Here is a 138,365-nt window from a genome sequence, read left to right as displayed (position 1 = left end):
TAATCTCTTAGAAGGTGATCAGACGATTCAGCTTCACCAATACCGTTTATCATGTAGTCCTAATATATGCCAATAGATATGCATCTATTCCTTGTACCATAAAGGGAAGCACCGGCCTATTAACAAACTAGATCATGAGAACATGTTCAGAAATAGAGTCTTACTTCCGAGAAGGGATTTCAGCTGGCAAACTTTGCAAAGTCCGCAAAACATCCCGAGCTTCTTCATGGCTATTTTCAGGGTTCAATTCTCCAGGAACAGCATCCAAAACCCAGAGCTGTTTTCAACAGGGGTGGAAGAAGGGATAGATTATTATTCTCGATTAACTGAAACTGTAGCATGCGATTGAGAAAATCTATTCAATTATGGGAAAGGATGCTGGTCCACCCAACAAATGTAAACATAGAAAGGACAACAGTTGGGCATACAATACTAATGTAGAAAGAGAGAGATACAGTGACATACAAACTGGAGAAAAGGAAAGGAAAATGAAGGAATAACTGAGGACTACACATCTCTTAAGACTTGATTATTTATTTCCCGTTCTAGAAGTCCATCCATTTTGTTCCATATCCATTCATGAAAAGAACGGGATGCTAGATATGTGCAGTTTTTATGTCTGTTTAATGGCATGCGAGAAAGGGTTCAACCCAACCAGCATGCTGTAACATCTAGTCAATATGTATCTTCTTTTGTGGTTAAACTATCCTCTTCAGCTGTCACAAAAAGTATTATTATTTTGTGAATCAATAATCTCTATAATACAACTTTTATAATCATTGCAAGCATGAGAGAATACCTCAATAAACTACCTATTTAAGTATACCGGCGTTCAGTATTCACGATCACACCGACACCCATTTATATAGGCGTCTTGGCCTGCATTAAATGAGCCCTCTCATTTTCTTCCACTCAAATTTTATATCAGAGGGTTACATTAATAATGCATCAATGAAAGTGTCAGATCGACCTCTATCGCGCAACTTACAATCTCCCTTGGTTACTTACAGATTTAACGGGATTTTAAGTCCCTATATTTTAATTATCTTAAATACTAAGCTCCCAAGTTCAATCGAAGCAATCTTTTGGCCCGAGCTACTCGTCTTATCGCTTATAGCTTTGGTCCAGGCACCATCCCAGTCTCCGTCCTGAAATTGAAAGACCTTATTTGGATTGATTCAGTCAGGAGGAAAGAAAAAGAGCAGCAACCTAGCCACTCCATTATTTTTATCCGGATAATCATATGTCCCGCTACTTCCTTATAAAGCAATGAAGTATAATTTTTAATAAAATTGTTTCATTACATACTAGTTAAGCCATTCTAACAGAGTGATAAGGTAGCCAGAACAATCCATGCTTTTCTGTTAGGAATAAACCACGAAATCTCCAAGGCACATGCAACAAAAAATCAGATACTTGATTTTCAACCAGTAAATGAAGATAAATCACAAAATAAGCCTTGATGAGTTCAAAATGAAATAACATTCAATAAAGGCAATCAATCAGAATAAAAGTTCAAAGATGGATGACCTTTTCACTTAAATAATGAAACGACAAATAATTAGATGGGTGGACAACTAGAAAAGTAAGAGTCCAAGAAAGACCTGTTTTGGCAATGAGGCAGAATTACCATAGTCACCCCGGCTACAGCTCTCAGCAAATTGCATAACGACCTTTCCACCCATAGAATGGCCAACAACAACTTCAGGCCAAGGCCAGCCTTCGACCTTTACCAAATCAGCCAAATCTTTGGCCGCAGTATCCATAGTATGAGGAGGATTTATTTTCCTGTCCGCTGATTTTCCATGATTCCTCATGTCCAATAACACCGTCCTCCAATCTACATGCAATTAAATAGATAAGCCAGACTTTAGGGGGAGGGGGGAGGTAATTGGGTTGTTAGAAGTAAAATGATAAGAGTTATAGAAATAGATACTTGAAGAAGGAGAGGAATTAGAGAGAGCAGCGACGAGACTGCGGGAGAAAGATCTCCAATTTCTTCCCGATCCCAAGAAGCCATGGATGATGACAGCAGTTGAAGTGTAAGGTTTTTCAGGATAAGCTCTCACTTCTTCGTAGGCTACGGTTTCAAGTGAGCTTGTGCTCCCGAGATGACGAATCGGTGAATAGAGGAACCTGCTAAGGATCTGGGAGGCCCTTCCGTTTCTGAGAGCTGCCACCATTTCTTTCCGGCTTCGGCTTTCGAGCCAGCTTGGACCGAAGAAGCAAGGAAGCGCTCGCGCGGCTGCAGCCTAAACGACACCGTAGCAAGGAACCAATGAATCTGTTCTATTTCATCCAATTAGGACGAGACGTACGGGTGTTCATGAAGCCCAATTGTCTACTATGTCCACCCAAGTCCAGAAAAAAAATACCTAGCCCGTTCTAAAAAAAATGAACCGAAAGAACTATTGGACATGTTCGAGTTGGGCAAATTATTGGGTAGGGATGGGCATCAGGCACAGTATGCTGCCCTGCCCATTTGGTCCTGCCCGCAAAAACATATATAATTTTATTTATATATATTTTATTTATCTCATTTATTTTCTAAATCAAACGTATTGTTGTATCAATATTCAGTATTCATTATACTTATTTATTTTTGAATGATTTTGAGAGTTAGAAACTAGAAAAATAATTAAGTTTAATAAAATATACTAATAACGTTTTTTGTCATAGTCCACTCCTCTTAACTACTACGAAAAGTAATTTCATAATATATTAATTAATAATAACAAAATTAAGACCAAGTTTCTATTTTAATATAAAGTTACATTAGACTATTTAGAGGGATATAAGTAATTAGTTAATTAATATAATATATTGACTTGTTGGGCATAGAAGCCTGTCCTGCCTAGCCCGTATTTGTCCAGTCCAAACTTATTAGTGCTTTTTATGGGCAAAGTTAAGCAACATGCTGCATTTTTTAGCCCGTTCATTCTTTGAGCTTGGCATCGGGCAAGAGTCCTGTCCTGCCCATGTGCAGTCCTAACAAGACGACAGCACCATCCGCAGAAGGTTCCAGTTAAAAGAGTACGTGAATCCAACGGTGCGGGTTCGAAACCTGGTGGCTGGTGCAAGCATTTCAGTCGTGTCTTATTTGTCTCACTAGGGCATTTCGAGTCGTGTAAAATTTAAGTAACGAACAAAATTACAAAAACTTCCAATGATGACAGCGTATAATGACAAATTTAAATGATAACTCAGTAACAACTTGAAATACTCGTAACTTATATAAAACTTCTTAATTATAATTTATAAAATATAAAATAATTATGTAAAAAAAAATTTATCTCAACTATAAAAAACCTTTCCGGCCTTGTGCATGACTCTTAAAAAACTGTACTATTAAACTCTTGGAACGCTGGATAGGGAAAAACTGAGAGAACGTGATTCGTCCCTCGACGGCCGGTTCCAAAATGGTAAAGTTTGCGTTCATCATGCTTTAGTAGAAGAATAAGAATGTAATCGCTATCAGAAGCAGTTCCTGCAATCCCAACACAATGGACCCTAAATATTATACTGCTCTTCTATTGAGGTGCAGAAATGTCTTACAGATTAGACGAGTTCATGCGCGCTTGGTCGTCAACGGAGTACTTGCAGACCTCGTGGTCGCAAACAAGCTTCTTTACATATATGCCTATCATAAAGCTACGGATGATGCTTCTGCTCTGTTTGGAGAAATGAAAATAAGAGACCCGAAATCATGGAGTGTGATGGTTGGTGGGTTCGCTAAGGTTGGTGACTATGTCAATTGTTATGCGACCTTTAGGGACGTTATAAGAAATGGAGTGCAACTGGATAGTTATACATTGCCTTTTGTGATAAGAACTTGTAGGGATAGAAAGGACCTTAAAATGGGCCGAGCAATCCACGGCATTGTTTTGAAGCTGGGATTGCATTTAGATCAAATTATCTGCGCGTCACTGGTGGATATGTATGCAAAGTCAATGGTGATCGGAGATGCTCACCAACTGTTCGAAAAAATGCTCCACAAGGACCTTGTAACATGGACAGTAATGATTGGCGCTTATGCTGAATGCAAAAATGCTTATGAGTCATTTGTTCTATTTGATAGGATGATGGAAGAAGGTGTTGTTCCAGACAAGGTTGCTATGGTGACTATTGTCAACGCCTGTGCAAAACTGGGGGCTTTGCACAGGGCTAGATTTCTTCATGAATATGTTAACATAAATAATTTCTCCTTGGACGTGATCTTAGGGACAGCAATGATGGACATGTATGCCAAGTGCGGGAGTGTTGAGTGTGCAAGAGAGATATTTGATAGAATGGAAGAAAAGAATGTTATTTCATGGAGTGCCATGATTGCAGCTTATGGATATCACGGGAATGGCAAAGCAGCCCTTGAATTGTTTAATATGATGTTGAGCAGTGGAATATTACCTAATAGGATCACCTTTGTGTCCCTCTTATATGCTTGTAGCCATGCAGGACTTATCGAAGAGGGTCGTAATTTTTTCAATTTGATGTGGGAAGAGTATGGTGTGAGACCTGATGTCAAGCACTATACCTGTATGGTTGATCTGTTGGGCCGCGCTGGAAAAGTCGACGAGGCCATGGCATTGATTGAGAATGTGACTGTAGAAAAAACTGAGGGACTATGGAGTGCTTTGCTTGGCGCATGTAGAATTCATGGGAACATGGAGTTGGCAGAAAAAGCAGCCAATTCTCTTCTTGACCTACAACCTCAAGAACCAGGGCATTATGTATTGCTGTCTAATATTTATGCAAAAGCGGGTAAGTGGGAAAAAGTGGCAAAGATTAGGAGTCTGATGACCCGAAGGAGGCTGAAGAAACCCCCTGGGTGGACTTGGATTGAAGTGAATAACAAAACCTACCAGTTCAGTGTTGGAGATAGATCCCATCCTCGGTGGAAGGAGATCAACAGAATGCTGATCAGTTTGGTTAAGAAGTTAGAAGTGGCTGGTTATGTACCTGATACAAGTTTTGTTTTGCATGATGTCGAGGAGGAAGCCAAGGTAGGGATGTTGTATTTGCACAGTGAAAAGTTGGCTATTGCATTTGGTCTTATTGCCACTCCTGAAGGAGATCCTATTATGATGTCGAAGAATCTGAGGGTTTGTGGTGATTGTCACATGTTTATTAAGATGGTCTCGTCTGTGACGAGAAGGGCCATTACCGTTCGGGACGCAAATCGCTTTCACCATTTCAGTGAAGGGGCTTGTTCCTGTGGGGACTATTGGTAGCATAATGATAGTTCCAAGATCAATTGTTATACATGTATTAGTATTGCTGCATTTGCTTACAATTGACAGCCGATAGAATTGCATTTCGATACTAAAAAGAAAGCTGTGTTCTTCCCATTGGACTACGTAGAGACTACCCTCGTCCCCCCTCTTCTCTCTCATTAACATGAAAATATGAAATAGCATGATCCTGTTTCTAATGTGGCAGAAAGGAACTGCACTATCTTTTCTGAGTCATAGAAATGATATTATTCATAGCCGCCTTAATAATGCATTTGTGCAATATCATGAAACACAACTTTTTGGGATGCTAATTCACTTTTTCTTTGCGTTGGTTTTGTTGGCTCCATACCTGAGAACTGGAGCTGGACGGGAGATTTATATTAGCAAGAGTGGGAAGGCAAAACTATTGGCAATCCTTTTTTCTCTCATACGCACTGAACCTCGCCCATCCGGTCCCCGATCCAGCATAAATTCAGGCCACATGTATTTTCTTTCTCAGAAGCCTTTCCCCCTTGTTTCCTGGTTCTAAGGAGATTGTATGAAGGAATTTAGGTACGTACTTCATTAGAAGTCCCTAAGCTTACACTCATTGTCAAAAGTTTGGCCCATGGGCGGATGTGTGGCGGATTCGGCCTTGGTTATACATTGATACCATTTGATGGGGGCGTTGCATGTTATCAAAGCAAATTGACAGCCTTGTCACGAATGAGGCTATGCGGCTGCAAATACGTGCTACTTTTGCGAGCACAATACAAAACGAATTTTTGATCCAATCATTGTCATCATCATTACAGTATGCGGCCCCAGGCCAACATCATAAATTTCGAGTCCCATACAAACGCACCGACCCTATTTATACGGGGGAAGCTAATGCAACATCAAGACATTCGTGTAGTAGCCGTGGCTCTCCTCATCAAGCGATGAGAATCAGAAAAAAACCAGTTCAGCTATTGCAGCAGTTGTGATTACTAAATAAAACCAATACCTCCAAATAAACAGTAAATCATATGGATGGGCTGCCTAACCCATTTGAGATCGAAGTGGGAATTAACCCCTACTGCGCACCAGCTAATTATGTTAAATCAAGGTATGCCACAGAGAATATCTGTAGTCCATTTATATCCACATATGAAAGGAAGTATTTTAAACATTATGCTCTGCTTTTATGTTCTGATAAAACCTTACCGATGAAACAATTTTTGCATTTCGCTTGTAAGAACGAGGAAAAACCAGGAGGTTATGGGGTTTAAATCTCCCTCCACACAGCAATTTTTTCCTGTTTCAACTGTTGAAATAAGGGATATGTGAAGCATGATGCAAAAATACACGAGATCTACAGAACTGCGAGTCTCCAAATCTGGTCTAGTCAAATGGATCAATTCGCAGGTCATGCTCACTTGCCATCATCATCCCAGTGCAAAGGCATGTCGGACACATAACCTAACAAACTTGTCATTAGTAATCACATTACTAATTACAGAAAATTTTCAGTGCATGAACTGCATTTGTATAAGTCAAATTATGAGTTAAAACACACCAAAAAAAATAAAAATCACATGCATACTAAGACAGTCATCTTTCTATGGGTGAAAAGGGTTTAGACAAGTTAAAGATCAGCATTTGGCTTTCATAAAAAATATACATAACACAAATTCCACTCTAGAAGTCTATTTTTCAAAAAATAAATAATGTATATTTTCTATTAGACATTGTACCTTTCCAGTACCAGAGCAATTTGGACACCTTCTGGTTGTGGGAACTTGCAGTGGCCTGTCAGCAGCATTAGATACTGAGATGGGATTAATGTTCAAGCATACACCACTAGAAGAACAGCGGGCACAGGCCAAGTATCCTGTCCATAAATTACTGATCATTAAGAATATATCCATAGTTCCAATGAGAGAAATTAGAATCAGAAGTAATTTCAATTAAGTGGCAGCAGATCCAATCAAACAGGAAAAACAGTTTCTCAAACATTCGAGGCCAAGCTGTGATATCTAGAGAACGGACATTTTCAGAGACCAAGCTGATACATACCAGTTCCATGGCAATACTTGCACCTTTTTTTCTCTTGCTGCTCAACATTATTAACCTCAATTAACATCAATATTGATATAACACCCACTGCTCCACCAGAAAATGATGCCACAATTGGATCAACCTGACTAAATTTGTAAAGCAAATCAAATTAGAGATAGACATCAAACAAAACAGCTACTCATCAATGAAGTAGTCCAAGGGCAAACTTGAACAAACAAAAGTAGGCCAATCAGAGAACCAATATACCTTAATTGCAAAGGCAAGCGCATGCTTCTTATGAAATCCTCATATGAGGTACCGCCCAAACCTAATTTTAGCTCCAGCTGTAATGCAGCAATACATTTCAGTATTTGAAATCAATGTAGATCACGGTCAAAAGCATATATACTTGCACGACAAAATCATGATGCTAGAAATCTATACCACCATAGAAAGCACCATAAAATAATATAACTATCTTTATCATATCAATTGAAATATGAACATGTAAATAGTGTCTTTAAGATAATAAGACGACTAAAATAAATAGGTGGAATTAAAGGGGCGGATAGGCATTCTTCAGTGCAGTTTGATGTTCTGATCCTGTCAAATGTGGCTAGATAAAATTACCGTTGGTGCAATAAGCCCGCCAAATACAATTATGGCAGATATCAAGGATAAGCCTGTTAGGTAGAGCTGCTTCAAGGTCTTCGGTGTCTGCCTCAAAAGAAAGTGCACAAGGTTATTCCAAATTAAAGTGGTAAATCCTTCAAGTTAATTTTGATCAGGTAAGTAATGATACAGAAACAATAGGAAAATGCGAAGAAGCAAGTTTTATTCTCCACTTACTGGAGATGGATTCATAAGTAATTAATCGTGTCAAAGAGTCTATTATATCACACAGTTCGGTGAATAGAAGAACCATTCAATAATCGTAGCTAAATTACGACAAAATTTTGAGGCTTACCACATGCGGAAGAAAGGGAATTGACGATGGAATTTCGGGCATCTCATACGCTTCTTCTCCATCCTCAGTGATGACTTTCATACTTTTTAAGCGCTGCTGTACGCGTAATCTCCTCACCTGCTCAAAGCATCACATAATCTATCACGATAAATGAATTTAAGGCTTGTCAAGAGACTAGGGTTCACAAGTTGAACTGAGATGACGTTGTAAGACAACCTCTTCCATGAGAAGGAATATTTTATTGCGCCTACTCTTTATATTGTCTTGAATTTCCTGCGTCTGCATTTGATCAAAATCCTGAACCGTCTCCGGCCCCTCAATAATGCAAAAGTTGCTGGCAATTACAAAGGTATGTTATGCCCAAACCAACAGCAAAATCACGACTCAGTTAAATAGAAGGAGTGCAATAATTAAGCTTGAAAAAAAAAAAAAAGAATAACAACAGAGAAATAAAGAACCTCGGGTTGTTGTCATCCTTCGAAGAAGAGCAGAGAATTCTGGGTTTAGAGACGGTGTGTCTTGGAAGGAGGAATTGCTTGGGGTTTGGTGGGGAAGAGTCATAGAGAATTGAGGTATTAGGAAGCCTGAGAGTTGAAGGTGTCCTTGATGGAAGGAAATGAGAGCAGAGAACGAAAGTGGTCATTGTTCGGTGCTCGCGGAAGATTGATTAAAACTGGGTTTATAAATAAAACAGGGGAGGGTGGGGCCGTGGGGGCTTGAAGTAGAAACCTGAACGGAACCGATCTAGGGCACGCGCTTGGCCTGGGAAATAAAAATAATGCATCATTGCACATTATACTTTATTTTTTACAAAAAAGGGAAAATATGCTTCGATTCATACTTACTGTGAGTGTAATGTGTGATTACTGGTGCTAACTAGAATAACCGTCACAGACATATTACTAGAGCCGCTGATACTAAAATTTGCGATGTAGGTTTTGCGCACCGGGTGAATGGCGACTGGCCAGACCGTTAGCCTCGGTCACCGCTCTTCTCTGACTTCTTCCAATATAGTATAACCCATACGATTGTCGATAGTTTTGTATCTTAGTGGCATAAATACTCAGTAAAAGGTTTAAAAGGTTACGAATTTGATGCGGTTTATAACTTTCAAGTCAGTACCCACTTTTTCAAATAAACACAGTGTAACCCATACAACTTGTTTTATAATTGCTATACGTCAATGCATCATATATTACTATTAGGGATTGATTAGTAATTACACATCACCACAAGGCATGTGTATGGGTGCCCATCACAATCACCAGTCGCCCAAAATGTCGCGTTACATATTTGCATCCCCCAAAAAGAGCAACTGGCATGCTTGAGATGTTTGATTCGAGTTTTTTTTTTTTTCCAGCCTCATTTTTTAATATCATGTGATTAAGTTATTACCTGTAATAGTTAAGAACGTTACAAACAGAGCAAGCTGTGGGTTACAATGCAGAAAATTAATATCCTGGTCTATGACGATGAAATAATTGCCAAGTAATGCTCGATGATAATGGACGTTTTATAGGTACATTATAATAAAGTCCACGAAATCAGCTCGGTAATTCAAAATTCTACGAGTACATTATAACAAACAATATTCACAATCTGGCGATCTCAACGGACCTCTTAAGGGCCTGCAGAAGACTCCTCATGATTCTGGGCTCACCAGGCGGTTCCTCATCTTTTTTTAGTCCATTTCTTATGGCACGGAAAATTGGAGCAGAGTTATCAGTTGCTGGAAAAACCAAGCAGTCAATATGCACAAGAACTTCTGTTTTCCCATCTGCAACCGTTATAAAACCCAATCTAGCTCCACCCCGTATTTTGTCCACCTATTTAATTTCATAGAAAATTATTTCGAACTCTGAAGAAGCATTCAGTTATCCCAGATCAAAGTGCCAAATAGCCTACATGAACTAGATCTTTATATCCAGAAATGCATTAATAAACAATCAAATACGCAAAACGGAAACAATTTTCTCCATAAAGGTTTGACATCCCTGTAGTTGTAAGTTAGTCTTTGACAAGAGATTCCATTCTTCTGCCTCCTGTCAGTGAGCTTAACTCAAGCAGGCATTTAAACAGCGCACCAGGCAAAGTAAACAGTTTTCAGCAGATTGACGTGTGTATGCATCCTAGAACCCTCTACCATAGCACCTTTTGAGTATTATTAGCATATCATACTATGATAGACAACAACAAATGTTTCCGTGTTTTGATGCAGTTCAGATTTTAGAAATGGTATAAACACTCTACAAATTAAATCGTTAGATGCATTGCAGAAAGAAGCAACTGAACATACCTTCAGAGGCACAGGAAGTGGCAGATTGGCTCCCTGGCAAAGACTGTTCGCCCACTGTCACAGTCCAAGAACAAGAGGCAAAACAAAATAGTACTTCCGTCAAAACAGACCGCAGAACCCATTTGTACGGTGATCATTCAAGTTACCAAGAAAAGGAATGAAGTGTGAAGATGTCGTTCTCATTATCAAAGTATTAAATGAAATTATGACAAACTGTGCTTATGTTTTTGTATTTAACCGTGTTATATCTTAGAAAGATTTTATCCAAGGGCCACAAGTCTGCAAGATTTCCTATAAACGGTTCAAAACTCATTCAAGTTATTTAAAAAGATCAAAATTTTTGGAATGAATCAACAAGAAATGCCCGTTTTCTCCCTCTCTTTCCCCTCATTTGCACAGTCTTTCTCCGTCTCATGAGGACCATAAGTCCATCTCTCGTCAAAGTTCTTACCATATTTTTCATCACTCTCATATCCATCAGAAACTAACTTTAGCTTGGCGCCCTTGACAAAGTAACGGTTCGTCTTTGAGGCTCTGCCATAACAAGAATTCTCACACCACCATCAAAAAATATCTTCCCATTGACAGATTCGAAGTGACCTCAATGGACGATTTCAATTTTAGAGACACATCAACAGTGAAGTTGACTTTCCTTTTTAATATTGTGTGAACAGAAAGAAAGAGTGAGTCAGGTTATTTTCTCTCTTTTAATTTTCTGTTACAAAGTTTTACACTGCTCTCCTGATGACATTTGAATCTTTAATTTGCAGTTTTGCTTTTCATCAAATTGAGACCGTTATTTTTTACTGCCTCTTGGTGGGATAGATTTCCTAACTAGTCCCAGTCTTGGCCTTATCCATGGTTCACATTTCTGACGCTAGCATAAGAGAAAATCAGTGAGCAACGAGTAGTGGAGGTGAGAGGCAAATAGAAAGGGCAGGCACACCTGAAAAAGCAAGGATTCGAATCTTTGAAGGTCAGTATCCGGAGGCAAAACCATTGTCCCAAGAGAGACTCCATCGCCGTCATCGTCGGTGAGGCCACCATTGCCAGCGGAGGCCTTGGCTACCGGGAATGAAAGTACCGTTTGATTGCGTTTGCGAAGGGAGAAAGAGAGGTGGTTGCGGCAATTAGGCATCGTGGAGACGAGGGAAGTAGAAGAGAACGAAACATGGGGATTGCACCGCGTGAGGTACAGAAATTGCCTTATGGAAAGTGCCATGGCTTTCCCGCCTTCGCGTACTAAGCGGTGACTCGGGGTAATGGTAGCAAGTGAGGAGAGAGCAAGCAGCTACGACCTATAGTGGTGGTGGAGAATCGGTAATCAGATTCCAAGTTTGAGGTTGGAAACGATCCAAATAATGGCCCAGGAGATAACCTAGCAGATTAGCCATACCCGACTGTCAATCTGAATCTTACTTATTCTTTAATTCTGAGAAAATTACTCCCTCCAATTCCTATTATCAGATTCCTGGGACATTTTCTCCTTAAATTGAGAAAAGTTGTAGTTGTTCCTCTTCATCTTTGTTCTTTGTAAAAGAAATCATAAAACCTTGGCTAAGTCATGAGATCATATTAAAATTCTAAGGCAAAACAAACAAAAAAATGATTTCATATTTTGAGTTTTGACACGGCACTTTATAAAATTGGACTAACTTTATGTTCTAAAAGGCATATTGCATAGTATAGTACTCCTCCGGTCCTTATTATAAGACCCAATTTGACTTTTTATTTGGTCCTAATTATAAGATCCAATCCATTTTCTCTTTTATATTTATGCATTTTTTTCCAAGATAATCCTTTTAATAATGATAGTTTTAGCCAATATACTTAATTAGCAAGGATATTTTAGGAATAACAACACTTATTTATTATAAATAACCAACTTAACTTACTTCCTTAATCTCCTCAAATAAGTCAATTGGATCTTATAATTAGGACCGGAGGAGTATATAGGAGCAGAGATTGTATGTAACATTTATTTTATTTTGAAAATTAAGCCCAACCTTTTTAATAATTTAAATATAAAATAAATATATTTTTCTAATTAATAATTTTTAAAAAATTAATTTTGTTTCTTTTTTTTCGGTTCCATAATTTTGTTAAACCAACATATTTACTCTTATAGCATCTGAAATCTAGAGCGGCCGACACTATCTATGACTGATAAATAATATTAATTTATTATAAATTTTACTATACAAATTGATAAATTAACGGTAATACATTTCAACATGATTATCAGTAGTTTTATTTATGTAAACATGTTTTGCAGGAGATGAATTTAACTGTTAAAAAAAATGAAGATAAATCTTCTGAAACTTTAATACAATAAAGACTCCAAAAATTACAGCGAGTTGAAATTTGAATTGAATAGCATCAGGATGGCACCACGCTGTCGTTTTAAACTTGACGAGAGGTTATGTAACATGAAAAAATGGCTTGCCATTTCGATGGGTGTAATGGGACATTCTGTAAGGCGCGAATAATCCACTAAACACTAGCAGAACTCGTGAAGAGTCAGCTTTGTAGAGATATTATTTCGCTCGACTGTAGCCAACAATTGAACCGGAGCTTCACTTCTCAAGATGATCACGTTCTTAGCTTTAGATTGAAATTTGTACAAAAGTGGTAAGACAATCACACATCCCGTACACAAGAAATGTAACCTGTACCAATAATACAGCAGAGATAACTCTTAAAAGCCAAAATATAGCACGGTTTTGCAATGGCCCCAAAAAGCAAGTTTCCCCCGAGATTTCTCTGCGATTTTCAAACCCTTTAAGCACCTGTGAGGTATTGCGCTCCTGCTTTGGAGGGTTCATTGACAAATTAACTACGAGGAGGAACATGATTCCAGTTTTGGGATCAAACTTCTCCACGCATCAGCAATACCATTTGCAAGGCGTGCCTGACCTTTGGCAAATTCATGGAAAGCAATTCCCATATCTTTAGTTTTCTGTTCCTGAAAACGCACCATCTCCTCGTTCATTAATCTAACAATTGTTTCAAATGTCTGTGCTGCTTGTTCACTCTCTACCTTCAACTGCACCACAAATCCCAATGTCATGATCAAGCAAACCGAGAGGTATACAACTGCTTATTGGAAAATTGATGACAATCATAAACAAACTTGCCTCATTATATTCATGTTGTGCTTCTGCCACTTTATCAGATCGTGTCAGCGTGAGTTTGTCACTGCATTCCACCAGATATAAATAATGAATAAGTATATTAGGGATGTTCTCGTAACTTTTATTTCGAGCTTTAAGCTTGCCTTTCTATTTAAAAAATAACAATATTAGGTACGTTCTAGTGCCCAAGCCACACGGAAAACGCCAACTTCTTTGCATTTGTAAAGGAAATAATGGGGACACAAGTTTGTATATGGGACTGTGAAACAATGAATAGTATTAAGTGCCACCTCAACCAAAAAAATTAAAAGCGCACTATATTGTGCCATACTAGATTAGGTGAACAACGGAACCAGAGAGCCAGGAACATACAGATTAATCTCCTTCAATTTCATGGTTTCAGCTAGCTCACATTGTCTTCTGAAGGCATTGGCTCTCTCTGCTATTGTAGCCTGTTTCAGAATAGCCAAAAAGTGGATAAATGCCTGGGTTTCTCTTTTCTTTTGGTTTTTCCATGAGGTAGTTGGGATTATAATTTTACATAACTATGAAAGAAAACAAACAGAATATTCAGTCATGTTGATGACTGACTGACTGACTAATTAATGAAAGAGAAACAAACCAGACTAACCTTGATAGATTGCACAGCACGGACATAATCTTTCAGAGGCTCTTCAAAATTCATCAAGATCTGATACGCCTGCTTGCCAGAAAAGCAAACAAGGGTTTTTCAGTTTTCACCAATAATGCAAGCAGGTGACCAAGCATGTACGAAAAGCCACTAAAATAAACAATAGGAAGCTTACCTCCTTTTGCAGCTTGATTGATAAAGTCTCAGACTTTGCCCCAAGTTCAGAGAATGCCTTTCCGAGTGCATTTCCTTCACAATCACCAAGAAGTTTCACTGCCTTCCCAAAATCTGAAAGTGACTGACCCAACTCTGCAAGAGCCATCAAAGTAAGATGGTGAGAATAGCATTATGCATAGGGGATGTCACAAGGGAGGATTAGACAGTGAAAATGATTCCCTGAAAGGCAAAACGGGAAGGACAACAGACGCTAAACTAAACCTCACCTCTGTGCCTCTTCACAAGTCGATATGCATGTTTTTGAGCTTCGGCCAAGTGGTTTTCAAGCTCAAAAATGTAATGTTTCATCTTTTCATATTCAGGAGTTGATTCTTCCACTGGCTTCTCTTTCCCAAGGACAACATCACTCACTTTAGACTGCACATCCTGTCAGTATTTGCAAACAATTACAAACGAATTAAGCTGCCAAGACTCACACTCGGACAGCACAATCAACCAGACTACCAGAGAGGTAAAAGCAATTGTCTCAGACAGAGGAAATGGCAATCTATTGCTGGGTAACATTCCACGCATGATAACCCAAGTGATAAATATAAGAGCAGAATAGCATAACTGTAGCAAAATACAATTATAGATAGTTGATCTCAGCGTTGCCTCGAGTCCAGTTCACTGTCCTACTCTAGGCATATACATGATATGCCATGCATCAATGATTAGTTGAGTTGAGAAGCCAACTTCCTTCACCCCTACTACTAAAAGTAACTTCAGCAACTTTCTTTCGTACTTTTTTGTGTATCAATACTTTTTCCTGCAGATTTACTTCTTATTTGCATATAGATTTTTATCAAACAATTTTCTTTTGAAAAGCTTAGACGCGTAGAGTCAGACAAACACTACGGTTCCCCCCCCCCGGGGGGCCCAAAAAAACTAACTTTTCTTCCACCTTGCAATTCATGCACGTTCCATGTGCATGTTCACAGTTAGTAATAGTAAGGGGAAAAGACTGAGTACTGCCCTATTCCAGACAGAATTAGTGTGACTCAAAACTTGACTCCATTTAAAATATTAAAACACTACTAGAAAAATTATCATAATACCAAAAGTATACGTTACCTTGAAAATCTGCATTAAATCAGATGGCTTCTTCTTGAATATACCACTCTCCTGGGCCCTAAATCTCTCCATCGCCTGCATAGATACCACAAAGAAATCAAAATGTAGATTTTCTTGTCCGCTTAAATTGACAAAAATAGCCAAACTAGAAATATACAGTCGCAAAAGATATATATTCACACGCAAGAGAAAGAGAGCTATTCAACAGATTCCAATACCTCACTTTCCAACATGTGAAACAAATTACTATCACAATAATTGAGATGATTGCATGATTCAATTTTTACATAACAATAATTATATGCTAAAGAAAATTTAATCAACGCATGAACTATTCGCTAGCCACCAAGAAACAATCTTCAAAACAAACAATTTATTTTACTCTAATATTTAAATTGAAAAAAAAATCTCATTAAGAAACAAGGTGCAGTAAAAATGAGCCAGTGGCAAAGGGAAGAAGCAAACTTTGCGCTAGATAATGCAAGAAAATTACTCTCATCTAAAACATCTACAGCTGCAGCAGAGGAACAAATTTTACTACTGATATGATATTGTAATAAATAAATAACAGAATTATATGAGTTAGTTAGAATAATAGTTAGTTACTAGCCCTCGGACTTTGCCTATATAAACAGGCTTATCTCTCATTTGTAAGTGTGCTGTATTGTGATCGATCTAATAGAACTCTTTTTCTCTTCCGTTTATTGCCTTCTACTCTCTCCCCCTTCTCTCTAATTCCCCCTATTCTCTCCGTTTCTCTTCCCTTTCCCTCCTCTCTCCCTCTCTTTCTTTTCCAATAACACAACAATGGTATCCAGAGTCAGTCTTTCCTTAGCCCTACCCCACTACTCGGTTCTTTCCCCCTCATTCCCAATCAATTTCAAGTTCCATGGAGGAACGCCTCCTCAACATCGAACAAAAATTGAATTCAGTCGATGGAATACAAGACTCCATCAATAAATTAAAAGAGGCCCTTCTTGGTTTGTCCATGCAGCTGCAAGAAATCATAAGACAAAAAGAATTATATGATAGAAAGGCTTATATGAGTTAGTTAGAATAATAGTTAGTTACTAGCCCTCGGACTTTGCCTATATAAACAGGCTTATCTCTCATTTGTGAGTGTGCTGTATTGTGATCAATCTAATAGAACTCTTTTTCTCTTCCGCCTATTGCCTTCTACTCTCTCCCCTTTCTCTTCAATTTCCCCTATTCTCTCTGTTTCTCTTCCCTTTCCCTCCTCTCTCCCTCTCTCTTTTCCAATAACACAACAACTACTCAGAGGTATCACCTCTTCATCTGCCTGTAAAAAGGTCCTCAGATCTTCACTTTGCTGAAGCTCATGATGCGATGCGATCCTGTTTATGAATATATCCAATGCTTGACGCCTCATCTCAATAAATTCAGCACTAAAACGGAATTTCTCTGCAAAAGTGAAACACAAATAAGGTAAAAAGGTAATTTTTGGATTGCTTTGTGGAGCGTCAACATCTTCATCAAATAACGTTTTTAAGCACAGTGCAATGCTCCTACAGGATTCTTAAGCATTCATTACACATTATCAATGATGATGCCCCTCGGTTCATAAATAATCAAGCCAAAAGTACATCAGGTCATGCCGTATAAATGTCTGGTCATAGTATGCCGAATAAATGAATGCCGTATAAACAGAGGGAAATAGGGAGAGAGACAGATAGACGAGAGAAAAGGGAGGCAGGGAGCTCAACTCTTGCTATTCAAAGACCTTATTACAATAACCCCTCTTGTGCCCTTTTGAAGACCATAATCCCTAATACCCAACTAACAAACCTAACTACCGTTGGCCTTTTAACTAACTTACCCTTCATTGATTTATTACATAACATAGTATGTCAAAAAACATAGGACGTTTAAAAGTTTTCAAAATAAGAAGGCAATACTTATTGAGATAAGCGTATCAAACACTTGCAATAAGACATTACTTCCAGGCTAGCCTGGATGAGCACCTTCAGAAATTTGAATTTCCACAGGGGAAAGGCTGTGAAAAAAATGACGTGAAACATATCACAGGCTATATACGTAGTTAATTTAAGTATTAAAGAGCTTCTTCACCTTCGAAGGAGCAGAATGAGATAATATATGGAAGCTCACTTCAATCATGATATTTTCATATGTTCATTACCATGTAAAAGACCAGCATAATGTCAGACAAATGACATAAAAAGAAAATAAAAGCATGTATAAAAGGATGCTCGAGTGCCAAAGTAGCATCATCACGCATTCTAATAGCAACTTCTAGAATTGAATATCATTAAGCATATAAAAAAGAGTCCTGCCAAAAGATGTTACCTACAGCACTTTTCTCTGGAAGAGGCGGAATGAATATGCCTTTGTACTTTTCAAAAAGACGATCATGCAACCAAACAAAGTCACTGTAACGTCGGATAACAATCTTCTCGGGTCCCTGATAGTCAGGAAAATTTGTCTGCCAAAGTAAAATTCAATTAGCATGAGAATGAAATGGTAGGCACTTGCGTTACATCTTTCTGATGAGATTGATGGGGAAAAGGCCAATACTAACAAATGATGAAAGTGAATATCTTTGCATTGACAATTGAAGACTGCATGTAAAGCATCTAGTATTATAGACTTGAGTATAAGAAAAATCATATTTATATGGAGTTTTAAGGTACACTGGAGCATGAGAGTGTCAATTCCATTCCATGGCAACGACAATCTCAAGAATGTGTTATAGTTGATTTCCCATTTCTCAAACCTCCATTTTGCCCCGTCTCCATCAAATGTCAATGGAATATACTAAAATGGAATTCCATTTTTTACTAAAATTTACGCATGCATGCTGACTCTTAACTAAAATTTACGCATATGAGTGAGGTCTACACTTTATTGACAACAAATTAGAGGGGCAAAAACATGTCATCCGGCATCCAATAGAATCCATCCCTGCGTTGGGCTCTATGTCCTATCTCTCTTAGTGTCTATGCTATAACAAACAGCGATGGGAAGGTTGGTGCAAGTACAAAGCGCCAAAAAGCTCCAATCGTTTGTTCAAGATTATAAGTTACACAAAGTTTGCAACTCCTTAAAATCCCATTTTATCTTGATTAGTGCCATTCAACACCCCAAACCGAACTCCCTCATCATGTCGTTCTTAAAAATAGACCACAATTTCCTCATATACATACTCACACACACATGCGCCGTATTGTATCATTTATAGATAGATTTTTAATCCAATAAACAAGCTGAAGATAAGGGGGACTTCATTATTCTTCATACAGTGTGGAAATGAAATGTAATTCACTAGACGCAGCACCACCCAAAGTCAAATATAAACAGTCAAATCGAAGTGCACAGAAAGTTGGTTTTCAATTAAATGAGAAATAAGAAATTTCCTACCAACGAAAAAGATGTTGCAGACAGGGGAAAGAAAGCAAGAAAAAGTAGAGAATTACTTGGGTGATGACACGGTAGGAGATATAGGCTTGGACGCCATTGCCGAGCTTAACCGGATCGGTGACCGACACCGATAGGAAGGGCTGCGAAGACTGAGATCTAGGGCTCTGCATCGACCCGGAGAGACTTGCGTTCTGTTCCGTCAGAAGGGATAATTTTGAGAAAAGGGAAAGATTACATCTGGAAGACATGCAGTGGCAGATGAGTAATTACCGTGGGATTCATGGTCATCTTGGCTGAAGGGGGTCGCAGTGAACTCTTCTCCACTGGGAGAATCAGAACGGGAGGTGTGTAAGTCAGCCGCGGTGGATGACGGAAAACGTTCTGAGTTGAGCGGTGAGTTTGGGCAGACGAGTCAGCGCGAGTTTAACGATCAACAAGATTAGTTATTGCTTGCCGCAACCGCGAAATATCACCGCATTTTTTTCTCCCTTGTTTTATTATTGTTCCGGAAAAAACAACGCCGGGTCTATCACTCGTCAGTTATCACAACGAATGCGTGAGGAGTGAAGGCCGCCGTTTGATGTGTGTTGGAATAACAGGGAGAGTTACAATAAAATCTTAATTAAAAAAATAATTACTAAAAAATCTTAATAATAGCCTAGATAAGCTATAATAACAAATTTCATAATAAAAAATAAAAATTTCTTAGACTTGTTTTATAATTATTTCTAATTCTGACAATACAATTTTTAATAAAAATATTATTATAAAAAAACGTATATACTACCCCGATCCTAATTATAAGAACTAGTTGACTAATCTGAAGAGATTAAGAAAAGAAGTTAAGTTATTTATTTGTAATAAATATGTATTGTCTTTCTTAAAACATCTTTACTAATTAAATGTATTGGTTATAACTACTATTGTTAGAAGGATTATTTTAAGAAAAAAATGCATAAATATAAGAGAAAAAGTGAATTGAGATCTTATATTTAGGACCAAAATAAAAATCAAATAAGGTCTTATATTAAGGATTGGAGATAGTATTTGGTTCAAGGGTCCAGGATATGCACTATTCATTGATTTTATTCATAGTATGAATTCATTGATCCGATTTTATTTTTCAATATATTTAAATACTAAATTCATGCATTTTCAAATATTGTCAATATATAGTATGATGAGTATTAGAAGTTTGTGAATAATGTAACTTATTTTAGATCTTGTCTAATCACGCAAATCTCACTCAAATTCATAGCAAAAGGTATAAACAGATTTGCGTCTAATCGTTAAGGTTTGTTTGCTAATTAGTCTCGGTTAAGGAGTTCGTCTGAAAAAACACTCTTTGAGATTAAAAAAAAAAACATAATAATAAAGAATAAAAAGACGCTGAATAATGCACGAGTAGATTAATTACATTGTCGCTAAATCATACATTATGCATCATGCATATATATTCCAGTAGAATCGTGCCATTTCCTTTTTATTACTCACCAGTATTTAATATAAAACATAATTGTTGAGTTGATTTTAGTTCTAAATATAAAATATATTTTTTATATTTATTATTATTTTTCTAAATTACCGCTATTCATGCTCCTTCAACTACAGAGGATACTAAGAAAAATGATTATGATATTTAAAAATAATAATAATACTACCTCTCATCCAAATTAAAACCAAAAATAGTATCGTGTTTCTTATAATTAACTAACTTATCTAACTTTTTTAATCTAATCAAATTAGTTAAGAAGTATTATATTTTTATTATATTATTGTCACCAAACCCAGTCCCGCAAACTCACTCTCTGCTACTAAACACTGATTTAGCTATTTTTGATTGAAGTGACGGAAGCACCGCGGGGTGGCCATTGTCCAGAATCTACCCACCTTCAGTTATTTACCGAGTTGCCACAATTAACTCATAAAAAGGTTTAAAAAAAAAACAAAGAATGAATTCATAAATTCATGCAGATGGTGTCATTAATTTTATGTCTATCGAATAAAAATATAATAAATACAATAAATTTTATGAATGAAAGTTGACACCATAATTCTTACACGTGGACACATGCTAACAATAAAATCAAGCTAATTAACATCGTAAGGGTATTAGATTTGCATGGAACAGTCCGTTGAACAAGCATTCTCTGATCGTCTATTTAAAAGTTTGTTGAGAATCTGGCTCCGGGAGGGGGAAGAAAAAGGTCGACAAAGAAAAATGTGTTTTATCTAACAGAGGACGAAACCACAAATGAGGCCGCGTTGCAAAATGGCTGTAAAGTAGGTTCAACACGGAAAATGCCATTTATCTGTTTAATCTACCATCAAGCCCCTTCTTTTCCTCTTCACCGTTGTCGATACGGAAATTGATTTTGACATTGTCACCCAAATACGCGTAAATAAGCCAATCGAGTGAATATTGTTACTCACATTTTCAAAAATCTGAACGCTCCGCATAACTTAATATTCAGCCTAAAATCTGCTAGTGTCTCTTTCTTGTTCCGGGGATATATATTGTCTATAAGCGTCTCACCTCTTGTATTCACAGTAGATTATTCGTGTTTGTATTTTTAAATGTTCTCGTAAATTCTAAAGAAATTAAACTTGTCATGCTTTTTTGAATTAACACAATTTTTGGTCCTTCAAATTCACTTTCGTTTTAGTTTTTGTCCATCAAGTTTTAAATTATAGGTTTTGGTTCCTTAAATTTTTTTATTTAAAATATTAGTATCTATAATTCAATAAAAATTTAAATCATTTTACCCCTCAAAAAACTAAAATTTATGGTTTAAAATTTAAAGAACTAGAACTAAAATAAAAACAAATTTAAGGGATCAAAAATTACATTAACCCGTCTTTTTATCGGTGAGCACATTCTTTTAAGCTATCAAAGAAAAAAGCAGGTACATTTTTTCAAAATTGTATCTTGCATGAAACATGTAATGTCTAGACTCGAACGAGTTGGCTCTCCGACTTTCAAGTATGACTTGAATTTGAGGCACTGCATTTTTCTTAATAATTCTGATACTCTATATTTGAATGAAACTGTTATTACTTACTCAGGTGGGGAAAGACGGATCAAGGGATGAAGTACTTAAAATTATTTAGGAGGCAGGTGATTCTTTGTATATTGAGAAGTTGAATCAATCATATTCATTAATTAATTGTGTCCATCTCTTTCATTTATGAACCGTAACTTAGAAGGAAATTTCGTCACTATTTTAAGATTTTTCTCGTATGTCCATTTTTTGTATTATTAATTATCCTTTTTTTTAATTGCGTTCTTTAACATTGATATTTGCACAATAATTTATTATACGATGTAAAACTCCTATTCCATTAATATTACATCGTGTCACGCCCAAAAGAAGAGTGCACTTGAGAAGTTGGGAACTTAATTCCCTACAAAATTTAGGGAGTAATATTCCCGTGGAAGAAAAATTGTACTCCCCTGATTTTTAATATTAAACACATTTAACTAATTTAATTAGATTAAAAAATAAATAAGTTAGTTAATTATAAGAAATATGACATGTTTTTCTTAAAACACTATAATCATCCTATTTAATATCTTCTTTCCTCTTTCTACTTGATTATAATTAAAGAAGTATTAATAAAGATAATTTAAAAAAATTTAATAAATATGAAAAATACTACTTCCGGTCCTAATTATAAGACCTAGTTGACTAATTTGAGGAGGTTAAGGAATGAAGTTGGGTTAGCTATTTGTAATAAATAGGTGTTGTCTTTCCTAAAATATCTTTACTAATCAACTATACTGGTTAGAGCTAAAATTATTAGAAGGACTATTTTGAAAAAAAATACATAAATATAAGAGATAAAGTGGATTGGGTCTTATATTTATGAGCAAAATAAAAGTTAAATAGGGTCTTATATTGAGGACTGGAGGTAGTATGTCTTATATTTTGAACTGATATCAATTTAATAATTAAGTTATATATTAAAAATCGGACGAACTTCTTGAAAGGCTTGAATATGATTACTTGACCGGGCGAGGGAAAAAAACAGTTTTTGAAAAAACAAGGGGGTAAGTTTTTAGTTTTGACTCAGTTAATTTTCCAGTGATCGGTTTTTCTGGAAGCGAGTGCACAGCAAAAGCAGCTGGGACAACGAGGCGTGAATTTTGTAATGCAAAAATACTCGAACAGCACATCAGAAATCTGAAAGGATCCAAACAAATCCATCGCTTAACGGATAGCTACGCCTACAAATCATAACAAAACAACAGAACAAAAATAAATAATATTTAATGTTTCATTAATTCGTTCGCACGGCGGTGAGAAGACGTGGAAGCACCAACGCACCATACCTCGGCTGGCACAAGCAGAGTGGCATGCCCCCAACGACACGTCAGCCCATCCATCCATGATCCTTATCATAAGAAACCCTAATAATTATTTAAAAAGTATGCAAATATTGGGAACAGAAGAAACAAAACCCCATTTATAGGCATATGTGTGCACATAAAGCTTACAAAATTGGTGGTGTTGCTCTGAAACTCCCAAGCCTTAAATTAGTAGTTCAGGCTGGCAGAATCTTACAGTAGCAAATGTTTGCATGGAAGAAATGTGATTCTTAAGGAAACATGAGGAAATTTCATGCGTCTAAGTTTAGTCAGTCACAAAAGATACTCCATATTTTACCGTCCCACGTGGCCAACAAGCGCCAAGTGATTTAACGTATCAACCAGTGAGTGTTTTGCTAAAAATTCAAATGCTATCGTCTGAGGCCACGAATGGGATGATGAAGCCCGCATGCACAGGAAACAACACCCAATGCCTCGGCCACGTCAGGAGTGAGTGCCACCCTATTGTCATCTAATGCGGGGCCCACACCCCCAGCACACCGAAGCATATCTTAATAAATCCCTCGCTTTTAGTCCATACTAGCCACATCTCTCTCTCCCTGTCTCTCTGTCTCTCGTTCTTTCTCCTCTTCACTCCCTCTCTTCTCTTCTCGTCTTTCGGCTCTCTCAATTTTTAAGCCACCCACCCCATATGGACCCCGCTGCATCTCGCCATCGCCGATCGTCTTCCTCCTCCGACCGTTTACTAGGAATTTTCACTTTCTCTCCACCCTCTTTCGCCAGCGCTGGCGACGAACTTAACGAAGCTGAGCTTTTTTGGTCGGGCGATGTCCCTGAAACAGAGAATCGACTCCTTCATCAGCCCCCTGCGCCTGCTCAAAACAACCAGCCCAGCCTCCCTTGCCCCCAGAACTCTGGCATCCTCGCCGTGCTATCGGAGCCCGCTTTCCGTTCCGGCGATCAGCCCATTTTGTGTCGAAAGCCCACTATCCCGTCGACGTCTTCGAGGATGGTTCCCTCGATACCCAGACCGCCGGGCCAGAACCCTCCAGACAGGGAATACTACTCGCAGTCCCTGCCGTCCAGGAAATTTCAGCAATCGGCTCCCGTGAAAGTTCCGATTCTGTCGTCTAAAACCATGCCCAGGAGGAGGAACGACGAGCTGGCTTTAGTGGACGACGATATTGAAGACGATGATGAGATGTTGCCGCCCCACGAAATCGTTGCGAGGGGTTCTGGGGTGTCGCCGAAGACCACTTCTTCGGTGCTGGAAGGGATCGGAAGGACCCTCAAAGGGAGGGATCTCAGACAGGTGCGGAATGCTATATGGCGCAAAACAGGTTTTCTTGATTGATTTGTGGTGTTGGTTATCTTAAAACCAAGAACAATTCTTGTAGAGCAAGTTCAATTTTGATCGATTCACCAAGGATGGTGACTTGGATGAGTATGTTTTAGCCTCCCCAGTTAACTTGGTGTTTGAGATTTGAAAGGGTGTTCTATCATTGGGAATGCTAGTTGACCTTTTTCAGATTATTTACAATTACGATTACAATTAGAATCCTGGGATCAAGTTATTGATAACTTTTCAACCCGCTGCTACTATTTTAATTTTAATCGTACTTAATTCTCATTCTCAACCCTGAAACACGTGAACTCTGTTTTTGCCCTGTTCCTGTGGGGCTCAATATTCTTCATTCGTTGGAGATTGAATTCTCTCATTTGTCACTTTGCTATTGCCAGAGATTCGGATTTAATCCTTATAAGGCTGAGCTACAAGCTTGTTGATTTCTCGATTGCTTCAGTTAGTACATTGTCAGCATGATGAAAAACGAGAGACGAAATGAAGCTGGTTGGTGACTTGGTAAGTAACTGCTTTTAATTTCCTTTACAAGAGTTGGACAATAATTAAATAATAAAACATGAGAGTAGGTAACATTGGTGTCCGTTTTCGTGTTGCTGCTGTGTGTTTGATTATGAAGACGGGGACACAAAGTATTATACTACCTCCGGACCTAATTATAAAACCGCAGTTGTCTAATTTGAAAAAATTAAAGAACTTAGTTAAGTTAGTTATTTGTAATAAATATGTATTGTTTTTTTTAGAATATCATTACTAATCAAGTTTATTGACTAAACTTACCATTATTAGAAGGACTATCTTAGGAAAAAATACATAAATATGAAAAACAAAGTGAATTGGGATCCTATAATTAGGATTAAAATAAAAATCAAATGAGGTCTTATATTAAGGATCGGAGGTAGTATTATCAATATATTGATGATAATCATCCCACTGATTATATTTCTTTTCGAAGTGCTGGTGTTCGGGATCCACTTCATGGCACTCATGTGGTGTTGTTAATAACTATTAAATCACGTTCCTACCAACAAAAGTTTTAGTATATCTTTGGTTGGTTCAATCATTCAGGACACCAGGCATATCCTTATTGGGGATATATATATATATATATATATATATATTTTAAGTCATGGGGCGAATAAAGTTTACAGGGAGGGCCAAAAGATATCGCGAGATTATAGCTCGGTGGCAAGAGGAGGACGTCATTGGCCGACAATGACAGACCTTACAAATAAATAACCTTAGAATCTCGTACACTAACATACCATCAGCCGATGAATACATAAATGATTAAGAGGTTAGCTTTGCCGTTTCCTGCAATGGTTCTTTCTTTCCATCCCTTTCCTCCTAAATTAAATTGATTGGTCCATGGCCGCAATTAAAATGTTGGGTGAGCAAGATTCACGGTGAAGTTGCATGTTCAACAGTAGACAATGCGTTCAGTAGCCGTTTTCGTTTTACACTCAGAGGGGGAAAAAAACAGGACAACAGTGCCATTCAGCTCTAGCCGTATTCCATTGGAAGATCTGGGAAAGGCCTTCTGGCGAATCTGGGCAAGGGTCGTTATTGACAAAATTTATGATAAGAGAAGTAACATGGTAAGGTAGGGATTATCACTTCGAGCTTCGAAGAGACGTCACTGGGACTAAAACTTGAAAGAACATGCTTGAACAAGAGAAATTTTAGTAGAAAAGGTCGAGTGCCGCTAGGTACCGCCCAATGTTGAAGCTCGCAAACTCTTACGAAAATCGTCGTTTGGAAAAAAAAAAAAAAACCGGAGTATCTCCAAGCTAGGAAACAGAATATCAGCAAGTCAGGGATATTAAAATGCCTCAATTGTTGAGCTCAGAAAGAAATTCCCTTTCACGCATCTAACTGGTTCATCATCCTTGCGGAATCCCCAAAAAAAAACGCAAGACAAAGAAATGGTGGATCTGGTTCCCACCTGATATGGGGACATTCATAGAAACACGGAAGGAACTGAACTCCCATTTATCGAATCTACATATCCGGCAATTTGGCTTCGAGCCATTCAAGCCTAGAGATCAGTAAGCAGGAAATAGGTCACAGACCCTTTCAAAGGAAAAGGACATAAGCCTCCAAAGAATGAATCAGGTGAGCGAAAGGAGGATCCGGAAGGAAAGCCCTGAAGGGTACAGAGAGACTTTCAAAATGACAAGGAAGGCAATCTTAAGAGCTGTCCCTCTGTGGTGTCCCTTCCGAAGATAAATTCATAAGTAAATTCATAAAATGAAATAAGAAAGCTGAAGAATATAATATTTTAAATTAAGTACTTAGAGTTGAAAATGATGAAAAAAAAAAAGTAATATCTGATTTAGTATTTTATAAATATAATTAAAAAATTAAAATGTTCTTATATCAAAAAGTTTATTAGCAAATTTTGAATTGATAATGATAAGTATCGAATAACAAATGATAAGAAATATACTATTAATGACAATAATTGGTACTGAACAAGAATTATATAGGTAATAACAAGTTTGATATCTTTTTTATTTTTCAAAAATGATACAAAGATATTTTAATCATTTAACTACATTTATAAAATACCATATCAAACATTACTTTTTTTGTCATTTTCAACTCTCTTAGGTGTCTAAATTAGGAAATGATAATTTCAAGGTTTTTCGTCTGAAATTTTCTCTAAATATACTCTTCTGGTCCTAGTTATAAAGTAGAGATATAAGATTTTTTTTCCTATTTATAAGGCACTGAAATAAATTTTTTGTATAGAAGTATAATTTTATTCTTTATTTATTATTATGATGACTTTATTTATATGAGGTATAATATATATATATTAAATAGGAATAAAGCTGAAAATTTTTGAATTTTAAATAAAATTTAATAAAATTTAATTTTTTTTTTAGTTCATATGAAATATGTTGAAAATAATTTAAAAATATGATCAAGAAGTACTAGAAAGACGTGATTATCCCGAGTCACCGCCCTTGTGGTTGTGGGCTCTAAGATGGGCTTCAATATTGCTTTTGGGTCCAATGCTGGGCTGTCTAGCTGTCCCGAAGATGCAATAAACCATGAAAAATGCTGCTAAATGTGCAATTTGCTCTAAAGCTAATGTATCTTTTTTCTTTTTATTTGGACTCAAAAGCTAATGTATCTGTTGATGCCGATTTTCTGGTAAAAAAAATAATCAATTGATTGATTTTTTTTACCTCATATTCTGATTAATTATAATTAAAAATTTGATAAATGGTGTTAGTCTTCCTGTCTTAAATATAAGATCTGTTTACAAGATGAGTTTTATATTTAAAATCCGAAGAATATTTTTTTAATTTGGAAAGAAAAATTATCAATTTTAGCCTTTGAAATATGTACATCGTTATGATGGTTTTAGTGTCTCAAAAAATTAAACACAAGATTTAAATCTCAACATAAAATTAAATTCAGTGGTCATAGATTGATAAGAACTAAATCAATCTCATTGAAACCTTTTAAGAACCAGTAAAGTATGCGATTCCCTTCACTTGATGTGAGGATTGATTTTAAAAAATTAATATTATTTCCACTATACATAATTTATAAGAAAAATAATAACATATTTGAATAATATAATCTAATGATTTTTATCTAATTCAATGGTATTTCGTATTCAAGTTAATTCCATTTCAATTTGGTTATGATGAGGTCTGATTTTTAAATAAATAAATATTTAATAATCTGTTTTTATTGGTTAGCAGCACTAATATCTAGTTTATGTATTAAATTTCATCATGTGATTTGAAAGTTAACGATATATTTCTTCTAAGGGATATATAATATTATTTCTTCCGCATGTCATCCGATTTAATTGCCATGTGTAAGGATAGTCTTTGATTCTTTATTGTATTTCATAAAATATCTAAATAAATTGCGTCTTTTCTTTTGGAATAAGACAAAATGGTATTAAGAAAGCAATAGTTTTCTTCAGAGAAAATTGATGTACAAAGAGAATTACTAGAAAAACTAATAAGAAAAGCATTTAAAGGATCAACTTTCATATAAGTAAGTGAAAATACAAGGATCAAAGACAGTATGGCTTACCAACCAAGGTGCGTTGAACGAGCGTGAAGATGAAGGGTATGTTTGGATCTCCGTTTTGAGATCCAAACGTGCCTTGGAAATTGTAATAAGCCAGTTAGGGGCGTTCTGAGCTAAACTGATTGTTTGGATAGGTAACTTTTCAACCAGACTTCTGAAAAAAAGCTCCTTATTTCTCAACGCTCCCAGAAGCAACTTTTCCACCGTTTCAAATGCATATTACCGTTAAATTAATGAATATTAATTTCTCTCACCTATCTACCGAACCTAGGTGCCTCTCTCAAAGCTTCACCATTCCAACCTCAGAGCTCTACCGGACCCAACGCAAAACACTCTGATCCCTCACTCTCGGCACTCGCCTATCTCTACCCGACGGAGCTGAGAAGGCGTGCGTAGCATTCGGCCGTGTTTCAACTCCCTCACTCTCGGCACTCTCTCTTCGGTGCTCTTGCCAATGTCTCCGTCCATCGGTCTCGGCTGCGTCTCCATCCGTCGGTCTCTCTGGCGCCTCTGTCGGTGGGTGTCGACGGCTCTGCTCCCTGGGTATGGCTGCGTCTCCATCCGTCGCTCTCTCTGCCGTCTCTGTCTGATTCCCGTGTCAACGGCTCTGCTCCCCCTCCATCAAAACAGATCTGGGTGTGGCTGCGTCTCCATCCGTCGCTCTCTCTGCCGTCTCTGTCCGTGGGTGTCGACAGCTTTGCTCCCTCCTCCGCTGAAGGTTGTTCGTGCCATCGCTGGTGTGTTTTTCTTCTCTTCCCTGTTCGACTCTCAGCTCCCTCCACCGCTGAAGGCTTTGTTTTTTCTTCCTTCTCTGATTGTTGATTGTAGATGCTATTTGAATATGTGCACTCCGGGCTGTTACTCCTTCTTCGTGCTGAATCGGTTTGTGTGTGCATATGTGTGAATGTGAACTGAATGGCTGTAATTAATGGTATATGGTGTTGGTTTATGGTGCAAGATTTATGGACGTGTGAATGCCGTTTTGACCGAAGCATATGGGTTTTTTCGCTCCTCTTTTTGTTGATCGGAGAATTTCATTTTGTTGACCGAAGCATATCAGTGATGGGAAGATGGGGACGAATGTGAAATGAATGTGAAATGAATGAATGAATTAAAGTGAGTTAAGGGTAGATGGGGACGAATGAATGTGTGAAGGAAGGGGGGAAAAGAAATTATACATTTGTTGAAATTGCCTTGGTTGTCTGCATTGAACAATAGTTTGGCTTGAATTTTGTTAAATATTATATTATACTGCGTGGTTGGAATTTTTGAGTTAAAGGAAAAGAGTATTTTTGGTGCTATGGGCTTCATGTATCATGATTGAGAATGGGTGGTGTAATTGTGTGCTGAATCCAAATATCGATAAGTTCCTATTTTTTTGTATGTTTGTAACGTAAGGCAGAGCTTGAATTAATTCACTTTTTGTGATTTGATTTACATATATTGTGGGTCTATATTGTTTGATTATACTGCTTGATTCTTGACTAATTGTGAGTTTGATATATATGTAATTTCAACAAGAACTATGAGTAACGATAAAGGCAAAGCACCTTGGGATGTGAGCACCACAGGTGTGTTTCTGAAAATATGTGTTGATCAGATTTATAACAAGCTTCGTCAAGGATCTTCATTTACCAAAACCAGGTTGGGACAATATTCATAGAGAATTCAATGAAAAGACAGGGAGAGGATATGAAAAAAAACAGCTGAAAAATAGATTAGATAATTTGAGGAAAGAGTGAAAGACATTTGATAAACTAATTGCTAAGGAGACCGGCAGAGGGTGGGACCCTGAAAGGAACACGGTAGTGGCATCTGATGAGTGGTGGGAGAGGGAATTACAGGTATGAAGTAGCTTATGTTAATTTATAAGTAGTATTATACTTTTGGAATCAATTTAACTATAGTTTACTTTTGACTTTGCAGGAAAATCCAGCATATGAAAAGTTTAGGCACTATGGGTTAAGGTTTCGCACTGAATTGGAAACTATATTCAAGGACACTATGGCATCAGGAGATGATATGTGGGCACCATCTTGGACCGAGCCTGCACCACAGAGGGGTGATCAGCCAAATGACTACCAACCAACAATGGATTGGCAAGAAGGTTCAGGGGATAGTGAAGAAGACATTGGACGCTGTGCAGGAGTTTCGGACTTTTTGGACAGCATCAATTTAACTGCAAACACATCGAACACTGCACCCACTGTACCTAGTGCTTCAGGGAGTCAAGGGAAGAGGAAGAGAGGTGAAGGGTTGGACAAGTACAAGAAGCAAAAGATACCAGCGACAAGAAGAATAGCAGATTCAGTAAGTTCGATTGAGAAGGCTTCAATTAGTACAGCAAAGGCAATAAACAAAATCCGCAACAGTGATAACACTACTGAGCTTACTGTTGATCTACTGAGTATGCCTGAAATAGTCAGTGACTTACAACTTTGTGTGACATGTTGTAATCTGCTGGCTAACAAGACATTCAGGGACATATATGCTGGTCTGAGAGAAAATCGGGAGGTATTAGTAGCTTGGTTGAAGCACAATGCTGCGAACCCCCCGCCATATGCTGCACCGAAGAATCCTTGAGTTGTGCCTAGTGACTTGTTATGATTTCTGTTTATCTATCATAATGTATTTGGTTAGTATGTGTCATGACTATGTGTTTAATGGTTGTGTGTTTAATGACTCTGTGTAATGTTGTGTGTTTTATGACTATGTTTAATGTTGTGTTTCATGACTATGTATAATTATTATGTTATAGTTTAATAGCTATTTATCACTTATCTTCTCTCTCTCTCTCTCTCTCTTTTGTGAAAATGTTACTCACATTTAGTATTTAACTACTCACAGGTAATATAATGGGAAAATTGCAAAAAAAGACCTTGGAATTGCAAAAACGCAGATAGGGACCCTTGACAACTTCACTTTGGGTTTTGACAACTTCAGGGCATATTATTCTTGTCAAAACCCAAAGTGAAGTTGTCAAGGGTCCCTATCTGTGTTTTTACAATTCGAAGGTCTTTTTTTGCAATTTCCCCTAATATAATCCATGTATGATTCAACGACGGGTTGGGGTGAGGGTTGGGGCGAGGGTTGGGATGAGGGTTGGGACGACGAACGGTCTCAATTACTTCCTGCTTTACATGAACACACAACACATGTATCACAGATAAGTGTGTTAATGGGTCAGTATGTGACACCTTTTCTATGCAAACAGCCATGCAGAACTAGTGAACAAACGGGTTATTTATGGGTTCAAGAACTTTTGCATGGGCATGAAGGACGGTCTAAGGAAATGTTTCGAATGGAAACAGAGACATTCCATCGGTTATGTTCTAAATTGGTTGAACATGGGTTGCAAAATTCTAAGTACATAAGTGTCCATGAATCTGTTGCCATGTTCTTGAATACAATTGCACATGATCAGTGTAATAGGATGATTCAAGAAAGGTTTCAGCGTTAAGGAGAAACTGTTAGTCGGCATTTTCATAGAGTGTTGGATGCTTGCCTCAATTTATCTCGAGAAAATATTAAGCCCACTGATCTTACATTCTCCTATTGCCACCCAAAAATAGCAAATGATTCACGATACTTCTCATTTTTTAAGGATGCAATTGGCGTAATTGATGGCACCCACATAAAATGTCAGGTTAGTCAAGCTAGGCAAGACAAATATTTTGGGAGGAAGGGATTTCCGAGTCAGAATGTCATGGCCGTATGCGATTGGGATATGTGCTTCACATTCGTGTTGGCGGGCTGGGAAGGTAGTGCACATGATGCTCGTGTCTTTCAATCTGCTATTTCAACTCCATCCATGAATTTCCCTCATCCACCTGAAGGTATATTTCTGTAAATTTCAAATCAATTATTTTAAAATTAAGCTTCAATTGTATTATTTTCACCTCAACATAATTGAATCATGATTTTCTAGGCAAATTTTATTTGGTTGATGCTGGTTATTCATCACAAGTGGGATATCTTGGCCCGTACAGACGTGAGCATTATCACCTTCCAGACTTTAATCGTCAGCCAGGATTTAGAAATGAGAATGAGGCCTTCAATTATTATCATTCAAGTTTGAGATGCACTATTGAAAGAACTTTTGGGGTTTGGAAGAATAGGGTTGCAATCTTAAGAGACATGCCCAAATTCAAGTTTCAAGCACAGGTCCGCATAGTTTGTGAAACAATGGCTGTCCATAATTTTATCAGGCAAAGTTCTCCAACTGATGACCGCTTTATACAAGCTGAGCGTGGAAGTATAATAGATGAAGACAATAACCATCCAGCTGGTGAGGTATCCTCGTCAAGTTTAACATCTGCCGCACAAATGAATCGTGTTCGTGACTCAATTAGAGACCAAATTGTGGAAAGCTTACGATCTAATTAGTTATGTGATTTTATTTACTTTAATTAAGGACCAAATGAATTTTAATTTAATTTATGTTTATGTTTGTCCATTATATATATTTAATTAAGTACGATCTAATTACTTATGTAATTTTGTTTACTCTAATTAGAGACGAAATGAATTTTAATTTATGTTCTTGTTTGTCCATTATATATATTTAATTAATTATCTAAAATGTGTTTTTAAATTTGTCTTGGTAACAAATATTTTTATTTTATAATCTCACAAATAAACTATTTTTATTTTATCATAATAATTTTAGATATTTTTTAACAATTATCACATTAAAAATATCAAACACTACTATTCAATAAAGTATATGTCCTTTTTAATTATTTTACAACTGAACTAACTTTTTTATTCATCCAAACAACTTTTAACTTTTCCAATTGACTTTTTAAAAGCACCTATCCAAACATACCATAACTGACTTTTACTCTAACTTTAGTTACAAAAGTCAGTTGGACTAAAAGTGAGTTTTGCCCAACGCCAATCTAAACATACCCGAAGTGTGAAAGGAAACCACAGCTTTTTGAATGCGGGGGTCGGCTAGAGGCGGCTTGCAATCAGCCTGTGTCAGCGCCATTTGATGCATTCAATAAGGAAAAAGAAGAAAACTGTAACACTTGGATAGAAATGAGGGGCTTGCCAACATCAAAGTAATCATGAAAATAAAGATGAAATAACTCAAGAATTATAAAGCACATACTAATTTTTTAAAAAAAAAAAAGTTGGAAAAATATTTTAAATAAAATTAACGAGCCAGCTATCTTTTGCAATGAATTACTTAGACGTAACTTATATACTTCCGATCCTAATTATAAAAACTAGTTGACTAATTTAAAAATATTAAGGAAATAAGTTAAGTTAGTTATTTGTAATAAATAGATGTTGTTCTTCTTAAAATATTCTTACTAATCAAGTATATTAGCTAGAACTATCATTATTATAATGATTATCTTGAAAAAATATATATAAATATAAGAGACAAAGTGGATTAGGATCTTATATGTAGGATCAAAATAAAAATTAAATAAGATGTTATATTAAGAACAGGAGATAGTAGTGTAAAATTTAGGAAGCAATGAATTGTAAATAGAGATAAAAAAGACCTCTTTAAAATGACTTATAAATAATTTTTTAATTATAATTTATAAAATAGGTGTATGAAAAAAATTTGTTTGGAAGTGTACAAAATATATTTACAAATGATTTTTAGTGTAATGCTAAAGAGAAGTGGCCCCGGAGGAGCTGGAGTGAAAGGCACTTGAAAGGCAAAGCCAAAAAGCACACGTTATCTTGGGGATGAGCTGTGTGGCATATTTGGAAAGGGAAGAAGGTCAGCTTCTGTTGACTTTCTTTTGACCCCACTCTCTTTTTCTCCTGCTTTCTTCCAACCCTTTCTCACGAATGCCTCTCGTCCCGTCCCGTCATTTCTTTTCCACCAGATAAAAAAAAAAATCATTATTAAATCATTCAATTAACTTATTAAGCCTTGACCAGGACTCAACGTCCTATCCCACCCTCCAAACACACCCCCCAAAACAAAAACCTCTTCCCATGAGATTACAAGGAAGTTTGAAATTAACATTGATTATAATTGCGCCCCTGCGTTGTCAAAGTTTAATCGTGAAGAGTTCCGAAAGTCTTAGATGGTGGTACGATTATTTTTACCGATCGAGCTTTGAAAATGGTTACGTTTAATTTCGACCGTCGCCCTCTTGATTAAAATTCTTCAAAAGTTAAATTTATATGTCACGATCACCTGTTAATACTCTTGCATATTTTCTCACTTCTCCCATGATCCTTCTATGATTAATATTCCATCATGAACAGTAGGTTTTGTTATTGTCGCCGTGACCCATGGTATATTTTTTACATCCAAAACTTTGGGTGGTTCGATCATTTTTATGCACATATGCATTTTTTATTAGATACAGTTATCCTCTTATTAAAGATAATTTTATTTGAAGCACTATCAGATATTAATGTGGATATTCCTTTTTAGGGGAATTTAAATATTGTGAAAGATTTGCTCATTTTCGTTAGACTTGACCCTTTGCCCATGTGCCTTTCACTTAGCTTGGTGTTATTATACGTGCCGTGTGTGTGTTTTCGAGTAAGCTTATTGACCCATCATATTGTCATGTGCAAAATGTGGATGAAGAAGCCAGTTGTGTGTTTACAAGAAATTCAGTGCGTGCTTAGCTGCATTTGCATAATTTCTCCCTGCAAGTTGCAAATCCTTGTTGTGTGAACTTTCAGTGAAATTAAAGTTCAGGTGTCCACATTTGGACGAATGCGGATTAATAGACAAGGAAAATCACTTTACAGACACCTCTGCACTTTCTTAATTTTTAATCTGATATCTTTGTGTTTTTATCTTTTAATTAAATATATTATTTTTACTTTGTCGGTATGGTTAATTCTATAACTTTATTCTCTTAGCACCGTTAGTTTTGTTACAGAAGTTAATGGTGTTAACAAACCAAAATCAAAATATTTAATTGAGAGAAAAATACACGTGTATTGACTAAAAATTAAGAAAGAAATATAGGTAACTATAAAATGATTTTCTCAAACACACATATATATTGCGTATAGAAAGAGATTTACAAAAGGTTTATAATTTTCATAGACTCTTTGACATGCTGAGGAAGATTAGTTCTTATAGAAACAGCCCATTTTAATTAGCATTGTCAATAAAATAGAAAAGTTATACTCTTCCTCTCCTTAATATAGGACTCAATTTTTGAGTTTATTTTGGTCCTAAACATAAGACTCATTTCTCATATTTATCAATTTTCTCTAAGTTATCCTTATAGATACTCTCCCAACCATAATAAGTAGGAGATGAAGATGTGGTATTAAAAAAGATGATTATGGTATTTTAGAAAAAACGTGTTACATTTCTTATAATTAACTAACTTATCTAACTTTCCTAATCTAATCAAATTAGTTAAATGGGTCTTACATTAAAGATACGGGGAGTAATAAATTTTAAGGCTAATTCGATCCCGTGATGATCAAAACTAGCATCTCCAATGGAAGCCAGCTGAGAAATCATGTCTGCAATGATTTTAAGCTAGGATACTGACAACTTAATTAAAGAATTAGCTGGAAAATATTTTATTTATTTTTAAAAAAATCTGAATGAAATATAAAGGTCTTCAACTTTTACATACAAAAAAGTCAAGAATAAAAATGACGTAGGATAATGATATTGAAAACTCGAGGCTCCTGATATTCCAATGGTGGACAATGACCCTGTTTTATATTACCTACTTGATATAAAAATTTGTTTAACTTTTATTTTAGTCATAAATATAAAATCTTAATTCACTTCAGTTTTCATATTTATCCATTTTTTTTTAAGATGGTCCTTGCAATAATAATAATTCTAGCCAATACACTTGATTAGTAATGATATTTTAGGAAAAACAACATTTATTTATTACAAATAACTAATTTAACTAATTTTTTTAATATATTCAAATCAGTCAATTAGCTCTTATATTAAAGACCACACAGAATATAGTTTACCTTGTAGTTTACAAAAGAGAGAAGTTTGAAGGGAATCAAATGTGAACATACAAATGGTTAAAATTTCTTCGGAATCATCAGAGTCGCAAGCCCATTTTTGGCCTAAATTAGCATTGCTCAGAGTCTTCTAAAACATCACGTTCTTAATTAACATGAACCTAACTAAATGAAGAAAATATTAACTTTGCTTACCCGCATCGAAAATCTAGTAGACGTTGACTGTCTTCCCTGCTGCAACAGGATTTTAATTACTCCTTCGGTCCTTAATATAGAACCCAATTATTGAGTTGATTTTGGTTCTAAGTATAATACTCATTTATCATATTTATCAATTTTCTCTAAATTACCCCTATGGATACTCTCTCAATCATAATCAAGTAAAAGACGGAGAGGGAGTATTAAGAAAGATGATTATGGTGTTTTAGGAAAAACGTGTCATATTTTTTATAATTAACTAACTTATTTAACTTTCTTAATCTAATCAAATTAGTTAAATGGGTCTTATATTAAGGATCAGATAAGTATATGCGTTTTTACCCCCTTTTGATCAGTTTTTCACGTCGCTAATATATTATATATACACACGTATAAATATTTATATATATAAATGGCCAGCATGTGGCTTATGTATTAATTAGTGGTATCTTTATTTAGGATACATTGTACTCGGCAACTTTCTGTTGCCGTTCTGCGAATTCTATTAATGTTAACTACGTTGAGGGGGAGGGGGGGGGAGGGAATTAAGAAAAAGGGTTTTGTCAGTTAATTTCATTTGGAATTTTAAAGCAAGTGCGTGCATAAATGCCAAGAATGTAATTGTCCAATTTGACCATACGCTTTAGGCATGTGCTAATTAGCTGTGGACGATTGATTACAATGAATATTCTAATGTTTTGAAAAAAAATAATAGACAAATCACGGTATTTCTTGGTCTGAATGGACTTAGTGGTAGTTATGTATCATGGACTTCATGATTTGAAATTGTTTTTTTTTTTCATGGACAATTGAAAACTCCCTTCCCCTATATAATTACTCCTCCGGTCCTTAATGTAGGACCCAATTCTTGAGTTGGTTTTGGTCCTAAATATAAGACCTATTTTTCATATTTATCGATTTTCTCTAAATTACCCCTATGGATACTCCCTCAACCATAATCAAGTGGAAGAGGGAGAAGAGGTATTAAGAAAGATGGTTATGGTGTTTTAGGAAAAATGTGTCACTTTTCTTATAATTAATTAACTTATCTAACTTCCTTAATTTAATCAAATTAGTTAAATGGGTCTTATATTAAGAACCAGAGGAGTAATTAGGATTGACAAGGGAGTTTATTCAGTTATATGTTTTCCAAATTGTGCGTCATTCATTACGTCATCGATACCTATCTGGTATTATGGATTTTTTTTCCTCCGGAACATTGGAATGAAAAACAAATGAGCACAAGAATGAGGAAATAACAGAATGAGGTTTTAATTTAAAATTATGCGTGATGAGCGACAAGAAATAAATGGAATTATGATGCATTTTCTTTTTTAATGAAAAAGTGGATTTGATTAAACGGAATGAAAGTTTTAAAATATGAATAGACAACAGTATCCCTAGCTAATTTTGAAGACGTCAGAGACTCCCTTGCAGCAAAGAACCTAGGCACATAGTTGGAAGAGCGGCTGTTTGGCACATATAGTTATGACTTCTGACTTCTTATAGCAAGGCTTCTCAGTATCATTCAAAGCACTGGTCATTTGGTGCAATTTTGAACTGACATTCAAGGAAAAAATGATGGAATTAATTCAGTTGTCTAAGGGTATGTTTGGCTCAATGAGAGGAAGGGGAGGGGAGGGATTTTAATGGAGGGAAGGGGAGGTGAGGGGAGTGGAAGGATTTTAATATCACTTTGTTTGGATTTATAAAAAAGAGGGGAGGGGAGGGAAAAATATTTTAATATGGACAATTTTGCTCTTATTTTATTTAAGGCGTGGGCATAATAGTCACAACATGACAAAATATAAACATAATGGTCACAACATGACAAAATATGAACATAATGGTCATAATATGACAAAATATTGCCTTTTCCCTCCAAATCCTCCCAATTTTGGAGGGGAGGTTGAGGAGGGGAGGGGAGGGGAAATTTTAAAAAATTTTCCCTCCCCTCCTAAAATTTGTGTGTTGCCAAACAAGAGAAAATGATTAAAATCCCTCCCCTCCCCTCCCCTCCCCTCCTCTCATACCAAACACACCCTAAGTTTTCTCAGAAGTACCTGCCCCAATAATATCTAATGTTGGGGTGGATCAAGTGATTCGGCACGCCTCGTCGTCGTCAACTCTAAGACTACGTGCTGTTTGGTTAGCACAATTAGGGAGGACTATCGATCATTATAATTGCTGTGCGCGTTCTACCATTCAGCACCAATCAATTAATATAAGGAATAAAGTGCTTAAATACTCCAAAAATATGTATATTAAAAAGTACTCAAACCCTGAAAGTTTTTTTTTTTTTACTCTTATATGCTAAAAATTTTTATTTCGTAGTATTTCTATCTTGAATCATAATTCGTCGTTAAGTTTGACTATTAATATAACGAGAACGCATACCCAGAGTCTTCCTCTACATCGCTGAATCAAAATGCCGACCTTTCCCGTTTATTTGTCCCTTTGCATTTCAAATTAGTGAGAAGCATGAGCTTAAAAAGAGAATTCAAACGGGAACAAGTTGCAAGTTGCAAGTTGCATTCAAAGACCCGTTATTTTATCGTCCTGTAGCGACGAGCCAGAGAGTCATTCACGGTGGAGTCAAATCATATGAGCAGTCAATTTATTAAGTGTGTGTGAATATACGTATTTTTTATATGTTCTAACAAATTCAACATCGAAGATCGACCACACGTGTTTTACAGGCATTAGACGGTCACCTGTTTGACAATTTACTTACGTCCGCCTCATCATAATGATGGCTTGTAAATCAGGAACTGTTTTTGTTCCTGTTATTCCTTTTATATTTAATATAAGACCTAATTATAAAGTTGATTTTAGTTCTAAATATAAGACATATTTTTATATTTATTATTTTTTTAAATCACCTATATTGATACTTTCTCAACTATGGTCAAATATGAGAGGGAGGGATAATATAATAAAGATGATTAAGGTATTTTAGGAAAAACATATTATATTTATTATGTAGTTAACTAATTTACTTAACTTTCTTAATCTAATCAAATTAGTTAAATAGGTATTATATTAAGCACCGAAGGAAAATATATATAGCTAGCTATTGTTGTTAATTATTTATAAATAGTATTATATTATAAGGAGAATTACTAAGAAGTCCAAAGAAAGAAATTTAATTACTAAAAAATTCTAATAACAACTAACCAACCTGTCATTGTTCTCTATTCTAAAACTTGTCATTGCTTACTCTTCACCTGTTGATGGATTTTAGGGTATTAAATTCCATCATTAGAACTGATTATAATTCTCCATGTATTCTATCCTAAATATAAGATTTAATTTATTACATTAGTTACACAACAAACTAGATATGGTATTTAAGACTAGTTTTTGCATGAAGCAAAACTTCTAATTATTACATCCAATGCACCAGCTACCATGTCATGAGCAAGACAGACCAAAATTCACACTTGTTCACACCATTATCCAAAACTCCCGACGTAAGGACCATATAATTGATTAAAACATGAGCTTTGATGTTCTAATTAAAAGACTTGAAATCTCCCTGATTCTTGCCTATTGGTCTCCCGTTCACATAAATCTAAGTTAAGTTGCAATTTGAAAGCACCGTTACAGTTTTCCATGGGCCGAACGAAACGTTGAAATGTCAAACGAGTCCGTCAATATGGCTTGACCGGAGAATCCCATAACCTTTATCATTACCTACTTGGACCAATATTTAAAACTACAGTGGCCAGGCCTTATAGGATGCCAAATTAATTAATAGAACCATGACACCCTATAATTATATACCCTCGTCCTCTTGGATTTGAGCCTCCTTGTTGCGTGATTCATGTAACCCGTACCAAGAGATCAGTTCTTTATTTATCATAACCAGAATTTAATTATCGCGTTTGTGTTCTGTCAGAAAAGATCATAAATTTTTGCCACTTTTGTGAAAAATTTTATTTCCATAATATTTAAAACTTGTAATTATAAAATATTCCTCTACTTCTCAACGTAGTGGCTATGTGATATTAAATTACATAATAGTTTATAAGTTTTATGAATTAATTTAAAAAATAGTAAATATAAGAGATACGGTGTTATATTTAAAATTAAAATCAATTTTCGATCAGTATGAAATAATGGAGTGTTCTGTAGGGGCGGTAGGGCTACCTTGACCTCGTGCGAAATTTTTTGTATTGGACAATGTTTAGTAACCATCTATGACAATAAAAACCTCAAAAAAAAAATTTCTGCCAACTGTAAGGACCTTATATTTAAATATATATATTAAAAATGGAATATATATTTTATCTTTTTCTAGAGAGACTGGGATAGATAAAGGAGAGAAATTTTCTAATTTCACTCGTATGCGGTTACGCTTTTTGCAGCCTCGCCTAACTTCCTCAGTCATTCGCCGAAACAACTTAGTGTGCAGACTGTGGAGACGAAGCCTTTCTTATATAAATCACAACCGTTCGCATCAGAATTTGTTGTGATTACTGCACTAACGAAGCTGCCCAGCTTCAAACGCAGATATTAACCTTGCTGATTTAACGTTATCTATATAAGGCCAAACAAAGCGGCGAAGCTTAATTACTGCGAATTCGTATTCTCTTGTGGTTTGTGTATAGCAGAGATCGGAGATCGATCGGGAGAGATGGAAAACATGGCACCGGGATATCGGTTCTACCCAACTGAAGAGGAACTGATTACCTTCTATTTGCGAAGAAAGCTCGAAGGAGATCAGAGGGAGGACATCAACCGGGTCATACCTGTGCTTGATATTTATGAATATAATCCTTGGGATCTCCCACGTAAAATTCTCCTATTCCTACTCTCCAAATCTCTCTTCTGTTCTCTTTGCTTTCTCCAATCAGAAGGGGACATAGCTAGTTAAGCTAGCTAGACTCCAATTACTTTGATTGTTCTATATATGGTTCTGCATAAAATTATAGCCATGCGGACATTACACCATTTTAATTTGATCATCATCAGAGCCTTGGTCGTGTCATATTAGTTAGTTGGTTTTAAAATACATTGATGTTATGCTGGTCTTCACTCGTACGTGTATATCCATAAAACCGGATCATTTGGCTATGAGATTAATTCACTCAACAGAGAAGATGATGAATGGAGTTTTTCTGTCGACAACGACCTCGATCCTTATTCCAAATACATAAAAACAACGTTTTAGTTCCCAGATCTGCATATGTATGTGTATATGGCTCTTAATTAATATATAGTTGATCAGATTGTGCTTACAAATAATTGAGATTGGGCGTTTCAGAGGTGTCGGGAGAGGCGAGCCTGAGAGACACGGAGCAGTGGTTCTTCTTCATTCCGAGGCAAGAAAGCGAAGCTCGCGGAGGAAGACCAAGACGACTCACAACAACAGGCTACTGGAAGGCCACTGGCTCTCCTAACCATGTCTATTCCTCTGAGAATCGCGTCATCGGCATGAAAAGAACCATGGTTTTCTACAACGGAAGAGCCCCCAACGGCCGCAAAACCGATTGGAAGATGAACGAGTACAAGGCCATCGGAGGCCAGCCATCCTCAACTCGCCCATCTCCTCTGGTAAGAATCAATATCCATTCATATGTATAAATACCCTACGTACCTTCTTCTCTTCTTCGACTTCCCAGCCGAAAATCAATCAGGTCAAAATTTCTTTCATGCGTAAAAATATTTCATTTACCATCTTTTCACAACCATTTTTAACTCCAAATCCAATCAATTGATCCGCTTTGTTCTTGGAAGCTACATCTGTACATGCGTCCAATAGAAGCCCTAGATTTGGTTCAAAGCCTTGAATATTTGATGTACCACTAGTAGTGCAGTTTTTTCTTAACAGTACCATTAGGAAGCTACCTAGCTGCAATAATACCCACCAATTAAGATAATTATCTAACATACATAGAAGCGCTGCTTTGATTTGCAGTTAAGGCAGGAATACAGTTTATGCAGGGTGTACAAGAAATCAAAGTGCCTGCGAGCGTTTGATAGAAGGCCACCTCCGATGAGGGAGATGGATGCTAATGAGGGCTCTAGCTCAGCGACGTTTCATCAACAAGTTCAAAACCCAGCATCGGGTTCATCGAGTAGACCCATAGGGACCGCAAGCTCTCCAGAGAGTTCATCATCAGGAGACCATGGCCAAGCTTCGCATAGTGGGGAAGCGACGACGGGTCAAATGGATTTGGAGGATGAGCCCTTGTTGGATTGGGAGCAAATTGACTGGTTTCTTGCCAAGCATGACTCAACCGTGTGAACCCAGGAAATTCAAACACTGGATCGGAATATATATAATATCGCCACCTTATCTTCTACAATAAGTTCTCACGTCATGATGTCTATAGATCCGACTAGAAATTTCTCCTCTTGCTCATGGATGTTTCTGAGCCATATCTATCCCCGCTTTAATTTATCTCTTATTTATTTTTCAGTTAATTAATTATATCGCTGATTATTTTATCAAGTTTTGTAGAGACGTTTAACATTATGGTTCATCTCGGTTTCTGACCACTTATCGGAAAGCTTTGCCTGCTCTCTCTCTCTCTCTCTCCCCCCCCCCCCCCCCCCTCTCTGGCTGTCTAATAAATCCTTCTCTCGCTGCTTATAATCGGTAGATTTCCATTCCAAGCGAATTTAGAAGTTTTTGGAAGACATTTCTTTTTATTTTCTTTGAAGTCAGCAGTGAAATTGATAACCCAGGATCACAATTTGTGATCAGTATTCCTTATTTCTGATTACATAGTACTTTTTTTTGTCAACTCGATTAGATATATAAATTTTATAATTTATATTTATATTGATATTAATACTGATTTAAAATGTTACTCCCCTGATCTGGTAATTAATATAAAAGCTATTTAATTAATTTGGATAGATTAAAAAAATTAAAAATTACTCAATTCTGACAAATATGATATGGTATTTCTAAAATATTCTTATGTAACATTATATATACACGAATTGTGACTGAGGTAAGTTAGTTTGGGAAAAAAATTATATGAGAGATAAAATTATCATTAAGGTATTACATTTTGGACTAAAATAAACTTTCTAACTAGCTCTGATATTTAGAACCAGAAGAGTATTTTGTTTATTTGAATTATTTATGTAATATATTTTGTACAGTACTTATTCATCATATTCAATATATATTGTTTTGTTATAATATATGTATGTTAAATTTGTAAACGATTGATCATTGAAAAAATACTTCTTCACTTCGATTTTTAATATATGAGCTGGTTAACTGATTTAAGTAGATTAAAAAAATTACTTATTAGTTATTTGTAGTAAATAAATATTGTGTCTCCTCTAAAATACCCTTGCCAATTATATGTATTAGCTAGAACTACTATTTGATAAAATATTTAACATTTATACTATTACAATAAAATATCTTAAAAAAATAGATAGATATAAGAGATAAAATGAATTGGAGGATTTTATTTCAAAACCAAATTGTATGTCAAATACTACCTTCGGTCCTAATTATAAGAACTAGTTAACTAATTTGAGGAGATCAAGAAAATAAGTTAAGTTAGTTATTTGTAATAAATTAGTATTGTTTTTTCCTAAAATATCATTGCTAATCAAGTATATTGGCTAAAACTACTATTGTTAAAAGGATTATATTGGAAAATAATGTAGAAATATGAGTGGTTGGGATCTTATATTTAGAACTAAAATAAAAATTAAATAAGGTCTTATATTAAAGATCAGAAGTAGTAACTCTTATATTAAAGGCCGGAAGTAGTATCACTTGCTGTGAAAGTGTATCTGAGCGTCCTGTGTAAGAATTCACGCACATATTTGGTTAGCTATTTCGTATCCTTGATCCTGGCTTTAAAGACACAGTAAAGGCTGGAATTAAAAATTACGGAACTCTACCTTTAGCCGCAGGGTACTGAGAAATGAAGAGACTGCATATTTATCGCCAAAGGAGGCACCCCTTCTCTCTCTCTGCCGTCGAGCTTGACATTTCATTCCCGTATTGGAAACAAAAGACCACTATAAGTCTATATGAACAGCAATGGTTTACCCTTATTTTCATGGGTATTAATTATTAATATGCTTCGCATAATCATGATTGTTTTGCCATTTCAATCGCGCGCACCCAGCTTTTCATGGGAATTGGGTGGTACATGATCCCAAAAAAATGCAATCTTTTATGAGCTAGTTTTGATGCTAATCGTATTAACGAGTATTGTGATGTTTATCGCTGCGATGAAATCTAAACCATTAATATATAGTTTTAATGATTTAGATTTAAAATATTCAACTAGTAATTTTTAAATAAAAAATTTATTTTTAAAAAAACTTACAGTTAAGATATCACATTTATTTTAGATAAAGTGCTTATTGAAAAAGTATTTTTTAAAAAACAAAAATGCTAAATATTAATTTTTTGCTATTTAGATTAAATTTGAATGGTTGAGATTCGATATGTATCATAGTGCTTGTAACTTGTGATAAGCACTGAAATTGGTTCATCATCTCTTGAGTTTTTTAAAAAAAAATAATTTTTTACTTAAAATTATTAGTTGAAAATTTTAGATTTAACCATTAAACTGTACTTGAATGTTGTAAATTTTGTTATATCAACGAGTATTACAGTGCTCATCATTGCAATGAATATGGAAACTTGTTCCGCCTTTGATGAAACAAGAACAACCTATAAGGTTCGTTTTGGGGCGAGTTATGTACATAATATGTGGGGATGACGCTAAGGCTTCAAAGGATGAATTAATACCATGTAATTCGTACGTTTAAGAGAATTTTACCAAGAATTGAAACATTATAAACATTAATTTAAGTTACTCCTCCGGTCTTTGATATAGGACCCAATTCTTTAGTTGGTTTTGGTCCTAAATATAATACCCATTTTTTATATTTATCATTTTCTCTAAATTACCCCTATGGATACTCCCTCAACTATAATCAAGTAGAAGAGGGAGAGAGGGTCTTAAGAAATGATTATGGTGTTTTAGGAAAAATATGTCACTTTTCTTATAATTAACTAACTTACCTAACTTCCTTAATCTAATCAAATTAGTTAAATGGGTCTTATATTAAGGACCGGAGGAGTATTAGTATATGACTGTGTCCCAAATTATCTCTAATAAGAAGATATTTTAACCTAAAACCTAAAAAAAATCAATTAGAGAGGGTTAGACAATTTGTTAGGCTGATTGTAAGTGAAACTTCGACGCGTATCTTGATCTGCAAAAGGTGTGTGTGTCAGAGTATATAAGTAATAGGAGAATTACAATGAGGTCCCAAGTAATTAAAAAAAACAAGTCCCAGAGGTTGTCATTCTCACTGTAAGACTTGTTATTTCAAGCTGCTCAGGTTGTTACTGAAATTTGTAGTGATTATTTCTCTTGTGTGGGACTTGAATGTAATTCTCCCGTAATAATAATCCCGCGTGGCTTCGGAAACACTAGAGTAAAGAGGTACTTAGGAAAGTTGCCTGAAAAGATGAAGAAACGAGGGGTGATAGCTAGGACAGGTCTAAGTTGTGTTCAATTGCTCAGCAATTACATGTACTGACACTCAGAAGTTTAGTACGTAATTGTTGGCGGGGACTGGTCAACCAGGAAGTCGCGCATACTCGTTGGAGTCACTTTGTCCGCATGTACATATGTTTGCGCGTTAGTTGACAAATACCACCTTTCTTGAAGCCAATTTATTAATTTGAACAGGTTAAAAATTTTATTAAATTAGTTATTTATAATAAATAGGCATTGTCTTTTATAAAATGTCATTGTTAATTATGTATATTAGCTACGACTACAATTTAATAGAATCTTTAATACGTGTAACTACTATGATGACTATTTTGAAAATAAATAAATATAAAAAACAAAGTAGACTGAGATATTATATTTATGACTAAAATAAAAGTCAAACAAGCTTCTGTAAGAGCTAGTTGACTAATTTGAGTAGATTAATGAAGCTAGTTAAATTAGTTACTTGTAATAAATAGGCGTTATCTTTCTTAAAACATCCTTGTCAATCAAATATATTGGTTAAAACTATTATTATTATAACGACTACTTTAAAAAATGAATAAATATGAGAGATTGGTAGATTGAGTCTCATATTTAAAAATAAAATAAAATAAGAAAAAACTCTTATATTAAGAACCGGATGCAGTATTAAAAAAAAAGATGTATTATATTTTTGTCCCGCCGGAAGAGAAATGATGAGCCGCATGACCAAAACTCCTCCATGCCTGTGACTATAAGAAAAAACCAAAACAACACAAGTGTCCTTTCGTTTCAAAGGAATTTCTCAGTAATTACGCCACTGTCTCTGCTGTGACTGTTGGAAACCTCCACTCTCCTTCCGCAAGACTTATATTATAGACTCCACCGTCTTTGTCCTTACAAATTCATGTTCCATTGTCCTTTTATTTTGAAAGAATTACAATCAGGTCCTAATAATGATATTTAATTATCTTTAAATCTGTCGGCAAGGGAAGAGTAAGCAATGACAAATTTTAGAACAAGAAATGACAATAAATTCACTTGTTATTGAGATTTTTTAATAATTAATTTTTTTTCTTAAGACTTTTGATAATTCTCCCTTTTATTTTTCCTTTTTCTCAAAAACTGCGCATTACAGTTCATTCGCTTTTGCACGTGTTTGCTTTTCCCTTTTATAATTGCTGTGCTTACTATCTGATAGAACATGTCGTCCCTTTTTTCAATCCATTAACGTCGTGGAATTTTACATTGTCCGAGCTTGATTTCCACGCACAGTTTTCTCCATTATTCCGTCCATTCGTTGATGTTTGTCTCTATTTCCCCCCAGCGAATCTTGGAAGAAGTTTGCTGCTCAGTCTTGGAATGATCTTCTCAGCTTTAAGTTCTATCATGCGCTGCATTATGTTAAGCACAGAGAAAATGTAATCAGAGGTGATATTTATGACATATTCTGGACCCACACGTCTCCTCTATCTCTTGCATGGAAAGAATACTTATGATTGATAGTTTTTTATTCATCGACATGTAAATACATTAACAAATGGTAGTGCAACTCAATTTTGATTTTCATCAGCTGCAAGCTCCTTACAGGATATTAAAAAAATATTTAATTGACCAGCGCAAATTCTAATTAAGGCTATAATTACAAGTTGAATCAGCGAACCATAGTTAGAAAACGAAAAAGACTAAAGTTTGACAAAAGTATTGGAAAGTGCGTATGATTAAAGGGTTGAACCCCAATTGATTGAAGTTGAAGATAGCAAGAAAGCCGAGGTCTAAAAAAGAGTATTAATTAAATAATTAATAACTTCAATCGATAGTCAGAGTTTCTAAACTTAGACGATGGTTTGTTAGGGCTGAATGCATTTATATACATAAATCATGAATGTTAGAGCTTTTATAAATTGTTTATTTGATTCCTTTTTTAATATGTATATATTGACTGATGAATGACTTCGGGCTCTCAATGTCTACCCACACTCTTGTTTGACTAATACATGATATATAGAAATTTCCACGTGCACACGCCGCTTCCAGAAAGCAAGCCCCCCGGGTGATTTTGGAAAACAAAAATAATGATTTTTCCCATGCCAAATCTAATGTATGTCCTCCTTTCACAACTTAATACAAAACTCGGTTAACCAATTTTGGAAGATTAAAAAATTATTAAATTACTTTGAAATATTTAAATTTATTATTTTTTTAAAATTAATTTAACTCACTCATAAATTGATATATAATCCAACAATATACATAAATATTTTAAAGAGGTTATGTAATATACGTTATAATTAAGTATTTAGTAACTTTTTTATATCTTTAAATTAATCAATCGGATCTTAATTAATTTTTTAAAAATTAATTACTCCTTTATTCATAAAAATGGCGGGAGCAAGTTATACCCTAGAGATATGGAGGGCTGCGAGTGGTGCCTTAGCTACCAAGGATGCTTGGTATAAGAGAAAGTGCTTCGCAAGTCCAAGGCGTGAGATTTGTCAAGTGCAGTCTGAAACTGTTGAACATCCTCTTTTCTTCTGCCCCTGGGCTAGTCACTGTTGGTTTGGCTCCCCTCTTTCACTGAGAGTTAAGAGCCATGGCAGCTTCAGGTTTGACAAGTGGCTAGAGGAATGGTTGGGCATTGGAAGCAAGTCTAACGAGCATTGCTAGTCTGTGTCGGGGGATCTGGAAGGCGAGACATAAGTTCATTTTTTAACATACTGATGTTAAGGCTGTTAGTTGTATCGCGGGTTCTTTGAGATTAGCTAGGGATTACTGGGAGGCTATGGAGAGGAGGAAGAGGCTGGCTAGGGATCCAATGTTGGGAGTATTAGACAGCTGAAGTGGCAGAAACCTATGTGCGGTGCTGTGAAAATTAATGTGGATGCATCTTTCTGTCGAGAAAACAAAGTGGTTGCAACTGGGTTTTGGGGAGGGATTAATTGGAATGGAAGGTTCGTGGGGGCGTGGGGAGAAGGGTACGTGGAAGCCAAGTCTGCTTTTCTTGCAGAAAGTCTTGCACTTTTGGAAGCACTAGAGTGTGGGGACCTTTGGTGGGAAGGGAAGGTGTTCATTGAAACTGATTGCCAGGACTTCTTTAATAAAGTGACAAAAGGGGAAACAAGGGGATGTGACTGGCAGTGTGTGGACATTGTTCAGAAGTATGTTCATCTGTTAAAGGCTGAGGAAAGAGGAAGTGTTGGGCTGTTACTAGTAACTCGAGCTGGTAATAGTGCTGCTGACCTTTTAGCAGTTGAGGTTATGAGGGGATGGGTACGGGAAGGATGGCTCTATGAGCCACCAACCTCTCTGAACGTGTTGTTGCAGAAGGATCTGAGGAGTTGGGAAGAAGATGCTACTGAGGATACTGGCATTGGCTGAGTTTTGGTTGGTTTTGGTTTACTTGCTTTTCTTCTTCGCCCTCTTTGAATTGGAGTTTGTATTTCCTTGCTTTTTGTTAGGTTGTACTTGGGCTTTAGCCTTTTGGGTATGGGTGTTTGTACTAATTTTTTGAGATTAATAAAATTGACCGTCTTTGGGCCAAAAAAAAAAAAGTTATACACCAGAGTTATGGCGGGACACGTTTGTCGACGGAAAGGAGAGAGAAGGCCACAGATTTTGCTATTAAAAGGTATTCCTTCATAATTGATCAATAAGAATTATACATATAAAAAGGACAGAGGGGAATTTAATTATACATGAGAGGTTTCAGACGAGTGTAACTCTACGAGAGTAGCCCTATCTATTTCCCTGCGCTAGACGATTTCACCAGGAAAAAAAAAAATGATGGTGGTATCTTAAGAAGATAAATTTAATTAAGTGGATGCTTAATCATATACACTGAACACCGGCAATAATGTCGTTAACTCTTGTCCCTTTCCTCATCCATGTAAAACAGTATCGCAGAAATTGAATTAGCGTAGATCTATTGGCCTTAAAATTCAAATCCCAAAAAACACAGAAAGAAAGAAGAACATTATATTTGAGAGTCATTATAGGCTAGCCATATGCGTGGGGCCAGTCGTATATTTAGGCTAGCCATGTGCCTGGGGCCAGTCGTATACCTGACCCGTTAAAATTCATAGATTCCTAGCTCTTGATTGATTTTGACACACACTTCCCTTGACCATGAACAAGTAAGGGCTCGTTTGGATTGCCATTACAAATGGCAAAAACATACGAGAAAGCGTGAAACTGAGGTTTATGACTTATTGTAGTTCAGAAGATTGTTTGGATAGGGCTTCTTTTCTAACTAACTTATGAAAAAAAATAACTTTTCTAACTGACTTATCTAACGCAATCTGGATCAACTTGGATCAACTTTTCTAACTGACTTATGGGAAAATTGTGTAAAACTTACAATCTAATTAGTTATGTGATTACATTTACTTTAATTAAAGATCAAATAAATTTTAATTTATATTCATGTTTGTCTATTATGTATATTTAATTAATTATCTATAATGTATTTTCAATTTTTTCTCCGTAAAAAATATTTTTATTCTATAATTTCACAAATAAACCATTTATATTTTATCATAATAATTTTATGTGTTTTTTTAAACTATTATCACATTAAAAATATAAAATTTCAAACATTACTCCATGACCTTTTCAGTCATTTTACAACTAAACTAACTTTTCTATTAATCATCCAAACAACTTTTAACTTTTTCAACTGACTTTTTAAAAGCACCTATCCAAACATAAATTGCATTATACTAACTGACTTTTACTCTAACTTCAGTTATAAAAATCAGTTGGGTTAGAAGTCAGTTTTGCCTGACGCCAATCCAAACATACCCTAAACCATCGATGACTTTTAAAAGGATGTTTTCTCTTTTCGTCCCAAGGAATGGAATGGCCAGACAAAACTTTTATCAATATCGTACTCAGTTTGGAATCTCTCCTCTCTCTCTCTTCTTTTTTTAACTGTTAGCTAGATTAACAAATTTTATCGGTTTTGATTTTAATTTTTTACAAATTATTTATAAAATTTTTTTAAAAACATTTAGTGCACTTGCAAATTATTAAAATTAAATTTTAATATAATTTGTAATTCATTATTTATTTTATAATTTAATGTTTTAATAATAGTTTTAAAAAGATTTAAATTTGAACTGTTAAAATATTAATAAATGGCTAAAAAAAAGAGAAAAGAGGACGGGAAGGGATGATCAGAGGTTTCCAACCGATCCCGTACCATGCATAGCGCATTGGATACTTACTAGGACGTTTTTCCCTCTTTGTTCGTGGAGGGGGTTAAATGTTGAACCGTCTTGCTGAACTTGGATTGCTCTGGATAGGGTTAATACTTTTTGGACTCCAATGATATTTTAGAAGATGCTCTTTTTGGTAAGCTTGATTGGTTCCCAGCTGTTTATCATGTTGTAATTACCAAGAATATAAGTCTTAAATTATCCTTTTTTCCTTCTTTTTCAAGAAAATGTTGGTCTTCAGCTATCCTGAAAAGTCCTCAAACAATGATCCATGTAATGGATGACAATGGGCCAGGATTTCACCCCGCCACGGGGGAAAACAGCTGGATGTTGGGCATGTGTGAATCTGTTGGGCTAGCAATGTTTTCTCTGATCGGTCTCTTCCAATTTAACGTTTGTAAAGTGAACGCTGAAATTGATAACTGAGGCCTCAATTTTGAGAAGCTGAATCATCCATTCCACATATATACCCGGGGAAAAATTGGGTCTTAATTAGTATTTGTTGTCTGAAATGTTCAAATTGTGTGCATCTTCAAGGATATATGAAGCAGTGGTTGAGAAACATTGTTGATCGACCTTTATTATACATGAAGCCTGATCTATCAAGCTTTTGTTGCCCGCAATCTTCTTATTTTCACTGTGAAGATGGTTAGCCTTCAGAATGCAAAACCTCTTCACAGCTCCAAATTTAAGGCAAAAGGATTCGTGCCCTGGCCAGGAATAGTACTAGTTTTCTTAGTGGGCATGATATTTGATGCCTTCGCTCTCTTTACATCATTTGTTTGGAGGGAATTTGTTTGTTTAATTTTGTTTTAAATGCCTTTACTATTGTCCGGTACCATCACATATATACAGAGCATGATGCAGAAAATAATGCTTTTGCTGTCTCTGTCATCAGTTACATGAAGTCAAGTTTCATCTCAGATTGCTTCAACATCAATCTGTGTTTCTTCTGATGACATTCTGGCAGCCAGTTTCAGTAGGGAAATAATAGACTGGATCATCTACGAAGCCGCTAGCCAGTGTGTCTGCTGGTAATAAATTTCGCAGTAATCACACAAGCGCGCGTTTCCTTATATGGTCTTCATACATAGATATTTCGCTGTAGAACTTGCCCAAAACAAACAAACAGTGTTGTGTGACTATTCTTTTGAATAATACTATCTCTTGTCCATCTAGTTTTTAGTTCAAATTGAACTAAAATCTGGATCTTATATTAATGACCGGAGGTAGTATATATAACCGTGAAACTGTTTGGACTTGAATGGCAGGTGATAAACAAGAGTAATCTTGCGTGAGCACTTTGAGAAGACTAGACAGGCATAATAACCAAGGCTAATTCCTTTTCACATTTTAAAAGATGAGTATTAGAGATCATTCTCATTGAAATCTCTCCTTTTTTTCCCCCTTTTAAATCTTATATCACAGAGAAAATAGGTCATATATATAGCCTATTTCTACACCTTCAAAAGCTGCAACTTATTCATGAAAGCAAGGGCAATCCAGTCCATCTGAGCCGGAGACCATCGCACTTGATTGATCTCAGCCGCTGATTCATAACACAAATCTGGCCTCACATCATCACCGCCATTATTCTTTGGTTGAAGCACAGTTCCCACCACGTCCCAAATCAGAGCTCTCGAATCATCGCCACCGGAGCAGAGTTGGCGTCCCATGTGTGGGGACCACGATATAGCATTAACACTTCCCTTATGCTTATTTAGTTCCATCACCGGTGTGGTTGGTTGCCTAATATCCATTATTACCACTTTATTACTGTCCATTCCGACCGTAGCTATAAACCTTGGATCCCCTTTATTCCATTCGAGGCGTAACAGCGGACAATATTGTACTGGGTTTTCAAATATTATGGTCGATCTTTCTTTGTCCCTCAAGTCAAAAACTCTCACAGAACCATCCCCAGACACCGAAGCAAACACGTTAAAACCACCCCATGATATGTCGTACACTTCTTTGTCATGTGCCACTAATTGTGTGTCCAAAGCTTCCCTCTCGATATCCCATATGGTGCATGTGGCGTCCACGCTCGATGCAGCCACACGACGCGTGTCAAACTCTGCCCAGTCGAAAGAGGTTATGGCTGAGTTATCTCTGACTTTGTTGCCACTCAGGAGGGACTTGAGCTCAATCCGATCATCTTGTATTTCCCACAGTCTTAGGTAGTCCCCGGAGGTGGCGATGATGTCGGGATTTGCGTCGTCCTCGGAGGGGAAGAACATGATGTTTGTCGGAGCGTAAGGATGGTCCAAAACCAGATTAGGGTCACTGCTGTAATTTAATGTCTCGGGGTTGAAGTGAACGAGTTCAACCTTGTTCATGAGGTCTTCTATGTAACTACCTACGGCAAGGCGGTGATTTTTGTCGCGACGTAATGACCATGCCAGAGCACAGATTGGCCACTGAGCAACATAGGTGTGGACCCCTGGTTTTATCTCTACGTCGCCTTGCATGGTCAATCTAGCCAGCTACCGATTTTCTGCATGATACATTAGCATGTCAAAAATTTGGGTTCAAGTTTTCGTCAATTGTGTTACCTGTGCTGGCTCATCAATTGGTGCTCAGAAACGTGCTCAAAGTAACCAAGAGCAGATAAGTGGTCATTAACATATATTAAATTTGAAATATCATATGCATTCAATTTTACAAACTAAAAAACAAATTTGTCCATGTAAAACGCACTATTGAAGGGTTTAAAAGGGATGGAATCGCACGTAGCACATGTCCCGGAGTTTCGCTTATGGTAAATATACATGGTAAATTTGATTTAACTGAGGATAAGAGGCAGTGTCTAGTAGGGTGCATTTGTGGTTGTGCTTGTTAGAGGCGGAATTATTGTTATCCTCAAACTTCTTCTTTAGGCACTGTCTCTTTGTAATCAGAAGAAAAGGAAGGAAAGTTTGATGGCGCTTAAAGAGTAAGAACGAAGATCTATTAATCTGCCCGTCGTGTACGTACGGGAAGTTTGGTTGGCTGAGAACAGTGGGATGTTTGGCTAGGTGTCTCCTGATCATAAAGACTAAATAAAGAAATTAAACTGAAGAAGATGCAGGGGAAAAAACAAAAGTACGACACACATACTTCGTGGGGTGTTCAACTTGAGAAATGACATTATTTATACTTTTTAAGACCAACTGTGTGTAATATCCCTCATCTTCTGCAACAGACTATAGAGTTAGAAGACAGGGGGGAAAAGGGGGGGGGGATTAGTTCTCTCGCTATTGGAGTGCTTGTGAACCAACAATGGTCAGCCGCGACCCCAGAAACTAAAGAATTGTCTGTCTGAAAATAGAAGCTGTAAATTAAATTAAATTTCTTACATTATTATTGGCAAGATCAGCTGAAATAGGCTTGGTGCAGAGGACAAAGGCCACTGGGAACAGAAGAGAGGAAGTTGTGTATAGGAATGGAAGGATAAGAGGTGGCTGGAGGCAATAAATATGAGAGGAATGTCATAGAGAGAAGGGAAGGTGGAGCTAATGGTCAATCTTGGGTCTATTTTATCTTCAAAGTTTGGTCGTTATGTATCTATCTGCGGTTCAAGCATTTAACCGTTGTACCCTCACTGTCATTTGCAGATTACGATCTCAGGATATACTTTCTTGTGTTTCTAGATATGCAATGAAAAGATAATATATAATGGACACAAGAGGTAGGTTACACCTCGGAACCTCACTGTCATTTTTCAACGGTTTAGATTTTAATTTTTTATAAACTATTTATAAAATTTTTTTAAAAACATTCAGTGCACTTGCAAACTATTAGAATTAAATTTTAACATAGTATGTATTTTATAATTTATTTATTTTTATAATTTAATATTTTAATAATAATTTTAAAAATATTTAAATAAGAACCGTTAAAATATTAATCCAACGGTTAAAAAAAGAAGAAGATGGGAGAAGAAGATGAGAGGTTCCAAACTGGGCTAAACCCGTCTTTCTATATTCTAAACTCACCCTTTTTATTAAAATTGTACCATATTATCATAAGAAAACTCAATTTGTCCCAACGTATCGTGTGTCTCTAAAGATTAAATTAATTCCAATCAACATATTGTAACTCTTGGACCGAAACAGGCTGCGAAGTTAGTTAAAATCATGCACACACATATATATATATATACACTCCTCCGGTCTTTAATATAAGACTCATTAACTAATTTGATTAGATTAAAGAAGTCAGGTAAATTAGTTAATTATAAAAAAAAGTGATACATTTTTCGTAAAACGCCATAATCATCTTTCTTAATACCTCATCTCCGTCTTCTATTTGATTATGGTCGAAAAAGTATCTATAGGGGTAATTTAGAGAAAATTAATAAATATGATAAATGGGTCTTATATTTAGGACCAAAACTAATTCAAAAATTGGGTCATATATTAAGGATCGGAAGAGTATAAAGGAAGTCAAAATTTAATTGCTGATTTGAATGATGGTTTTTCATTAAAGACTGCAGAATTTTTTAATTGCATTTTAAAAAATGTTTATTAACATTTAGAGTATATTGAGGTTCACTGGGATGGAAGCTCCGTTTCTCTCTTGATTAAATAATAATGCTTTTAATTAAGGTTTGCCGTGTTGGTTATGAATGTTGAATGTGTGTGTATGTTAAGTACAAATGCATCCTTTAACCTTTTGAATTACGAGTAAAGACTTCAACTAACTTTCAAGACTGGGAAATATTTACAAACCACTACTTTAATATAAGACTAAGAATAAGTTTAACATTTAATTTGCTCTTAAATATGAGGCTCAAATTTATTGTCTCTCACATTTAACTATTTTTTAATATAATTATTATAGTAGTTGTACATGTTAAGCGTTTTATCAAATAATAATTTTAATTAATACACATAATTAACAAAAATATTTTAAAAAATACAAAAACTATTTATTATAAATAATTAAGTTAACTATTTTTTTAAAATTTACTTAAATTAATTAATTAACTTTTATATTAAAAATTAGACCCTAAAACAGTGCTGATTTTTATGATTTAAATACTTCTTTTGTTACGTGTTCCCAATTCCCATCAACAATGTCATTGACTGCAATGTGACCCTTATCTGTCACGTGATTGGTTTCCATTGACTTGCAAGGAAACATCATCGCCTGCGAAAATCAGAAATCATATCAAGCGATGTTGGGAGCATCAAAAGTGTTTCTAAAGAACATTTCTTAAAAATTGAGATAAATTCTTCTACATATTTACTTCCGTAATACTCCTCCGGTCCTAATTATAAGACCCAATTGACTTATTTGAGGAGATTAAGGAAGTAAGTTAAGTTGGTTATTTATAATAAATAAGTGTTGTTATTCCTAAAATATCCTTGCTAATTAAGTATATTGGCTAAAACTATCATTATTAGAAGGATTATCTTGGAAAAAAATGCATAAATATAAGAGAGAAAATGGATTGGGTCTTATAATTAGGACCAAATAAAAAGTCAAATTGGATCTTATAATAAAGACCGGAGGAGTAATACTTTTAAAACTATAGTTTTGATTCTGTTCAAACACCTCTCCAAATTCTGCTCACTGTCTAGAGAATTACTCTGTGATCTTATGGTTTGCATGAAGCTAATATTAAAGCACAACCTATAATAAGTTCTCTGTCATGTATAAATGTCAGGTTGTGAAAATAAATAAATAAACAATGATGGAAGATTTTAATTTTATATAATATACTGATATGATTGATAAATAAACAATGACAACGAACTAAGCAATGACGGAAGATTTTAATTTGATCATTAAATCCAAAGCTACGCGATCGTCGTTTTGGAGTTAGATCATAGAGGGGACTCTGGAAGGAGGACGGAACTCGATTGCAAGGAGGTAGGCGAAAAAAGAAGGAATATTAGTAGTGCGTGATAATTGATAGTAAGATTTATCTATGTGATTTAATTTGATCTTCCTTGATATTAGCTTTTCCGGTAAAAAAAAAGATTTATATATATGATTTACTTAAAGTTTGATGGGAAAAAATTAATTAATATTTCCCCTCGTCTCACTTGTTCATTTTTACTCTATCCATCTTCTAACTAATTTCTTATTTAATCAGAATTCTATAATAGTCTAATTTTATGGTATAAATTGAAAAAATTATCGGCATTTCATCTTTTAAGGTAAGGCTGAAATATTTTGCTTCATATGCTGACGGTGAACACGAAAGGTTTTCACTTTTTAGATGGGAGGCTTAATTAAAGCTTGCCATTTTAGATAAATTAATACTACCTTCGGTCTTAATTATAAAAGTTAGTTAACTAATTTGAAGAGATTAAAAGTGTTGTCCTTCCTAAAATATCCTTACTAATTAAGTTTATTGACTAGAACTACCATTATTAGAGAAACTACCTTAGAAAAAATGTACAAATATGAGAGATAAAATGGATTGGATTCTCATAATTAGAACCAAAATAAAAATCAAACAAAATCTTATATTAAAAACCATAAGGAGGTGGTGTGTTGTTTTAATGCCGCGTTTAATAATGCATCAAGAAATATTAACTCTGCATCACGCAACACGTAGCCAGTAACTTGTACGGCGTCCATAAATTAATTGCTCTCAATTTTTCGCTGCTTGACAAATGAGCCTCGACTTAATTTTACATGCTTTTTTTTCGAGATGTCTAAATTGTTTATATGAAATGAAAAAAAAAATGAAATCACAGTTTTTAGTCCATACATCTGTTATCAAAAATGAAATTAATATATAAGTCCTTATAGTTTCAACTGGTTTTTAATCAAGTTCCTATAATTTTTTTCTTTTTATCAGGTCCTTATTATTTTACTTTGTTTTTAATTAGGCCCTTGTAGTTTTTATTATTTATTTTACAAATAATAACATTTTAAAAATAATAAATTATTGTAACAATCTTATGTTAATATTCTTTTAAATTTTTAGTTAAACAAATATATTATTTACTTTCAATTCGAATTTTTATAATTATAAAATTCAAATTATAATAATAAATTTTTCTAAAATTAAAATATGATTATAAATAATTTATATTTAAGTATAATTATTATTATGATTATTTATTAATTACTAAATGATTATATTAATTATTTTGTCCAATTATATAATTATTAATTTAAAAATGAAATTAGTTTTAAAGAATAAAGTTAATAAATAATTTTTCAAAAACTACAAAGCACCTAATTAAAAAATAAGCGAAACTGTAAGGACCTGATAAAAAGAAAAAAAAATAGAAAGACCTAATTAAAAACACACGAAAGTAAAAAGATCTGATAAAAAGAAAATTTTTTATAAGGACCCAATTAAAAATCAGATGAAACTATAAGGACCTGGAGATTAATTATCTTTTTTTTTATTATTAAGGAAACAATTCATTCCAACGAGTGTTAGTTTGACTGGTGAATTGGCGATCATTACCATCCGGTAAGAGCATGGCTTAAAATGACATGGAAAATAATCTCAACATCTTCCTCTAAAACTAATAGCTGTTCTTAATATCCCCCGCTCTTGTGTAACTCTACTGAAGAGAAGTAAAGAAACTCGCTTACCAGGTCTCATAATTTGTTATCCTTTCAATATAATCCCACACATTTCGCTGAATTCAACACAATATTCTTTTAAAATCTTGTTCCCACATATTCTAACAAGACTTGGATTAGGCATTTGAAAAACAAGTATAATCTTAGAAAACGTTTGAACGTTAAAAGATATTTAGTTAAGTAACATATTAAAACAAATTATAATTGGACGATAATTTAGGAATAGTAAGTTTTTCTTCCAAGTAAAACAAGTGGAGACTGTTGATCTCGGAAAGGGAGGAAGAGCTCCGGCTAAAAAACAAGGAAAAGTTTTATTTATCTATTTATTTTATTTATTTTTTCTTGAAAAAACCCTATGAATATGATGTTTGAGAATCTAAGAAAAATGGTAATGGCTGCTGGGAGAGAAGACGGGGGCTAGCGAACCGAAGCTTGTCCCTTTGCGCCCAATGTTGTAATCAACGGACGGGATCAAGGGGCTTTGGGCTTTTGCGCCCTTCCAACGACTGTTTCTGAAAGCCAGACGCTCGCTCTAACCCCATTGGATCATCCTTTTCTTCCACCTTTCTGCTTTCTTTGCAGCTGCTTTCCCTTCTCCCTCTCCCTGTCTGCAATTGCCAGGTGTTCATGAGCCGCCCATTCGAGGTTTAATTCACTCCCATTTACTATGCTCTGCCTTCTACTGCACCACTCCAAGAGGCATCAACTCTGAGTGTGTAAGCTTCGAAGCCCTAATTTGATGCTTAATTTTTCGCCTTTATATTCTTCTGTCATCGACTCTCTCTGTTCCCCCCCCCCTTTTGGGTCTGGGCATCTTAACGCCAGTTGTAGTTACTTGTTAGGGTTTTGCTCAATAATCTTTAGTTGCGATCAATTTATGTTGATGAACATTTCCATGTTGCTTGACGCTGACTGTTTCATTCTCTCTACACTGTGTGATTGAATTTTCTTTTCCTGGCTGCTACCTAAGAGCACCTGCGTCGAACAGTGGGATGCTCCAGCTTTGAGTCATTGTCATTAATATCTGACCATGTCGTTAAATTAATTATTTTGACCATCTTGCAAAAGTATCTAAGCGTGTAATACATCTTCCTTTTGCCGTTCATGAACTTCCAAAGCTCTCAACAAATCAATTGATTGCTTCAGGAAAGTGAGCTGGTAGTCGTGTCCAATGGCATGGATGGAAAACAGTGCAGGGAATGGGAAAGAAAAGGAAATGATGGGAGAAAATGGTTTCTTGAAAGCGCCACAACCTTCTGTTAGTAGTAGTGGCTCTGGTGGGGATATTGATCCAGTATATAAGAGAGGTGAAGGGAAAGATAATCTTTCGTATGCCAACATCCTACGTTCAAGGAACAAGTTTGGTGATGCTCTTGCTTTATATGATCGCGTCCTTGAGAATGATAGTGGAAATGTAGAGGCTTTAATTGGAAAAGGAATATGCCTGCAAATGCAGAACATGGGAAGGCTTGCTTTTGACAGTTTTACTGAGGCTATCAAGTTGGATCCTCATAATGCTTGTGCACTTACGCATTGTGGTATTTTGTACAAAGAAGAAGGTCGTTTGATGGAGGCAGCTGAGGTATGTCCGTGATGGTTTTTCAATGGTAAAATGACCTTTTTACTGCACATTTAATAGGTTGATCGATAGATGATGTGACGTGTTTATAATTAAAATTAATGAACAGCAAAGCACAATTAAAATTTTCTTGCTCTTATTGAAGCCTGTCTTTATAGTGCTGAAATGTGAATTTATTTGGTAATTTCATTTCACCCTGTGTGTCGTGCTATGGTTGAGTCAGCAAAGCACCTGATTGAAATTTAGTTCCATCATTCATGATAAGATCCTGAATGTGACTTGCTTTTGTACTTGTTAGTTTAGGTTGCAAAGTTTTAGTAATTACATGATGAGCATGAAAACTTGGTTGGTAAAAAAATTGAGGTTTTACTGTTACCTGAAGGAAGGCATAGATGATGATACTGTACAGAAATTGATATTCTCTTAATCGTTGATGCCAGGCCCATGCTTGCAAATTTCACTTTAAAGATAAACATGCACAAAATGTGTAGAATGAAAAGTATGATTATTGGAGACAACCCTGAAACTTCCTCCAATAATATATATGGCTAGATTATGGGCCTTGGCTTCAATAATCAAAGATTTCCTTGTATGAATTAGTAGCCTACATAATGGGTGATCAACTTATCACGGTTAGTGCTAGTCATATGGAACTGGGTTTATCATGGTCACTGAAATTTTCTTGATGCTAAACTCACAAAACTGAAGTTGCCAAACTTACCTGTTCACGTTTTCTTGTCCCCCATATTGCACAGTTTCTCATTTTCTTTTTCATCGCATATTTGCCATGCTAGTTTTCTAAGTAGTTATCTGATAAGCTGCACAGACTCGTTACTCCAACTGATTGACATTACTTGGAACAGTCGTATCAGAAGGCTTTACAAGTGGATCCTTCATACAAAGCAGCTTCTGAGTGCCTCGCCATTGTTTTAACAGATATTGGTACCAACATAAAGCTTGCAGGAAACACTCAAGAGGGAATTCAAAAATATTATGAAGCTCTGAAAATAGATCCTCACTATGCTGTAGTCCTCTCTCTTGCTGTGCAGTGCTTCCATAATTAAATCTCCTCCACATTTATTTAACATTCAGTCTACATGATATTTATATCTTATTTTTATATTTTGCGTTCTTGCAGCCAGCATATTATAACCTTGGTGTTGTGTATTCTGAAATGATGCAATATGATATGGCCCTTAGTTTCTATGAGAAGGCTGCATCAGAGAGGCCGATGTATGCGGAAGCATATTGCAATATGGGTGTGATCTATAAAAACCGTGGTGATTTGGAAGCGGCTATTGCTTGCTATGAGAGGTAGTCTAACAATCAAGCTAGAACTCACCTTTTCTTGCCCAACTTGTACCCGTAATCCCATGTTTATTCGTTCAGTGAATTGCATTTTACTGTTGTTATATATGGTTTGGTGGTGCGCTGTGGCAGGTGCTTAGCTGTTTCCCCTAACTTTGAGATTGCAAAGAATAATATGGCTATAGCATTGACTGATTTGGGAACGAAGGTGAGCATATATGGACTCTATCTAATACCAATAACTTTGTCTTGCTCTTATCTTTCTGATTTTCCTTTGCTGCCTGACCTTTAAAAGTGGCGTTTAGAAAATACCTTTTTGTTTTTAATAAGTTCTGTTCTGATTTGGGACTGGTTCAAGTTTTGTATGTGCAAAAATGTTAGCCTTTGAATTACCTACTCTGCTTCACATTTTCAATTCTCATTGCATTGATGGCCACCACCCAACAGTTTAAGCTCGCCAATTAATGTCCTTGTTTTGTGCTTGGCAAGTTTATATCTATTGAAGCATCCCCTTTTTATCATGTATTATGAGATATCATGATTACTTCTAATCCTTTTTATTTTGCTTTATAGAGAATCAAAGATCAGTTTTCAAATTTTTGTTTCTGAGTTTTGACTTGGTAATATATCTAGGTTAAATTGGAAGGGGACATCAATCAAGGTGTGGCTTATTATAAGAAAGCCTTGTATTATAATTGGCATTATGCTGATGCTATGTATAATCTCGGGGTTGCTTATGGTGAGATGCTCAAGTTTGACATGGTGAGTGTATATTTCTAGATCCATATATCCACAAATTGTCATGTACTGATCGCTTTGATTAAAATTATTGGTCAGGCTATTGTATTTTATGAACTTGCTTTTCACTTCAATCCTCATTGTGCGGAAGCATGTAACAATCTAGGGGTTATATATAAAGATAAAGACAACCTTGATAAAGCTGTAGAGTGTTACCAGGTAGCAATGACAATCTTGTTTCTGATTTCACTCTTCTTGAGTCCATTTAGTTATTATTACATCACCTTTTTTGTTATTTTGCAGCTTGCTTTGTCAATCAAACCTAATTTTTCACAATCTCTGAACAATCTTGGTGTTGTCTATACTGTCCAGGTTGAGTATTGATCGAGTTATGTATTTATAATTGATAAAAATGTGAAGTTGATAGCTGATTGCCTTCTTTCACTCCTTCAGGGTAAAATCGATGCTGCTGCAAGTATGATTGAGAAAGCAATCATTGCAAATCCAACATATGCGGAAGCTTACAATAATCTAGGTTTATTTAAACTTTCACAGAGTTCCTTTCTGTCTGGCAGTTGTGGTTTTGCAATGACGTAGAAGTGGCTGTCTTAGTCAACGTTGTTGTTGTGTAAAATATAATTAGGATGAGAGAGAAAGGGAAAAGAGAGGGGAACAGAGGAAAATAGAGAGAGAGGAAGAGAGATTAAGAGAAAGAGAGGGAGAAGAACAGAGGAAGGTTGAGAGAAATTGGAACGGAATACTGCGTATCATTCACATCATAATCTCCTTTACAATAAGGGGGTTTACATCTACTTATAGCCGTTATTCTTAACTACCCTAACTAACTTTCTTTTATTTATTACAATTACATATCAGTTTTGCTGCTTCATATTTTGGCATATTGACAGTAAAACTTTCTTAGGTTACAGGACTTCATCAATTGTAAAATTTATAATCAATGTATGAACATAGTTCTATGACTTTGATCTCTCCATACTTTCTGGGTGCAAAGAGTCATATTGATTTTTAGGCTTTTGATGGCTTGTGCTCATATAACCTTCAAAAGTTGCCAAACAGCTTAAACAGAATGATGTCTGCTTTCTTTCTAGCTAGGAGATTGTTTGATAGAGGTCTTTTAACTTGCTATATTAAGGTAACGATGCCAAAAGATGAACAGACAAAGTGGTTAAAAAGCTTATGAATCATGATGTGATGACATTCATACTGGTAAAGGTAGGAAAGTGGAAGCTCATTTTGAATTTCTAAAAGATTCATGCAGGAGCAATTGTGAAAGATTGTTACTGGTTTTGCCTATATTGGCTCCTATAAAAGGGCTTATAGGTTTTTGTGGTGGCTTCTTTTTCTCTGTATTTAATTGAAAAATTGGGTATACTCTGAGGTACAATCTTCTGTTTTCTTGTTATGTAGGAGTTCTTTATAGGGATATTGGTGATATCACTCTGGCAGTTAATGCTTATGAGCAATGTCTCAAGATAGATCCCGACTCTAGAAATGCTGGCCAGGTATGGTGCATTTTTTGTGAATATACATTCTTACTGAGTTCTATAAAGAAAGTTCATGCATCCGTATGAACTTGAGTTTCATACAAAACTTCATGTTGGCTGCTAGAATGTTGTGGTAGTACATAAGTGGGTTATAGTGGGCATATCAGGAATCAGCCTACTGTGAGTTTGTTATGTGATTTCTCATTTGCTCAAAATTTAGCACATCTGTCTTTATGTGCTACTTTAAAAATTTTGACCGGACAATTAACATGCCTAATCCAACATTGTTGTGATAGAAGGTTGTTGGAGAAAAATTCACTCCTTTTCTTTAGTTTCTTTGTTTTCATAGTTTGTGTTGGAAAGTGGAAGAGTTTCTAAGTTGGCATGCTAATGAGGGTGGTTCACCTGGATATTGATGACTTTAAAAGTGCATTTTTTTGACGTCATATATTTCTGTTATTTTATTCATTTTCATTGTTTGTACATGCTTGTTAAATCTTTCTTCCTCTAGATTTTTATTGGTATCTTATTCCGATGAGCATTAATGTGCAGAATCGATTGCTTGCAATGAATTACATAGATGAAGGCCATGATGATAAACTTTTTGAAGCTCACAGGTTGCAATTTTTTTCCTTTGAACTTCTTATACAGTATTGATTTTGGATGGAAAATTCACTTGTTTTAAGGTTGTTGAACATCATTATAATTTGTTTTAATCAATTACATTGGATTTTGTCAATTGTTTGGTGAAGGATATAATTTCCCTGGCCATTGAAAGATTGACTATCTCAGCCAATAGCCCGAATGATATTTACCATCTGCGTCATGTCGGTGGAGATATAGGGGTAATTTGCCCCTTTCTATGATCTGGGGGTATAATATTATGGAATAGAAGAAAATAAAAAGAAACAAATTTCTTTTATTTTTTGGGGTAATGAGAACTTGCTTCGATTTGGAAGACAATGAAGATTTGGATGTATGAAATGGATCCTCTGATGGTAGAAATTCTGCCAGCTCCTAAACCCAAGAATGCCTATCTTTGAGCCATAAAAATGGTTCCTCTAAACATTTTGATGTTGTGAGGGGACTTTTTATGTTAATCGCGTTGGAACCTCTATGCAAAAGTTTTCAAATGTCTGCTTTTGCAGAAGGAATTTCCTAGAATAATCTTGATAGTAGATGAATAGTGCTGTTGAAACAGGTTGCCATTTTTTATATAAATAACCATAACAATGTATGATTTTATGTTTTCTATGAAATTTGTTACTGTAATGTGTTTTGTAGCTTGGAGACAAGTTGCATCAAAGCCTTGACTATTAAAATGTTTTAATGCAGGGACTGGGGTAGGCGCTTCATGAGATTATTTTCGCAGTACTCTACATGGGAAAATACTAAAGATCCTGAGCGACCTCTCGTCATAGGATATGTATCTCCTGATTATTTTACCCATTCGGTGTCTTACTTCATAGAGGCTCCCCTTGTCTATCATGACTACACCAATTATAAAGTCATAGTTTATTCGGCAGTTGTCAAGGTATGTTATTATTGTTTATGCACACTGTAGGTGATTATTTCAATATGTTTTTTCTTGCAAGTCAATAAACTTATGGGTACTAAGAAGAAAATGATTTTCCATTCATGTGGAAAATTCTAAAGACCAAATAATTTTTCAAGTGTTTTTCCTTTTTGAGTCAGCCGGATCTCCATCGGTTAACTATAGATGCTCCAACATGACCTTGTGAATTTGAATGTCGTTGTAATTTTGTCTCCCCATTCATTTTTGTCTTTTTGTCTATTGCAATCATAACTTATGCATGTGTTATTACATTTCTTAAAATATCTTTTCACCTATTAGAAAATAGTTGAGAAATATATGAGACTTATGTTGGCTTCCAGAAAAATGTAATGGGAGAAGGGAATCAAGAAAGAAGATCCGTAGTATATAGAAACCACGCATCATGGGCAGAAGATATCTTGCTCTCTCACCTATACATACTTGACATATGTTCTGCATGGGGACCTGTCTTGCTATGTTTTGACCATAAAATTGGCATGATCAAACGGTTAAACAAGTAGCTTTTTCTACTTGCTATGAAGTTGTTGCTCACCATGCTGCCCGTGGGTTGACTGGTTGCATTATGCCAAAACAATCCGTCCTATCATATTTCCAACAAATAACTCCATTGATCAGCTGTCCAGCATTTCACAGCATAATTTGATAAAGTTATTGTCATGAGTAGGGGCAGGTGGGGCTGCGTGGGATGTGCATATCCAGTTTGATATGGATCATAGCAAAGTGCATCCTGGAGTAATAACTTTCTTCCTTTCACTAAGCTGGTGCAATAAAATCTGGATGCTGGATGAAAATTAAACCACTTTCCAGTTGTAACAAGTGTAGTCCTTGGCTCTTATATTCCATTCTTGTGAAGCCATAGTTGCTTTTACACTGGGTATTTATTCAAGCTGATGCACTTCACCCAAAAAGTTGACACACATCAGCGTTAATAGTGTTAAAGGATTACGGAGAAGTGTACTGTTTGTCCTTTGACGTTTTGCTAACTTTCATCAATTATAATTGCGGCGATTCATGATGTTTAGCTTCCCAATTGATCTCAGCCACCATTAATTAACTCAAGGCTGCTTGAATTTAAATATTTGTTCCCAAATCTTGTGCTCTTTATCTTTTGCATTCTTCTGTCTTTTCAAACCTTCTAGTTGAAGTTTGCACTTAGATTAGTTGTGATGTACACTTTTTTAGCCTTGTTCTAAGATACATTGCTGGTATCTGATTCTGGTCTTCTAATATAAGATTCGGCAATTTTTTTTTTAAAGGTTTTTTTTACGTTGTTTTGTAATGAATCGCTTTTCTAGTTCTTTGACATTTAAAGTGGCTCATTATTAGCTTGTTATGATCAGGCATATGCTTGTCTTTACAATGTATTGGTATACATTTCTCCATTGTTAAGAGTGGATTTGTCACGCGCCTTTAGCCAGCCAAATGCTATTTTGATGATTTGATCAATATCACCAAACAAACCATTGCGTTATGGATTTTTTATTTTTATTTTTATTTTATGTGGTGTTGCAGGCAGATGCAAAAACAATAAAATTTAGAGAGAAAGTTCTACAAAAGGGTGGGATTTGGAGAGATATATATGGGGCTGATGAAAGGAGAGTAGCCAACATGGTTAGAGAAGACCAGGTTGACATTCTGGTAGAACTTACTGGTCATACTGCAAACAACAAGTTGGGAATGATGGCATGTCGGCCTGCACCAGTTCAGGTGTGTCGAGCCTTGAGGATATCTTGTCATGTAGATTGTTGCCTTTGAGCGCATTTTTATTCTTAACCCTTTGTATGGCTTACTATATTCCTCTCATCTCTCTGTTCTTCCAATTCATATTTAGTCTTAGTAGCATGTTTTGCAGATACTCACAATATGGTTCCTTATTTTGATTTGAATTAAGGAGTTGGTCGATCAAGAATTCATAATACTTCTTTTTATGACTTTTACAAGATTGTCCGTAGAGCGATTCAGTTCTGAACCTTAAACTAGTTAGTCATCTAATTATTTTTTTTATTTTCTCCTTGAAGGTAGTGCTAAACTATCAATTATGTTATCGAAAATGTTCTTTGGTTGATGACAATGTGCATGATGCAATCATTTTATGTTTTGATTGTTTATTAATATGGCCTATGCCACTTGTACTGCTTGACATGTAGGTGACCTGGATTGGTTATCCTAATACAACCGGTTTACCTGCAATTGATTATAGAATAACTGATTCGCTGGCAGACCCTCCTGAAACAAAGCAGAAGTAGATCTCTTCTGGAACTTCTGTACTTTCTGACCATAGTTCTGTACTAGATCACTTTCTCACCAAAATTTTGGTTAGCGTTTTTAATCATGGTACTTTCCTGAATTACAGGCATGTTGAGGAGTTAGTTCGATTACCGGAATGCTTCCTTTGTTACACACCTTCGCTTGAGGCTGGGCCTGTTTGCCCTACTCCTGCTCTTTCTAATGGCTTCATTACGTTTGGTAGCTTTAACAATCTTGCGAAGGTAGTGTTTGAGTCAAATATGTTAAACATGTTTTTTGTTTTTTGTTTTTTTTGGGCCAACTAAGAGCATGCCTTAGGAGAAAGTGTCTCCTGACTTTAGGTACTTGTTTTCTTTCATATGATCAGATCACACCTAAAGTATTGCAAGTTTGGGCAAGGATATTACGTCAAGTTCCAAATTCACGCCTTGTGGTAAAATGTAAACCATTTTGTTGTGATAGTGTAAGACAGAGATTTCTTGCAACATTGGAGCAGTTAGGTGTCGAACCACTCTGTGTTGATCTGCTACCCCTAATTCTTCTTAACCACGACCATATGCAAGCATATTCTCTGATGGATATCAGGTAATATATATTTTATATTCATTTGCAAGCTTATTCTTTTTATGTGCAACTAATGCCTTATTATTCACTTGTAATTTTGCTTCCTTTTTTTTTTTTTTTTCCTTTTAATGTTGAGATTGCTATTATATGTCTGGGATATATGGGTTGCCATATGCCGTTTTTAATTAGCGATGCCTTGTTTCATGTATAGTTTGGACACATTTCCTTATGCTGGAACAACCACCACGTGTGAATCTCTATACATGGGAGTTCCATGCGTCACTATGGCTGGTTCTGTACATGCACATAATGTTGGTGTTAGCCTTCTTAGCAAAGTTGGTAAGAAACTCACTTTTGTTTCTTTCTTTATTGCTTTTGTATATTTTGTGAAATCCTTTTCAACCAAGTCTAAGGCAGTATTGGCCAATGCTGGTAGGGGTTCCATGCTCAAGAATGAGTTTAAAAGCTTTAAATATCCTAATACCATTATGGTTAAGTAATTCTTTTTCTTCATTCCCAACAATAATCTTGGGACATCTACTGTACCTCTGCACCCGTTCTGTCGTCCCTCTTTTGGAAGAGTTATATTGCCATGTTTTCTTGCCTCGGCCATTTCTGCAAGATTTATCACCCTTTTGTTTTTTTTTTTTTTTTGGGGGGGGGGGGTTGGGGGAAGCTGTATGCTGCTGGTTAGAGTAGATTAGATCGATACTAGGCAATTAGTGATACCCAGCACAAGTCTTAGATACCCATGTATTTTATTAAGTGTCTAATTTGTTTGTCCCAACATACAAGTAGAAACACAACAGAAAACAGAAAAGTTGAAAATATAGGTCCTCTGTATTGTGGATGTTGAAGTCCAGCATGTTTAAAGGACGGCCTCCCAAACCTGATGATGGTTTGGGACCTTGATCTCGATAAGCCCCGTTGCATGCCATGGTTTGTCCGGTGGGCTATTTATAATTCTTTAGTGATCCTGTGCTGCAATCGAGCTAATTAATAATCTGAAACAATCGGTTTGTTTTACGTCCTTTTCATATAGGGCAGCCCATTTGATTGTTTTGGTGAAGGGGCATCTGAGCTTAGCCCATCGCCGCCCAAAACCCCACCCCCCCTCCACCTTTCCCCCACCCTGCCCCCTAAAAAAAAACAAAAAAGAAAAAGAAGGGAAACAGGGTTTGTTGAGCACCATTATTTATCGTTGACTTTAAAAACTGAATAATATGTAATGTTACAAAATATAGGTCTGGAGCGTTTGGTTGCCAGAAATGAAGATGAATACGTCCAATTGGCTCTGCAGTTGGCCTCTGACATACCGGCCCTGCAAAAGTTGAGGATGAGTCTTCGAGAACTCATGTCCAAGTCTCCTGTTTGTGATGGAACGAATTTTACCCTTGGCCTGGAATCAACGTTAAGGAACATGTGGCGCAGATATTGTAAAGGAGATGTTCCATCTTTAAAGCGTATGGAATTGTTGCAACAATCAGCTGCAATGAGTGACCCATCTAATAAGACATCAGAGCTAACCAGGATAGCCAATTCAACAGACAGCAGCCCAGGATCTGTCAAGACCAGTGAATTAAACTCATCACAGCCATCTAAGCTCAATATCCGCAGCTGCGAAGAAAATGGGGGGTCATTGAATCACTCTAGTAAACAAGGAAAGGTGGGTTCTAGTTAAACTTCATCCGAGAATCGTTTGTAGTGATTCAAGGATGTTGAACTGTTAGAATAGGTGCAATACTGGTAGGTTGAAGTGATGTATATTGTGGTGTTTGCTTGCTACTGGAAGAGGTCTGCGGCAACTACTGCATCAGGAGTTACAGTCATAGAGTGGCAATTTTTTGGGAAAAAGGTTAGGCTACAGTGGTCAATTCGGTTTTGGACTCGAAGTGCAGTGGATTTACAAGAGCTGATGTTGCTTTCAACGTATTTCGGTAGCCGATACAAATTTTTTTCCCACGAATTATAGAAGCTAGTTGAGTGTAAATTTTGTGTAATATTTTACTTTCGGGCAAGGTTCTTCATTGGTAATTTTTTAATGTTGCAGATAATCATAATGTGGTTAAGGAATATTTTTCTTTACAAAGGTGAATAGCGCCAGAATACAAGATTGCTAATATTTTAGTTGTAGTTTTTAAGAATCAAGTCATTAACATGATTGATCAATCATTATTTTTAGTTGTCGCGGTATATTTTTATGTGAAGTTTAATATAAGTGAGCAGCTCAAAACCTGATCCCACAGGAAGAGAACTATCCATTATGAAATATAAGATAAATATGTAAGAAGTTTTGTCAACATCAATACTAGGTAAATGCCAAGGTAATTATGATCTTTATATACCGGGGAGGCATGAAGGCCTTCTATTCGGTCATTTTCATAACATTTTTATAAAGCACTAAAATGTATAATTTACGTAACTGTTGCATTATAGAAACTGTAACAATGGCTTCCTGCAATGTTTAATTTAGATCCAAGCCAAGGATCAATGAATAAAATAACCGTATTTAAAAACCACTGCAAAAAATTAACACTGGATCAATGTATGATGAATAGGATCATGTTGGATTAAAAAAACGGGTTGACACAAAAAAAAAAAGAAAAAGAAGACCATGCAGATTGACAGAAAAGTCGGAAAGATCAGAGATCTGCAGAGGTCACTTTTGTCAAAAGCGTTAAATCTTATCGACTAGTTCCAATATTCAAAGCCAAAAAAAAAAAAATCAACCAGTTCCAATATCGGTTCATTTTAGATAGTACTAATAATACAATGGATCAAAATTTTCTCTGATTCTCAAAATTTCAAAACGCGAATTTCTTCTTCCATTGTAAGAAATTAATTTTCAAGGCAGGAGAAGCAGGCTCGGTGCCTATCCAGAATTTATACATCATGTTGATCCCCAGCTACTATTACCTAACCATGATAAAATTATATTTCCGGTCGATAGCTCCAGGTCCCTCCCCTTTCGGCAAGGTGATAACATAACAAACCCCGTTTTCCACACAATACTGCAGGAACAGCAGTTCTCGGGTAACAGGGAACTCGTGTCAATCCTTGACCGACGTCCTCAGTATCTCCACGTCATGGATAGGCCTAGTATCAGTGCAATTTGGAAAATTAGAAATAATCAAATTAATTCTTACAGACGACCACTTGGGCAAAAATAGAAGAAAAAGAAACTGAAAAAATAAGACTAAGCTGGAGGTTGCTATTATTAGTGAAATTAGACTTTGATCGTATCAAGTGACGACAAAGGCACATAACACAAAATATGATTTTAGAAAGATCGGAAAGAAATCAGTCCCTCAGCATGTTACTAAGACCTCATATAATTTAAACAATAACGGCAAAAAGAAACGGAAATATCAGAATTTAAACCAATAATGACAATTTTATTGAGCCAAACCATATGCAATGGTTAAGCAAGTATACTAAAACGTAAAAATGCTTTCTGTATAACTTTCTGTCATGAAAACTCAATCATGACATAAGATGATGGTCGGAAATCGGAACCCCCCCCCCCCCCCAACAGGAAATAAAATAAAAATAAAAAAAAGAGAGAAAGAAAGAAAAGGAGGAGGAGGAGGAGGAAGCATGCACACAAGAAGCATAAAAACTAAAAGCAACAATGCATGAGCTAGCAATTATACTAATTGACAAGATCAAATGAAACAACTTTAACTCTCATCATTCCCCAAGATATCCGAACATTTGACTAAACATACCCTCAAGATGTGTTTTTGGCCTGCTAAATATGGTGCGTCATAACCAGAACATGAAACTAAAGGCAAGATGCAATATACGAGTGGTGCATACAATTTGATCAAAATTCTGGAGGATATTTTTCATACCTATCATTGTTGTCAGTTTGCACACTGCCAAGTCTCTTGATAATTTCCATCCCCCGACAAACTCTTCCAAATATGGTGTGTTTACCTGGATGGACCAGAATCAATAGTTCAGAGTGGCTAACAATTCCGGAAAGCTTAAGATGTAACTCATAAGATCATTGAGAAACTAGCTAATCGTGTCATGGTGTCAGTCAACAATTATAAACACCAAATCTAATTTAAAAGTTTGCTTGAGTGGACTCTCTAATTCATAATTAAAAAAATAAAATTAAAAAAATAAAAACTGTTGGTAGATATCTAGTCTATTGTCTAGTGTCTATCTTAATGAATAAATGAAACGATTACATTAAGAAGTCAAAACTTCAATAGCCTGTTCTGCACTAGTTCTATCTTTTTGATTCATTCCATTGGTGCTGATGCAAAACAAGTAATAAGAAATCATCAATCATATAATGACAATAAAATAATCCAAGAAATTACTAAAACTGAGTTATGACAGTCAGGACAAAGACAGATAGGAGTAACATTTATGATTTCTGAAAGCTCACATTTGTGTAAAAGTTTCCTCTCCTCTAGTCCATAGACAATAAATTTCAAGCTTTGTCAACGGATCCAGTTATATGTCAATCCTTCCTATAAACTCCTTATAAGTTAAGGGCATGGCGCCAAAGTAATGAAGAACTGGCTACCATTCGTATTGGGCCAGCGTTTGCCATGGATAAAATACCAGCTCCGTGTGCTTCAACTCTGTCTTATCTCATCTTCAAATTTTGGACTGTCATAAATAGTAAGAGGAGAAATATGATAAAATATCCCAGGCCAAATGAATTTACAATTAACTCATTGTTCCATACTTCAGTCACTCAGTACCACCATGCAATGGCCAAGCAAGACAAATTCAAACAGCAAGCAAAGAAGTATTCAGCAGCTCTAGTAGTCAACATTCAAAAAGCAATACGGAGCCAAAACTTTAAAAAAAAAAAAAAAAGTACCCATAAATGGACTCTCCTCCCCTTCCTGTTCCAGTGGGATCTCCGCCTTGCACTATGAAGTCCTACTCAACAGTGGAAATAAATAATAAGATTTAATATTAAATAACGAAAGCCACGGACAACGAGGAAAAGAAAAATACCTTGATGATTCTGTGGAACTTAACGTTATCGTAATAGCCTCTGCGAGAGAGTTCAATGAAGTTTCTGCAGGTTCTGGGGGCATGCTTGTAGTACAGCTGAACCCAAAATTAGATAATGACAACGGGTGAGTTAATACTTTAGCTGAAGGAAAAAATGCCTTTCATTTTCAAAAACAAATAATAAACAGGAAGAAGCAATTTTCAGAATCCATAATTGTTCGTCAGGATTTCAGAGCAAATGAGCAGAAACAAAATACGGGAGGGGCAAAATATAACGGAAGTACCTCAACGGTGAAAGGACCCATGGAAGTCTCTAGAGTGACCTCCGGAGCACCACCTTCTGCGCTTGCCCACATTTTGCTGAGACGGAGAAGCCTCCGGCGAGCTTATCCCTGACGCGAAAGGGAGTCGCTTGCTGTTTTAAGCGGCAGGAGAGGTTTTGCTGGTTTCAGTTGGGCTGGGCCCATTATCCCAATGAGTCGCCTGGGCTTTTGGGCTGGGTCTTTCTTTTCTTTCTTTCGTCTTCTTGTCGAGGGGTCATAATATTCATGTTTTGCAACCCCCCCCCCCCCAAAAACAAAAAGGGAAACAAAATATCACGCACGCACAGAGATGTTCATGGATCAAAGCGGTAGTTTAGCAAACGTCTACAATTTACCGTGTACCGCTTTTTGAGTTGAGTTGCTTTTTTGTTTGGAAAAAAAAAAAATCCAATGTCAGGTCTGTTACCTGAATTAAGCACTTTCATTCGCCAGAATTAATTAGTGAGGGTTAAATTTTGATAAAATGTGTGTGTGGTAGTGGGGATTTTTTGTATTAAAAATAATTAAAAAAGAAGCAAGATCAACTGACTTTTAACTAGTGTAATTTGTTTGATCTTTTATATTATGCGGTAAGCCACTTTATGCATTTTGCTTGTGAATGATACAATATGACTGGAAACATTTAACTTATTATACTGTCTTATGCTGAACTATCAGGTCTGTTACCTGAATTAAGCACTTTCATTCGCCAGAATTAATTAGTGAGGGTTAAATTTGATAAAAATTGTGTGTGGTAGTGGGGATTTTTTGTATTAAAAATAAATAAAAAAGAAGCAAGATCAACTGACTTTTAACTAGTGTAATTTGTTTGATCTTTTATATTATGCGGTAAGCCACTTTATGCATTTTGCTTGTGAATGATACAATATGACTGGAAACATTTAACTTATTATACTGTCTTATGCTGAACTACTTCCCATTTCACTCTTCAGTTGTTTTATCTCATTGCTCTGTTTAATCTGTAAACTTAAACAAAACAATCGATAACTTTGTCATTTTTATCATATATTTACTTATCTAGTTATGCATATAACTGCAACCTTCTTTTAAAACCTAAGCATATTAGTTCTCTTAATATTAATACTCCTCCGGTCCTTTAATATAAGATCTAATTGTTGAGTTGGTTTTGATCCTAAATATAAGACTCATTATCATATTTATTAATTTTTTCTAAATTACCCCTATGGATACTCTCTCAACCATAATCAAGTAGAAAAGGGAGAATGGATATTAAGAAAGATGATTATGGTATTTTAAGAAAAATGTGACACTTTTCTTATAATTAACTAGTTTACCTAACTTTCTTAATCTAATCAAATTAGTTAAATGGGTCTTATATTAAGGACCAAACGAAGTATATGCCAAAGGAACGTGTCATTTGAGCTAACGTTTGAGGACAACGGAAACAATAGAGGAGGACACTGTGTTTCCCCAAGTGTGGTACTCATTCAGGATAGCCTAGAGTTCGAACTAATTAAAAAATAGACATAATATAATTCATCTAAGCTAACCGAGATACCATAAAGCAAACAGTGAATCTGATCTGTAGTGCCTTTTATCTTGTAAGAATTTGATAGTTAGATAAACTTGCGTAGTATTTTAACTTTAGTGTTACAACTGTACATTGGTTAATTATTTCATTCACTTGGCACTTCAGAAATACTAAGTCGTGGTAATTAATTGTTAGTGTGCAAAGTTCTCAAGAAAATCATCTTGCTCACTTTTTGGAAGTTTAAATAATTTTCCTTAACATGTAAAACAGCGCATCTTCATTAGCCAGAGATGCCAACCCGATCGAAGTCTCATATTTGCAATATTGGATTAGGAAGGCTGCGTATGCGTGTGGTTTGGTTGACTGACTAAAAAAAGGAGAATTTGTTATACGGACATATGCTTACAGCAGCACAGCTTAATTAATTAACAAGGTTTTTTTCCCTCACGAGTTCTTCATATATAGTCTAATTTATAATTTGAAAGTACTAGGAAGAATTAACACACCCAACAACGTCCACTATGTTCTGTTTTTTTTTTCCCAAAAAAGGACGGAAATAATAGAAGGAAACTTGGTTAATTAATATGTTATTAACTCGTACAATTATATCTGTTTGACCAGCTGGTGATGATTTTTATTTGATCTCCACTTGCTTTACTATATCAAAAGTGACTCTAAAGAATTGGACATATGGCGACTAACCATACCATCGCCTTTTGAATAAAAGATGGAATAACTATAAAGTGAGAATGGTTTTCCTCAACAACTCCCCTTGGCTTAATTCCACTAATTAATAAACTCATCCAAAATACTGCCCTTTCCCATCTATATAAGCTTCAACCAGTGATCACCCTTTTGCATCGCAGACTTCCTTTCTAACTCATAGCATTATATTTACTGATATTTTCAAAGCAGAAAGAAAATGTCAACCGCCGTGGACGTCCCAGAGTCGAGCAACGTGGAGAAGGGAAAAGCAGTTGCAGCTGATGCAGCCGCAAGACCAGGAGGAAGTAAGAAAGGGTTGGCCATAATGGACTTCATTCTCAGGTTAGGTGCCATCGCCGCTGCTCTTGGGGCCGCCGCCACCATGGGAACTGCCGAGCAGACTCTCCCTTTCGTCACTCAGTTCTTCCAGTTTGAAGCCAGCTACGATAGTTTTCCTACTTTCACGTACGTGACTTTCTTCTTTTCAATCTGGCTTTGGCAAGAACTAAATTCACAAGGGAATGAACTATGACTCCTAGATCGTTTAACCCAATGCAGGTTTTTCCTTATTTCCATGGCAATAGTGGGTGGATACCTAGTCCTCTCTCTACCTTTCTCTATTGTCACCATTATACGCCCCCATGCACTTGGAGCAAGGCTTCTCCTTCTGATCTTAGACACCGTAAAGCGCTCTAATTATTTGGATTCAGTAGCTACACACAGTGATCGTTAATATTTTTCCTAATAAATATTTATGTTGTAACAATCACTTGCAGTTTTTTCTGACGCTGGCTGCTTCAAGTGCTTCTGCATCAGCGGGCATAGCATACTTGGCACACAATGGCAATCAGGACACAAACTGGTTCGCCATCTGCAACCAATTTGGTGAATTCTGCTTGGCCTCCAGTTCAGCTGTGGTGTCAGCCTTTGTTGCTGTGGCTGCCATGTTCTTGATGGTCGTCCTGTCTGGCGTGGCTCTGAGAAGCCACTAGCAGAATTAATTAATATATGAGACAAAATATGTGAACTTTTTTAATTTATAAGTACTTAGGTACCTTTGCATTCTATCGTTATGTTGTGCCACATTTATCTATCTTCTTGTTATGAAGTTCTCAAGTTGTGTACATGCATATAAAAGTGATATTTCACTCAAGTGTCCATTTCATGATTAATTCCGGAAGCTGTTGTAATCTTCCTCGCATATAGCTTTTATAATGTACAATGTGCTTTTCACTTCGTTTCTACTGCTCTTCTTACCTTTCTCTATAATACGATCTACACCTTTGTCTTGCCATAGATCATAACGATCTATCCATAATGGGTAAGAAGGAAAGTTGAAGAACTTATAAATTAGATGACAAGGGAAAAATTAATCCCGGTTTAATTTTTTGTTTCAAAAGTTAAAAACATCATTTTTGAGAACGACGCAACACAACCCTTACACTACATTTTATCTTTTATTAAACAAGCCTAGACATCCACGTAACTAAATAACAAAAACAGCCAAAAATTTTTAAACACGTTGTTACTCGAATATACAATACCTAACTAGATGGAGAGTCAAGATGACTATATCAGTTCCGCATAATGCTGCAATATACTCCATTTGATTCTTAATATAAGAACTTGTTTGACTTTTATTTTGATCCTAAATATAAGACTCTAATTCATTTTATTTCTCATATGTATTTATTTTTTCTAAAGTTAATCCCTGTAATAATGGTAGTTTTAACCAATACATTTGGTTAGGGGTGTCCAAATTGTCCCGTCCCGATATATCCGTCTCGGTCCTGATAACTTTGGGATGGGACGGGACATGGGACGGGGTTGTCCCATCCATGTCCTGTCCCGAGGTATATACTATATAATTAATTTTTTTTTTTGCAAATATAAGACCTCCCTTCCGATTTGCCCTAATTATTTCTTTTAGTCTAATACCATTATACTACCAATTCAGCGCCTCCCCTGTCTTTAGAGTCATCACTTCGTCATTCTTTCCTTCCCCGAAAACGTGACCTCCGCTCGGCGCCTCCCCTGAGCTTCACCTTGGCCCGCCTTCAGATCACTTCCTCAGGTCGTTCCTTCCCCGTGACGTGAGCCAGTGCCTGAAACCGTCTCCTGCAGATCTCCCTCAGCCTCTCGCGTGTGGCAACCAGTCCATAGATCGCTAGTCGTGCCCTCTCGGATCTCGGGGATTTTTTCTTGGGCCAGCGCTCTGATGCCGATGACTCTCTCCTGCGGCCTCACGGCTTCAGTTCTTTGAATCTGCTTACGATTATAGCTTTGAATCTCTTTCCCTACCTAATCACTGAGGTAAGGGTGCTTTGCAATCTCCTAAATATCGAAAAGTATAATACTCCCATGCTAATCCTACTTCTAATTTTATTGTATTTGAGATACCCGTATGTGATTGCATGCAATTCCTCGAGTTGACTGGTGCATCACCGTGATTTATAAAATTCTCATCGTGTCTCTTCCCACTGTGATGACAATATTAATGCTATCGTAGGGTGGGTTTCAGCTTTGGATTAGAGACTCCGTGTTTCAGGGCGAAAAAAAGAATGGCACCGTCCCTCCAGGATTTTTTTCATAGTTACAGTTTACTTATTTTCCTCAGATGCGCAAGATTAAATAGATGCACACTAGTATTTCCAATATATTGTGAAGTGATCATTTCCCTTGATATGAGTATTATAGCAAGGCATTTAAAAAAGATGTCAATAGCATGTGTATTCGATTTGTTCTTCTAATTCTCAAACTGACTGCTTAGTTTAATGGCCTGCGTTATTAGTTTTGACGTTGCTTTTTATTTTATAGACAATCTTTGATTAAAATTGTTATTACTCACAAACCAGAAGAGTTTTTGTTTAGAAGTAATAAAAAGGCCCAAATAACATAGAGAAATGCCTTGCCCCCAAAAAACAAAAGAGGAAAGACTGGCAGGCCCAACAAAAAAGATCCATTGAAGGGGGAAAAAAATAGGAACGGGACGTCCCTGTCCCGTCCCGTTACTGTTCACTGGGACGGGACCGGGACTGTCTCAGTCCGGTCCCGTCTCGTGAACACCCCTATATTTGGTTAATAAAGATATTTTAGAAAAGACAATACATATTTATCACAAATAACTAGCTTAACTAGTTTTCTTAATCTATTCAAATTAATCAACTAGCTCTTATATTAAGAATTAAAAGCAGTAATATTTTGATGTTACAATTATTGGAACTAAGTGCATGTGAGTATATTGCCTTCACTTCACCATGGGCGTATAGCGTGTGTGTGTGTGTACATGTTTATATAGAAACGCACGGCATATTGAATTGTTCAAAAGTTTTATTTGTTTTGATTATATTCGGAATGAATGAATCATATAATGTCTTAATAAACGAATATTTTGGACTTCATAAGTGCCACGTCGAAAATCTTATACCGCAAAAATGGTGGTAAAGATCCAGATATCGATCTTCTTAAATTAATAGTCACGTACTTTTGTCCTTTTTAAAAACTCATGTATAGGTTTTTTATTTTCAGTTTTTTTAAAAAATTTCCTAAACTTGAAATTATATACGCTCCCCTACTTTGGCCCTTAATATAAAAGTTATATAAGTAATTTGTAAATATTAAGAAAATTAATTAAGTTAGTAAATTGTTAAAAATGTACATTAATTTTCTTAAAATATCCTATTTAATCATTTGCAGTTGAAAAAAAAATCATAAATTTAAGAGATAGAAGTGAATTGAAACTTTAAATTTAAATCAAAATAAAAATTTTAACTAGCTGCTATATTTAAAAAACTGGAGGGAGTGTACTATTTTCGCATGAGAAGCAGGTCTGACTGATAGCAAAGATTTTCCCACCCCACTAAATTTCTACATATTCATGGGTTGGAGCCACTTGTTTAGATATGAAGAAGGTCTTTACCATTTATTTCGACTTAAGATTGGTTATGCCTATAAATCTTCGTTAATAGCCGTGTTATTTTACAAATCGGAATGCGACGCATTAAAAAACTATCTATGCAGGCAACATATGTTTGATAAAAGAATGGAGTTGGATGGTTGGTACATGGTCAATGCTGGTGAATTTTCAATTTGTTTTGTTTCTCAAAAGATAATCTTGCATTAAATTCAAGCGTCGTACGTGTTGATTGATTAAATAATCTCAGCAAGCATGAAAAGCATTGACTTAATTAAAAGAAACAATATTCATGCCAAGAATAAGATGAAATAAATTGCAAAAGAAAGGGCTGATTAAGTAGAATTAGGTTCATATTAGCTTTAAATATTTTTTATCATTTTCTGACCTCTCTACTTGCCTTGCCATGCATGGAAGGTGACCTCATGGTCATAGTGGAAACGGTTTGAATTTGACAACAACTCTCCTCAGCCTCATTAAAATATATAAGCTGACTTCTCTGAGACCATGCATGCTCTCTCAGTCTCTCTATATATAAGATCCAGCCGCGAAGCCATTTTCATCCCAGGCATTAATCTCCACACATATATACGTTAACTCTTGTAAGAGGATCACCGTCTCTGCTTTCATAGTTCAGAGCCAAACAATGTCGACCACAATCGAAATCTCAGAGAAAAGCGACGCAGGCAAAGCAAAAGCGCCCATGCTTGTAGCTCCACGTGATCAGGGAGGATGGAAGAAGGGGATGGCCATAATGGACTTTGTTCTGAGGTTGGGAGGCATAGCTTCTGCCTTGGGTGCTGCGGCCGCCATGGCAACTGCTGATCAGATTCTTCCTTTCTTCACTCAGTTCCTCCAGTTTGAAGCCGGCTACGACGACTTCCCTACTTTCCAGTAATATGACATATATACATACATCATCATCGTCGTCATCATCCCCGGATTCCACATTTTCCTTTCTTAATTCTGGAGTCAATTATCACAATATTTTACTCTAACTAATTAATCCATTTCTGGAATAATGCAGGTTTTTCGTCGTTGCAATGGCATTTGCAGGAGGCTACCTAGTTCTCTCTCTACCTTTCTCCGTAGTAACCATCATTCGTCCCCATGCTGTGGGAGCAAGGCTTCTCCTCATTGTCCTTGACACCGTAATTAGCCTCTCTCTCTCTCTCTATATATATATATATATAATTAATATTCAAGATGTACTTGTGATATATGGATAATTGTGATTTATATATGTGTGTGTGTGCAGGTGTTTCTGACGCTGGCAGCTGCCGGTGGGGCTGCATCGGCCGCCATAGTATACTTGGCACACAATGGGAACGATGACTCCAATTGGCTTGCCATCTGCAGTCAGTTCACAGATTTTTGCCAGGCTACCAGTGGAGCAGTTGTGTCGTCCTTCGTTGCCGTGGTTTTCTTTGTGGTGTTGGTTATCGTCTCTGCTTTGGCTCTCCAATAACACACACCTACACATGTGCTCATATAGCTATGAGATTATTATATATATTCACAGAGCTTGACTTGTATCTTCTTGAAAAGATGTGCTACATTTCTCTGAATCTCCAGTCAATTATATTGATTGTGTCGTATGTGGGTTGATGTCCAGATTAAACGTTTTCTTTTTTGCTTTTGGTGAAACAAATTAAATGTCACTGCGTTTTCTTTAGTCGATGGTCGGCGACTTTGATCGTCAAGTCAATGTCTTGTCTCTCTTCATATATTACTTCTCCGGCCCCTTTATTTTACATCGGCTAGCCATGTCAATCAATAGTTTTGCTTTAATACGCAACAATAATCCAACAAAAACTTAAGTTAGATGTGTTATTGTTGCTGTTTCGGTGCCAAAAACGCAGCAAGATAGTCTCGAATCCATAGTACTATCAAAACAATATAATAAAAGATGGCCGACCTAAATGTTTATTTATATCTGTTTAGCTCAGGTATTTATAAGCATATTTATATAAGTCAAAACAAAACTCACATCACATAATCAATTCATACTCTTTAAATTATAATTGAAAAGTTGTTTTTAAAATTTCTTATCACGATTCCAAATAAGTCTAAGTATATGACAAGAGTTTTATCATAACTTACGCAAAAGTATTTACGCTAAGAAGCTCTAAATAAGCCCCAAATTTCAAGAGTAGAAGAGGTACCTGGTTTGGCCCACAAAAGATAAATATTTAGTCGGGGAATTACACAATTAATAATACTCTTAATTTTGAGGGTATGGTCAAAATATTTTATTCCTGTGTTCCTTCGATAAAATTGGAAAAAAATTTATTCTCACGTGCATGGGTTCGGTAAAATCTAATTTTACTATTTTTGATGTATCTAGGTTATGAATAGCATTATAATTTGAAATATTTAACTCGTATTAAATTCTATATTCTTTCGGTTTGGTGACATAATTAAAGTTCAATGCATATATAATATCGGGCATCATGGATTAACGTAGGCATGGAAGATTCTGGGTTAATAATAAAATACAAAATTTATAATAGGCCGAACCGTACAAGGATCACTTTAGACGCCCGCCTTTTTAGTTTCTGGAAATAATAAGTGTCCCGGTCTTCGGTTTTTCACTTTTGCGTTTTGGGTCGGAACAGTTTCGTTGTAGATTAGGGGAAAGACCGAAAATCGGAAGGGGGCGAGTGCGACTCTGTTTGCTATTAAGACGGTTGGGGCCTCTTTCTTCTCAAGTCCAAGTCTCCACTCCTCTTCTTTCACTTCTGCGTTCGCTGCCCTATCGTTGTCTTTCGCAGTGGCAAGGTTTCAGGGTTTTTGCATCATCGAACGAAAATGTCTCAAACCAAGAAATTGACGCCGAATCTTGATCAGCAGAGCACGAAGATGCTCAATCTCACTGTTCTCCAGAGGAGAGATCCATGCATCGAAGAGATTTTGTTTACTGCCTCTCATGTTTCTTTCTACTCGTTCAACATCGAAAGCAATCAATGGGTTCGTTCTTCGTTTTAATTCAGCTTTTCCCTTTGGTGCCATGGAACTATTTTAGTTCACAGTCTCACTCTTCCTCCGTTTTTGTTCGGCTTATAACCCTGTAATGTAATACGCGCATGAAACTCATTCCAGTTTTTTTTTTTTTTTTCCAAACGAAAGGAAAAAAACATTTTCAACTTGCGCGGTTATATTTTTTTATTTATTATTCCAATTTTTTCTTTTTGTTTTTGTTTCTCCTCCCGGATCCAATAGTATTTTGAAGCCTTCACATCAAACTTTTATCTAATGTTTGAAATTGTGGGTGGTTATAGAGTCGTAAGGATGTTGAAGGATCTCTCTTTGTCGTGAAGAGGTGATAAACACTGGCTCTTACCTGTCTTTATTTATTCTGTAAATGCTGTCGATTGAATTCATGTAGGCTTGGATCACCTTCGTTTTTGCTATCTCTTGTTCAGGAATACAGAACCTCAATTTCAATTCATCGTAATGAACCGCCGCAATGCAGGTTTACTATTATATTTGATTGATTTTTATATGTACTGAAGCTAATTGCAATTCTTTGATTTTGGGCTTGATATGTTTATTTACTCGGAAAATTAGTGTCATTTATTACTGATGCTTGTGGCATTATCTCACCATGTTTCATAATTTTATTAAGTTTACGTGTTTTATTTTCCAATTGATGAGTAGTGTGGGAGCAGTTATTATTAATGTGGAGCTGGAGAAGTGGAGTATTAATCGTAGACATGTTTTCTAGTAATTAATTTCCAGGAGCCTTTGACAAAGCTATTTTTAACGGTGAACTTGGCGAAATGTAGTTCCTCAATATCCTTCTCTCTCTCTCTCTCTCTGTGTATTTTTTTTTTTTGGCTGTTCCGTGTTCAATACTCGACATATTATTTGTCACAAAAATTTTGTTTTTCATGTTTCATAAAACTTGTCAATTTTAGATTTCAGGAATCATTAAATTTTTTATTTCATGTATTGCCTCTTATTAATTTTAGAGTCCAAGAAGGCATTAAATTAGGAGTAGTATTTATTTAAAGAAGACTAAGGGCATTTTAGTAGATTAATTTTTTTAAAATATAATGTTATTTAATGATTTGCTTGGTGTCTGTAAAAATTGTTTTTGTGACAATTAATATGAGATGGAGGAAGTATGAAATATCAAATTGAGCTTATCCCTGGTATTGGTTGATTGGAAGAATGATTTATGTTTAGTGGCCAGTACTTGCTATAAAAATGGGTGAATGGTTTCTTCCTTTCACCATGAGATTGTTTCAAATGGCTTGCCAAGCAAAAGCCATCTTGTATGTGGGGCAGTCATTAAACCTTTTATACAACCTCTAGTTTTATTTGAGTTGAAATGTGTGGTCATGCTAGACAAGCCTAGCTCCAGTAGCTTGTGAATAGTATCCCAAATATAATACATATTTTACATACATATATAAATTAAATCGTAATTGAAAAACTTTGCGAAGTTTTCATTAACTATGTATGAAAAAGTTAAAAAAATGTATGTAATTATTCAATGATTCACATTTATTGTAATTATCTCTAACAAATGTAGGTCTTGTGCATTTCATGGAGTTTGAAAAATGAGCAGCTTAATTGAGAATTTTTATATTATATATAGATTATAGAGATGTACTGAATAGGCTGTGCAATGATAATGACCCAAGCATCGGAATTACCAAGATGGACTTGTTCATTTAATATTTAAGCACATTCACGTTATACTCGAACTTGTTTTTTGTACATGCCGAACCAAGTAGCTCAAAAAGAGCTTGGGTTGTTTTTGCCCCTGCTTATAGGCATCATCATCCTATGCCACTAAGCATCATCCTATTGTGCTCTCCTTTCTCTTTTAAACTAGCACCAATCACCAGTGATTATCGATTGCCTCCTTTTGGATACCAGGCATCAAATGACTGTCACTTACCATGGATCACCATGTATTGTTGACAAGTGCTACTCTCATTGCTGTAGAACACTATAACCTTGTAATTCTATTTGCTGTGCAATTCTGTCGGGTGTGATGAATATATTCCATTTGATTGCTCTGCAACTTTTATGTGTTGCTAGTTATCTCCATTTTGAATTCCAGATAATGATAATCGATGAGGGCATGCATTAACTTCTTTAAAAATATACCCTTAAGAAATAATTTCTGGTACCAACTCTGAATCCTATCCTGCCATATTGGATTTAAGATTGGGATAAGCTTTTATGGTTAGTTTTGTTTGGGATTTATTGTTGCCGGATCTTATGCCCCTTTTGACGATTTCATCATCGTCTTATTAACAATAGTTTTACTTATTAAGTATGGAGAAGTAGATGTTACTCTGGTCTGCATGCATTTAATCTTATGTCTTTATTATCTGTTTCTACTGAATCACGTTTTCTATCCAAACTTTGTTCTGACAGATAATCTAGTGGAAAATCTATTGGATTTTGAGTATGAACTGAAAAAGCCATACTTATTATATAGGAATGCTGCCCAAGAAGTTAATGGTATATGGTTTTACAATTCAGATGAAAGTGAAGAAGTCGCAAGTCTCTTTAATGGGTAACGTGATGTTCTCAGTCAAGTCTTCTATGTTGTTTTTTCCCTGTATATTTTGCTCGAACTTTTAGTTAATAGATGCTCATGGATTGCCTACTTTCTTTTTCCCCCCTTATTAATGTATCATGTATCTGAGTTTCTGTATACTTAATGGCTCATAAATTTTTTCCCCCCCCACTAATGGCATACAATTGTTTAACTTTAACAGGATACTTGATGCACACTTAAAGGTAGCTCCAAAGACAAAATTGCCTTATAGCAAAAGGTACGGATTTTTTGAAAGGCTTATGGGATCTTATGAAGTTTCTGTTACCATGTAAGAGAAATTCTTATATATGGAAGAGAATGGGAGTCTATTTAGCCTCCCAAACTTTTTTGATTTAAAAAATTGTTTTAATTTGATTTTTTTATTTAAAATTAAAATATAAAAAAATAATCAAGTTATTCCTTAGTGCATGTCAAGCAGCTAATATATGTGTGTAGTTGCACTGGTTTGTATGTCCTTTTGGAGAGTGAACGAACATTTGAAATTCAAATTCATAATATTTTAGTTGGTTCTTATTGTTGAAAAGTTTGTGGTTGAATCCCTGTAGTTTTAAAAGAAATGTCATTCTGTAGAGACTGACAGTAACTGAACTAATGTTTTACCGTATTAAAGTTTAAACTGTTGCAATCACATGTAACTGCAGTGGTATCATGTGTAGCTAATACATCATGTTTTGGTACACGCTGTAGTGAATTTGAGGAACTTGAACCGGTAGCAATTACAGCAGAAAAGCATCTGAAGTCCTCTTCAGCCACCCCTTCTACAATCGGTGCACTTGAAGATCCTGCACTTGTAGACTACCTCAATGTATGCAATCTAGTAGCACGTACAGCATAATTTTCTCAGCCTTTGGATGAATTCTTCTTTGATGCTGATTTGAAGTTTTCTTTTCTTATTGTGTCTTAGAAAAATTTGCTTTGGTAGCAGAAAAACTTTATATGTGAAGCCTGCAATACTGTGATACTTAAACCCAGAAAAAGATGTTTACTAGGAAGTACTATTTTTGATAGAATATCAGTTATCATTCTTAAAGATAAGGTTTATTTATAGTTCATAAACATAATTTATTCCATGATACTGTGATAAAGATTCAATTAACCAGGCATTCTGATTATGATATAGCTGCCGGTTTCACTTTGCACCTTTCGCAGTAGCAATTTCAAGTAATATATAGGCTTTTGATGTGGATTAATTCAGTAAGTGTTGATTAAATAATTGCTGGTATAAAGTTTGGCTATTATGCCTGCTCTGTGCGCTCATGTTATGCAGTTTAACCGTATCCAGTTATGTGACCTCAAAAAGTAATGTATTTAATATTTGCAGACAGATAAGGTCACTGGTAACTATATTTCAAATGTGGAAAGTTTAAGACAGTCCTACCATTCTGGAAATGCTGCTTCTGTTGCTCCCAGTGGTGTATTTTCTGCTGCCCCGTCTATGAATGTACCATCTGCTTCTCACTCAGCTTCATTGCTGCCAGCCTTCCTGCACGACTCTTCTGATACAAGCAAGAGGGGCAGTCAAAACGCCAATCTTTTGAAGCCCTCTGCATTTTTTGCGTCCACTCTCTCTCCATCTGCACCTTCTGCAGCTTTTCTTAATTTCCTGAATCAGCCGCAGCCGCAGCCGCAGCCGCGCCAACATGGCACACCGTTGCTTCAACCATTTCCACCGCCAAGTCCACCTCCATCTCTTAACCCAACTAATACCCCCACCCCCAACAAGCCTGTTATCAGAAGGGAGAAAGTGCGTGATGCACTTTTATCACTTGTTCAGGTAATTTTATGGTTTTATCATCTGTTTAAATTCCTTGTTTTTCTCATTAGATATTTCAATATGTTGACTGATTTTTTTGTTGAATAGTAACAAAAGAAACCATAAGAGGACAAGCTGATTTTTATGTCAAGCCCGAGGCTATAAAATTTAGGAAAAATCACCATAGGTCCTTGGTAAGAAAATTAATTACAGATACGTCTCATGAATTTCTTTTATTACTAATAGGTTCTAAGGGATTTAATAACTTTCATATTTATAAGTCAAATCCCACCAATTACTAGTCAAATTTAACAATTTAATGTTTATTGTTTACAAGTCAAATTTTCATATTTTTAAGTCAATTTTGTCATTTATTAGTTAAACTAGTAAATATCAAATCCTTTAGGACCCATTAATATTAAATGAAATTCAGGAGACCTAGCTGTAATTTTTCCTAAATATTCATTTACCCTTTTAAAAGATTAGCTTTGGGCACAATTTCATTGGCAAAAGAATTTAGAAGAATGGAAATTTTAAAATTTATATTTTTTTATTTAGTCATGTCCATGTTTATACTTTCCAATTATAAAATAGATCCCTATGTTCTTCCTAACAGCATTCAAATGGTAAAAGATTGGATAGTTATCATTTATTTTTTTTTTTTGTTGTTTCCACAGAAAGTGAAATGAATGTATGTTTTTTTTCGTTAAGTTGGAGGCTTGCTATCTTTTTATTTCAGGCCGCTGCCATAGGAGTCATTACTTTGGTTCTCCTCTAATGAAATTTCCTTTGCCAGGATGATCAATTCGTTGACATGGTGTTTCAGACATTGCTAAAGCCGCAACATTGATGAGTAGTTTCAAGTCGGAGTCGAGAGTTTTCCATATGGACCTGGTTCTGTAGATAGTAGTTAACAAGAGCTCATCTCTTGGTGTTACTTCATATAGCTTTCCGTCTATCCTAAGCTCTTCCCCCCCCCCCCTCCTTGGTGACAAGTCTATCCTAAGGTTTGATCACTGCTAAGGTATACCCGTAATGTGTGGATGGTGTCAATAATTGTTTTGATTTTGCGTCAGTTTTGCCCTTTACGTTTATTTTGTATTTTTGGCACAGACGTTAGAGTTAAATTGATTGGGTGTCTAACCTCGACCTCTTCCTCGGCCATTTTGACTGAGGCTGTCTTTAATTCTTTATACAGTTAAGCCTCTCAGCAAATCGATCTCTCTATAAGTCATTGGCTGATTACATAGTTATGTAAATGCTCTCTTCTGCAGAGGAGAAAGCTAGTTTTTGTATGCATGGAAATCGCAATTTATGCAGTTTTTTTCAAAGGTGCTGAGCACACCGGCTGTGTACGGACAGCTCAGCTACAGGTCTTGAAGAATGGCACAGGAATTTTTTTTTTTTTTGCGGTGCTTTGGGGGGGGGGAACAATGGCATGGATTAGTTGGTTTTGCTGAGATAACTATTTATATAAAACATATAATTTATATGAAAATTATTCATAAAATAACAATGTGGCTTTAATTAAAGTACAAGAAATAAGTGTTAATTTAAAAAAAAAATGTTCTCATTGTTTGTTCTTTGTGTATTGCTGGGTGAAGTGTATTTGATTGCACCAAAAAAAAAGAAATTATTCACGCGCACAAGAGAGGCAGGCAGGGAAGCCTGTTTTGCAAGTATGCCAACACAGATGTAGAAGACGTAACCAGGGCGGAGAGCGTTTCCAACTTCCGCAAGTAAAAAGTAGTAAACTGTAAACATATGCTGAACAGAGGAAAAAGATCATTTATATAATATACTCGTTCGGTTTTAAATATAGGATTTATTTTGTAGTGTAAGTTTATTTTTTGTATTTTTGCTGGGATATATAATATGGACTATAGATATGCTGGTAAAAAAAAAAAGGACTATAGATATAATTTTCAATATCTTTCGTTGGCAAAAAAAGAAAAAAAATAATCAATATCATTCGGCAAGAAGAGGGGAAAATTTTTTCAACGGCGATGAAGCCGATGGAGCCAGCCCGCTCCTCGGTGGGCTTGCAGCTCAACGGAGCCCAAGTGGGTACAAGTGTGGCCTTTTCCTGCTCTGCGCCTCCCCTATGCGTCCGCCTTTCCACTTCCCAGTTTCTGGTCTCCATACCCTCTTTACTCGCACTGTTGTTTCTCTGCGATTTCGAATGGCAGCGATCACGAGATTGATTGGCACTCGTTCTGCTTTGTCTCGCTTCTCGCTTGGGTCTCCTGCTCTCCTCAGTAGAGGAATTGCTTACAAACTCTTCGTTGGAGGTTTGCTTTTTCTCTCCTCTCCACCTCGCTTCCTCCGTTTTCTTTGGTGAGGAAACCGGCGTATGTTTCCTTTGCCACTGGTCAGTTTTTTCAATCGTCGAATTTTAAACCCGTTACAGTTATTCACCGACAAATGAAAGGCCGATTGTCACCGTCATCTGTTCGGTTAAATCATCAACGTGCTTATTGATGATACACAAACATTTTTTGTTTGGTTTGAATTTTAGCAGGGTTGTTTTAGAATGTTCATTTGATATTGCATGTGTTTACCGTTAAGACGAACTAGTTGAGAATATTTGACCAATGTTGCTGGTATTCTCTATGCCTGAATTAAATTAAGCTAAGGTAAAATGAGTAAATAACAAATAACAAAAACAAAGGTCAATTCTGTTATGATTTTCTTTGTTTTATGCCTAGTTTTTGCATTTTGTGAAGGATGATAAATCATCGACATTCGGAGTCTGGAAATGACAGTTGGGGTTACGTAGAATATTGAAGCTTTGATTTTTCATTGTCTGGGAATAAGCTTGTGGCTTTGGCTAGAAACAACCTTTTTCTTTAAACTGAGGTGAAATTGATTTCGAATTCAATTGAGCCAATGTGTCCTAGGTTACCCTAAAATCTCATTCATTTTCTCCCGGTTCACTTGGTTCCTTTGGGGCCTTGCAACACTGTTAATCTCATGGATTAGAGTTTGTTCTAATTGCTGTGGGACACAAATAATAACCACCCAATTAAACATAACTTTAGCGACTGCATTTAATTGCCTCTTGGGAGGATCATATGATTGAACTGCTGTTAACTTTGAGATCGTTGTTTTCTGCTGATGACAACAGTCATCTTTGATTATTATATTGGCTTCCAATTTAAATATACTGATTCTATCAACCTTAAAAGGTTATTTGATGTCGGAGTTGTGTTCTTCACGTATAAAGGACTTGTAGGATCTAAAATATAGACTCATGAACAATATCCGAACCTGATGAGGAACCCATGGACGTTTAACTGATATCTCAGAGAAGAGAGGAGTAGACTCTCAAACCTACTTTTCCCCTTAGCTTTCAGAGAATAGAGAGAGCGATAGTGAGAGCCGTCAGAGAGAATGTTAATTTCTAGACTGCCGGGGTTTTGTTGTATATTAAAATATCAATGTATTTCTCTATCCTACTAAGCATCTTTATTGTTGTCATATAGTGATAGGAAACCACAACTAAAGAGTTGGAGGTTGGAGCCTCTGCCCAAATGGGTTCATGTGTGATCCAACCTATCATACAACACACACAGAAGATAGGGCCCCATCTGTTCTATGCTTAATATTAACTCTGGACTAGTTGCTTGAAAATAAATATTCCCCTTAATTATTAGTAGTTAGTGCTAATTCACATAATTATTAAATTTAACAAATTTAATTTTACAGGACTATCATTTGTTACAACAGAGAAGGGATTGTCAGAAGCATTTTCTGGGTACGGTCAAGTTGTTGAAGGTAGCTTCAAGCTTATTGCGCTAACATTTAGCTACTCTCTGTGTCGGCATGTTATGATTTGCTGGCCTTTGATTATTTTACTTTTCCAGCAAAAATTGTGATGGACAAGGTATCAGACAGATCAAAAGGGTTTGGGTTTGTCACCTTTGCCTCGGAGGATGAGGCCGAGAATGCCATAACAGGGATGAATGGGAAGGTAATGACAATATTTGTATATCTTTATGCTTTGTAAATATCAAGCTATAACTTCGACGCTACAACTGATGGATATCTGTCTTAGCAGGCACTAAACGGTCGCGTTATCTTTGTGGATTATGCAAAACCCAAATCCAATATTGGTGGTGGAATGCCAGTTGCCAGAGGACCTCCTGAACCAACAGCACACAGCTAATTTATTTATATGAATATGAATGTCCTGGAAGCTCGAGTGCTTTATTGGTCAGTATTGCAGGCATTGGCGAGTAGGGAAGCTGAGATTTGAAATCTCCCGAAGCAAATGACAGTCAGAAGCATCGTTCTTGCTGATCTCACTCAAGCCCACAAATTGAATGTAGGAGGACTTTTGTATTAGAATACTTGTTTCGAACTTGTAGGTTAGGATTTTATAGCAAGAAGCAAAAGTAAAAGAAAGGTCTATATTTCCCGCACTTATATTCCAAATGTTTGCCTGTATAACTAGATGGAGGAACCCGGCCATTGCATAGAGTCCCGTATGGCAAAATGAATTGTTTATGACATATGAACGATGTGGCTTTCTATAAATTTAATAGAGACGTAGATGTGATACTTGTTTTGTTAGCAACAATTTGCACAAGTTTGCAACAAAAATAAGGAGAATATATAAATATACTGCTTGAATTGTTAGAGGAATTATAAATCATCTTCCTGAACTTTGACTTGGTGACTTTGAATGCATTAGCTTTAACATTTTTGAGCCAGAATAAACTATTACATTTTCTACTTCTAAGTACAAAACAATGACATTACATAACACTTAAAATGAAAATTTCAGATTCACGTGTTATTTAGGCCCTGTTTGTATAGTAAGCCAAATCATGGTTTGGAGACCCAAACCATGGTTTGAGGAAAAAACAACCCAAACAGGTACAAATTATCTGAAACCATGGTTTGGGTCAAAACCATAGTTTCGGGAGAAGTGAATCCATTCTGCTTCTAGCTCAAATTAGAGAGTATGATTGTACCTATTAGAGTAAATCTCAACAATAATATGACTTTAACACCCCTTAATTAATTTTTTATAAACATATTTAATCTTATATCTTATAAATAAATATACACATATTAATTATTTATTAATTATATTATCTTATGTATTATTAATTATGTTGGTAAAAAATATATTATTAACAATTTTATTCCTTCAAATTAAAATATATCATACAATCTATGTTTTATGTAATTATCATATTAACTTATGCTTTTTTTAATAATTTGTACATATAAAAAGTGTTTCTGATAACAACTATTCAAACACTCTCACTTCTCAGAATCACTTTTTCACAAAATCTATTTTTTCCAGAATCTATTCTCCAGAAGCTATTCTCCAAACCATGATTTGGTTTCATCCAAACACACCCTTAGTGCTAGAGGGGAATGCATTTTTTTTGGGTAAAAAAATAGCATATGATATTGTGCATAAATAATAATGGTTTGTCTACACAAATTATATTGAAGTTGTAATTTAATCAGATTATATGTATTCTTTCCCCTTAATTGGACTGTTTTTGGGCGTAATCTTTAATCAGACTTTATTAAATGGTGTAAAATGAAGTCTGTCGAGGCCGGAATTATTTGCATCAACTGTAGTTGTTTGATTAAATGGGTTGAGTATCATGCAATATGGGCGTGGATTTGCAAATAATACAGAAATAACCCCATCATTTACTTAATTATATGATGGTCTAAATTCCAATAAGTCGTAATTTCCAATAATTTTGATGGTCTGGTTCTGGGTCAGACACGAGACAGGGCATGGTAAAATTTTAGAAGAGCGCATCATTTTTAGCGCTGTTTGTGGAGATCGTGGCCAAAAAAAAAAAAGGAAAAAGAAAAGGAAAACGCGCCGTTTGTGGATGTCGAAGACGCAAAACATTTGACGGTCTTGATCTCTGAGCACGTCATCCGGCGCCCTGAAGCACAATTTAAAAGTGAAAATCATAAAACGCCGTCTGTGGGGATCGAACCCACGACCACGTGGTTAAAAGCCACGCGCTCTACCGCTGAGCTAAGACGGCGTGTTGCTCAGCTGATACGAGTTAATTTGATTCTTTAAATAATTTTTAATTCTTGAAAATATTTTCAAATTCTTTTTCCAGGCATTTAAAATCATATAGTATGTTGTTAGATCGAGTCTCAGATCTCATCAGTATGGGTATCCAAAGCTTGGATGGCTCTTTTACATATATTTTTTAAATATTCCATGTTGATAATTAAACAAATGGTATTTAAAAAAATAGTAAATATTAAAATTCTTCAAAAAATGTTTGAAGACGTGGTTATTTAAAAAAACCGATCAACAAATTAAAGGTCATTTCTAATTAAGAACCGCACCTGCGTTTTATCCCCCCTTTCCGTCACTTCATTTTCTTTCGTTAAAATATGTATGTTATTTCCAGCAAACGCGCCCTAAGGCCCCAATCCATCCCCGCTCTCAAGGTCCAATCATTTTTATTCCCATTCACATACATGCATCGATGTTGATCTATGCACAGCAACAGTTGCTACTGATTCCTAATTTTTTTTCCCCGAAAAAAAAAGGTTGGTGCGGAATTCGAGTTGTAGCTATTTAAGTAAATGCACTGCGAATACATAATGCGTATCTGAACAAGAGGCAATAAATATGGGATAATTGGTTAAATTAAAGCTTTGATTTGATGCCTTGTAACTCTGTGTATATATATATATATGCATGTATGTTTTGAAATACACCGCGATGGTTATAGCCGTTTCCTTTCCTTAATTGTGGCCATATGTTATTTGATGGCCAAGCAAGGGAAAGGGAAAAAGGCTGGGAATTGGATATTAATGCACGCGACCTAAGTGATGCATCCCGAAATGATTCACCACAGCACGAACATGGAACATACGGTGGCAAACGACACCGTTACCAGAGCCACGCAGATCATGTCCAATCTCCCTTCTGCCCTCATCTTCTTCTCTCTTCTCTCCTTCTTCTTCCCCATGAACTCCTTGTATCGCTTCCTTGCTTCTTCCTCCGCCTCCTCCCCAACATTCTTCCTTCCCCTTTTGCCCTCCATCGCTCTCTGCAGCATCACCAAACTCTCCCTCCCGTTCATGTGCATTCCCTCCGTGTCCTCCATCTCCATGCTCACCTCCCTCACCTGCATCTCCCCTCCCTCTGTCCCGCCGCACATCACGACCAACCGGCACAGTGCCAACTCTGATGCGGATCCTTTTTCTCCCGCCAGAACCGACGCGAACCGTACCTGAATCTCGCCGCTCAGCCAGTGACGCTTTACCGATACCGGCTTCTGGCTAGAAAAGTTCATGGCGCGCCGTCCCTCCGGATCTATCACTATCCAGCTCAGCCTCAGCTCCCCATACGCGTTTTCGTCTTTTGCGTATTGCACCGGAGTCTGAACCACGTCCTTGGGATCGAGTAGGTCCAGCCGGAACGGCGAGCACCTGAACCAACCGGACACCGTTTCGGTTTCTACAACCTTGGAGAGTAGGAGTTGTTGACCGTAGTAAAGATCGACGGCGGAGATGAGCCGGGGCGTGCGGTCTGGATGAGGGTGCACATGTTGAGGAGTGCAGCGTGAAGTGGTGGAAGAGTCGGAGAAGAAAGAGCGGGAAGCATGAGGGAAGGCGGAGATGATGCGGCTGACGAGGGGAGAGCTGGTGGAAGGCCACGTGGATCGGCAAACACTGGCCCATAGGCGTTCGTCGGTTGAGAGGGCGTAGAATTGGGAAGATGTGGTGGCAACGGAGGCGAGTGCAGGACCGTGGAGGCGCGTGAGGATGTGAGTCCGGATGATGTCGTCGGGGACGGCGGCTATGGTGGTGCCGGAACTGCACGCCATGTGTTAGGCGAGATTCCTTTCTTAAGTAAACCAGTTGTGTGTAGTTTGTGGAGATTTGGGGAGCCTATAGCTTTTATATACACGCACAGGAGGCTGCCGCTGATGATATTCCACTTGTGGAGTACTCCATATTTTATGGCTTGGCATATTTAATTGTGGGTGTGGGTGTGGTGGGCCCCATGCTGACCACACGATAGTCCCTCCAGATTTGATTATTTCATTGTATGTCCATGGTCATTTAATGTGGATACATATATTGGACACACACACTTTGGTCTACTAGCAGTGGTAAATAAAAACCGAATTAAGTTCAAAGGAAGCTGTGGCTCAACTGATGAAAGAGTGGTTTACGTTGGCAGGAAGCGGACAGCGAGAACAAGCCATGAAAGCGTCGTTTTCACGAAGCGAAGTAGCGCAAGAGCATTTGAAAACTGCTAATTTAGTGGCTTGCCAATTTAGTGGCTTGGTCCCATCAACCTACTTTCTCTCTGTATATTCTACGCTGTTCATTATATTGTGCGTTGATTTTTATATTTTGCCCAGATTAATAATAAATGAGAAGTTGAAAGTGGGTTCCTGCGTATCTCATCACACACTACTCTACAAATTACAATATTACATTAATTATCTCCTCCACATACTTGCCCCGTTTAGGTCAATGCTGACCTCGAATGATGACCTATCCAGTAACACACTACATGTACAGTCATTCCATGACAAAAAATTGTTCTATTGCTTACATCGTTCCATCTTTGTATAATTAAATATACTCATGTTGGGCCCAAACATACCGGGGGGGGGGGGGAACATGATACGTTCAACATATACACTCATTAAAAAAAAAAAGCATACTCCCTCTCTTCCTATTCATAAGAGATACTTTCGAAAGCGCATGTTTCTTTTTATTAAAAAAAAAAAACTTTAGACATTTTTAGACATTTAGTTGTTTTTTTATTTACCTTTAATTAATTACATGTTTCTCTTATCATTTTTCCCAGTCCTTCTCTCTCATGTATTTTTTCATCCACATTTTTTCATAAATAAGAATATTTTTGAAAAATAAATTACTTTTTTTTTTTACATATTTATCGTGAGGGGGGAGTATTATATATAGAGTTGGCAAAAAAGGGGGGAGAGGAATGTTACCCATATATGCTGTAAGTGTAGATAAGATATATTGGTGGGTTTTGTTTTTCCCAGCTATATTGATGGGTTAACTTAATAAAAATGCATGGCTATTTAATTTCTTTTAATTATTTTTTAAAATTTAATTATCAGGACATGAAAGAATATTGCTGTAAAATCTAGAAGGATTTTACGTCCTTTTGGAGAATCTAGAAGGATTTCCCTCATATATTTCTTTTTGGGCCAACTTCATTTTCCATAATTAAAATTACCAGGAAAAGGTCCGTATATAGGATGGGGAAAGAAAAGAATAACTCCTAAGCATACAGCCATGGCTAGCTTTTCTAAGATTGAGTTCGCTGTAAACATTATTTGGATTAAAATAATCAGGAAAAACTTTTATTTATGATAAATTAATCCGTTTTTGCTCCCACTGTGAAGTAATCATATGTGCAGTCTCTTAATTAGGGGTCAACGTTTCATCTGGACAAGACGTCTCGCGTTAACTACCGTCTCTTGCATATGTTGTATGCAGCACATGATAATTTCTTTTTTCCTTCCACATTTTAATTATCGAGTTGTTGCTTTGTAACAGTGACTGTAATTATATATATAAAAGATTATTTTAAGATTGGAATAACTTGTCCTCTACGACTCAGTAGACCATTCAAACTTTTAAAAACATATGAAAGAAATATCAACAAAAAAGTATTATTCAAAAGTATCGTTACCAGATGCCTTCTTAATTATTGGTCTATTTCATTTGTTTATTCAGCTCGCAAGGAACGCGAATCGTGTGACGTGCATGCCCTCAATAAAATAGTTAAAGAAGGGCAGAAGGATTTTTAGTTTTTAAAGAAAGCGGACCGCCTTAGCCTGCTCATCTGCAAAGAGTAGTTAAATTAAGGGGCATTTCATTTAAAATTGAAGAAATAATGATCTTACTTAAATTTAATGCTACAGTCGTTAAATATATCTTTTAACTAATTACTACTCTTTGGCTCTAAACACTATTACCTCCGATTCTAGTTATAAGAGCTAGTGACTAATTTGAGAAGATTAAGAAACAAGTTAAGTTAGTTATTTTAATAAATATGTATTGTCTTTCTTAAAATATCCTTACCAATTAAGTGTATTGGCTATAACTACCATTGTTAAGAGGATTATCTTGGAAAAAAACGCATAAATATAAGAGACAAAGTGGATTGAGATTTTATATTTATGACCGAAATAAAAGTTAAATAAGGTCTTATATTAAAGACCAGAGGTAATAATTACAATACAAAATGAGTCTTACATTTAAGATCAGAACAAAGTATTTCCAAATTTCAAATATTTTTACTGTCAATTAATTTTTTAGGGTTTTTTAATGAAATACTCATTCGGTTTTTAATATAAAACTCATTTAACTAATTTGATTAGATTAAAAAGTTAGGTAGATTAATTAATTATAAGAAATGTGATGCGTTTTTCCTAAAATACCTAATCATCTTTCTTAATACCTCATCTCCCTCTTCTACTTGATTATGTTGAGGAGTATCTATAGGGTAATTTAGAGAAATTGATAAATAAAAAATAGATATTATATTTAGGACAAAATTAATTCAATAATTATGTTATATATCAAGAGAGTAATATTTTAATTTAAAAGCTATACGAACAGTTATTATTGCCCAAAACTATCTTCTCATCGTGTCTTCATTAGGAGCCAGTTTTTGGAAAGAATCCAGTTGAACTTAGCAGTTGATTGACATCTAAAATTTTTTATTTACTAATTTACATAATTGATGATGAACATTGGAATCGACCGAATCAATAAGGTTATCCAAATAGAAAATCGAATCAACTGGGGTTAGCAAGAACTAAGAAGCTACTTACGGGCCTGTGATGCGTAAAATTTAGAACTCGACCCTGTTATGCGCTTCTTGCCTATGTGATTTCTCCCTCCTCCACGTATCCGGATAAAGTCGCCTCCTGCCACGTCACGTACCCCGAAATCGGCACCCCTTCCCCTCCCTTCGCTCCAGAGCCTCTTTCCCATTTCTTTATTCGAGTTTTCCGGCGCCTCTATCTAAATTTTCTCCGCATTTTTTGATCCACTATATGGCAGTTAAGTTGCCCCACAACAGTTTTGTATCCTTCAGGTGATTCATCATCTTTCTCTATATTCATTTTGTATTATCGAATTTTGGTCCATCAGATTGCTATCTTAGCTGAGTAGTTTTGGACGCTGCTAGGTTTTAGCTCGCCTTTTCTTTTTTATGCAAGCTGTGTGGCTTAGCTTATAAGATACTGATGAGGAAGAAGGAAGGAAATTGATTTTTTTTCCCCCCTCTTAGGAAGCAATTGAAATTTTTTCCTGTCAAATGCATTCACCTAAGCTAAGTAAGTGTTCCTGTTAATTTTCTTTTCACGGTAGTTGTTATTCAGGGAATTTTGCCGCTTTTAATTTTCTACTGGGTGACATTTTTAATCTAAGCGCGCGTTTGTTCCTTTAGGCTTCTATTTACTCTGTCGGATTGGATTATGCAATATCAACCCCCGGTTGATAATGTAATTCTATGAGGCTTTGATAAAGAAATCTAGAGAGTAGTTATAATGCAAGTTTTTCAAGCAAGTTCGTTGTATGATATGATGCGGTTTTAACACTGCCAACACAACCATGTCGATAATATACGAGTCAGTGGTTGAAGTATGGTTCCCTATGGTTCAATATATACATATTGGAATAAAATTCAATCATTAGTTTAACTGCTGCACTTTTTTCTTAGTCCATTGTCTCCCTTGATGTTAGTTATTCCAAAGAATTCTTCATGTGTTCCTATCTGGGTCTGTCCTTACTAGTTGCATTTCTTTTGGCAGCTCTTCAAATACATGGGGGTCACAAAGTCCACACGATTTTCCTCATCTGGGCAAAAAAGCATCTGAGTTGCATCGCCTTCTTAGCAAATGGGGTAGTTCAAGAAAGAGTTGCCTCATTAGGCACGCTTTCTTGTCGAAAAATGACTGTGGACTGGTGGGTTATAGGAAATACTACATAACGTCTTCTAAACCAAGACGGAGAGCATACATCCTCCCATTTGCATCTGCTGATGATGGTGTGACTGTAAATGGGAGTCCCCAAGCTAAAACCAGTACGGATCTTGAGAAAATGAGGATGAAACTGAATAAGTCATTGGAAGATGAAGATATTTGTGATGGACTTCTCCAATCTTTATATGATGCGAGCAGGGTTTTTGAGCTCGCAATTAAAGAGCAAAGCTTGTTCTCAAGGGCATCTTGGTTTTCAACTGCTTGGCTTGGAATAGATCAAAGTGCTTGGTCAAAGACACTATCATATCAGGTATTGTCATTTATGCGATTCAGCAGTTATTATTTGGGTATATCATGTGTAATGCATGACTTACCTGTAGTGCCTTTGAAAGCTTGACAAATATGCCTTGCAATAACTTGAAAATTTCTTGTGATGTTATAAGTGTTGAAGGTTGGAAGAGTGATTTTAAAAATTATTGTTGCTGTTCTGAGAGAAAACGAACTATCTTATGCCAATATCCAAGCATATGTTTATGGCTATAAAGAAGCTTTTCTTAGTTAGGCATGTGCTAAAGGCGTAGATATCAGAGTCAATATAGTGTATTGTCTATTCTTCTTGCCTGTCAATATCCTTGAGGTGTATCTAGGATGGGAATGTCTCAGAAAATTTCTCAGTGGGGAAAGTAATCAGTGCAACAAAAGGCAAGAGCCTAACTACCATTCTTTACTGTTAACATGCGGAAGCACTTGTGTGACTCGGATGTTTCTGTTTTCATTTCTGGAAAGGTAGAATCTCAAAACTGTGGTTCTCTCCTACTTTCCACCCAAAGTATTATCCATGTTAAATCAACCGAGTGGGTAGTGGTGCGATAAAAAGAATGACATCATTCAACAGCGTCCTTAGTAATTGAATTGACTCAACTGCAGAAGGAATTATTGGAGTTATAGGATTGGCGGTTCTTCGTTGAGTCCTCTCTTTTTACCTTTTAGGATGTGTGTAAATTTATGCTTTATATTTCCATTTCTTGAAGTAATGCTTTATATTTCTTATGTAATCAGTTGACTTTATAGTTTTTGCACTTATGAAAAACTCTAAATGTTCACATTCGGGTTCAGTCTTCAGCTTTGGGTGACTTACTGTTCTTGTCACTGTTGTTAGAACTTGGGACTGGTTAGGTCCATCTCATGCTCCAGATTATCATTCCCTGAGGAACTATCATACTCAGACTAATGTAAAACTTTAATATTGGTTGCATTAAGCTAGTTATTGCTGATGCACTTTCCCTCCATCATAATTGAATATGGGTAATGTTTTCTGTTTCCAGTGTTTTAGAGTACTGTTACAATTTTCCCACCATTGCCATTAGTCATTTCTCTTTCAAGTTAATTAAGTCCACACATTCCATTAATTTTTTAAAAACTGAGGAAATGGTTGCAATACTTCTCTCAGGCTGCTGTGTACTCCTTGTTGCAAGCTGCAAGTGAAATTTCATCCCAAGGTGATCGGGGAGACAGAAATGTCAATGAACTTGTTCAACGGAGGTAGTATGGTGCTTAGTGTTGCGTGCTGAATTTTTATCAGATATTGTTATGTGAATCTTGGGGAAAAATACCACACTTACTTATCAGAAGGAAATATCGTTATCTGACAAAATGTGTCTACAACAGTTAGCTTGCATCTTAATGTTAAATTCTGTATTTCATAACCTATGATACTTCATATATTCAGTGAAATCTGCTATTTATCATTATAAGAACCATCTGGCATAAATTTATGTTTGCATTTGTTGAGGTTGAAAAACTGTGTTGTGCCTTTCAACTGGAAGTGCTTTACAGGATGAACTAACAATGAATTTCAGCTAGTTCAGGTTCTCACCCTTACTTGAAACTCTTTGTGCTTATGTAACTTTTTTTATGAAAGAATGAATGAGTTTCTGTTGAAGAAAAGAGGTTGTTGAGGAAATTGATTTCTCTGCTTATTTATTTATTTTCATCATCACTGTGCTTCTTAATCATTTATCTCTGTCTTTTTGTGTTTAGCTTGAATATTCTACACTATTATATAGCTGGTTTGGGGCTTAAACTTGTTTAAATGTTGCATTGGCCCAGTTTACTAAGGCTATCTGCTCCCCTAGAGAGCTTAATCAGAGAAAAGTTATCAGTCAAACAGCCGGAGGCACATGAATGGTTTTGGTCTGATCAAGTTCCTGCTGTTGTGACGTCTTTCATTAACAAGTTTGAAGGGAAAATTTGCTTCACTGCTGCCTCTTCTTCGTATGTACCAATATTGTGCTTCAGTACATGGAGATACTAGCTTTCATATCTCCTCTAGTTTTATTTTTGAAGACAATGAGGAAATGATCTTTTAACTGAATTCCCAGGTCTGAAAAAAAATTGTCTCCTGGTTTTAGCAGCGGCCATGACATTTCACTTCTCATGCTTGCACTAACGTGCATTTCTGCTGTCACCAAACTTGGACCGGCAAAAGTTTCTTGTTCACAATTCTTTTCCATGATTACGGAGGTAACTGGTGGTTTGATGGACAAGCTGGCTGATTTAATTCCTATAAGTCAAGCTTATAATTCTATAAAGGAAATTGGTCTGCATAGAGAATTTCTTGTTCATTTTGGACCCCGAGCTGCTGCATGTAGAGCAAAAGTCGAGGGGGGTTCAGAAGAGGTTGCATTTTGGGTAAATCTTACCCAGAGGCAGTTACAGAAAGCTATAGACAAGGAGAAAATATGGTCAAGACTGACAACATCGGAAAGTATTGAGGTTAGTCATGTTTAACTTTGAAGGCAGTTGACCTTGGTTTTGACTCTTCTTAAGGGAGGTGGATGGGTGGAGAGTGTTTAAAGCTTCTGCCTAACTACCATGACAAGACCATCACATACGATGTCCATGCAATGCTTTTTGTGTAATTTTTTCCTGCTTTCCATTTATGACTTTGAATTTATTTTAATATCATTGAATTGATATTTGTTGTACATGACTTGATGTTAATCTTACAAAATTATGCAGTACAAGTGATATTTTGCTGTCTTTCCTAAAATTTGGCGGGCTTTGAAACATAAGTGTGCCACTAAATTTCTGATTGTGTCAAAAGTCGATCTATGATGACTTTGTATCTTTATTTATTTATTTATTTATTTTTTTGGGGGGAGGGGTGTTTTTATGTGAATGACGTTAAAAGGAAGGGATGGTGATGATTTCGGGTACCATAGGTGAATGTATACCGCTTCTAACATGCTGTCTTCTGCTGGAGTTTGTTATCTGTAAACGTAAGAAGCTCTGATTGAATGATCACGTAATGCAGGTTTTAGAGAAGGATTTGGCTATATTTGGTTTCTTTGTTGCTTTAGGAAGGAGTACTCGCTCCTTTCTTTCTGCAAATGGTTTTGATACTCCAGATGATTCAGTTGATGACTACATCAGGTGCAGCTTCTGTTCTGATTTCCCCTTCTCATTTAGCTTTGCCTTGTTATTGCTCTTGTGAAATTTTGTGTATTTGTTTAACCATAGAGATTTTTATTTGCAGGTATCTTATTGGAGGCAGTATTTTATACTACCCTCAGCTTTCAACAATAAGTTTGTATCAATTATATGTCGAGGTTAGTATGTATTATCTTTACCCGAATAGATATTTTTCATTAATAAGTTATGTCAACTGAGAGAACCCTATAATTTCAAAGGTGGTTTGTGAAGAGCTGGAGTGGCTTCCTTTTTATCCAGGAAACAACAGCAATGCAAAACAGGTGAACGTGCATAAAAGTAAACCAGAAGGTCCTCCAAATGCCGAAGCAGTGCCCAAAGCATTAGAAGTTTGCTCTCATTGGATCCAGAGCTTTATTAAATACAGTACGTGGCTGGAGAGTCCTTCTAATGTGAAAGCTGCTAGATTTCTATCAATAGGGTAAAGGCACCAAGATTCAGTGATAGTTGAGCAAGAGTATCAGATTTTGGTTAAAAAAATTTCATGTGTAATCTTCTTTTATGTTAGGCACAACAAGTTGATGGTGTGCATGGAAGAAGTTGGGATGAGAAAGTAAGATTTGGACAACATATGCATTTATGGTGTTTTTTCCCTCCTATGCCCAGTGGCACCGGGATTCATGCATCAAAGTTATGTATGCTGTTTGCACAGAATAGAATACATGAAATACTGGAAAACACAACATCCAAAAGCCGAGTAAAAGTAATTGAGAGACGCCAGTTTATTAACTAAGTTGTATGTGCTTCTCTCATGGTTGTCCAACATAAAACATAAAAGTTGTTCATAAAATGGTGACATAGATTAATGGCTGTGATGTCTATTCTTGTTTTCTTGGCCCGTACATTTACAGTGCTTATCACTGGCTTCATGCCAAGAAATGTGGGAATTTTCCTGACTTCACATTAGCTTTCACCATTGATATTTTACCTTTTTATTATCAGAGTTGCTACAATATTGGATTTTATGTTACAGAAGAATTTGTTTGTACTGAGTATTTGCTTTAAAGAAGAAAAAAATCAAACAAGTGAATAATTGTATTATGAAGACGTAATGGAATTCCTGAGTTGAGATATTAAATAACAACTGTGAAGAGGGCCACTGATTATTGGATTTTCATTTTCTTCATATCCTCTTTTTGCAGTGATGGATTTCTTGTGTCTAAAGATCTAATGCATCATAACATTTTGAATATTAGATTAGGCTAGTCAAGTAGTTCAATCTTTTACATGACTATTGTGATGATATCAATGGTTCCAATATATTCTTCCTTTATAAGATTTTGTTTTCAGAGATTCATTCAATGCAAAAAGTTGTATCTAATAGACGTAGTGTGGTACTAAATCATTGCATTTGTATTTGGAAGCTGGGTTTTGCCCCAGCATTTTCTCCTAAAGCCTGTAGAGGTAGCATATAACTTTGCTGGTTGATGTGTTTCCATGAATGTACTTTTTACAAGTTATGTGATATTACCTTTGTTGGAACGGAGTTGTGTTTTTCTGGGTCCATTATCGATAAGTTAACTTCTAGGGACATCATCGTACATTCCTCTTGACTCAAGGGATACTATACTATTGGAAATTTTGCTTGGCTTTAGGCCTATAAGTAGAGAAGGTTGGGAAGAAAAAAAAAGGGCCCTGCGGAGGTTCTCCTTTCAGGGAAGAATGCAACTTTGTGCCTTTGTTCTCTGATCTTTCATTGGTTATTTTCCTAGTTATACTATTAATTGGTACAAGAGGGATGTGATTAAAGCGTAGCTTTTTTTCTTTTTTTACCCACTTTTGCACATTCCAAAAACTTCCTTAGTTAATTATTTGGATCCCTAATTTTGTTTTATTAAATATGATGCAGGGATAAGAAACTAGAGAGTAATTCCAAGAAAATCATTGAGAAAAATAGATCAGCCATTGGCACTTCAAAAGAGTCCACTTCTTTTGACAAGGTTAGCTTCTTTTTTCTCAAAATCTGGTTCGATTCACATGATGCTTCCCAACTTATGAAATAAGCACTTTACCAGTGGTTTTCTCAAGCGGGTAAAAATAGACGTTTTGTCACATGCAAGTTAGGAATATGTTTGTTAGTCAGGGGACTATGGGTATTAGTATAAATTGGGGAAAGAAGAGGTGTAAAAAGGGTGGTATGGATTCAATATTATTTCTGTAGTTTAAATACAATAAACAGGCTTACTATGCATCAGATGATATCAAACGAGATGTACCACGTTTATAATATTTCATGCATGAATACTTTTTAAAACTTTTTGAAACTAAAACATAAACATTACAAGCTAGTATGCATAACTGGATGAGTCAGTAACTCAGTCTCCCGTGACTAAATACAATCACTTTAAAAAAAAATTAAAAAAGGTAGATGAATTGAAATTTTTGTTTCAGTGACGCCCCAGTTATGTCCTTTACGTTAAGCATTCTCAATGGCATTTGATATTAGGCGTTGGAGAGTGTTGAAGAAGCTGTGCTAAGACTTGAAAAATTGCTTCAAGAGTTGCATGTAACAAGTGCTAGTTCTGGGAAAGAGCATTTAAAAGCTGCTTGTTCCGACCTGGAGAGGATAAGGAAGCTTAAAAAAGAAGCTGAATTCCTTGAGGCATCTTTTCGAGCAAAAGCAGATTCTCTCCAACTGGTATGCTCTTATCATCTGAAGCCTGTTCGTCAATTTCTGATAATATTATCAACCTTGTACTTTAACTATATGTCTTTCAAGCCTGTCCATCTGTCCCTGTAAGCCTGTGTTGGTTGGCCCTACAAATTGGGATCGCGTTCTAGTTTTGAAGTCTAAATTTTCTTTTGTGGCTTTATATTGGAAAGTAATTGAGGTATTCAGCTTGTATTAGTGTTAAATGGTGAATGCTGAAAGCAACTTAAACTTGCTAGACCACCCAAAGTGTCTTGATAGTTTTCTTTTGAAGTAATTAGGCGTTATGATTTGTTCTAAATCATCTCTCTGTACTGATTTTAGTTTTTTTTTTTTTTCATGCTTGCTATGGTACTTGTTTTTCTTGTTCATAATTTCTTTGTTGTCTTGTCAATGTATACTTGCTTTTGCTATATTGATTCAGGGAGTTAATGATGGTCAATCCCGTAGTCCTGTTGATGAGATGCAAGGGTATAATAGAGGGAAAAACCAAAAAAATGCTAATGCAAGGGCAGACCAAACCAAGAGGTGTGAAATTTCTGTCACAGATTTTAGCTTCACCTATTGTTTTTATATGACCTGATTAAGCGATTTTTTTTTTTTTTGGGGAATGAAAAAAAAGCTCGTGATTAATTTGTAAAAGCATAAATTTCAGCTGTTATTTGACATTTCTGGATTTAACTTTATTCATAAGGTAAATTTTTCTTTTTCAGAAATGTTGGCAAATCTCGTGGGTTCTGGAGCATCTTTGTAAATCCTGTAGTCAGAAAGCCTGATCAGGAATCTGATACAGATGCTTCTGTATGCATGGCTCTCATCTTAACTACGTATTTTGGTTCATAGTTGGAGTACTGTACTGACCTGTGTAGCGTGTACTTGGTTTTTTTATCGCAGGAGAATTATATTGAACTGCCTACTTCAACCGTCGGTGTTGTGGACTTAGAAGCCAGTGAAATCCACCGCTTTGAACTTCTAAGAAATGAGCTGATAGAACTTGAGAAAAGGGTTCAAAGAAGTACCTATCAATCAGAAAATGATGTAAGTATGCCTGGAGTTTACAACAACGTCTAATTACATTTTCATGATTTTATATTGCATGCAAAATTGTCAAGTGACACAAAATGCTTCATCTTGATGTTTATTATGTCATCTTGCCTTTTGAATTGTAGACTCGAAGCTAAGATTTTCCTTTCTAGTAGCGGCTGAAACAAAATTTATGAGGAAGATAATAATTCTGTGCTATCTTTGGCTTTGTGGCTTTTATACATGCATTGTTGGTGTTAAACTACATTCCCGTCCTTGTCATGTGCCATGATTGTGTCAGTGTTCAAACTTCTCTCTGCCCTTTGTTGTCTTAATTTGACTTGAATTTGCATGGTCATATCAGTGGTATTGACTAGTCATGCTCATGCCGTTTTTCTACTTCTATAAAATGTTTCCCCCTTTATAATCTTTGTACATTCCTTTATAGGATATGGTACTTGTGGAGGATGGTGCGTATGATGAGGAATCTGGAGGTATTCACATGGTCCAGGCTCCAAAAAGAGGAAACATTATAGAAAAATCTATCAGCAAACTAAAAGAAACAGGAACGGTATGATAAAGTCTTGGGCATTTCCTTCTTAAAATATTAACCCGGTCTATTGAGTATACGAATTCGTTTGGGTTGTGAAATTGAAGAGATGTCGCTAATTACTCAATTTTTTCATGCGTATTGATCAAACCTCCCTCCCTCTTTTTGTTATTTGATCTTGTTCTTCCTTTCTCAGTCCCCAAACGCTAAGCTAGGTAGGAGAAGGGTGGGAATATTAGTGCCAATTCCCTCTTATCTGATGAATGATTTGCCCAATGAGCAGGATGTCTGGCAAGGAACTCAACTTCTGGCTTTTGACGTTGCTGCTGCTACGGATTTGCTTAGAAGGTTCTTGGTAGGGGACGAATTGACTGAGAAAGAGAAGAAAACTCTTAAAAGAACCTTGACTGACATGGCTTCAGTGGTTCCAATTGGTGTTTTAATGCTTCTTCCAGTGAGTTTTAGCATAATTTGTTCCCATCTACAGTATCTCCTTTTCATCCAAAAAAAAAAAACCAAAGCATCTGCATTTAGGATCAGCTGTGTCCAGATCATTTTTGAATGCTCCATCCTGCTTAGCCTAGTGTCACATGCTAATGAAAATGTTTATTGTTACAGGTCACAGCAGTGGGGCATGCTGCCATGTTGGCTGCTATTCAGAGATATGTACCAGCTCTGGTATATAACCCTATCCTGGGGCTGCTTTGTTCATTATCGTTTTCAGATGTTAATTTTCCATTCGAATGTAACACGTCTCTGTGCCGGCAGATTCCGTCCACATATGCCCCGGAAAGGTTGGATCTCTTGAGGCAGCTTGAGAAAGTGAAGAAAATGACAACTGCCGTTGGGGAGTCAGATGAGAAAGATGATGAAGCTGACTCGTAAGAAGCAATGCATATATGTACAGCTACCATTACATTCTTTGGTGTACCAACTCGAGTTCGCCTGGTTCCCGATACTTGGCAGAGTGATCGGCTTCCATAGACAATGAGATATGTTCAAACCTGCACAATTTTCATGTCGCATTCCATTACCATCTAATGTAAATTACGCTTATATGGGGTCTCTCTCTTTTGTTTGGCCAAAAAAAAAAGGGTCTTTCTCTTTTGCTTACACACCGACTGCATTATCAGATTAGCTCTATATATAATGACTCCCTGGCAATTTTCTAACAAGCTGTGGACCAGTTCAACTTTGTAATTTTAAGATTTAAAAAATTGAAGAGGAAAAAAATGCCTTAAGAATCAAGTAGGCATTCTTTTTAATTACCACTTAGCAGATTGTTACATTTAAATGAATAGATTATGATTTATTGTTATCTCTTTATTACATTCCAATATGAAAAACTCTTATGAAATGCCAAGTGACTTTAGAATCCACGAATTGGAATAAATGGACACGAAATTTAAACATCGGAGAATTACAGAAAATTTTATTGATGTTGGTCATAGTGCTGAATTTCCTCGTTCGTAGTGGGAATGAAACTACGATTTTGACGCAACTGATGATTCATGAACTCAATGTTTTTCTATGTTTGAATTTAGTTACCGCCGAAGCCCGTTTAATTTATCATGGGATATGAAAATGCTCAGTCTTGCAACTCATGAACATGCGTTTTCCTTTACATGTAACAGGTTGAAACAGACAATAGCAAAGCATGATCAAAATGTATTGATACACATATATACACATGAATATTTAAATTTTGTCAGGAGGGTAGGTAGTTTTTGCGACAGGTAGGTTTAATAATCAGCAGCAAAAACAGAGAAAGCCAAAATGCGAAATAGCGCGCGCCATCTCCATTCTACAATGGGGATACCATCTTTGGCTTTGGAAGTGGCAAACACAATGGGGGATATGAGATGCGAGGCTCGAATGGTTTATGGTCATAATGATGCCGACTGAAACTGACTCGATTAATTCGAGCGATCCCACAGAGATGAAGGCCCCACAATTTTATTGACCCCATCATCACTCAGGTTATTTATTTAACAGGTTTCCATATGAAGCTTGAATATGCATAGTGGAGGTCAAAATAATGAGGCATGGATCCTGTCCTTTAAGGAAGAAACTGTTGATAATCTTATCTAATTCAGTACATGGTAGGTGAGATTTATATATCAAGTCTAAGTGGGGGATCTTTCAAAGAATTAACTAATATGGGATCATCAAGGTTCAGGACGTGTGAGATTAAGGACAGGATTATCTACCCCCACTGATGGTGTTACGCTGTGATAAGACTCAGCTCAGCGGCAATATAATGGGCGGGTTGGCCTCTAAACAATTCCTGCCCTGAGGTCAGAGGTTCAGCGTTGCCTAAGCTTTTCTGGTATCAATTCTGAGTCTAAAGCGACCATGATTGGATTCGGTTATTATTGCGCCTGTGAATATTAATCATTCAAGTTAAAATAATGATATTTACATTAAAGAATTAAAAAAAATACGCTTTTGAATTTGAATGATCCGAATAAAACCTGAACGATTAAAAAAAAAAAAAAGATTATGATGTTCACTTAGATGAGAATGTGTGAAGACTGAAGAAGAATTATAAATATTTGATTGATTGATTTATTCCTTTTTTTATATGGCAACCGCCTGTAACACCAATCCTCTAATATTTCATTAATATTCTACTCAACTTCCTATTTTTTTATTATTAGATTTTACATAAAATAAAAAAAATTCTAATATCTGAGAAGAATAGAATGATATAATTTTTTTATGATTTTAAAAAAAATATAAATTGAAACCATGCGATTTCATAATATTTTTAAAAAACTGTAAAAATTAAAGAAAATCATTTGATACACGATAATCAAAACACCACTCATTTTATATAAAATATAATAATTAATAAAAAAAAAAAAAAGAAAGAAACATTACATCAACAATTGGGGCATTAAAGGCTTTTACTCATGTAGATTAAGAAAGTGTTTGGGTAAACACAAAATCATAATTCTAAAAATATTTTTAAAATAAATATGTGAAAATTTACCTCTTATGAAAAAATACATTTTAAAAGTGATTATTGAACAATCTAAACACCTCGAAAGCATAAGGGCGTGTGCTCCATTTGTGTAGTGGGTATGCATTGATAGGCGCGCATGCGATGACCGGAAGTGAACAGTGAACAGTGAACAGTGTTTTGATGTGGTCAAGTGCAGAGTGAACCATGGCTCTTGCCCGCTCGTTGGCTGACCACTCTGGTTCAGTCCTCCCAGGAATAGACCCGGCCACTGGGGCGCACATTAGCGTCATAGTATTGTTGCCCCTTGAACTGGATCGGCCAAATTAGTGCACATCGATCAGGAATAACCTGTCGTCTTGAAAACCCCATGACATGGATTTTCCATAAGTAGAAGCTCTCAAAGTTGTGTGTGAAGGCATTGTTCATAAACAGTGAGATGAGTGCATTATTGATAATCCTTTTCTTTTTTTTCTTTGGGTGGGGGAAGTGGAAGTGAAAGTACCTGTACTGATCACGAGTGCAATGAATCATTGAATCGAAAAGCACTTCGTTGAGAGGTCACATCCTGATTTGCGCAGCCCGCAGTTGTCGTTTTATGCAAACCATATGGCTGCATGTTAGCTTAGACCTAGTGACTCAGTGGAAGTGTACCCACCTCCCATCTGATATAAACCCCAGCTTTGTCCTTTACATGTGGAATATTTGTCTCCTTTAAGCATTACCAACTGGGTTTAACTGCACTTCTCTCAACTCGACTTCCAATGGTGGTGTATATTTTTAACAGTTTAAATCCTCGGACGACTTCATTTACTATACATACACAAGAGTGCAACTTACCCTTGTATACTGTATTTACTCCCTTTGTTGCTTACTTTAAAGCGATATACAGTTAATTACCCTTCTAGTGACATCATTATAGATTATTTTTTAAAAAGTGATGATGATTGATGATATTCTGACAGATCCAGTTGTCAAGCAAGAAACGTCTCACATTTAGCAGGAAAAGTTACTAACTTGGATGAACAATATGAGGTATCCAATCGGGAAGAAGCCATACAAAAATGGGGGAGTAGCTAGAGAGAGTGAGTTTTCATTATATGTACATGAAGGCAATGATCAGTTGGTGCAAAAAAGAGGATAAAAACAGAGATGGGCCATGGTTCTGTTGACGCGCGTGCTTCTGTATTAAATGTCGTGTTTAGCTTTGCATCTACTTGAATTTCATCCACATGTTTTAATGCTGCCAGCAAACCAAGATAAATGATTACTTTCGGTTCCACCCACTATCATCGTATAACTGTGACAAGAAGATATTTGCAGAGTTAAAGGGCCTTGTCAACTTCTGATTACTTATCACTTGGTCCGCGGCAGCAAGGAGTAATGCAATTGACGACTACAACCCTCTGCTACTACCTATTGGACAAGGAAGCTCCAGAGAGAGATATGGGGCTTTTGTACGAACACCATTTTAATCTCTCCATCAAAGTCAAGTCCATTGAAGAATTCAACACAATACACCCACCGCCCCAGACCCATACCTTCCTCATCTTCATCAATCATGATGAACCCATTCCCAAAATCTTCACCCCGCAATCCCAAACAGTGCTCCATATATACGCCTAATTTTTTTTTCTCTTGTTAACTGACGTCATTCACCTTCCTCACTCTACTACTCTCTGCCTCACTGATGTTACTACTTACCATAACTGCTATTGATTCAAAGTGGGTATGAGAATCAGGGATTTTCATTTTCTCCCACTCTTCCCCTGCACATTTTTCTATGTCCTCCTCTTTGGTTTTCCTTTCCCTCTTGATATTGAGGAGGGTTAAGTGGGAAGTACCTGACAAGTGGGTTAAAACTTAAAAGGGTCAAATCGAAAATGTCACATCCAAAATCTTTATCCTGGGCGATTTCTCATCTGGTTGACATCCTGTTGCAATCACACATACCCATACATTCTATTAATTACTTGCCACTCCTTTTTCTTCGATATCATGCGCACGCATCAGAAACAAAATATATCCATATCTTAATCAATCCTTTTGAGCAACATTACGTTAACGTCGTATTCCTTCAACCCATCACCAGGTGTGATTGGATGAAATGGTTTTTGATTCAGTAAAGGCATGCTGAAAAGTGACTTGATATAACACAAAAATCAGAATAGTCGGTGGGATGATTTAACTATATGGTTTCCAATTCCATATATTGAGGGGCTGTTTGGATGCTCCAAAACCATGGTTTCATAAACATTTTTTCGCAAAACGAGGTAACCTTCTCTACATATTTACTTCGTAATCCGTAAAAACACTTCTGAAACCATGGTTTGGTTTCTATCCAAACACTCCCTGAATCCCGAAATTTAAAGAGAGATCTAAATTTTGAAGTGGCCGGCTTGACAACTTTCTACAATGGAAATAAACCAACCTTAGTTGACTGCCATTCATCACACTTTTAGACCACGTTCGACTCCATATGCTGGGGAAAAGACAACCTTTTAATCATGGTATAAATCTATGATTAGATGATTAATGGTCTTCATAAGAGGCTTTCCAGGTAGACAGAATATATGGATAAACTCTCTCACGCCCAAAAACCTATTACGTGTCCAACACAGTTGTCATACCTGACAGACATTTAAAGTGGATGCCAAGCCAGAAAATGAATATTTGAACCTACATAAATATTATCTTCAGCGGCGATATGTACCTGCGTTCAGCTTTGCATCTTATTATTTTCTTAATGATGCCGGTCATTAAACACGAGAGAGTGAGGGAGGAATAGAGAGAGGTAAAATAAAACAGAGAGAATCAAGCCAACTGTGTCGGGGTCAAAGGTAACCAATAATTTCTCGGATCTTGATTAATGAAATAGATTAAATATATGCTCTTTCGAGTGTTCTGTCTCTCCACAAAATTAAGATTAATCAACTTAATGAAGATACAGTGACGTGACCGATTAATTAAACCTCACATGGTTCAAATTGAGCTAGTTGCTCACAGTTGCGGTTCACAGTGGACGGCCTTCATACTCTTATAATATTATTATTCTCAAGATAATATATATTATATATTGTATCCGTTGCTTGAATACGAAGAGCCAAAGCGCAGCGGGAACATGTCCCTCCTGGCATTCACACCTCAGTTGATATGCTTCAGAAAAAGGAAACAACAAAATCCCAGAAAAGAATAAATAAGCTGCATGAATCTCCTTAAATTAAAGACAAGAAAGATACTACATAATCTTCAACATTAACCTATCTACTCTTATAATTAATAACTATTGCTTTCATGTTAATGACAGGTACATCGTTTGATATTGCATTAGCTCTGATATTATAAGGGCTATCTTACACCTGAAGGAAAAAGAAAATCTAACTCATCAGAAGTATGATTGTTGACGTACCATGTGGCGGTGAGGACTGGAAGTATATGAAGGCTGAGGATATTCATATTGGTAGAAGTGGTGATGGGTGGATGATGATGAGACGTTGGAGGAGTGCTGGGATGTGGAAGGTCCTGATTCGTCTGGTTCTGCTTGGCATTCCATGTTTACTCCGAATAGTCTAAGTACTTTACTTGAACTGTTTCCCACCGCCGACCTTTGAGCTGGTAAAACTCTTCCTGCAAAAATTACAGCGAGCAGCCATTAATATTTTATTTCTTCATTTGATAAAAGTAGATCTCCCCCATGACACCAAAAAAAAAAGAGCATTCAAATTCGATTTTGCTGATGAAAGAAACAAATTAAAGCCTGCAGGTTTTAGGATGAAAACAGCGCGCCTGAACAGGATATCGATGCTGATCATTATATACCAAGATAATCGGTTACTCCTTCTTAGCTTAGAGGGAAATTAAACAACCCACATTTGTCCCAATTAATTAGAATGTATTCTTTCTGTACAACACTTTCAATGCACAATTGCATGATAGGATATATACCATTAAGGAAATGAAAAAGGCCAAGGATGAGAATGGGGAAGGAGAAGGGAAAGGAATAATATGGATGTGATGAGATAAGAGATGAGATGAGACCTGGTGCATGAAGAGATTGAGTTTGGTATGGCAAAGGCTGATGCTCGGGATAAGTATGCCCAGAATACAAAGGTGTGGGGGTGGTCCATCCGACACTCACACCACCATGGCCACCTCTGGTAACTGGGGGACTGGCATGAAGGTGGCGGCGCCTCCAGCAGATGAAAAGGCGGTGAGAATCTGTAAGGTGACGATGAAAGGAAACGACGTCGCCGGCGTCGAGGCGCTTGTCCTTGACGTAACGGCTCCAGCCTTTGGTCAAGACGTAACTCTGGCTACTGTTCCAATAAGAGTATCGGAAGCGCCAGCACTTGCCGGTTTCGTCCTCGAAACCCAGCAACACGCCCTTGGCGTCCCCAGCCCCACCGTTGAGCGGTAAATACTTCTGGTAAAACTCTTCCTGCAAAAATTACAGCGAGCAGCCATTAATATTTTATTTTCTTCATTTGATAAAAGTAGATCTCCCCCATGACACCAAAAAAAAAGAGCATTCAAATTCGATTTTGCTGATGAAAGAAACAAATTAAAGCCTGCAGGTTTTAGGATGAAACAGCGCGCCTGAACAGGATATCGATGCTGATCATTATATACCAAGATAATCGGTTACTCCTTCTTAGCTTAGAGGGAAATTAAACAACCCACATTTGTCCCAATTAATTAGAATGTATTCTTTCTGTACAACACTTTCAATGCACAATTGCATGATAGGATATATACCATTAAGGAAATGAAAAAGGCCAAGGATGAGAATGGGGAAGGAGAAGGGAAAGGAATAATATGGATGTGATGAGATAAGAGATGAGATGAGACCTGGTGCATGAAGAGATTGAGTTTGGTATGGCAAAGGCTGATGCTCGGGATAAGTATGCCCAGAATACAAAGGTGTGGGGGTGGTCCATCCGACACTCACACCACCATGGCCACCTCTGGTAACTGGGGGACTGGCATGAAGGTGGCGGCGCCTCCAGCAGATGAAAAGGCGGTGAGAATCTGTAAGGTGACGATGAAAGGAAACGACGTCGCCGGCGTCGAGGCGCTTGTCCTTGACGTAACGGCTCCAGCCTTTGGTCAAGACGTAACTCTGGCTACTGTTCCAATAAGAGTATCGGAAGCGCCAGCACTTGCCGGTTTCGTCCTCGAAACCCAGCAACACGCCCTTGGCGTCCCCAGCCCCACCGTTGAGCGGTAAATACTTCTCCGCGTGCTGCTTCGGGATCACCAGTCGGTTCAGCTTCCCGACGTCGCTCGGCGTTAACGCCTTCTCGAACATGGCTTCCTTTTGGTCTTCTTCTTCTTCCTCTGTGTTGAAAGCGCGTGCGCACGAGTTGATGTTTTGGATTTGTTCCATAAGGACGATGCCTTGTAGTTGTAGTGCTGCTGCTGCTGCTCTCTTCACTACAGAATGATGCCCAGGGGACTACTGGTTTTATGCACATTTTTTTCTGTCCTCTTCTTCCTCAATTAATTATTCACTCGTGAGAGAGATGCACAAATTGATGAGGATTTTATGGCGCTGGACAGGGAAGGGAGGTTCAGATGTGGGAACTATTTGAAGGAGCTAGCTACCCAAGGTATGACGATGAGAGAGACAGACAGACAGAAACGGGGACGACGAAAATGTAAGTCAGCAAGTACGAGACTTTAAGGTTATAAGCCATGAGTGCGGCCTGATATGAAGTGGGGAAAGGCAAATTAAAATTTCTGAGGAAATTGCATGCTTGTACTGGCGTAGCTTTCTTGCTTTAAATAAATGGCCAATCTAAATAATAGTAGTAATAATAATGAGTAAGTTGGATGATGAGGAGTTTAGGGGATGGAGAAGATGGCTGAACATATATATTAAAATAGCATACAGGGGAGACACAGGCGGATTATAAAAATGAATTATTAGAACTGAATTGGACCGAACATGTATGTTTATGAATCTTATGAAGAAAGAGAGAGTCTACGGGTGAATAATTTAGAGAAATTAAAGACATCCCCCATGTTACTAAATTGGCAAGCAAATCGATTGGTGGGGTCCTCTCCTTCACAAATAAATAATTTGGAACCCGATAAGTTTTGAATCTCTGTTTATGCTCGTCAGCAATACCAGGTACGTACCAAATAATGATTTGGAAATTAAAGCAAGAAATATTAACCCCGATCATCACTTGGGGGATAATCCAACTAGCTACAAAAAATAAAGCACTATCTCTGCTGTTTCGTTTCCATTCCACGGCCGGCGTGTCTTTGTCCACTTTACTCTCCATTTAATTCATTAACACCCCCCTGCATTCAATACTCACCATTTCCACCTCAATTTCACCACAATCCCCGAATATGTGTATATATTGCTCAGATCTGTTTTTTTTTTTTTTGGGACTAAAATGAAATTTCCCGGTTTATTTTCTATGAACTGAAATTAGAAAAGACCCGTTTTTCTTCTCTGTTTTATAATTTGAATGTCCAATGCTTTGATGGGCGGCCGACATTAATTAATATTTTATTATGAGATAGTCATCACAAAAGAAACAAAACCAGGAGGAGGAGGTATTCCTCTTTTACTTTGAATTTGTACCAGTATTTGGTGCCTTGGGGATGGATGTATATAATATGTTCAGGGCGGAAGAATTAAATTCACGTGCATGACAGCATAATTGGTGCTTGGCCATTCCTAGTTGGAAAAGAAAACAACAAAAGAAACGTTCGACTTGAATGTGTTGATGATGGAGAAAAAATATCTAGCTCCAGAGAGATGCCTTCACTTTCCAATAAGCACACAGAGAAATAATGAGATAAGATTGTAATTAATTTGTCCAACTGAAGAAAACACAGCCCCTTCTGGGCAGTCGTGTTTGAATTCCCTCCTCCACACTTACTCTTCTCTCCCTCACGCTTTCATCACAATCACAAGCAAACTATCCTCTCTCTGTCTGTATACACATCTGGACCCTTATTTTTGTCTTCCCATTCGCATTTTTTATATAGATAGTTGTGCATCATGTCATTTATTTATTTATTTCCGAGTGAGTTGTCTTTTATACGAATTAAAAGACAAAACTCGTCTCAATTTCCAGGTAGATTCAGACACCCTTTTGTGCCCCTACAAAAAGGTTCTTCTAGTTTAAGTCCCTGTTGAGACAAAGGCCACAATTATAGCTATAGAGCTCATCGAGCTCTTTGTTTATTTTCATTATTCTCTAAACAAAACAAAACGGAACGACTGTGGTTGCGTCATCCTGAACTCCAGGTATATATTTGCTCTCCTCTCCGTCATGTCGACCTATAGGCAAAGACACCAACACATGGAGTGCATTTAATAGCAAGCAGGCAAACAATAAATAGAAACCTGTGTACAGAAGAAACCAGGGAGAAAAAAAAAAGAAACTACGAGTTCTGCAAATGATGAGACAATCTTGCATGTAAATACAGGTATCTGAAATTTTCCATCAGTTTCTCAAAGGCGTTGCTTGGCTAAGTGCAGGAATCCTTGACCATGAAGAAACGGCCAGGCTGGGCCTCAGTGTGAGGAATCTGCCATGTAATAGCATTTCATGAGTGGTTTATTTCTTTATATGGAAATCTCTGACAGTTTTATTGCATAAGGTAAGGATGAAGACAAGTCCGACCGATATAAATAGAAACTAGGGTGACTGCAAAAGGGAAATAGGGTAATTCACACAGTGACGGAATCGCCAATTTAATATTTTTCAGTCCTGGGTATTCCTCATTCCCCAAGTAAAACCCCACCTCAACTGGGTTTTGCTTTTGCAAGATCTATACTGTCAGTAATGTTTAGTGCAGTCCATATGACGACCGTGTCTTAGTGTTAGCAATAAATTATTTACAGCTACATGGGGAGGGGGGCATATATAAATTCATAATGTAACAGTTGGCGTAGATTAAAGTGTCTGTTTTTTTTTTTAATTACTTATCTAGTTTCTCTCAATGAACAAAGCCAGCTTGCCCGGTTTTGTGAGAAACGCTATTATTGGCTTAACGAAATGTCTTGCCTTACGTGCGATGTCAGAGAGTGAGAGAAAGTGTTCCAGATTGTAACGTTGTTCATTGTAGCCGTAATATATCCGAAACAACTTGTAACAAAAGGCCAAGAACGATGTTCGCAATCTAATACGAGTTGATTCGCATCCATGCTGCACCTGATAGTTTTTCGTACTTGAGCATCAAACAACTTCTTGTTTTATTCAATACAAAAATGCAACTTAACACTCCCCTTCACGCTAGTTTTGGTGGTGTTTTATAGGTTTTAACCAAAATTGAGGTTGGAATTATGCGATTTTTTAAATATTATGATATAGAATAATGTAAGGGTCAAAAGGGGTTATAATTTATCTCAAATATTTTGTTCTTAGTAAGACGGTCTTTCTATCGAAAATTTTCTCCATTTTATTAAACGGGAGCTCACGAGAGGATCTTCCGCTTGTCAGAATAACGTAACGTCGATTAAAGGAAAAATTTACATAAGCAATGCTATTTTGCAAGAAATTGTTGTTAAGGGATATTATATATGTTACGTTATAGGCAATTGGCTATATATGTAGAGCCTTAATCATTAATCGATACCCCAAAAAAAGTTTTGTTGGGACTGAAAAGAAGGGTTTAGCTACTGTGTAAGAATCAAATTTGACTTGGCAAAAAGTTGAGGAACAATTAAAAAAAAATCACAACTTAAATTATCATTTCACCTTCATTAATTAGCATACTTAGTAATTTATATGTTTGCGTCGTGATTCTTTTTTCTGAGCAGAACAAAGAGTTTCAGTCTGCTGGAGAGATATGCATCAAATATAATGGGAAAGGCGGATGAATGACACAGCTCGAACCAAACCAAATGACCAAAACCAGAAAGATGATACGCCAAAATTCAATAAAGTTATTGCCGCGTGCAATACAAAATTTCCATTTTCGTTGCTCCCACTTTAATTTAAAACGAGTGTAGGGGACCCTACTCCTAAAGTCCATACACTTTGAGGGATGATTGTTACTTGTCTTTGTGTATGGACCATCATACGGCTTTGGTATTAGACGCTTGAAAATTAATGCAATCTGGCCGATTTGTTGGACTTTTCATCGGCTACGTACAGCTCTAGTGACTTAATTCTCAGCCTTACCTTTCCAATTTTCTTCCCGCTCTAATCACCAATCCCATCCCCAAAGTCACATCAGTTCCATGAGTTTGCACTGCGTTTAATTAGTTAACTAGCTGCTCCTTGCTTTGCTGTCTAGATTTTGATCAATTAGATAGTAACGACGAAAATGGAAAGCTTGCTTAATGGTGTGTGTGTGTGTGACTCACAAAAAAAATAATAAGAAAGTTTTCGTTGATTTTTTTATCGCGAAATCCATAAAGTAAACATGCGGGTGAAAAGCGCTGGAGTGAATTTAAGCAAGCCAGATGGCAAAAGGCGATGAACGCAAGTGCCTGAATTAGGAGGCATTCAAAGGCTTGATAATTATCCATAATTAATGGTGTCGAATCTAAGAATCATATATTTTATTAAGTTACAAGGCGCGCATTTATTACCCTATAATATATAGGTTTATATGTGCGTGTGTGTGGGGGTAAATTATTAATGATCGAGTGGCTTAAATTGGTGTTGATCCGTTGCCACGGAATAGATTTTGTTGATATATGCTATAAGGTGCTTTGGCTGATTGGAAAGACCACTAATCCTAGGCTAACATCACCGAAATGCCATTAAATTAAATGAGCATGTCTCTGTTTTTTTTTTTACAAAAAATAAAATTTGACCCTGTAATATTCCTTTGGGTACGCAAGGGTAGAGATAGCGATTCATAACTACGGTCGAGTGTTTGAAATTAATTAAAGAACTTCATTTTAACTGGGGTCTATAGTTAGAGTTGACCTCTATATTTATCTGTCGTCAATCGAATAATGCATTTTTACTGAGGTTTCGTACTTGCAATAATTTTGTTATTAATATCTCTCACAGTATATATTTTGAAATATTGAAAATGATCTAATGTTGGTTCAGGGACGGCATATAAAATGTGGGTCATGTAGGTCACGGGTTCGCAAGTCCCGAACGTAAAATAATTGTCATTTTGTGGAGTCAAAAGGTGAAGGGTAATCCAGTTAAAGTATGAGTATGGGAGTATAGTATAGACATCAAAAGATACATAGAATTCAACCAAGTTGATCTTTAATTAAATACCCCAAAAAAGAAAATCTAAATGCGGGAGAGGCCAATTTTCCTCTTTTTCAGGCCGCCTGCCTCTCATCGTTACATACGGTGGTCTCAATAGATATCCACGAGGCAACAGTTTGTGATTCTTAACTCTTTTTTAAGTGATTCAAAATATTGCTCCCCCCCCCCCCCTTTTTCTTTGGCCAGGATTTCAAGAATGCTTTAAACTTTATAAATTTAAATGATTTGGGTTAAGAATTTCACTCTCAATTATTGAACACGGGATAATTATCTGAAAACACCTCTTTTTTTACCCTTGCTCTGTTCGCTTTGTTCGCAATTGACATATTATCTTTTTATTTTTCAAGACAAAATATTTAAGTGGCAAAAATTAAACAATCCAAACAAAATACGATTCTCCATCTGTTCTTCTAATAATTAAGTAGAATATTGATTCTGCTCCTCATGTCTCCTTTGTGCCCTAAAAATTTTTTACTTGTTTTGTCTTCAAGGAATTGTTGTTGTTGTTGTGTGTGTGTGTGGAATATCATTTTTATATATCTATATGTATATCAGTATATGTATATTACTCAAATAAAATAAAAAAAGTATATGTAAACTACACAGCAAAGAGTATAAAATGATAAACAGTGATTTAAATTTGTATATATCGATTCGTTTATAGTAAAAAATGTGGATGTTTTGATTAAAGTATGCTTTGGTAACACCACAGTTACGTAATCGTCAACCCTGAAATCCTTAAGCAGAAGTCTATTAACCAAAAAAAGATGATAAAGTTAAAAAAAGTCAATAGCTCGCCAGAAAATAATAGAAAGACAAAGTCATAATATCACCTCAAGTTCTTAATATAAGATCTTTTTTTAAAGTAGTCCTTCTAACAATGATAGTTCTAGCCAATACACTTAATTAACAAGAATATTTTATGAAAGACAACACCTATTTAGAATAAATAACTAACTCGACTTACTTTTTTAATCTCCTCAAATTAGCCAAATAGCTCTTTTAATTAGACTTAGAAGTAGTATATAAATGTCCAGTAATGCTATATAATTTTATGCATGTCCGTAACATATCGTATACATGATTGAGCTGGTTACTGTTCTTGTATGAACAACAGTTGTGGGATGAATACACACACGTAGCTGGATCCAAATCAGATAAATATAATGATCATCCTGGTAATTTTTGTCAAGGCGAATTTTATTTTGAACATGAACGAGGCGAATGGAAAAAACTGGGGTTAGAATCGTGCGTACGTCCGGATTTACCGTATTTGTTAAGCAACATAAAAGTCTCTTCACAAGAGAACAAGTCGAACATGCAAGGGTGTTTCTTTAAGAAAACATGACACTAAATACGAGTAGAATATATTAATCATTGAGATTTTTACGTAATTATTAATTTTTTGTGAGTTACTCTATGTGCCTTTCTTTTTATGCATATCCGTAACAAATTTTCATAAAAATTAGAAAGCAACAAATGGGGGTAGAAAAATATTGAAATATGCGCCTGCTTATTTTTTCAAAATGAAAAAAAAAGGGATTTCAATTTGATAAGGGGGGTGGTGCAAAGTATGAACTGGTTTTGGCAGTCAAGAGAATGATTACACACCCCAAATTATTATATCTGAACTATAAATATTTGATTTATATAGTCCAGATTTATTTTTTTAAATAATTATTTTGAATGAGTATAATATCTAAAATAAGGATAATCTATTAATTATCATTTTTTTTGAAAAATTGTTTATTTAAAAAAAATAAAATAAAATAAAGGTTGACCATCCAAATTAAATTTAAAAGCTCCAAACATAATAGCTTGGGAACAGTAACGCATGGAGGGGAAGTGAGGAGGCTAAGTAGCAGGCAAAGTAAAGAGCACGTGGCACATGGTCGCCAGAAGGTGGGCCTGAGTGTGGGGCAAGCCCACAGGGTAGTGGTGCGGACGATTTGTATTCTTTTTTAATCAATTTTCCACGCTTGTCGACAAAATCTTTTTTTTAAAGGCGAAGGTTAACATTTGAAGCTTTTGCACGATAAACATTACTAGTATCCTGACACGGAAACAGATGTGAAGATAAACCCGAATAGTTGATGATTGCGACGGGCTAACCAGCTGGTTCTTGGTTTTTTTGTAAATTAATTTTATGTGATTAAAACTAAGAAAGGGGAAGACACGTGTGAGGGGACCATTGGGCTCAACGTTAATTACGGCTGTACATGGAAATATTTCAGTCACCGGGGGACGCGTGTTAAATTGTACGTTGATCGGGAGTCATCCCGTCTCAAATCTTTAGGATTCCTCTTTTATTATATTTTTTTATTTTTTACTAGGCGTCAACAGATTTTGAAGGCGCCCCCGAGAAGACAGCCGGGGGTGCACGCTGGCTCTTCAGACTCTGTAACTCGGTTCGGTCTTATGAAATGAGGCCGGTGAAAATGATTTGGGGACAGCACGTGTACCAGGTGACAACGACCCAGCCCTGTGGATGGATATGCTCCCCCAATTTCCACGCACTCATTTCCCTTGGAAGAAAGAGGGCCTTGTTTATTTATATGATTTTCCTGCTATAAATATAAAACTTATTCTATAATGTCTTATATTTAGAATATATTATTTGTCTATCTATTGTGTCGACCCAAATGAATCGTGTTTACCACAGTTCGTCATACAAATGAGCGTGTCAGTGTTTGAGAACAAGCTGGAAAAGATGCTGCGTCACTGGGCTAGGTCTTGATAATACTGAGAGATCCAGCCGGACAGGATGTCCACCTCTTGCTTCCTCACATCTTTCAGCCACTGTGGATCTTCCTCCGTGGAGAACCTCAGGTCCACATGATGAGCCCCTGCTCTCCCACACACATATTACATTACTAGTCAAAGCATTCGCCTTCCCCCCCAAAAAACAAAAACAAAAAGACAGCGGCTGGTCCAATATAAAGACACACACACACACACACACATACCTTGTTTGGCCACAATGGCCACCACAGTCTGTGAAATATTCTTCAATACACTGCACCATGAATTGAAGTTGGTCATGTTAAAATGACAAATGAGGACACTAAGACTGAAGATGGAGATAGGAGGAGAAAAGGGAACAAGAAGGGTACCCTCCACCACTCCAGGGGTCTCTCAAGCCATTGAAGAAGATAATGTTGCCGCCTGACCTTTTCAGCACTCTCTCAATGCCCTGCACGCGCACGTATCGAATTAGAACAGGGCCATTGAATTCTAGGAATTAAATTAAGTAAAAACTGAGAAGCAAGTACGGACTGGGCCGCCAAACTCAGTGGTGATCCAGTGGGGCCTGGGCTCTGCGCCGTAGTTAGCTGAGCAGGCCGATACTCTGTCCTCGTACTTCCACTCGTAAGCTGGGAATATGCTCCCCTCACTGCTCCCTCCCTCCGGCATTATCATCTCCGTACACGCCTGCACCTCATTGCAATTTGGGCGCTTCATTTTCCATTATTCTCTATAGTGGGCCTTCTATTCTACACATCACGCTTCTTGCCCCGGAATGAGGCCCAGTGTTTGTGGACGACATGCATGTCTTTTGTTTCCGACACACAGCGGCCCATTCTTTACATTGTAGTTGTTTTGTAACGCAAGAGTTCCTCGGCAGTCATGAATCTTTTAATTATAATTAAAATATTTTTTAAGCATCGGAATAAATAATCACGAGTTTGTTATAACGTTCTGACTACTGCTGCCAAGACCTTAAGAATATTTTATGTATAGGAGCCACAATCATTCCTTGTTTTTTTTTTTTTTTGATAGAGCAGCCATCCTCACTCTACTTCTACATTTCACATCAAATTTCAAATTAGCTCTTGCTACTTATTGAAGAGAGAATGTGGCTGTAAAGGACATTTGAGATTTTGAGTATCTTTGACCCCAAAAAAAAAAAAAATTCGAGTATAGTGGCTATATTACGGGGCGTACAAATTGGGAGCCATCGTCAAGATACCAGTCCAAACAATAACTGAACGAATGGTTCCTTTTTGTGATGCAATGCGACCCAATCTTCAAGAATCCAGTCATTTTGTTCGTCACCACAAACTATAGTTAATTCCTGGTTTTTTTTCCCCCCTTATCACGGGACTAGTTTTGGCGACACGCAAATAAAAAGGAGTTTACTTATAAAAGAATATTTGGACCCACATGCATTATTCCCACCCCGGGTGAAATTGAAGATTTAACATTGGGAGCGTGAAGTGTACAGTACCTGCCATTGCCATAAGGCGAGACCATGAGGGTCAGAATCATCCTGGAGGTCAAAACACGTGGCAGTGCCAGAGTAATTGTAGAATATATTAGCCGCTGCATACAGTTTGGCAAACGTGTCGTTCCCGCTTCCTGAACTGTCAATTGCCTCGCACATCTGCACAATTTTATCCCCCCCTCTCAATCTTCACTGTTATCAATATCTCTAAACGTGATCTTTCATGCACGTGACAAATATACTAATCCCACTAGACTGATTAGTCCTGATCAGCCAATTAGATTAATTCATCCTGATTAGCGGGCGGTACCTTTTTCACGGGATAAGCAGGCAATGGGCTCATAAAATTGGAAGGCGTGGGATAATCCGTCATGGCCGTGTATATCAGTGCCCCCCGAAGCCAACTTGTCAAAGCATCCGAGCTTATATAATTCCTGCACCCTCACAAAAATACATTACCGGGCCGCATTATTTAGCTTAGCTTATTATACACTCAAATAGAACCGGATACATCGATCTTAATTACTTGCATATTCGGAAGGATTTGCGCAGGATGTCTAGCCCTCCGGGTTTGTTACCCGCCTCTTCTATCTCTTTCCATGAACCTTTTAGCACTCTGTAACAGTTCTCGCTCTCGCTCTAAATGTCAACGTTTTCATGCAATCACAACAACAAGTAAGTGGTGATGCACGAGATATATATACTGAATGTATTGCGATATGCACACACACACATATATATATAGAGAGAGAGAGAAGAGAGACCCGGAAGTCTTGTGTGATGATATCGTTGAAGGTGTACGGTGAAACCAGATCCAGAAATTGCAGGATTGGAGCAGACGATGCTAAGGCTCCAAGGGCGACGTGGGGATACTTCATCCTGAACCAAGCCGCCAGCACTGCGATCTCGATTTATATGGGGGATCGAATAGGAAAAATCAAATAAGTAGAAAAATGAAAATGAAAAAAAGAAGAATTAATTGATAAAGTAGACAGGGCGATATACTTCCTCCATAGGATCCTCCAAAGACTATAACAGGGGAGTCAGTGGCAGACAGGTTCTTCTTGAGATCAACGATCAGGGTGGCATAGTCAGCCAAGGCCTGTGTGCTGCTCAGATATCCAACTTCACTGCTATTCCAGTTCCCTCTCTCTTTATCTCCCCCAAATGGAATCGATTTCCCATAAAATCTATGCTGCATTTCATTTTCTAAATCATTCACCATGAACCCCCCCCCCAGCAAAAAAAGAAGAAAAAGATAAAGAAACCGTGCCTATGGACAGCTAACTGTCCTTGTTCATGGTCATGGATTTACCTCGATGAAAACAAGAAGGGCTTTGAAATAGGGCGCCGTTTCGAACATGAAGCCTGTGTTCTGAGCGAACCATTCGATGTCTCCTTCATTTCCTGTGTAGACAAAGATGGGAGCTTTCTTGGAGGCACCTCCCCAGTGGGTGTCGTTGATGAGATATCTTTGCTGAAACGTCTGGTAACTCTGGGGATTAAAATCGAAGTGATCCAGTATTTGAGTGTAGAACTCTGTTCTGTACAACCCACCAGTATTTTGGCCAGAATCAGCGAGCCGCCACTGTGGACGAAAAAGTGAATGTGGGAATCCGGGTGTGAAGAAGGCACATGTGGAGCTGAAATACATCGAGCAGCACAAAGATATCCAGAAGAGTTTTCGATCGAAGTCTATGGCCATTGTTTTTCTGGCCATGTGTGGGAAGCAAAGCAAAACGAGAAGAAAGATAGCTCAGGGGACTTCGAGTGGAGGACAATGGACAGCCGATGATGCAGTGAGCTTGTGATATACTACCTTCTGGTGTTAATTATATACCGATTACAAATGAGTTTTATAATTAGAACTGAAAATAATATTAGCTAATAATTTAACTTTTTATTGGCAAAAAATAATTTATATCTCCAAAATGATACTTGGTTGCAGTTATTAATCTCCAGAGGAAGGAAGCAAAATAAAAGCAAATTTAAAGAACCAGATATTATATTAACCCGTTTTATTATAAAATTTTAAAAACTTTTGTATTGTAGTGCACTAAAATAATTTAGCTTGTTTTATGCAGAAAAATTTTTCTCGCAATACTTTTGAATATTATTCACTCTGGTGTAATTGTTTAAAACTATAAATTTAATTTTTTTTAATTATTTAATGTCTTTTATTCGTTAAATGCTTGCTTAATAAGTATTATATTTTCATAATAATTTTTGATAAGACCATCCATTCTGGTTCTTATTATTTGTCACTTGTGAAGGGATTTTGGTTCTTTTTATTTGTCATTTATACCTTTTAATGACTTGTTTTCAGTTTTTCTCTATTAATTATAGTAATTAAAAATGAAGAGAGAAGGAATAGTTATTACTTTTTTTCCTACTATTGATATTTCTTTAATAAAGACAAAATTAAAATATTTTATTTATTTAATACTCCTCTTAGTACATAAGAAATTCCTGCAAGCAGCAATGGTATTATATAAAGAATTGGTTCAATTGAAAATATTTTGAACCCAAAATACAGGTAACCGTGCCTAGCCAATGTTGTGAGGTGGCAGAAAGACTATTTAATGACCTCGGTTCCATCCCTTGTACAAGTTGTCTCAGATACCTTTCACACTTATTAAGAGGACTCATTAGATTGATCTGTTCAGTAAAAAGTATTTCAATATTCCATTTACCTCCTTATTAATGCGAGGAATATATACCATCCATCTCTGTAATCTGTGCAATCTCATCATTACATGAGCGAAAGGAACATCCTTTAATTTTGGACACCTTATCATCTCTGGATCACCTTTTATTTTGTAAGACATACAGGGAGTAATTTTTTTTTTAATTATACAAAATTCTTTTTGTTCCTAAAGAAAATTTTACATATAGTTCTATATTTTTAGTTTAGTTCTAAAAGTAAAAAAACAAAGACGATATTTTGAATGGAATATGGATCTCAACAACTATCATGTTTTTGTTCTGTGATGGTAAGTACTTGAACGTGCGGTCAATGCCAATTTGAGACTTGTTTAGAGCTCCGTTTAAATGAATTTTCAAGAAATTCACGTAAATCAAAACAAAATTCTCTTCGTATATTTATCTCGTATTCTGTAAATTACGTTTTAAAAACTACTTATTATAAGTCAATCTAAACAAATTTTTGAATGGCTGAAGTGCACTAACGGCGGAACATTGGGCATCCCCTGGACGTCAATCAAAGTGCGGGGTCCACTCACTCGAATAATTCCTTCCACGCACAATGTTCTGTGGAGGTGATCGTCCCAATATGTAAATCACTTTCTAATTCACACTTTTGACCACCATTTATTACATCAGTTGATATATATTTGCGCCTTCCCTCATCCTTCATCCTTATCCCCCTCCAACTCCAACACAATGTCCTTCTCCTCATAATGGAATTGCTTGGTGCGTGCTAGCGCCACTTCATTACATCCACTTTCACTTCTGTTGGTGGGGATAACTATTCGATAGGGCCACAAAGATCTCCACATGCATTCCTTCATGCACCAAAAAAAAAATCAACAATTGAAGCTATAAGGAGAAAACAGTTGCAGTTTGTGGTGTGATAGACGATGCATTTGTCTCCCACCAAAAGAGAGGTGTGTGTGGTATATAGCTTTGTGGATAGAGCAAAGCCATTCACAGTTTCGTGGGCCTGGCCCAGTCCACAGTATGAAGCCACACACACACACGCATGTACACTATCGCATACATGGCCCACAAGAAGGAGGTGAGGTTGAATAAATGTGGCCGGGACAAGTGGGAAAGAGACGGATGATTAACCTTAGATTTACAGGGGCCAGTTTCTCATGAAGTAATTTGTTGGTGTGAACGTGCGATAAACATCGATCCTAAATGTATCAGACTAAAGTGAGAAGTTCATCGGAGGGTTGTCTTGTCGCCCAATGTTGAAAAAGAATTCAGAAAAGGCGACCGTCCGATGATAGTGTGCACTGTGCACATCGTGCTCGCGTGCTGTGTAGCCATTTCAGATCTATGACTCTTTGACCAAGCACTCATTTCATGACACGTGCACATAATGACAACTTCATGACAGCCGTATTACTCAACTGCTTAACACGAACTGACTCATCCCGGGCATATAGTAGTCCCCCCGCCCCAATTTACATGGCTGGCAGATGGAGTAAATTTTTTTTTATCCCATTTATAAGTCATCATATCATTAAATTCTTTACAGTCTGATCTTTTATTTGTTATTGTATTGACCTTATAAAATAAAAAAATTTGAAGTGAGTTAGTATGCTAATAATAAGATGCCGCTAAAATTGGGTTTTGCTGAGACGGGGAAGCAAGGTTGGTCCGAGATTATCATGAATTGGGTCTCCAAATTTGGTAGCCAGGAAACATAGGACTAGATCGAGAAGCGACGGTGCCGATTGGGAAACCTGGGAAAACACGAATTCGCAGCACAGGTTCCGCATTCTGGAGATAAAACACCCTCCTTAAAAATTCTCACGGGCCCCACCCTTTCCCTCTGCTGCTGGTTGGAATACAAGTTTATCATCAGAATAGCAGTGCCCTTTCAAAAACAAAACATATGTATGGAAATATACAGTACTCCTCCGGTCCTAATTATAAGACCCAATTGACTTATTTGAGGAGATTAAGGAAGTAAGTTAAGTTGGTTATTTATAATAAATAAGTGTTGTCATTCCTAAAATATCCTTGCTAATTAAGTATATTGGCTAAAACTATCATTATTAGAAGGATTATCTTGGAAAAAAATGCATAAATATAAGAGACAAAATGGATTGGGGTCTTATAATTAGGACCAAATAAAAAGTCAAATAGGCTCTTATAATAAGGACCGGAGGAGTATTATTTATATCAGCAGCCATCAAGTATATATGAACACCTGCCTTTAATTAGCTGCATCCACCGTGAGGTTACTTCACGTGAAACGTACGTAGTTGAATTGTTGTCATGAGTATGGGCGTAGAAATTCTTCAATTTCGTACATGACGTCCATCTCCTCGGCTCAAATTCAAGCCGTGTGATCCGGGGTGATTCGGATACCAAAATTTGAATGCAGTTCATACTTCATATCTTTTGCTTTTGGCTTTGCTACAGGAATCAATCCAAATATGATATGCAAATATTTATCTCAAGCAAACAAGTTATCGGTTATATCACAACTAAAGCTCAAAATCATTTTACGAAGTCCATCAAATGCTACAAGCTGTAGTTTTAAGAAGGTGACATTTTTGCCGCTCTCAATCTAGAAGCGCAAAATATTCTCTTTCTCAATAAAATTTTCTGCATAACTTGTTAGAGCAACCGATGGCAAGAAAAAGAAGAAGAGAGAGATCGTTGAAGCAACCACCCTAAAAAGTTGAACTCAAAACGAATAAACTTATCATGTATATCTACAAGAAAAGGTGATTTCATAAAGTTGAAGAACATTTTATCTCCACTTATGCAAAAATATTTTTTAAGTGTTTTCAAGTGTCTCCTGGATATAAAAGATGATCGGTGAGAGTATAAGTATTTCACCTTTTCTAACCGAACTAAAATAATCTTAAATATAGATCTTAAAATGCGTGTAGCAGAATCTTGTTGTGGCCAGTCCCTGGCTGCTCCTTGCTTGGTCTGTACATGCAAAGGCCATCAGATAATGTGCCGGTAATGACGTCTGGCACTTGAGTGCAACGTGGAAGTTAAAAATTGTCGTCGAAGCTTCAGGGAAGAGAGATGTGCGGATTTCATTCTGTCCTTCTCGGTGAGTAGTTATTGGCAGGCAGAGAGGGCAAGTACCAAAAGTTGTTCCGACTCTTGTTGGATTACGACTAGTAGGTTTTTTTGTGTCCATTGTTTGCGCCTCTCCGGCTGAAGTGTCGCTCGATGGGGGTCCGTCCCAGTTTTACTATCACTTGTATACTAAACTAGGAATTGCGTACCGGTAGTGGGAGTGTCTGTCAGAATTTAGATGACACTGTTAGAGATCTCACGACAAAATTTCGATGTTTATCTGTCGCATCGCTATATGTACTTATTGATAGCAGAGGGTAATTCGTCTGTGATTATCTCGGGTGGATATATATAAATATATCTATTTACTATCTGTCACAAAACATAGATGTGTATATTATGATCCCGCCCGGCTTTGATTCCATTTTGATTATTCCTTAGTCCGCTGCGGTCTCCCCCTCTGGCCTTATATCCCCCATCAATTATTAAATTGTGATTTGTGAGTTGTTACTTTAAAAAAGAAAGCCGACATAAGCATCAAAGAAAGTTACATAACGACAACAACCACCACGCCCTCGCGCTGGCCTCGGACGGGGGGACTCCGCATTTCATTAGCTGCCAGTAAATTTAAATACACTAATTTATCCACAAAACCGAAGATGAAGTAAGCCGACCTCGTAACTTAATGGTTGTCTGTATTAGAGAACAGAACATGACACCATAGCTATCCCAATATAAACTCAAATTTAAGGTACGGGTTTCCGAGCCCCGTGAGATCAGAATTGTTTTAAATACATAAGCAGACTGGCTTAGTTTTCGTCACCATGCATTGATCTTGCCTCTTTTTTTTCTAGAGAACAGGTCGGGTCCCTCTTTTCTCCAGATCCCACGCAATGGCGGTCGCTTCTTCACTCTCCGCTGTCACAGAAGGTATATATGTTTATGCCTTTGTGTCTCTCTGTATAACGCGTACTACCTGTATTGATTTTCGAGTTATCTAAAACATACTTTTTAACTATTGCTCTCTTAATATGTTTGGGGAAAATATCATAAATTTATGAGATAAAATAGATTGAATTTTTGTTTTTATGATTAAAACAAATCTCCTACCTATTTTTTATATTTACTGAAGAAACATATAAAATACGAACTATCTAAACTAATAATCATGTCTTCTTTTGCTGGTCAAAAAAAAAAATCATGTCTTCTTTTATGAATCAATCGAGAGGTAAGCAGCTAAGCATGCATTTTATGCAGGCTGGAAGGGAAAGTAGCCCTTATAACCGGAGGAGCCAGCGGGATCGGCAAACGCACCGCTGAAGTGTTCGCCGAGCATGGAGCCAAGGTGGTGATCGCTGACATTCAAGATGACTTGGGCCTGTCCGTGACCCAGTCCAAAGGCCCATCCGACTGCCTATACGTCCACTGCGACGTCACTGACGAGGCCCAAGTCAAAAACGCCGTGGACACGGCGGTCAAAACCTTCGGCAAATTAGACATCATGTTCAACAACGCAGGCATAGTGGATCCCAACAAGTCCCGAATCATAGACAACGAGAAGGCTGACTTCGAGCGCGTACTGAGCGTGAACGTCACCGGTGTCTTCCTGGGAATCAAGCACGCGGCGCAGGCCATGATTCCAGCTCGTGCCGGGAGCATAATATCGACGGCGAGCATAAGCTCGTACGTGGGAGGGGCTGCTTCCCATGCGTACTGCTGCGCCAAGCATGCAGTGGTTGGGCTCACTAAGAACGCAGCAGTAGAGTTAGGGCAGTTTGGGATAAGGGTGAACTGTTTATCGCCTTACGCCATGGCCACACACCATTAGCGACCAAGTTTTGTTGGGGTCAACGATGAAGAGCTTGAGAATGCGATGAACGCGCTTGCTAATCTGAAGGGCGTGACCCTTAAGGTTGACGATGTGGCCAATGCAGCGCTCTATATGGCTAGTGATGAATCTAAGTATGTGAGTGGCCATAATTTGCTCATCGATGGCGGCTTCAGTATTGTTAATCCCTCCTTTCACATGTTTCAGTACCCTGCCGCGTCTTAATATCTAGCCTCCAATGGCGGTCACACTAGTCCCTTGTGCTTTATATCTGTCCACTGCTTAATTATTTGAATCACAGGGCATTATATTGAGAAGCTAATAAGGACTTTGGCCTGTAATTTTTGTTTTTCACTGTATTGCCATTGATGTGTGAGATCTGCCCAAGGATATGGGTAGCACACGCGTCAAGGGAGCCGGCTGTTAATAATGGAACCAAATATATATTGAAGCAGAAAAGCCAATATTTGGCACCAAATATCTGTTAATAATTGGGTCTTGAAAGTGATCCCACACCGGCACTTTGCAATCTGTATGTATGGATCTCCTCTCTCTGGAAATGGTATGAAGATTTAGATTATTTGAATTTCTTAGTATTATTAAAACTTTTCAAAGTATGCATATCATTAAAATAAAAAAGAGATAATAAGAAAAAAATATTTAAAGGGGAAAAAAATCTGGTACACGTACAATTCAACACCTTCCTGTGTACTTATTCTTATTTACTTCATAAATGCTTAAGTTTAGGGAGTTAGTTTAATCTTTAAAAAAAGAATAAAAGTATGCTCCTTACTGATCTACGTTTTTCTATCCAAATATCCACTTCCCAAATTTTACCCCAGATAAATTTGATTTCGAAAAGCCGATGATTGTGTTGAAGCCTTCACTGTCAATGGTTTTCTTCTATGATGTTTTTGTGGATGTTCCTGTATCAGTTCTGTGCACTGGGCTTTTAGATCTGTTAGTGTATATTTGTACTTGTCACTTAATGACAAGTTATGTTGATTGAGAAAGAAAGAAAGAAATAGAAAAGCTGACGATCCATAACACTCAGCATATTATGAAAGGAAGGTTGGCTTTAATTGCTTCAAATGTCAGGAAGCCTACAACTTTGATAGATATTTCTTTTCCACTTCGTGAGAGAGAGCGGAATGCATCTCTTTGTCGTCTCCATGTCCGTCGCAGCAAATAGCGATGCCAACGGAGGAGCCAGCGGTATCGGCAAACACATCGCGAAATTACACATCTGTGGCCCAGTCCATATCTGGTAAACGGGTCATTGCACTTATTAAGATGACCTGGGCCCTTCTGTGACCCAGTCCATATCCCCTCCATCGCCAAGGAAGCTCAGGGAAAAAATTCAGTGCCTGGGGATTGGATCTAGTAGAAAGGACTAGTTCCTCACAAACGTGACAAACCAAAGTTCAAATCCCCATCAGGAGAGGTGCTACATTTAGTGCCTGACAGTGCCTCGAATAGGATTGCTTCCAATAGGAGGAAACCTATACTTTAGCCAAAAAAAAAAATCAATGCAAAATTATCATGGGACTTGAGCTTAAAGGAAGGGATAGTTGTGGTAAATTAAAGTTTAAATTTATATCAGAAGATCTGTCTATATTTAATACTCAATGTCTGACAGTGCCTCGAATAGGATTGCTTCCAATAGGAGGAAACCTATACTTTAGCCAAAAAAAAAAATCAATGCAAAATTATCATGGGGGACTTGAGCTTAAGGAAGGGATAGTTGTGGTAAATTAAAGTTTAAATTTATATCAGAAGATCTGTCTATATTTAATACTCAATAGTGTTTTGAATAAGATTATTTCTAATAAGAAGATATTTATTCCTATCGGGAAAAAAAAAAACTAAAGCGAAATTAAACACCATGTTTGCTTTGTTTTGCTGGGCTGTAGTCCGTTGATATAAAGAACATTTTATTTTGGGTATTGATAAAAAGAACATTTGGTTGCGAGTCGCGACCTGGATCATTAGTTTTACTGATAGCGTATGAAGTAAGATAAATACAATGGGCCCACTTCTGTGAGCCAAGGCCCAAATATTTTGTTTATTGGTCGAAGCTAGTCTCCAACGCCACCTTATCTTGCTGGTTTCCTATAAGACACCTAAAAACCCTAATCGTTGCCAAGATAGAGTCGTTCGTTGGCGGATCAGTGCCGCTCTGCCTATTTGCCCCTGCGATCACCGAGCAAGCAGTGCCTCGCTCTCTCTCTGATTCACTATGGGGCGCGTACGAACCAAGACCGTGAAGAAGTCTTCGCGCCAAGTGATAGAGAAGTACTACTCTCGAATGACCCTTGATTTTCACACGAACAAGAAAATCCTAGAGGAGGTGGCTCTCATTCCCTCCAAGAGGCTCCGCAATAAGATTGCGGGATTCTCCACCCACCTGATGAAGAGGATCCAGAAGGGTCCCGTTCGGGGCATCTCCCTTAAGCTTCAGGAGGAGGAGCGCGAGCGCAGAATGGATTTCGTGCCCGACGTTTCTGCGATAAAGACGGATCACATTGAGGTCGATAAGGAGACTCTTGATATGCTCAGCGCTCTCGGCATGAGCGAGATTCCAGGGGTTGTTCAAGTTGATCCCGTTCCCGTGCAGCAATCCTTTGGATTTGGCCGCGGTGGTTTTGGTGGAGCCGGCAGGAGGTTCTAAGGGCTTCGTGACGCTCACCCTGGTTTGAGTTTCGAGTTCTTTTTGGCTTTTGTTTGTTTACTTAATGTAAGGTATTTGAAAGTACTTTGCGTTTATAGTGAAGGATATTTGTTAGCCGTGGCTATTATCAGTTTTTGTGAACTACAATACTTTTCCCCTTAATGCCTTGTTTTATTTACGTTCACGCTTATTTAGGGCTCTTTTCCATGGTATTGGATCGGGTGCCCCCATTAACCGTAGTTCACTGATTGGGTGCTCAATAAATTTAGCTGTATTTTTTTTTTCTTCCGGTATTCCATTCAAGGTTATAATACACAGTTGATATTATCCTGGGGTTTAAAAGTGACACAATTATCCTGCTTCTTAAGTTTACGCGTGAATTCTAGATTGGACGGATACTCATCTAACAGATTGGTTAATGCCATGATCGTTGAACGAATTTTTTTAAGATTTAAATAGAACATTTACTTAATTTACTTATATTTGAATTAGATATTTGAAAATTTAGTTTTATATTCAAGTAATATTAGGATTACTCATGATTTATGATTTATATATATGGTGGGTAGTAATCATTTTTTTCCCCCTTATGTTTGATTTATTCCAGTTTCTCCCTCTCCCTTTTCCTCTTCTTCGCACCTTCACTTCACCTTTCTTTCTGTTTCCTACCACTGCAGCCTTTCATTTCATTGTTCTTTCTAAACAAATTAATACAAATGGATGTATTGTTATTGTCGTGCAACACAACTATTGGAGAATTGAATTGCTTTATTTTTCTTTTTATAATGTGATTTGTTTGGATTGAAATTGAAGATGCGATTCATTTATTTCTTGAAACGTGAATCGTTTTCTGATAGATCGATGCCAAAACCAAAAGCAGTTGGAACATTGTGGCGCAGGCAGGACAGAAGCCACACAATCCATCCCATTGATTTAAATACTAAAACCAAAATGACAATTTAAATCCTCCAAATTGTGTCTTCGTCTAGCTGTGAGATGTTACATCGTGTATCAGATGAATAATCTCATAAAAGATCGGTCTGGAAAGAGTACCTGAATCTGGAAGCATCAGGAAGCTTCCAAGGAGCTTGGTCACAGATAGGAGATAGACAACGCACTTTGAGCTTAGGCATGCTTGAAGCATGTTGCGACCTTCAGAAACATGTCGACCACTGCGGCGATGCTAATGTGATTTATGGTAAGAATCCGTTGAGCAGAACGTGTTGAAAGCTGTATCACCAAAAAAAAAAAATGAGCACGTTGAAAGCTGCAATCGGAACAGAATCCCTACATATCTCTCTATGAAATCTTAAAGTGGTTAAGAGCTAGTGATTTGGCTATCATATGGTGAGTGCACTGTCTGCGAATGGTATGACTAGACGAGGCCTTTGACTCATTGTTCCTGTTGTCAAAATTCAAGCACAGGCCGGGAATGTGATTAGCCGCACACCCTGCAAATTCCAAGATGCGAGTTTTTATGACTGAGGTAGCAAAGGTGAATCAGTTTGCTCCGTAGAAAATGCCAAGCTTGCTTTTATTTCACCAATGTGTGGATTATTCTCTTGCGAGAGGAAGGTTTTCGGAGATTAGTGATCTCGGTTTCAATTTTCGTGTGTCTTATAGTGCGGTACTGATAATTTGCCATCTATGCCATCATCGAGATGAGTTAAAACAAGGATTTTCGTTGGGAGGGAGATCGGTGGGTGGTCCAAACACGAGTTAATTATTGTCCTGTTAAAGGTATTTGGAAAAGTTCTCTGAAGATTTGCGCAGAGCTTTGTGACGCACACAAACACAGCTAATACAATTTTTCATTAGACACATGAATTCTTGCGCTTTTCCTTGTTTCTTGTATTCTCGTTGTTCTTGTCTTGTCCTTATCTTATTTTGGTCGATTTCATGTTCCTTTTTTTTTTTTTTCTTGGATAAAATTTTTCATGTTCGCTTTTGAGATACCTGCATAACGCCTGCAGAACTTTATTTTGGGGTAGCGCAAGGAGGCCTGAGCCCAACCTTGTTTCAAGCAGCTCGAAGCTTATATGGATGGTTTCATTGTAATCCTCATTAGGTCGCTGTCTATTTTCTCACTGAGATCACCTTCCAGTTTAAGATAAACTAGGGATCCTTCTGAGGCGATTAAATGAATCAAGTATAGTTCTACATCAGATGCAGAGTTTTGCAAGTTGCGTGTATTTTTTAAGCTTTCCACTTCCATACAGACCTCCTGTACATTTGCTTACGGAAGCAAAATGCAATTATACCAGTGAGTTTACTGGTTGACAGTCCCTAAGGACAGACACAAGCATGTGCACTTCCACATCTTATTCCACTTACATCAAAATCAAAAGTAATTCTCATGGAAAGCTCCTTCCCGTCACTTCCTTCCTTAATTCCTTTCTCATGCCCGGTGATGGACTCCCTTAACTGTTAGCCTGCATCTTCATCACCCGAATTGATTATCATTAATAGTTGCTCTACCTCTTCATTCTTCCAATACTTGAAAAATTTAATAGAACTGTCACAATGTCCTTCCACTTCAACATTGGTGATATCGGTGACTCATTTTCACCAACGGACTATAAAATATGGGATCATCCTCCTCAAATGCATGCTCAGCTTCATATCTATGAAGTACACTTGACATGTTGATGCAATTGGTTCTTCCTAATCAAGGCATAGAATTGTAATATTTATAATTTGGCCCCACAACAAATTGAAAATACCACAATGATCTTTTTAATAATCACGAATTCTATGACAAATATACCCCAAAGCTCTAAAATCTTGATTCTGAATAGACCATTTTTTTTTTTTTTTGCCAAGAATAGACCATTTATTTAAGCTTTACTAAATCGCCACACATTTTTAAGATTTACATGTATGCCTCACATATGGAATTTTATTCCAACTATAATTATTTGTAAACTTATTTCCAGAGATATTTCAATGTTGATGCCCCAAAAATGGGTAATTAATTTTGCACTTGACATGTTGATGCAATTGGTTTCTTCCTAATCAAGGCATAGAATTGTAATATTTATAATTTGGCCCCCAACAAAATTGAAAATACCACAATGATCTTTTTAATCACGAATTCTATGACAAATATACCCCAAAGCTCTAAAATCTTGATTCTGAATAGACCATTTTTTTTTTTTTGCCAAGAATAGACCATTTTGTTTAAGCTTTACTAAATCGCCACACATTTTTAAGATTTACATGTATGGCCTCACATATGGAATTTTATTCCAACTATAATTATTTGTAAACTTATATTCCAGAGATATTTCAATGTTGATGCCCGCAAAATGGGTAATTAATTTTGCATAAACTTCTCCAAATCCCATTTTATTTGTGTCCCGAGCATTTTCTAATAGGATAGCATGTCCTGTGTTTTTTTCCTTCATTTTTGGGGGTGGCATGTCCTGTGTTATCCCCTTCCTCTGATGCAGTCATGACTCACAACCCAAAAGGCAGAGTGCTGTAGTCACTCAAGGATTTAAGAATGAGAAAAGTTTGACTGGCAGATTTCACCTGTAAAAAGAATAATTGCATATCAGAATGCTAAACAGGATAAGGTGACAATCTTAGAATACGTTTGATAAACTAATTGCATAGTTAAGCTGTAAGGGAGATTG

General features: G+C 36.6%; 20 protein-coding genes, 2 non-coding genes and 1 pseudogene across 31 annotated transcripts in view; 12 read left to right on the top strand and 11 right to left on the bottom strand.

Moving 5' to 3' along the window:
- The window catches only part of LOC114751055 (protein ABHD11), a 3,622-nt gene extending 1,365 nt beyond the window's left edge, over window positions 1-2,257 (bottom strand). The window contains exons 1-3 of the mRNA XM_028939720.1: window positions 1,937-2,257; window positions 1,605-1,840; window positions 165-277 (exon numbers count right to left, since the gene is read on the bottom strand). Of these exons, the coding sequence (XP_028795553.1) occupies window positions 165-277; window positions 1,605-1,840; window positions 1,937-2,183 (596 nt within the window). The 5' untranslated portion in view covers window positions 2,184-2,257. The remainder of the gene's footprint in view (window positions 1-164; window positions 278-1,604; window positions 1,841-1,936) is intronic.
- A 1,082-nt stretch (window positions 2,258-3,339) lies between these two features.
- Window positions 3,340-5,442, top strand: LOC114751047 (pentatricopeptide repeat-containing protein At3g63370, chloroplastic-like). The gene has a single exon (XM_028939713.1). It carries the CDS (start codon window positions 3,504-3,506, stop codon window positions 5,226-5,228), a length of 1,725 nt encoding a protein of 574 aa, XP_028795546.1. The 5' UTR covers window positions 3,340-3,503; the 3' UTR covers window positions 5,229-5,442.
- An 861-nt stretch (window positions 5,443-6,303) lies between these two features.
- On the bottom strand, window positions 6,304-8,875 carry LOC114751056 (protein ORANGE-LIKE, chloroplastic). Of its 2 annotated transcripts, none has more exons than XM_028939721.1 (8): window positions 8,676-8,874; window positions 8,434-8,551; window positions 8,218-8,334; window positions 7,881-7,967; window positions 7,518-7,594; window positions 7,269-7,396; window positions 6,947-7,083; window positions 6,304-6,671 (listed from the first exon to the last, which is right to left on the bottom strand). In XM_028939721.1, the coding sequence occupies exons 1-8, from the start codon at window positions 8,858-8,860 to the stop codon at window positions 6,594-6,596; spliced, it is 927 nt and encodes a 308-aa protein (XP_028795554.1). In that variant the 5' UTR covers window positions 8,861-8,874; the 3' UTR covers window positions 6,304-6,593. The 2 variants fall into 2 exon arrangements, with proteins under 2 accessions (XP_028795554.1, XP_028795555.1); XM_028939722.1 differs by having other exon boundaries at window positions 6,645-6,730; window positions 8,676-8,875.
- An 815-nt stretch (window positions 8,876-9,690) lies between these two features.
- LOC114751061 (uncharacterized) lies at window positions 9,691-11,844 on the bottom strand. The gene is made up of 3 exons (XM_028939727.1): window positions 11,460-11,844; window positions 10,514-10,567; window positions 9,691-10,043 (listed from the first exon to the last, which is right to left on the bottom strand). Exons 1-3 carry the CDS (start codon window positions 11,733-11,735, stop codon window positions 9,810-9,812), a joined length of 564 nt encoding a protein of 187 aa, XP_028795560.1. The 5' UTR covers window positions 11,736-11,844; the 3' UTR covers window positions 9,691-9,809.
- A 1,160-nt stretch (window positions 11,845-13,004) lies between these two features.
- On the bottom strand, window positions 13,005-19,456 carry LOC114751052 (sorting nexin 1). 2 transcript variants are annotated; one of them, XM_028939716.1, is made up of 11 exons: window positions 19,235-19,456; window positions 19,021-19,155; window positions 17,894-18,029; window positions 16,857-16,990; window positions 15,569-15,643; window positions 14,722-14,881; window positions 14,454-14,587; window positions 14,279-14,350; window positions 14,020-14,099; window positions 13,651-13,711; window positions 13,005-13,559 (listed from the first exon to the last, which is right to left on the bottom strand). In XM_028939716.1, exons 1-11 carry the CDS (start codon window positions 19,250-19,252, stop codon window positions 13,350-13,352), a joined length of 1,215 nt encoding a protein of 404 aa, XP_028795549.1. In that variant the 5' UTR covers window positions 19,253-19,456; the 3' UTR covers window positions 13,005-13,349. The 2 variants fall into 2 exon arrangements, with proteins under 2 accessions (XP_028795549.1, XP_028795551.1); XM_028939718.1 differs by having other exon boundaries at window positions 14,279-14,347; window positions 19,235-19,454.
- Window positions 19,457-23,918: 4,462 nt separating this feature from the next.
- On the top strand, window positions 23,919-25,313 carry LOC114751059 (uncharacterized). Its single transcript, XM_028939725.1, has 2 exons — window positions 23,919-24,606; window positions 25,035-25,313. The coding sequence occupies exons 1-2, from the start codon at window positions 23,986-23,988 to the stop codon at window positions 25,077-25,079; spliced, it is 666 nt and encodes a 221-aa protein (XP_028795558.1). The 5' UTR covers window positions 23,919-23,985; the 3' UTR covers window positions 25,080-25,313.
- A 1,144-nt stretch (window positions 25,314-26,457) lies between these two features.
- Window positions 26,458-26,552, bottom strand: LOC114751077 (small nucleolar RNA Z266). Its single transcript, XR_003740708.1, has one exon. It is a non-coding gene; the product is annotated as a small nucleolar RNA Z266 (small nucleolar RNA).
- A 3,951-nt stretch (window positions 26,553-30,503) lies between these two features.
- On the top strand, window positions 30,504-31,348 carry LOC114751060 (uncharacterized). Its single transcript, XM_028939726.1, has 2 exons — window positions 30,504-30,560; window positions 30,643-31,348. The coding sequence occupies exon 2, from the start codon at window positions 30,721-30,723 to the stop codon at window positions 31,297-31,299; it is 579 nt and encodes a 192-aa protein (XP_028795559.1). The 5' UTR covers window positions 30,504-30,560; window positions 30,643-30,720; the 3' UTR covers window positions 31,300-31,348.
- A 9,922-nt stretch (window positions 31,349-41,270) lies between these two features.
- On the top strand, window positions 41,271-43,372 carry LOC114751057 (NAC domain-containing protein 90-like). Of its 2 annotated transcripts, none has more exons than XM_028939723.1 (3): window positions 41,271-41,657; window positions 42,131-42,420; window positions 42,767-43,372. In XM_028939723.1, exons 1-3 carry the CDS (start codon window positions 41,501-41,503, stop codon window positions 43,112-43,114), a joined length of 795 nt encoding a protein of 264 aa, XP_028795556.1. In that variant the 5' UTR covers window positions 41,271-41,500; the 3' UTR covers window positions 43,115-43,372. The 2 variants fall into 2 exon arrangements, with proteins under 2 accessions (XP_028795556.1, XP_028795557.1); XM_028939724.1 differs by having other exon boundaries at window positions 41,274-41,657; window positions 42,785-43,372.
- A 9,422-nt stretch (window positions 43,373-52,794) lies between these two features.
- On the bottom strand, window positions 52,795-54,979 carry LOC114751037 (WD repeat-containing protein LWD2-like). Its single transcript, XM_028939699.1, has 2 exons — window positions 54,901-54,979; window positions 52,795-54,059 (listed from the first exon to the last, which is right to left on the bottom strand). The coding sequence occupies exon 2, from the start codon at window positions 54,031-54,033 to the stop codon at window positions 53,020-53,022; it is 1,014 nt and encodes a 337-aa protein (XP_028795532.1). The 5' UTR covers window positions 54,034-54,059; window positions 54,901-54,979; the 3' UTR covers window positions 52,795-53,019.
- Window positions 54,980-59,507: 4,528 nt separating this feature from the next.
- On the top strand, window positions 59,508-70,802 carry LOC114751031 (probable UDP-N-acetylglucosamine--peptide N-acetylglucosaminyltransferase SPINDLY). Of its 2 annotated transcripts, XM_028939693.1 has the most exons (18): window positions 59,508-59,820; window positions 60,251-60,686; window positions 61,547-61,708; window positions 61,822-61,997; window positions 62,124-62,199; window positions 62,625-62,753; window positions 62,829-62,948; window positions 63,033-63,101; window positions 63,183-63,264; window positions 64,158-64,252; window positions 64,787-64,851; window positions 65,570-65,768; window positions 67,323-67,517; window positions 67,958-68,052; window positions 68,164-68,299; window positions 68,425-68,642; window positions 68,833-68,960; window positions 69,866-70,302. In XM_028939693.1, the coding sequence occupies exons 2-18, from the start codon at window positions 60,276-60,278 to the stop codon at window positions 70,300-70,302; spliced, it is 2,793 nt and encodes a 930-aa protein (XP_028795526.1). In that variant the 5' UTR covers window positions 59,508-59,820; window positions 60,251-60,275. The 2 variants fall into 2 exon arrangements, with proteins under 2 accessions (XP_028795526.1, XP_028795527.1); XM_028939694.1 differs by lacking the exon at window positions 59,508-59,820 and having other exon boundaries at window positions 60,276-60,686; window positions 69,866-70,802.
- A 511-nt stretch (window positions 70,803-71,313) lies between these two features.
- On the bottom strand, window positions 71,314-74,010 carry LOC114751044 (peptidyl-prolyl cis-trans isomerase CYP18-2). The gene is given in 8 exon segments (XM_028939707.1): window positions 71,314-71,717; window positions 72,476-72,560; window positions 73,117-73,179; window positions 73,182-73,222; window positions 73,224-73,250; window positions 73,468-73,529; window positions 73,608-73,703; window positions 73,892-74,010. Coding segments are annotated over 8 exon segments (492 nt in total). The 5' UTR covers window positions 73,964-74,010; the 3' UTR covers window positions 71,314-71,671.
- Window positions 74,011-76,344: 2,334 nt separating this feature from the next.
- LOC114751018 (casparian strip membrane protein 1-like) lies at window positions 76,345-77,298 on the top strand. Its single transcript, XM_028939675.1, has 3 exons — window positions 76,345-76,592; window positions 76,686-76,809; window positions 76,904-77,298. Exons 1-3 carry the CDS (start codon window positions 76,345-76,347, stop codon window positions 77,117-77,119), a joined length of 588 nt encoding a protein of 195 aa, XP_028795508.1. The 3' UTR covers window positions 77,120-77,298.
- Window positions 77,299-80,667: 3,369 nt separating this feature from the next.
- LOC114751042 (casparian strip membrane protein 1-like) lies at window positions 80,668-81,583 on the top strand. Its single transcript, XM_028939704.1, has 3 exons — window positions 80,668-80,934; window positions 81,068-81,191; window positions 81,299-81,583. The coding sequence occupies exons 1-3, from the start codon at window positions 80,687-80,689 to the stop codon at window positions 81,506-81,508; spliced, it is 582 nt and encodes a 193-aa protein (XP_028795537.1). The 5' UTR covers window positions 80,668-80,686; the 3' UTR covers window positions 81,509-81,583.
- A 1,060-nt stretch (window positions 81,584-82,643) lies between these two features.
- Window positions 82,644-88,592, top strand: LOC114751039 (mRNA-decapping enzyme-like protein). Its single transcript, XM_028939702.1, has 8 exons — window positions 82,644-83,010; window positions 83,322-83,362; window positions 83,466-83,515; window positions 85,438-85,579; window positions 85,785-85,841; window positions 86,312-86,429; window positions 86,946-87,398; window positions 88,174-88,592. The coding sequence occupies exons 1-8, from the start codon at window positions 82,852-82,854 to the stop codon at window positions 88,225-88,227; spliced, it is 1,074 nt and encodes a 357-aa protein (XP_028795535.1). The 5' UTR covers window positions 82,644-82,851; the 3' UTR covers window positions 88,228-88,592.
- An 899-nt stretch (window positions 88,593-89,491) lies between these two features.
- LOC114751043 (small RNA-binding protein 11, chloroplastic) lies at window positions 89,492-91,956 on the top strand. The gene is made up of 4 exons (XM_028939705.1): window positions 89,492-89,668; window positions 91,086-91,154; window positions 91,244-91,350; window positions 91,438-91,956. Exons 1-4 carry the CDS (start codon window positions 89,560-89,562, stop codon window positions 91,543-91,545), a joined length of 393 nt encoding a protein of 130 aa, XP_028795538.1. The 5' UTR covers window positions 89,492-89,559; the 3' UTR covers window positions 91,546-91,956.
- A 1,381-nt stretch (window positions 91,957-93,337) lies between these two features.
- Window positions 93,338-93,409, bottom strand: TRNAK-UUU (transfer RNA lysine (anticodon UUU)). Its single transcript has one exon. It is a non-coding gene; the product is annotated as a tRNA-Lys (tRNA).
- Window positions 93,410-94,004: 595 nt separating this feature from the next.
- On the bottom strand, window positions 94,005-95,249 carry LOC114751041 (probable F-box protein At2g36090). Its single transcript, XM_028939703.1, has one exon. It carries the CDS (start codon window positions 95,216-95,218, stop codon window positions 94,235-94,237), a length of 984 nt encoding a protein of 327 aa, XP_028795536.1. The 5' UTR covers window positions 95,219-95,249; the 3' UTR covers window positions 94,005-94,234.
- Window positions 95,250-98,236: 2,987 nt separating this feature from the next.
- Window positions 98,237-108,356, top strand: LOC114751038 (uncharacterized). 2 transcript variants are annotated; one of them, XM_028939700.1, is made up of 18 exons: window positions 98,237-98,487; window positions 99,206-99,686; window positions 100,827-100,918; window positions 101,486-101,650; window positions 101,758-102,151; window positions 102,693-102,811; window positions 102,915-102,987; window positions 103,069-103,289; window positions 103,377-103,421; window positions 104,718-104,808; window positions 105,315-105,506; window positions 105,943-106,046; window positions 106,232-106,319; window positions 106,413-106,556; window positions 106,990-107,112; window positions 107,375-107,545; window positions 107,710-107,769; window positions 107,860-108,356. In XM_028939700.1, the coding sequence occupies exons 1-18, from the start codon at window positions 98,447-98,449 to the stop codon at window positions 107,974-107,976; spliced, it is 2,721 nt and encodes a 906-aa protein (XP_028795533.1). In that variant the 5' UTR covers window positions 98,237-98,446; the 3' UTR covers window positions 107,977-108,356. The 2 variants fall into 2 exon arrangements, with proteins under 2 accessions (XP_028795533.1, XP_028795534.1); XM_028939701.1 differs by lacking the exon at window positions 103,377-103,421.
- Window positions 108,357-113,267: 4,911 nt separating this feature from the next.
- LOC114751071 (B3 domain-containing protein At2g36080-like) lies at window positions 113,268-115,677 on the bottom strand. Its single transcript, XM_028939734.1, has 4 exons — window positions 114,905-115,677; window positions 114,487-114,494; window positions 114,095-114,464; window positions 113,268-113,683 (listed from the first exon to the last, which is right to left on the bottom strand). Exons 1-4 carry the CDS (start codon window positions 115,440-115,442, stop codon window positions 113,442-113,444), a joined length of 1,158 nt encoding a protein of 385 aa, XP_028795567.1. The 5' UTR covers window positions 115,443-115,677; the 3' UTR covers window positions 113,268-113,441.
- Window positions 115,678-122,837: 7,160 nt separating this feature from the next.
- Window positions 122,838-126,302, bottom strand: LOC114751020 (lysosomal Pro-X carboxypeptidase). 5 transcript variants are annotated; one of them, XM_028939677.1, is made up of 10 exons: window positions 125,808-126,298; window positions 125,498-125,687; window positions 125,257-125,390; window positions 125,019-125,131; window positions 124,803-124,926; window positions 124,496-124,651; window positions 123,544-123,699; window positions 123,381-123,460; window positions 123,234-123,283; window positions 122,838-123,113 (listed from the first exon to the last, which is right to left on the bottom strand). In XM_028939677.1, exons 1-10 carry the CDS (start codon window positions 126,210-126,212, stop codon window positions 122,986-122,988), a joined length of 1,536 nt encoding a protein of 511 aa, XP_028795510.1. In that variant the 5' UTR covers window positions 126,213-126,298; the 3' UTR covers window positions 122,838-122,985. The 5 variants fall into 5 exon arrangements, with proteins under 5 accessions (XP_028795510.1, XP_028795515.1, XP_028795511.1 ...); XM_028939682.1 differs by having other exon boundaries at window positions 125,498-125,682; window positions 125,808-126,025; XM_028939678.1 differs by lacking the exon at window positions 123,544-123,699 and having other exon boundaries at window positions 125,808-126,300.
- A 4,819-nt stretch (window positions 126,303-131,121) lies between these two features.
- On the top strand, window positions 131,122-132,281 carry LOC114751070 (secoisolariciresinol dehydrogenase-like; annotated as a pseudogene).
- Window positions 132,282-134,187: 1,906 nt separating this feature from the next.
- Window positions 134,188-135,011, top strand: LOC114751029 (40S ribosomal protein S17-like). The gene has a single exon (XM_028939691.1). It carries the CDS (start codon window positions 134,296-134,298, stop codon window positions 134,725-134,727), a length of 432 nt encoding a protein of 143 aa, XP_028795524.1. The 5' UTR covers window positions 134,188-134,295; the 3' UTR covers window positions 134,728-135,011.
- The last annotated feature ends 3,354 nt before the right edge of the window (window positions 135,012-138,365 follow it).

This window comes from Neltuma alba, unplaced genomic scaffold (genome assembly GCF_004799145.2).
Source record: "Neltuma alba isolate B1F8T4 unplaced genomic scaffold, ASM479914v2 tig00006741_pilon, whole genome shotgun sequence".
Classification (NCBI taxonomy): Eukaryota; Viridiplantae; Streptophyta; class Magnoliopsida; order Fabales; family Fabaceae; genus Neltuma; species Neltuma alba.
Note: the sequence above shows the minus strand (reverse complement) of the source record. Positions and strands in the feature narration are given on the sequence as shown.

Bases quoted from the DNA above. Each gene is read 5' to 3' on its own strand.
- LOC114751047 (XM_028939713.1), top strand. From the start codon at position 3,504: ATGGACCCTAAATATTATACTGCTCTTCTATTGAGGTGCAGAAATGTC.
- LOC114751056 (XM_028939721.1), bottom strand. From the start codon at position 8,860: ATGACCACTTTCGTTCTCTGCTCTCATTTCCTTCCATCAAGGACACCT. The intron at 7,397-7,517 runs GTATATTGGTTC...TTACAAATTTAG, and splicing joins CGCTTGCCTTTGCAATTAAG to TCAGGTTGATCCAATTGTGG. The intron at 7,084-7,268 runs GTATGTATCAGC...ATTTATGGACAG, and splicing joins CAAGTATTGCCATGGAACTG to GATACTTGGCCTGTGCCCGC.
- LOC114751061 (XM_028939727.1), bottom strand. From the start codon at position 11,735: ATGGCACTTTCCATAAGGCAATTTCTGTACCTCACGCGGTGCAATCCC. The intron at 10,568-11,459 runs GTGTGCCTGCCC...GGACTGTGACAG, and splicing joins TCGAATCCTTGCTTTTTCAG to TGGGCGAACAGTCTTTGCCA. The intron at 10,044-10,513 runs GTATGTTCAGTT...GAAATTAAATAG, and splicing joins CACTTCCTGTGCCTCTGAAG to GTGGACAAAATACGGGGTGG.
- LOC114751052 (XM_028939716.1), bottom strand. The intron at 14,882-15,568 runs GTAACGTATACT...AAATACTGACAG, and splicing joins ATTTAATGCAGATTTTCAAG to GATGTGCAGTCTAAAGTGAG. The intron at 14,100-14,278 runs GTTAGTCTGGTT...ATTCTGAAACAG, and splicing joins GTGCTGTGCAATCTATCAAG to GCTACAATAGCAGAGAGAGC.
- LOC114751059 (XM_028939725.1), top strand. From the start codon at position 23,986: ATGGACCCCGCTGCATCTCGCCATCGCCGATCGTCTTCCTCCTCCGAC. The intron at 24,607-25,034 runs GTGCGGAATGCT...TGCTATTGCCAG, and splicing joins AAGGGAGGGATCTCAGACAG to AGATTCGGATTTAATCCTTA.
- LOC114751060 (XM_028939726.1), top strand. From the start codon at position 30,721: ATGGCATCAGGAGATGATATGTGGGCACCATCTTGGACCGAGCCTGCA.
- LOC114751057 (XM_028939723.1), top strand. From the start codon at position 41,501: ATGGAAAACATGGCACCGGGATATCGGTTCTACCCAACTGAAGAGGAA. The intron at 41,658-42,130 runs GTAAAATTCTCC...TGGGCGTTTCAG, and splicing joins TAATCCTTGGGATCTCCCAC to AGGTGTCGGGAGAGGCGAGC. The intron at 42,421-42,766 runs GTAAGAATCAAT...CATACATAGAAG, and splicing joins CAACTCGCCCATCTCCTCTG to CGCTGCTTTGATTTGCAGTT.
- LOC114751037 (XM_028939699.1), bottom strand. From the start codon at position 54,033: ATGCAAGGCGACGTAGAGATAAAACCAGGGGTCCACACCTATGTTGCT.
- LOC114751031 (XM_028939694.1), top strand. From the start codon at position 60,276: ATGGCATGGATGGAAAACAGTGCAGGGAATGGGAAAGAAAAGGAAATG. The intron at 62,949-63,032 runs GTAGCAATGACA...GTTATTTTGCAG, and splicing joins AAGCTGTAGAGTGTTACCAG to CTTGCTTTGTCAATCAAACC. The intron at 63,265-64,157 runs GTTTATTTAAAC...CTTGTTATGTAG, and splicing joins GGAAGCTTACAATAATCTAG to GAGTTCTTTATAGGGATATT.
- LOC114751018 (XM_028939675.1), top strand. From the start codon at position 76,345: ATGTCAACCGCCGTGGACGTCCCAGAGTCGAGCAACGTGGAGAAGGGA. The intron at 76,593-76,685 runs GTACGTGACTTT...AACCCAATGCAG, and splicing joins GATAGTTTTCCTACTTTCAC to GTTTTTCCTTATTTCCATGG. The intron at 76,810-76,903 runs GTAAAGCGCTCT...AATCACTTGCAG, and splicing joins TCCTTCTGATCTTAGACACC to TTTTTTCTGACGCTGGCTGC.
- LOC114751042 (XM_028939704.1), top strand. From the start codon at position 80,687: ATGTCGACCACAATCGAAATCTCAGAGAAAAGCGACGCAGGCAAAGCA. The intron at 80,935-81,067 runs GTAATATGACAT...GGAATAATGCAG, and splicing joins GACGACTTCCCTACTTTCCA to GTTTTTCGTCGTTGCAATGG. The intron at 81,192-81,298 runs GTAATTAGCCTC...GTGTGTGTGCAG, and splicing joins TCCTCATTGTCCTTGACACC to GTGTTTCTGACGCTGGCAGC.
- LOC114751039 (XM_028939702.1), top strand. From the start codon at position 82,852: ATGTCTCAAACCAAGAAATTGACGCCGAATCTTGATCAGCAGAGCACG. The intron at 83,363-83,465 runs GTGATAAACACT...TCTCTTGTTCAG, and splicing joins TCTCTCTTTGTCGTGAAGAG to GAATACAGAACCTCAATTTC. The intron at 86,430-86,945 runs GTATGCAATCTA...TAATATTTGCAG, and splicing joins CACTTGTAGACTACCTCAAT to ACAGATAAGGTCACTGGTAA.
- LOC114751043 (XM_028939705.1), top strand. From the start codon at position 89,560: ATGGCAGCGATCACGAGATTGATTGGCACTCGTTCTGCTTTGTCTCGC. The intron at 89,669-91,085 runs GTTTGCTTTTTC...TTAATTTTACAG, and splicing joins TTACAAACTCTTCGTTGGAG to GACTATCATTTGTTACAACA. The intron at 91,155-91,243 runs GTAGCTTCAAGC...TTACTTTTCCAG, and splicing joins GTACGGTCAAGTTGTTGAAG to CAAAAATTGTGATGGACAAG.
- LOC114751041 (XM_028939703.1), bottom strand. From the start codon at position 95,218: ATGGCGTGCAGTTCCGGCACCACCATAGCCGCCGTCCCCGACGACATC.
- LOC114751038 (XM_028939700.1), top strand. From the start codon at position 98,447: ATGGCAGTTAAGTTGCCCCACAACAGTTTTGTATCCTTCAG. The intron at 102,988-103,068 runs GTTAGTATGTAT...ATAATTTCAAAG, and splicing joins TGTATCAATTATATGTCGAG to GTGGTTTGTGAAGAGCTGGA. The intron at 105,507-105,942 runs GTATGCTCTTAT...ATATTGATTCAG, and splicing joins AAGCAGATTCTCTCCAACTG to GGAGTTAATGATGGTCAATC.
- LOC114751071 (XM_028939734.1), bottom strand. From the start codon at position 115,442: ATGGAACAAATCCAAAACATCAACTCGTGCGCACGCGCTTTCAACACA. The intron at 113,684-114,094 runs GTCTCATCTCAT...TAATTTTTGCAG, and splicing joins TCAATCTCTTCATGCACCAG to GAAGAGTTTTACCAGCTCAA.
- LOC114751020 (XM_028939677.1), bottom strand. From the start codon at position 126,212: ATGGCCAGAAAAACAATGGCCATAGACTTCGATCGAAAACTCTTCTGG. The intron at 124,927-125,018 runs GTAATTAAGATC...GTGAGGGTGCAG, and splicing joins AAATCCTTCCGAATATGCAA to GAATTATATAAGCTCGGATG. The intron at 123,114-123,233 runs GTATGTGTGTGT...GTGGGAGAGCAG, and splicing joins GGCCATTGTGGCCAAACAAG to GGGCTCATCATGTGGACCTG.
- LOC114751029 (XM_028939691.1), top strand. From the start codon at position 134,296: ATGGGGCGCGTACGAACCAAGACCGTGAAGAAGTCTTCGCGCCAAGTG.